This window comes from Dendrobates tinctorius, unplaced genomic scaffold (assembly GCF_039654945.1).
Source record: "Dendrobates tinctorius isolate UK_male_01 unplaced genomic scaffold, ASM3965494v1 ptg000346l, whole genome shotgun sequence".
Lineage (NCBI taxonomy): Eukaryota > Metazoa > Chordata > Amphibia > Anura > Dendrobatidae > Dendrobates > Dendrobates tinctorius.
Window position 1 is genome coordinate 149 of NW_027362012.1, and position 144,179 is coordinate 144,327.

The window sequence follows — 144,179 nt, forward strand, 5'->3', positions numbered from 1 at the left end:
GCTCACAGCGACACCCCTGTTGCCCAGTAAGAGGTCTGGGGGTACAGTACCGCTAGTCCTCGGGACCCCAGCTCACAGTGACACCCCTGTTGCCCAGTAAGAGGTCTGGGGGTACAGTACCGCTAGTCCTCGGGCCCCCAGCTCACAGCGCCACCCCTGTTGCCCAGTAAGAGGGTCTTGGGGTACAGTGCCGCTAGTTCTCGGGGGGGGGGGACCGCAGCTCACAACGACACCCCTGTTGCCCAGTAAGAGAGGGTCTTGGGGTACAGTGCCGCTAGTCCTCGGGGGGGCCCCCCAGCTTGCAGCGACACCCCTGTTGCTCAGTAAGAGGTCTGGGGGTACAGTGCCGCTAGTCCTCGGGCCCCCCAGCTCACGGTGTCACCCCTGTTGCCAGGTAACTTTTATTTCACAATGAACACAGTAATAAACCTCCCCAAAACAGAGAATGGAGAAATTGTTTTTTTTCCATTTCACCATTGTCATTTTCCCCTTTATTCAGTACGTATATTATACAGGAAAACGAAGTGTCAATGAAAGCTGCTACAAAAAAAAAAAGTCCTAATAATATATGGCTGTGTGGAAAAATAAAAAATGGTGGCTCCTGAGAGAAGCGGAGGAAAAAAACAACCTGGTCGGCAAGGGGTTAAGGCGAGCCCCCTGCGCAGCCGCCTGCGGGAGAGGTAGGTCCCAGCAATGCTGAGACTGACAACATCCCCGCGCTCCAGCAGAGGCGCCACACGGCCGGCAGCCAGCGCGCTGCGTCACGTGACTGGGAGGTCACATGACACAAGCACGTCAGAAAGTCCGTAGTGAGAGAGCGGCCGCTTTGCTCCACAGTAAGAGCGGCCCGGAGTCGGAGGACAAGTGTCGGTGCAGCGCTATGGACGGCAGGTACCCCGAGTTCCGGATCAGATACCACCCCGGCTGGGTAGCGCTGGTGCAGGTGAGGACGGACATGTCACCCAGGCCTCAGTGACTGCCCCTCCGGTACAATGCGGAGCAGCACGCTGCGGCTCATACTATGCACCGGACGGAGGGCACCGGGCTCTGCCACCTGCACTCTGCGGTCACACCCCCTTTCCGGGAAGTGGTGTGTGCCGGATGTCACTGCTGCTCATAGTGCGGGGGGGGCTGCGTGTGACCCGGGAGCCCTGTGTGTGTCTGCTCTATGGGGACCTGCTGGTGCAGCTGTACTGCCTGGGGCTGGAGGGGGACTGGGCGCATAGAGATCTCTACAGGTGCGTGCTGCAGAATGTGTGCAGATGTGTCACTTTACAGGCGCGTGCTGCAGAATGTGTCACTTTACAGGCGCGTGCTGCAGAATGTGTCACTTTACAGGCGCGTGCTGCAGAATGTGTCACTTTACAGGCGCGTGCTGCAGAATGTGTCACTTTACAGGCGCGTGCTGCAGAATGTGTCACTTTACAGGCGCGTGCTGCAGAATGTGTCACTTTACAGGCGCGTGCTGCAGAATGTGTGCAGATGTGTCACTTTACAGGCGCGTGCTGCAGAATGTGTCACTTTACAGGCGCGTGCTGCAGAATGTGTCACTTTACAGGCGCGTGCTGCAGAATGTGTCACTTTACAGGCGCGTGCTGCAGAATGTGTCACTTTACAGGCGCGTGCTGCAGAATGTGTCACTTTACAGGCGCGTGCTGCAGAATGTGTCACTTTACAGGCGCGTGCTGCAGAATGTGTGCAGATGTGTCACTTTACAGGCGCGTGCTGCAGAATGTGTGCAGATGTGTCACTTTACAGGTGCGTGCTGCAGAATGTGTGCAGATGTGTCACTTTACAGGCGCGTGCTGCAGAATGTGTCACTTTACAGGCGCGTGCTGCAGAATGTGTCACTTTACAGGCGCGTGCTGCAGAATGTGTCACTTTACAGGCGCGTGCTGCAGAATGTGTCACTTTACAGGCGCGTGCTGCAGAATGTGTCACTTTACAGGCGCGTGCTGCAGAATGTGTCACTTTACAGGCGCGTGCTGCAGAATGTGTCACTTTACAGGCGCGTGCTGCAGAATGTGTCACTTTACAGGCGCGTGCTGCAGAATGTGTCACTTTACAGGTGCGTGCTGCAGAATGTGTCACTTTACAGGCGCGTGCTGCAGAATGTGTGCACATGTGTCACTTTACAGGCGCGTGCTGCAGAATGTGTGCACATGTGTCACTTTACAGGCGCGTGCTGCAGAATGTGTGCACATGTGTCACTTTACAGGCGCGTGCTGCAGAATGTGTCACTTTACAGGCGCGTGCTGCGGAATGTGTCACTTTACAGGCGCGTGCTGCGGAATGTGTCACTTTACAGGCGCGTGCTGCGGAATGTGTCACTTTACAGGCGCGTGCTGCAAAATGTGTCACTTTACGGGCGCGTGCTGCGGAATGTGTCACTTTACGGGCGCGTGCTGCGGAATGTGTCACTTTACGGGCGCGGGCTGCGGAATGTGTCACTTTACGGGCGCTGGCTGCGGAATGTGTCACTTTACGGGCGCGGGCTGCGGAATGTGTCACTTTACGGGCGCGGGCTGCGGAATGTGTCACTTTACGGGCGCGGGCTGCGGAATGTGTCACTTTACGGGCGCGGGCTGCGGAATGTGTCACTTTACGGGCGCGGGCTGCGGAATGTGCCACTTTACGGGCGCGGGCTGCGGAATGTGCCACTTTACGGGCGCGGGCTGCGGAATGTGCCACTATACGGGCGCGGGCTGCGGAATGTGCCACTTTATACTGTTCCAAATTATTATGCAAAAAAATATTTCCTCATATTTTCTCTAAATTACCTATATGAATTGCAGTCATCATTGTTATTTTCCAGTCATCTAATATTCTAGTATAATTGCAATGTTTTTGAACAAACTGCCTATGAAAACAGTATATTTTTAAAAATAATAAACACTCAAAATGCATGTTCCAAATTATTATGCACAGCAGAGTTTTCAACCTTTTTATTTTGAACCAAAAAATGGTCAATTGTGAAATTATAAGCATTATCAGCTTATTACAAAATGAAATCAAACAGTTTTCAAGTCAAAACTTTATTCTAGGTGATGTTACATTTGCACATAGGACCCCTTGTTCGAAAGAAGCTTCTGAACTCTCTCGTCCATTGAATTTGTCAGTTTTTGGATGCTTTGTGCTTCAATTGTTTTGCATTTGGACAGAATACCCTCCCAGAGCTGTTGCTTAGATGTGAACTGCCTCCCGCCATCATAGACACTCCTTTTGATGATGCTCCAGAGGTTCTCAATGGGGTTGAGGTCAGGGGAAGATGGTGGCCACACCATAAGTTTGTCCTCTCTTTTGCCCATAGCAGCCAGAGATGCAGATGTGTTATTTGCAGCATGAGACGGTGCGTTATCATGCATGAAAATGATCTTGCTGCAGAAAGCACGGTTCTTCCTCTTAAACCATGGCAGGAAGTGCTGTTTTAGAAACTCCACATAGATTATGGAGTTCATCTTTACCCCTTCAGGGATCCTAAAGGGGCCGACAATCTCTCTCCCCATGATTCCAGCCCAAAACATTACTCCACCTCCTCCTTGTTGGCGCCTTAGCCATGTTTTCATGGGGTGTCCATCAACCAGCCATCCTCCACTCCATCCATCTGGACCATCGAGTGTTGCACGGCACTCATCGGTGAACTAAACCGTTTGCAAGTCAGTCTTCATGTATCGTTTGGCCCACTGGAGCCGTTTCTGCTTGTGTGCAGTGGATAGAGGTGGTCGACAGGATGGCTTACGCACAGCTGCAAACCCCTGAAGGACCCTGCATCTTGTTGTTCGGGGGACGTTGGAGGCACCAGCAGCTTCTTGTCTGCTGCTATGACAAGGCATTTTTGCAGCTGCTCTTTTAACCTGACGCAATTGCCTGTTGGAAAGAGTCCTCAATTTTTCCTTACCAGCACACACGTGTTTACAGGCGCGTGCTGCAGAATGTGTCACTTTACAGGCGCGTGCTGCAGAATGTGTCACTTTACAGGCGCGTGCTGCAGAATGTGTCACTTTACAGGCGCGTGCTGCAGAATGTGTCACTTTACAGGCGCGTGCTGCAGAATGTGTCACTTTACTGGCGCGTGCTGCAGAATGTGTCACTTTACAGGCGCGTGCTGCAGAATGTGTGCGGATGTATCACTTTACCGGCACGTGCTGCAGAATGTGTGCGGATGTGTCACTTTACAGGCGCGTGCTGCAGAATGTGCGCGGATGTGTCTCTTTACAGGCGCGCGCTGCAGAATGTGTCACTTTACAGGTGGGTGCTGCAGAATGTGTCACTTTACAGGCACGTGCTGCAGAATGTGTCACTTTACAGGCGCGTGCTGCAGAATGTGTCACTTTACAGGCGCGTGCTGCAGAATGTGTGCAGATGTGTCACTTTACAGGCGCGTGCTACAGAATGTGTGCAGATGTGTCACTTTACAGGCGCGTGCTGCAGAATGTGTCACTTTATAGGCGCGTGCGGCAGAATGTGTGCACATGTGTTACTTTACAGGTTTGTGCTGCAGAATGTGTCACTTTACAGGCGCGTGCTGCAATATGTCACTTTACAGGCGTGTGCTGCAGAATGTGTCACTTTACAGGCGCGTGCTGCAGAATGTGTGCAGATGTGTCACTTTACAGGCGCGTGCTGCAGAATGTGTCACTTTACAGGCGCGTGCTGCAGAATGTGTGCAGATGTGTCACTTTACAGGCGCGTGCTGCAGAATGTGTCACTTTACAGGCGCGTGCTGCAGAATGTGTGCAGATGTGTCACTTTACAGGCGTGTGCTGCAGAATGTGTCACTTTACAGGCGCGTGCTGCAGAATGTGTGCAGATGTGTCACTTTACAGGCGCGTGCTGCAGAATGTGTCACTTTACAGGCGCGTGCTGCAGAATGTGTGCAGATGTGTCACTTTACAGGCGCGTGCTGCAGAATGTGTCACTTTACAGGCGCGTGCTGCAGAATGTGTGCAGATGTGTCACTTTACAGGCGCGTGCTGCAGAATGTGTCACTTTATAGGCGCGTGCGGCAGAATGTGTGCAGATGTGTTACTTTACAGGTGTGTGCTGCAGAATGTGTCACTTTACAGGCGCGTGCTGCAGAATGTGTGCAGATGTGTCACTTTACAGGCGCGTGCTGCAGAATGTGTCACTTTACAGGCGCGTGCTGCAGAATGTGTGCAGATGTGTCACTTTACAGGCGCGTGCTGCAGAATGTGTCACTTTATAGGCGCGTGCGGCAGAATGTGTGCAGATGTGTTACTTTACAGGTGTGTGCTGCAGAATGTGTCACTTTACAGGCGCGTGCTGCAGAATGTGTGCAGATGTGTCACTTTACAGGCGCGTGCTGCAGAATGTGTCACTTTACAGGCGCGTGCTGCAGAATGTGTGCAGATGTGTCACTTTACAGGCGCGTGCTGCAGAATGTGTCACTTTATAGGCGCGTGCGGCAGAATGTGTGCAGATGTGTTACTTTACAGGTGTGTGCTGCAGAATGTGTCACTTTACAGGCGCGTGCTGCAGAATGTGTCACTTTATAGGCGCGTGCGGCAGAATGTGTGCAGATGTGTTACTTTACAGGTGTGTGCTGCAGAATGTGTCACTTTACAGGCGCGCGCTGCAGAATGTGTGCTGATGTGTCACTTTACAGGCGCGTGCTGCAGAATGTGTGCTGATGTGTCACTTTACAGGCGCGTGCTGCAGAATGTGTGCTGATGTGTCACTTTACAGGCGCGTGCTGCAGAATGTGTCACTTTATAGGCGCGTGCGGCAGAATGTGTGCAGATGTGTTACTTTACAGGCGCGTGCTGCAGAGTGTGTCACTTTACAGGCGCGTGCTGCAGAATGTGTCACTTTATAGGCGCGTGCTGCAGAATGTGTGCAGATGTGTTACTTTACAGGCGCGTGCTGCAGAGTGTGTCACTTTACAGGCGCGTGCTGCAGAATGTGTCACTTTACAGGCGCGTGCTGCAGAATGTGTCACTTTACAGGCGCGTGCTGCAGAATATGTGCAGATGTGTTACTTTACAGGCGCGTGCTGCAGAGTGTGTCACTTTACAGGCGCGCGCTGCAGAATGTGTGCTGATGTGTCACTTTACAGGCGCGTGCTGCAGAATGTGTGCAGATGTGTCACTTTACAGGCGCGTGCTGCAGAATGTGTCACTTTATAGGCGCGTGCGGCAGAATGTGTGCAGATGTGTTACTTTACAGGTGTGTGCTGCAGAATGTGTCACTTTACAGGCGCGTGCTGCAGAATGTGTGCAGATGTGTTACTTTACAGGCGCGTGCTGCAGAATGTGTGCTGATGTGTCACTTTACAGGCGCGTGCTGCAGAATGTGTGCTGATGTGTCACTTTACAGGCGCGTGCTGCAGAATGTGTGCAGATGTGTTACTTTACAGGCGCGTGCTGCAGAGTGTGTCACTTTACAGGCGCGTGCTGCAGAATGTGTGCTGATGTGTCACTTTACAGGCGCGTGCTGCAGAGTGTGTCACTTTACAGGTGTGTGCTGCAGAATGTGTCACTTTACAGGCGCGTGCTGCAGAGTGTGTCACTTTACAGGCGCGTGCTGCAGAATGTGTGCTGATGTGTCACTTTACAGGCGCGTGCTGCAGAGTGTGGCACTTTACAGGCGCGTGCTGCAGAATGTGTGCTGATGTGTCACTTTACAGGCGCGTGCTGCAGAATGTGTGCTGATGTGTCACTTTACAGGCGCGTGCTGCAGAATGTGTGCTGATGTGTCACTTTACAGGCGCGTGCTGCAGAATGTGTGCTGATGTGTCACTTTACAGGCGCGTGCTGCAGAATGTGTGCCGATGTCACTTTACAGGCGCGTGCTCCAGAATGTGTGCCGATGTGTCACTTTACAGGTGCGTGCTGCAGAATGTGTCACTTTATAGGCGCGTGCGGCAGAATGTGTGCAGATGTGTTACTTTACAGGCGCGTGCTGCAGAGTGTGTCACTTTACAGGCGCGCGCTGCAGAATGTGTGCTGATGTGTCACTTTACAGGCGCGTGCTGCAGAATGTGTGCAGATGTCACTTTACAGGCGCGTGCTGCAGAATGTGTGCAGATGTGTCACTTTACAGGCGCGTGCTGCAGAATGTGTGCTGATGTGTCACTTTACAGGCGCGTGCTGCAGAATGTGTGCAGATGTGTTACTTTACAGGCGCGTGCTGCAGAGTGTGGCACTTTACAGGCGCGTGCTGCAGAATGTGTGCTGATGTGTCACTTTACAGGCGCGTGCTGCAGAATGTGTGCTGATGTGTCACTTTACAGGCGCGTGCTGCAGAATGTGTGCTAATGTGTCACTTTACAGGCGCGTGCTGCAGAATGTGTGCTGATGTGTCACTTTACAGGCGCGTGCTGCAGAATGTGTGCCGATGTCACTTTACAGGCGCGTGCTCCAGAATGTGTGCCGATGTGTCACTTTACAGGTGCGTGCTGCAGAATGTGTCACTTTATAGGCGCGTGCGGCAGAATGTGTGCAGATGTGTTACTTTACAGGTGTGTGCTGCAGAATGTGTCACTTTACAGGCGCGTGCTGCAATTTGTCACTTTACAGGCGCGTGCTGCAGAATGTGTGCCGATGTCACTTTACAGGCGCGTGCTGCAGAATGTGTGCTGATGTGTCACTTTACAGGAGTGTGCTGCAGAATGTGTGGAGTTGTGTCTCTTTACAGGCGTGTGCTGCAGAATGTGTCACTACAGGCGTGTGCTGAGAATGTGTGCGGATGTGTCACTTTACATGCACGTGCTGCAGAATGTGTGCAGATGTGTCACTTTACAGGCGCATGCTGCAGAATGTGTCACTTTACAGGCGCGTGCTACAGAATGGTTGCGGATGCAGGGCTGTGAAGTCGGTAAGCCACAGTTGCGACTCCGAATCCTGGATTTTATCAGGCTCCGACTCCTTCATAAATGGCCAATTCATAACAACAAATTTACTGTTGTAAAATATTAAACATCGTGCTTATTCAGTTTCTCACCATCATATAAGTAATCAGACCACTTAGAGCAAAAACTACATTTATTAGAATACAATTAGAATATAGCAAATAACTTTTATAAACTTTTCTAAACTGTAAGTAAATATGCAATAAACACTTTATGTAGTTAATAAGAAGAAATCTATAAATTTGTCCTCAGAAAAAGTATTGCCTCTGTCAGATCCTCCTTCATGGATGCCCTCAAATCTGATCTAATTATTTTGAGAGCAGAGAACAACCTCTCTACACTAACTTGTGTTGGTGGCAAAGCAGTAACCATTCGGGCAACATCTCTGACAATGTCAGGATATAGAGGAATCGCTTGTTGCACTGTTATTTTTGATGAACGGTCAAATTTCTCAATTTCTTTTAGTGCACATGAAAAATTCTGCTGAAATGTACTGGCAGTGTTCCTTGATGGGGATGACTCTTCTTCTATGCGGGAACGCTTTGCACGGTCCTTTTGATCCAAATATTTTTCGAAATTAAATTCTTCATCAGTTGATGATGAGGGTGAAGATGTGGCAGGACGACCAAATTCTTCTTGTTCCTCCTGACTGTTCTGCAACCCTTTCATCCTTACTGCTATTTCAAACAGAGCTTCTTTTCCTTTACTTAGCTGTTGATCATCTAGAAGAATCCGATGCATTGGGTCTACATAAACAGCTGCCAAAAGAATGTTATTTTGTAATAGTAGCTCCTCTCTCCGTTTCATTGATGTAGCAATGCCACTTGCAATTGACCCTCCTCTTTGGGACAGGCGAAACATCAGGTTCTTCCACTCCTTTAAGAAAATACCTGGAGTTAAGTCCTCTGCTTGTAATTTTTTTAGTCACTGTAAATGGGTGCTCTAGCAATTTTTCCAGCTCAGTCACCTGATTCCACTGACTTTCATTTAGCGTCAGTTGAGGGTTAGCCATTTCTACAAGAAAGGTTTTCAGTTCAACCAAGCGCTGAATCATTAAGTAAGTACTGCCCCATCGTGTGGCTTGATCAATAATTGCCCCTTTTCCAGCACGTCTCTTCAAAATTGAGTCAACTTTACGGGTTCTGGCAACAGTAGCCAATTTTCTCACCTTGCCAATCAGTGCAGCAGCATGTCCTTCTTGCAGACTGTCTCTTATAGCCAGCTGTAGCGTATGCACAACACAGCGCATGTGATGAATGAAAGAACATTGACACAGTTTCAACAAGATCATCTAAACTATCATGTTGCTGTTCATCTGAAGCAACTTCAGTTTGCTCCTCAGTTACAATACTGTGTTCCTCTATTTCAAACATTTCTGTGTCTGTGGACCCAGAATGTTCTTCTAGCTGCTGGTCACCATCATTACTCTCATTCATTAGCTTAATAGTACTTATCATATTTGAAGCATTGTCAGTTACGACAGAAAGAACTTGCTCTTTTTTAAGTTCATTGTCTTGCAGAACCTTTTCCACCAAGACCTGGAGAAACTCACTGGTGTGATGAGCTTTGGTGTCTTTTACTGCCAATGTCTTGGTAACTATTTCATTTGATGGCAAAATAGTTCACTCTGTGACGTGTGCAGGCATCCATTTTAAGAAACAGAAAGCGTCCCTTGAGAGTTTTTTTAAGTTCTTCTAAAAGCTTCTTCGATTACTAATTTTCTAATACTCTCTCTCTCCAGAGAAACACCAAGCTTGCGGGCCATTTCCCCATTCAGACACATAAAAGCTGGTCGTGAAAATAATGAAATAGGCACACTATCCTTTTAAAAAACATCATAGAGCTTGTTGTAATGTATCTACTGTCATTGTCACAGTAACTTTGTCACTGACAAAATATCTTGCAACTGATGGCTGCAAAGTTCTCTGCTCCTTTGTTTGGCTGGAAGAGCTGGGCACTGGTTCATTGGTTTGGATGCAGTCTTTCTCATCCACTGCTTTCAGTACTTCTGGATGAAAGCGCTGTAAATGTCTCTTTAGATTAGAAGCTCTGGTAGGAGCATTTTTATCTTTGCCTGAATATGCACTTATCTTGGCTTCACAGCATTTGTTTTCGTCTGGATCATTTGTCATACACTGACAGACATAATGTTTTCTATCTTGAGTGATGGTGAAATGTTCAAATACAGCTGATTTAATGTGATGCTGCTTTGACATTCTCAGGTTTTTAATTCTGCATTCACAATCAAAATGACCATTGTTTTTCCTAAAAACAATTGTACAAAATTATTGCCAGGTCGTACAACTGATATAGTGGTCAGTAATACTGTTATTATTCCTCATGTACTCACAGTTAACTGATGCAAAGTTTGTTGAAAGGATAATACTTCTTACAGTCTTCCTCTTCTGAGTAGCAGGCAGCTGTGAGATGCTTGGAAGACGCACACCTAGTATGATCTAGTCTAGAGGAGGAGCTTTACTACTAAGAATTTGCAACACATTTTCACTTTCAGTTTCATACATTGTAAGTAGGGGGTTGGGGCAGCATGAGGTTAACCAAGTATAAGATTAGATAAGGGCAGTGGAGAACAGTGACACACAAGAAGTAAGAAATGTCTCTATCTCCAGCAGAACTGCTTATCACTGTTGTTCATAGTTTGATAGAACATATATATTTGAGTAACATTTATAAAATTCATATGAAAGTTCAATTATGAAATATTAATACATTTTTTTTAAAGCTGGAGTCGGTACATTTCTACCGACTCCGACTCCAACCAAAACTAACTCCGACTCCACAGCCCTGTGCGGATGTGTCACTTTTACAGATGCCACGCAGGCAGATCTCACCAGCGACATCGCTGGGGACGGGGATCGCTACTTACCTGTCACACCAGGCGATCCTGCGTCCTCCCGCCCGGCTCCACGCGTCGCTCGTTCTCACAGCAGGAAGCGCCGCAGGAAGTGACCGACGAGAAACAGTCCTGAACGTTCTCGCGCGATCAGCGATAACCAGTGGGGGAGCAGGTCGTAGGTAAGTATCACACATAGCGATATCGCTAGCAATATCGCTATAACGTCACTAGTTATAGCGATATTGCTAGCGATATCTCTTAGTGTGACATGCCCTTAAGACAGCCTAAGTTCAACACGAAGGGATGAGGCGAAGGGAGCCAAACACTAGAGAAGGTGGGAATGGAGTCACCCTGTCTGCCCTAAACGTCCCTATACAGGTCCTGCACCTAATCCCTGCCTGACCCTGGCGATAAGCCCTGCATATGGAAGAACGAGGTAGCACTAGTCCATCTCCACTACAACTAAAGACAGCTTGGGTAGACGAACAAGGGGAACACTTATCATAAATAGACTCAGAGAGAAAGCACACTGTTCCTTCAACAACAGCACCAAAGAGGAAGATAGCTGACTGTTATAGCTCCAAGCCTTAACAGGGGGAAATGGAATTATCACCGGCGACACTCTGCAAGAGACCGGGGATTTATAAACTATTAATATGGGCAATATGTAGACTGCTGAAAAAGTCCTCCGTGTGTCTCATACCAGTTGTGTTGTTGCTGAGAAATCATGTTTTATCACAATATATAAGTGATATGTGACCTCTTCCAGGTTTAGGGGAGGGTGGTGCCTGGAGATAACTCTGCCTCCAGAGCTTGATTTAAATATAAGGGGGAGTTACCAATGTGATGTGACATGGATGCCACTGTTACTAGTGTGATGTGTCATGGCTGCTCTCTGCTTTGATAACTGACACATCTGCAGGTTCCTCTCAGCTTCCATCTCATAGGCAGGCAGGGCTGTAATAATGTTCAAATACAGCAGAGCTCAAGAGCTGCAGCAAAAAATGTGTCTGCAAGAAGCTAAATGTCATCTCTCCTGTGTTATCTACATGTCTCACGCTTGTAACACCTCCTTTATGTAAAATAATCTCTTGAGGCAGAGTTATCTCCAGGCACCATTCGCTGCGGAGCCTGGAAGAGGTCACTTATATAAAGGGGTAAAAGAGAATTTCTCAGCAACAACACAGCTGATACGAGACACACAGGGAGGACTGTTTTCAGCAGTCTATAGAATATATGGCCATAATAATAGTTTAGATAGGTCAAATGTTTTGACAGATTCCTTTTAAACACACTTCAAAATCCACAATAGACTACCTCAAAAGGTGGAAGCTGAAGGTTTTACAATGGCCCTAACAGTCCCCTGATCTGAGCAACATTGAAAATCTGTGGCTAGATCTCAAAATAGCAGTGTGTGCCAGACGACCCAGGAATCTCACAGAGCTGGAAGAATTTTCCAAGGAAGAATTAATGAAAATCCCTTGAACAAGAATTAAGACTCTTGGCAGGCTACAAAAAGTGTTCTGAATCTGTGATACTTGCAAAAGGGGGTTCTGCTAGGTACTAACCATGCAGGGGGCCCAAACTTTTGCATTGGCCCATTTTCCATTTTGTACTTTTTAAAATGTTAAAAAATTACCATGGTTTTTTTTTTTTTTGTCTAAAATACAAAGGAAATGTGTCGTGTAACTTTTAGGCCTTTTAAAGATCATTTCATCTTCAACTTACTTAAATGCTCACAAGAAAACAGTAATTGTGACTGGGGTCCCAAACTTTTACATCCCACTGTATACTATATGCTAATGTGACCCCGGCCTAATACAGATACTGAGAATTAAGCCACGTTCACACATTCAGTATTTCACATCAGTATTTGTCAGTCAGACCCAAGATAGGAACTATCAATGAAAAGGTGTCATAGAAACACATCACCGCTTCTGTGTTTTAGTCAGAAGTCACCCGGCTTATGAATGTGGCTGAGAGAAGTTGCAAAAAAGGGATACTGTTTAGCTGCTTTTTCTCTCTTCTTGTCACTGTTCTCTAAAGATATCCCATCCGCCCATGTGATCCGATTCACCTGCATTGCGTTGTGATACGCAGCTGCATGGTGTGAGCGTTAGCCAAGGTACCTGTGTTACTGCCTAAGCTGCCGTCTAACTCCAGCCTTAATTGTCCTCTCGTCCTTCTCACAAATGTGCAGGTGCGGCCTCAATCTCACCCACAACACCTCCAGCCCGCTTTCCTCAGCTCTATGACGACTAATTGCCTGTCCTCACAGCTAATACAGAGCTGACCCCTTATCCCAGGCTTGTAGCACCAACCCTATTCTGACTCCAGAGGTAGGGCGCCTGTGATGCCACTTCTAAGCTACCTCAGTATATCACACGGAGATATAGCAACAGCTTGAATTCGACTGCAGGAGGCACATATGAAGATTCCAGAAGGTTTATTTTGCAGTTGATTGTTTTGTAGTTATGTACACATACAGTAGGTAAAAGACTTTTCATAACCAGGGCTGCGAACACATGAGCTTCTAAGATGGCTGATAGACCGTGAATGATAAAGAAGGGAGAGTTACTGACATAAGAACAACATCAGAGAGACGGAGAGCGAGGAAGAACAAACTTTTAATGTGACGTCATCTCAGGGCCTTTATGCAAAGCATTACTGGGACCGGAAGATGCCAGGAGCGCCGCAGAGCAGATCGGGGGCTGTCGGAAGGTGAGAATAACAATATTTTTTTTTTTTTTTTTTTTTTTTTTTATTATTATTTTTAACATCCTATCACATTTCCAAGCGATGCTTGGAATGTGCAAGCATTCGGCAAGCGAAAAACGCTTGCAAATTCGCATGCGTTTTACCCGCGGCGGAAATTCCCGCAGCATTTTTGCACGTGTGCACATAGCCTAATGAGTAGAAATGCATTTGGCGTTGTCAATGGCTGTAGAGTAGGGGTGGGCCATTAATGTTCCCGAGGGGCCACATGACAGACCGTGACTGTTGTGGAGGGCCGAACCAATAGGCTGAAATTAATTCTACTCAATATTAATATTATAACTAGGCCGGGTGGCGAGCATTTTTATTGGTACATGGTCTCCTATCCTGGTATGTGCTGCCCCCTCCTATCCTGGTATGCATGGTCCCCCTCACCCCCCAATTCTGGTATGTATGGTCCCCTCACTCTCCTATCCTGGTGTGCATGGTCCCCCTTAACCCCCCTATCCTAGTATGCATGGTCCTCTCACCCCCCTATCCTTGTATGCATGGGGCTGTCAGCCCCCTATCCTGGTATTCATGGTCCCCTCACCCCCCCCCCCTTTCCTGGTATGCATGGTCCCCTCGCCTCCCTTTCCTGGTATGCATGCTACCTCTCACCCCCCCTTTCCTGGTATGCATGGTGCCCCTCACCCCTATTAAATAGCACACATACAAAAAAATATGTATATACTCACCATTCTTCCCTGTGTTCCAGCGCTGTCACATTCTGCTGGAGGCCGGGGGAGGAGTTCTGCACCGGAGTACGCGCATGCCCATACCGCGCGGTCCGGCGCCATATTGCTAAAGACACACTGCAAATGTGTCTTCAGTGAAATGGCGCCGGATAGCGTTATGCGCATGCACGATAGTCGCGCGCACTCCGGCCGAAGAGAAGCGCCGCGGCAACGCTCCTCCCGGTCAGGTAAGTATGCAAGTATGTCGCCGGAAATCACGTTATGCAGTGTGTATGGTACTGCCACTCCGGCGCCATACACACTCCTCACCGCTGGATGCCTCGTTCTGTCTGGAGCCAGACTGCGCAGGCGCGTGGCGCCTGCACAGTCTATAAATGCTTCAGAGAGAGTGACGCTTCCACGGTTATATTACAGATTATATTATTGATAAATCTGCTCAATATTAAGTGATACAATTGATATTATGTATGCTAACATCCCGCTATATATCATTTAAACCCAAGTACAGCCCTCATATATACTGCATGAGCCCCACACAGCGCATATATATAATATATACTGTGTGTGTGTGTGTGTATATATGTATGTATATGTGTGTGTGTGTATATATATATATATATATATATACACATATTATGAGCCTCACACAGCCTCCCCCATGAACAGCATGAGTCCCACACAGCCTCCCTTATATACACTGCATGAACCCCACACAGCCTATATATATAATATATATATATTCCCCGCACAGCCTTACCATATACTGCATGAGCCCCACACAGCTTCCCCCATATACTGCATGAGCCCCACACAACCTCCCAATATACACTGCATGAGCCCCACACAGCCTCCTAATATACACTGCATGAGCCCCACACAGCCTCCCTATATACACTGCATGAGCCCCACACAGTGTCCCTATATATACTGCATGAGGCCTTCCACAACCTTCCTATATATACTGCATGAGGCCCCTCTTAGCCGCTCAGCCCTGTTCTGCAAAAGCCAGCTTCTCCACCATGACAGAAGATCAGCTCTCCACCCTTCTGTCAAGATCACACACCACCACTTGTGCCCTCGACCCACTCCCGTCTCACCTCATCCCTAACTTGGCCACAGTCTTCATCCCTTCTCTAACACACCTCTTCAACCTTTCACTTACAAATGGTGTCTTTCCCTCATCCTTCAAACATGCCTCAATCACACCCATCCTCAAAAAGCCCTACCTTGATCCATCCTCTGTGTCTAACTATCGCCCGATATCTCTTCTCCCTTATGCCTCAAAACTACTGGAACAGCATGTATATCTTGAACTGTCCTCCCACCTCTCCTCCTGTTCCCTCTTTGACCGGTTACAATCTGGCTTCCGACCGCATCACTCAACTGAAACTGCCCTAACTAAAGTCACTAACTACTTACTAACCGCCAAGAGCAAGCGACACTACTCTGTCCTCCTCCTGGACCTGTCCTCTGCCTTCGACACCGTAGACCATTCCCTCCTGCTACAGAGTCTCATCTCTTGGCATCACAGACTTGCCCTATCCTGGATCTCATCATACCTAACAGACCGAACATTTAGTGTCTCCCTCTCACACACCACCTCCTCACCTCGCCCCCCTGTCTGTTGGTGTTCCTCAAGGCTCTGTCCTAGGACCCCTACTATTCTCCATCTACACCTTTGGCTTGGGACAGCTGATGTCATCATAGGTTGCAAGCCCCGCCGCTCATTATGATGTCATAACGGTTGACTATGGAATGGAGGATGTGTGATGGGTATATGGGCACTGGACTATGGGATGGAGGATATGTATGACTGGTATATGGGCACGGGACTATGAGATGGCGGATATGTATGATGGGTATATGGGCACGTGAATATGAGATGAAGGATGTGTGATGGGTATATGGGCACTCGACTATGGGATGGAGGATATGTATGATGGGTATATGGGCACGGGCCTATGGGATCGTGGATATGTATGATGGGTATATGGGCACGGGACCATGGGATGGAGGATAACTTATAGTTTGCTATAACTAACCACAGTTAGTTACTATGCCCGGGCAGCGCCGGGCTCACACACACACACTTGAGCTTTATATATTAGATATACAGTATGTGTGTGTATGTATGTCTGGGATTGGCATCCGCACCGTCGCAGCTACAGCCACAAAACTTGGCAGTCACACGCCTGGACCTCGAGAGTGTCCTAGGCTATGTTGTGAGGTGAAATTTTAACCCCGTGCGTTCCAATTCACCAAACAATTTTGCCCCTATCTACATAATGGGGAAAAAGTGTGTGTGTGTATCAAGCCCCGCCCCTCATTATGATGTCATAATGGTTGCCATGGCGACGCTGATGTCATCATAGGTTGCAAGCCCCGCCGCTCATTATGATGTCATAATGGTTGACTATGGAATGGAGGATGTGTGATGGGTATATGGGCACTGGACTATGGGATGGAGGATATGTATGATGGGTATATGGGCACGGGACTATGAGATGGCGGATATGTATGATGGGTATATGGGCACGTGAATATGAGATGAAGGATGTGTGATGGGTATATGGGCACTCGACTATGGGATGGCGAATATGTGTGATGGGTATATGGGCACGGGCCTACGGGATGGTGGCTATGCATGATGGGTATATGGGCACGGGACTATGGGATGGAGGATAATTATAATTTGTTATAACTAACCACAGTTAGCTGAAGAGCCCGGTGCTGCCCGGGCATAGTTACTAATATATATATATATTCCCATATACCCATCATGCATAGCCACCATCCCGTAGGCCCGTGCCCATATACCCCTCACACATATTCGCCATCCCATAGTCGAGTGCCCATATACCCATCACACATCCTTCATCTCATATTCACGTGCCCATATACCCATCATACATATCCGCCATCTCATAGTCCCGTGCCCATATACCCGTCATACATATCCTCCATCCCATAGTCCAGTGCCCATATACCCATCACACATCCTCCATTCCATAGTCAACCATTATGACATCATAATGAGCGGCGGGGCTTGCAACCTATGATGACATCAGCGTCGCCATGGCAACCATTATGACATCATAATGAGGGGCGGGGCTTGATACACACACACTTTTTCCCCATTATGTAGATAGGGGCAAAATTGTTTGGTGAATTGGAACGCACGGGGTTAAAATTTCACCTCACAACATAGCCTAGGACACTCTCGAGGTCCAGGCGTGTGACTGCCAAGTTTTGTGGCTGTAGCTGCGACGGTGCGGATGCCAATCCCGGACATGCATACATACACATACTGTATATCTAATATATAAAGCTCGTGTGTGTGTATGTGTGTGTGTGTGTGTATATATATATATATATATATATATATATATATATATATATATATATATATATATATATATATATATATATATATATATATATATATATATAGCTGAAGAGCCCGGCGCTGCCTGGGCATAGTAACTAACTGTGGTTAGTTATAGCAAATTATAAATTATCCTCCATCCCATAGTCCCGTGCCCATATACCCATCATACATATCCACGATCCCATAGGTCCGTGCCCATATACCCATCATACATATCCTCCATCCATAGTCCCGTGCCCATATACCCATCATACATATCCACGATCCCATAGGCCCGTGCCCATATACCCATCATGCATATCCTCCATCCCATAGTCCCATGCCCATATACCCATCATACATCCTCCATCCCATAGTCCCATGCCCATATACCCATCATACGTATTCTCCATCCCATAGTCCCATGCCCATATACCCATCATACATCCTTCATCTCATAGTCCCATGCCCATATACCCATCATACATATCCTCCATCCCATAGTCCCGTGCCCATATACCCATCATACATATCCGCCATCTCATAGTCCCGTGCCCATATACCCATCACACATCCTCCATCCCATAGTCCCGTTCCCATATACCATCATACATATCCTCCATCCCATAGTCCAGCGCCCATATACTCATCACACATCCTCCATTCCATAGTCAACCATTATGACATCATAATGAGCCGCAGCAGGGCTTGCAACCTATGATGACATCAGCATCGCCATGGCAACCATTGTGACATCATAATGAGGGGCGGGCCTTGACGCGCACACACTTTTTCCCCCAGTATGTAGATAGGGGCAAAATTGTTTGGTGAATTGGAACGCGCGGGGTTAAAATTTCGCCTCACAACCTGGCTTAGGATGCTCTCTGGGTCCTGACGTGTGACTGTGCCAAATTTTGTGGCTGTAGCTGCGACGGTGTAGATGCCTATCCCGGACACACACACACACACTTAGTGATATATATATATATATATATATATATATATATATATATATATATATATATATATATATATATATATATATATATATAGCTGAAGAGCCCGGCGCTGCCCGGGCATAGTAACTAACTGTGGTTAGTTATAACAAATTATAATAATCCTCCATTCCATAGTCCCGTGCCCATATACCCATCACACATCCACGATCCCATAGGCCTGTGCCCATATACCCATCATACATATTCTCCATCCCATAGTCCCATGCCCATATACCCATCATACATATCCTCCATCCCATAGTCGAGTGCCCATATACCCATCACACATCCTCCATCCCATAGTCCCGTGCCCATATACCTGTCATACATAGCCTCCATCCCATATACTCGTCATACATATTCTCCATCCCATAGGCCCATGCCCATATACCCATCACACATCCTCCATCCCATATTCCCTTGTCCATATACCCATCATACATATTCTCCATCTCATAGTCCCATGCCCATATACCCATCATACATATCCTCCATCCCATAGTCGAGTGCCCATATACCCATCATACATCCTCCATCCCATAGTCGAGTGCCCATATACCCATCATACATCCTCCATCCCATAGTCGAGTGCCCATATACCCATCATACATCCTCCATCCCATAGTCCCGTGCCCTTATACCCATCATACATCCTCCATCCCATAGTCGAGTGCCCATATACCCATCATACATCCTCCATCCCATAGTCCCGTGCCCTTATACCCATCATACATCCTCCATCCCATAGTCGAGTGCCCATATACCCATCACACATCCTCCATCCCATAGTCCCATGTCCATATACCCATCATACATATTCTCCATCTCATAGTCCCGTGCCCATATACCCATCATACATATTCTCCATCCCATAGTCCCGTGCCCATATACCCATCATACATATTCTCCATCCCATAGTCCCGTGCCCATATACCCATCATACATATTCACCATCCCATAGTCGAGTGCCCATATACCCATCACACAGCCTTCATCTCATAGTCCCGTGCCCATATACCCATCATACATATCCTCCATCCCATAGTCCTGTGCCCATATACATATCCTCCATCCCATAGTCCATTGCCCATATACCCATCACACATCCTCCATCCCATAGTCCCGTGCCCATATACCCATCACACATCCTCCATCTCATAGTCCCGTGCCCATATACATATCCGCCATCCCATAGTCCAGTGCCCATATACCCATCACACATCCTCCATCCCATAGTCCCGTTCCCATATACCCATCACACATCCTCCATCCCATAGTCCGGTGCCCATATACCCATCACACATCCTCCATTCCATAGTCAACCATTATGACATCATAATGAGCGGCGGCAGGGCTTGCAACCTATGATGACATCAGCGTCGCCATGGCAACCATTGTGACATCATAATGAGGGGCGGGGCTTGATACGCACACACTGCTTCCCCAGTATGCAAATAGGGGCATTATGACATCATAATGAGGGGCGGGGCTTGACGCGCACACACTTTTTCCCCCAGTATGTAGATAGGGGCAAAATTGTTTGGTGAATTGGAACGTGCGGGGTTAAAATTTCGCCTCACAACATAGCTTAGGAAGCTCTCGGGGTCCAGACGTGTGACTGTGCCAAATTTTGTGGCTGTAACTGCGACGGTGCGGATGCCGATCCCGGACACACACACACACACACACACTTTGAGCTTTATATATTAGATATCTAATATATAAAGCTCAATGTAATAAACTATGTAAGTGGCAAAAAAGTTTTCAACAAAAACATACTAAATAACATTTGTGCATTCTATGAATTTGTTCTAAGAAATAGAATTGCCTCCATCATATCCTTCATAGATGACCTAAAATCTGACCTAATAATTTTAAGGCCAGAGAACAACCTCTCTACACTAACTTGGGTTGGAGGCAAAGCCGTAACCACATGGGCAACATCTCTAACAATTTCCAAGTATAAAGGAATTGCCTCATGCACAGTCCGTTTTGATGAACGGTTGAATTTTTCTTTTTCTTTGAGAGCAAGTGAAACAATTTGCTGAAATATGGTCAGTCTGCTTGCTATAGGAGACGGCGTGAAATCTTTTTCCTTGCAGCAACGCTTTGACAAGTATTTGGATGACATGGAGCAGGGAAAGTCAAACTCCTCATCTGATGAGGATGAAGATATGGCAGCAGTAGCACTGTCAGGACCCGAGTCCTCTTACGCCTGGCAGTCCTCCTGTATGCCACTCATCCTAACTGCTACCTCAGTCAGAGCTTCTTTTCCTTTAGTAAGCTGTTGATTATCAAGCAATATACGATGACTTGGGTCCACATAAACAGCTGCCAGAAAAAATTTATTTTCCAATAGCTGTGTCTCTCTCCGTTTCATTGAAGCAGAAATGCCATCTGCGATTAAATCTCCTCTTTGGGACAGGCAAAATAGCAAGTTCTTCCACTCCCTTATGAAAATGCCAGGAGTTAAATCCTCAGCTTGTAATTTTTTAGTCACGGTAAATAGGTGATTAAGCAATTCCTTCAATTCAGCCACCTGTGTCCATTGACCTTCATTAAGGGTTACCTGAGGGTTCGCCATATCTATAAGAAACGGTGTTGGCCAGGATCTAAACTGGGGGGGGGGGGCAGAACCTCATACTGTTCCGCAGAATCTCATACTGCACACCTCAGCTGCTGCAGAACCTTATACTGCACACCCCTACACTTGAAAATAAAGCCTGCACCTTAAGATGTGGTGAATGTAGTCTATTTATTCCAACTATCAATTGATGTTGATGTGTTACTGAAGACGAGCAATGCCTGTCCTGGGCGTCCTTTTGGGCAGCTATGAGGTGTACCTGACTGGTGCTAAAAAAAAAAAAAGGAGTGTTAGTCTGTGTGCTACCCGGCTTTCATTCTTTTTGGTACAGATAAGATATGGATAGACAGATATGGATAGAGCAGAGTTCTAATCTGCTTTTGCTATTGAAAACATTATCTATGAGCTCAAAAACCTTTCAGGTGATGCTGTTTTTTAAAAAGCTGATCTGCTTTTGCAGCTGAAAAACGTATCCTCAAAAAACGCAGCAAAAACGCTGTGTGTGAATGTAGCCTTAGATCAGGAATAGAACAGCCATTTATAGGACATTTCATAACTTTCCCAAATTCCTATGAAAAAATATTCAGCACATTCTGCATTGAACTACTGTACCCAATTTATTACATATTTTAGGAGTCTGAGTCGGACCATTTTATACCGGCTCCGACTCCACGACTCTGACTCCACAGCTCTGCCCCCTATGCCAGGCCCTTCACTGGCTTCCTATTGCCCAGAGGCTCCAATTCAAAACCCTAAGCATGACATACAAAGCCATCCACAACCTGTCTCCTCCATACATCTGTGACATGGTCTCTAGGTGCCTACCCGCACGCAACCTTCGATCATCTCAAGATCTCCTTCTCTACTCTCCCCTTATCTCTTCTTCCCACAACCGCATACAAGACTTCTCCCGTGCTTCCCCCATACTCTGGAACTCTATGCCGCAACACATCAGACTCTCAACATCAGCGGAAACCTTCAAGAAGAACCTGAAGACCCACCTGTTCCGACAAGCCTACAGCCTGCAATGATCCTCGGTCTACTGAACCACGGCACGATCTGCTCTACCCTCTCCTACTGTATCGTCACCCATCCCTGTAGACTGTGAGCCCTCGCGGGCAGGGTTCCCTCTCCTTATGTACTTGTGTGTCCCTTGTCTTACACGTTTATTATACTTGTCTATATTTCCCCTTTTCACATGTAAAGCGCCATGGAATAAATGGCGCTATATAAATGCATAATAGCCTTCCCATATACTGCATGTCACCCCTACATCCTCCCCGTGTGCTGCACGACACCCCCACAGTAGGGTGCCAAGGAAATGCATGGTAAAAATTAAGTCGCAAGTTTTTGAAGGTCTTGCCTCTTAATTTTGTTCCTTTTTGGTCATAGATATTTTATAATTTTCTTTTTTTTAAGATTACTGTAGTTATCATGTACTGGTTGCTCAATTGCACTTCATATTGCAGTTTTAAATGTTTGTTTAGTACTTATCGTCATGCATATCCCGCGTTATGTATGGTATGTTATGCCGTTTACCGAACATATTAATTGATTTTATATTTTGATAGATTGGGCTTTTCTGAACACGGTGATACCAAATGTGTGTATATCATTTTTTTTTTTTTTAACCCTTTAATTTTTCAATGGGGCGGAAGGGGGGTGATTTGAACTTTTAGGTTTTTTGTTTTTTTTACTAGTCCACATGGAATAATTCACATGCCTTGAGCAAGTGGTAAATCTAAATTTAATGTCAACATTTTACATAGTGAATCCTTATGCCAAAAGGAACAAATTTAAGGGGTAAGACTTACCAATTTGCAAAGTTCATTTTTCCTTTGCACCCTACCCCACAGCCTCAGCGTGTGCTGCACGACACCCCCACAGTCTCCTCATGCCCACCCAAACATCCCATATATATGAAAATAAAAGAACACCACATGCTCGCCTCGATCCCGTTCCACGGCACTCTGCTCCTGTCTCTTCTCCGGTGCACTGACTCTGCAGTACACAGCTGATGCGATGAAATGACGTCATCAAGCCAGCTGTTTGATACATTGATTGGTGAAGGAAGTTGTCGGAGGCAGTCAGCACAGATGGATACAGTGAGCAGGCGGGCGTGGCATGGCCCCCAGACCTCTGGTTTCCAGCCCCACGGCTGTCTCGGTCTGCACGCTGGACTAAGATACCCAGAGGGCCAGATGTGGCCTTTGGGCCGCACTTTGCTCAGGTCTGCTGTAGAGGGAGTTAGTGCGACCTCTGGCCACGTGAATGGAGCATTAGTGTCTAAGTGTGACCACTAGAGTTGAGCGACTTTGGTCGGATCGGGTTTCGTGAAACCCGAATGAAACAAAATAAGTTTCAGATGAAACTCGTCCGACTAGAGCAAAAAAAGTCGGAGTTTCGTCCGACTTTTATTTCCCATTGACTTGCATTGGGGTCGGGTTTCGGACGAAACTCCGACTTTGTTTTGCTCTAGTCGGACGAGTTTCATCTGAAACTTATTTTGTTTCATTCGGGTTTCACGAAACCCGATCCGACCAAAGTCGCTCAACTCTAGTGACCACTACTTACCTGACCAGTGCTTCTGCTAACAGTAAACGTGGTGCGGTAAGTGCATCGTTGCTTCATTCACACAGGAAATATTGGACCTCTGTTCTTCTGGTCATTGGTGGTCCCTACGTTTTACCTTCCTATGATCATACATTTAAAATCCTCTTTAGAGCCAGCATCACATACCTGACATTGTGGTTCTCCTGATTAGAATTCAACAGTCTTTGTGTCTAAGGCTGTTGTGTTGGGGTATGAAGACATATGAGTGTCCGTACATTGTGCTCTTTTTTTTTTTTTTTTTTCTCCATGGCATACTTTTCAATGCATAGTGCCAGATTGGCATACCATGTTGGTTATAGTGCAGGATTTAAAACATGACAGATTGGACCTTTTCCAAACTATTCGATCCGACAACCCGTTTTCTCAGTAAAAATGGCTCAGTGAACATTTAAATCTGGCATGTAACCAGAGCCCTGTATTTTCAGTGTTTGTGTGGCAGGAAGCTGATGTGCTCCGATACATCTCCCTTATGCTGATAAATTCACTGTGATATGTTCAGTGAATCAGCCATGTATTTATTTCATAGATTACCCTCAGGAAACAAATGGCTTCTTGGATCACAAAGCTGTCCATTCACATTACTAGAGTCCTCTCAAGGGTCAGAAGATAGAGGGTTAACATGAGCTGCCCTGCTGAGATATCATGGCAGGAGATGTGGCCTTGAGATTCTTCTCCCTCGCAGAAGCTTGGCCTTGGTCTGCAACTATTCTGGTTTCTTGTAGACGTCCTTGGCACTAATTGCTGCTTGTACTTTTCCTATTTTGCTTTAATAAATTGCAGATCAGATGAAAAGGAAATGTGAAAACACCCAGGTGCCAGTGACTGGCCCAGAATCTGCAGCGGTCCTCTTACATGAAGGATTGTATCTCTTTTATCTTGTAGGATAATGTTATTCCCAGGAAAAAAGCGCTGGTAACTGGAGCAACTGGTCTCCTCGGACGAAGTGTCTCCCGAGAGTTCAAGGCCGCCAACTGGCACATAGTGGGCTGCAGCTACACCCGGGTGCGCCCCAAGCATGAGATCCTAAATCTGCTGGACTCCTCTGCAGTGAAGGAATTGATAGAAGACTTTAAGGTAAAATAGCAGGTGATCTTTAGGTTTCATGGGAAGTGTGTTTTACCCCTTAGGGCCCCGTCACACATAGCGACTCACCAGCGATTCCGACAACGATATGAACTTGTCAGGATCGCTGGTGTGTCGATACATGATCGCTGGTGAGCTGCCAAACAGGCAGATCTCAGCAGCGATCAGGACAGCAACACGCGCAGTGCCCGTTAAGATACCAGCGCGCGGGTGCAGGGAGCTGGTAACCAAGGTAAACATCGGGTTTCTAAGCACGGTGCTTAGAAACCCGATGTTTACCTTGGTTACCAGCTCCCTGCACAAGCGCTCTGGTATCTAACGTACACATCGGGTTTCTCCTTCGCCTCATTGGGGGACACAGATACTGTGGGTGTATGCTTCTGGCGCTAGGAGGCTAACACTAAGTGAAAAAAAGACGTTAGCTCCTCCTCCGCTGTATACACCCTTGCACCTATTGCGAGCGGAAATCAGTTTTTATTCGGACTCCCATGACAGCACCACGAGAGAGGGGATCCGCCCTATAGGAACAGGAAACCTACAGATACAAAAGGGCGGTACCTCTCCCACGCATCAGTTGGTTTCCTGTTCCTGAGGGGACGGGATCCTACAGAAGAATGGGATCCCAGGCCGGCCAGCCGACACCGGTAGCGAGGGGGTCTCCTACCTCGGCTTGGTTCGGATTTTCTGGAAGACGCCACGGTGGCCCAGGATGGGTGTCACGGCGGTGGCGTGGACAGCAGGGAGCGGCGTCCGGAGGATGGCCGTCTCCGGAATTAAGCCGCCGCCGGTAAGTATTCCCCCCCGGGGATTCCCGGCTCCGGCGGCGCAGATAGGTTGCCAGCGCTGTGCAGGGGGCTGCGACCGGGCGCTGCTCCGGAGCTCCCGGGCGTCCCGCGGAGCTTCCGGCGTTTCCGGGGTAGCGGTGACGTCGGGGCGGGCGGAGGAGGCGCTTCCGGGTCAGCGCGCTACTGCGCATGCGCGGCGATCCCAAGATGGCGGCGCCCATCGGAAACACCGGTGGGGCGCCAGCTGGGGTAGGGAGCTCCGTTAAGGGGGGGGAGGGGCGCGGCATGGAAACTGCTGACCGGAGGAGGGGTATTTAGGCGGGACCCGGGCAGGGTACCTTGCCTTGGCCACATTACTACATGCAGCAGTGTGCAGCAGCAGCAGCAGTGGTGATGGAAAGCGATCGAGAGCAGCAGCGACAGAAGCAAGGGCAGCAGCGGCAGACATCACTGCCGCCCCTGGATGACCTTCGGCAGGTCAAACAGAAAAAGAAAGGGTCCCGTGACAGTAATGCGGGACGAAGTGACCAGTCCACTCGTAAAAGCTCCTCCAGGCAGACAGGAGCATCGGCTGAAAGAAATCCCCCTCGTTCTCCGGTACTTGATTGTGGCACTGGTAAGTGATCTTCGTGAAAGTTCACTCAGTGACGGGACCCCCCTTCTGTGTTTTTCTTTTTCTAGGGAAAAAAAGCTACAAATAAAAATAAACATAGGGAATGCGCACTCTGTGCATGCCCATTACCGGACGCGTGCCTCAAAAGATTGTGCCCCCCCTGTATTCAGCAGACGGTGGCAGAAGAGTCGCCTGCAGTAGCGGCGAGTTTGAGAGACATTGTCAGGGTAGAAATGAGGGAAACCCTAAAGTCCTTGTCTCAGCCGCAAAGTCTAAGGGGCGAGATCCCGACGGAGTCTGATTCCTCGGCAGAGTGGAGAAAAAGCAGAGACTCCCAGGCTTCATCTCCCTCGTCCTCTTCAGGAGAAGAGGACTCGGGGTGATTTTGTCTGCCTCTTGACCGGGTAGACAAGCTGGTCAAAGCAGTCAGAGGGACAATGGAGGTAGAGGAGCCTAAGCCCCATTTATCCATGCAGGATGTCATGTTCGGTGGGCTGGAACAGAGGAAGCGGAGAGTCTTTCCGTTAAACCAAAAGATACAGGATCTGATCCACAGAGAGTGGAAAAGACCGGACAAAAGAGGGTCGCTACCACCAACCCTCAAAAGGAGATACCCCTTCGACGATCCGGCAGTAAGTTCTTGGGACAGAGCCCCCAAATTAGATGCTGCCATTGCGAAGGCATCAAAAAAATCCTCGCTCCCCTTTGAGGACATGGGATCCCTTAAAGATCCCTTAGACAGGAAAGCTGATACTTTCCTGAAAAACACCTGGGAGATGGCGGCCGGGTCCTTAAGACCAGCAGTGGCTTCAACGTGCACGGCCAGGTCCATGATGGTCTGGTTGGACCAGTTGGAGTCACAACTAAAGCAGGGTACATCAAGACAAACAATTCTTGGGGCCCTACCGACCATCCAAGAGGGAGCAGCCTTCCTAGCAGATGCCTCAGCGGATGCAGTGAGAATGGCCGCCAGAGCAGCAGGTCTCTCTAACGCAGCTCGCAGAGCCCTGTGGCTAAAGTGCTGGCAGGGAGACATCCAGTCCAGAGCAAAGCTCTGTGCGATTCCATGTGAGGGCGAATACTTGTTTGGAACTGTCCTAGACGAGCTGCTTGAAAAGGCGGGGGACGACAAGAAAAAGTTCCCAAACCTTTCATCAGCGTCCTACCGTCGCCCATTTGGTAGAAGGAGATTTGGCCAGGGGAGAAGGCGCAACTCTTCGCCTGTTAGAGATCGACCCAGATGGGAAGACAGAAGGAGACGAGGTACGGGCTATATGTTTACACGCTCGTCAAGAGATCAAAAGAAACCAAATCAATGACTAGCGGTTCCCGTAGGGGGTAGACTGTCATCCTTCTTCCCGGCATGGTCGCAGATTACGAATAGTGACTGGGCGCGCAAGGTAATATCCACCGGGCTTAGGTTGGAATTTACCCATATCCCGCGGGACACCTTTAAACTGACCCCCTTAAGATCTTCTCATCTTGAACAAGCGGCTTTAGAAGCGGAAGTCTTGAGCCTATGTCAGAAAAATGTTCTGGTAGAGGTCCCAGAGGCTGAAAGAGGAAGAGGGTTTTACTCTCCCCTGTTTCTAATCCAGAAACCTGATAACACATTCAGAACGATTATAAACCTTCGTTCCCTTGATTAATCATAAATTCAAAATGGAGTCCATTAATACAACAATAAAAATATTGTTTAAAGGTTGTTTTATGGCAATCATAGATTTGAAAGACTCGTACTATCACGTACCTATCCATACAGACTTCCAGCAGTTCCTGAGGGTGGCAGTTTCAGTAGAGGGCACAGTACGTCATTTTCAGTATAAAGCCCTTCCCTTTGGTCTCTCAGCAGCACCCAGGGTTTTTACAAAATTAGTGGCCGAAGTTATGGCTCACTTACGAGAGGTTGACGTCTTAATCATTCCATATTTAGACGATTTCTTGATTGTAGGAAAATCGGTGGGTCATTGTAAATCCCAGATAGAAAAAGCTAGATCCAGGTTAGAAAACCTAGGATGGATTTTAAACTACGAGAAATCCCGACTCCAGCCCTTAAAAATACAGAAATTTTTAGGATTGATACTAAATTCAGACACTCAGCGGTGCCTGCTACCACTAGATAAATTACAAAAGATACAGGAGCAGGTTCTTCGGGCAATGGATAATCCATCTATGACCCTCAGACAGGCCATGTCCCTGTTAGGTTCTCTAACTTCATGCATCCCAGCAGTAAGGTGGGCACAGTTCCATACCAGAACCCTTCAAAACGACGTCTTGATTAATAGCAGGGCCCTTGGAGGCTCCTTACAAGGTCGGATGTGTCTAAGCCCCTCAACTGTTACATCACTAAGATGGTGGCTTCAGAGCGAGAACCTAGCGTCAGGGGTGCCCTGGATAGCACAGATAACCCGTATTATAACCACAGACGCTAGTTCCTTTGGTTGGGGAGCCCATATGGGGGACATAGTGGTACAGGGCCAGTGGGATTCTAATTCTGAAATCTCATCCAACCAGAGAGAACTATTGGCGATAGAGCGAGCAGTCAAGAAACTCATTATCTACCTGCAGGGCCATCATGTGAGGATACACTCGGACAACCAGGTAGCGGTAGCATATGTCAACCACCAAGGTGGAACCCGCTCCAGCGCTCTGATGCAGATAACAGAACGGCTCCTCCAGATAGCAGAGAGAAATTGTCTATCTTTGACCGCGCTCCACATCAGCGGAAAGGACAATGTAAGAGCAGACTTTTTAAGCCGCAAGGCTCTAAGACAAGGAGAATGGGCTTTGAACAAAGACATTTACCGCCAGATTGTCCGCAGATGGGGCCAGCCAGAGGTAGACCTCTTTGCCACCAGAGAAAACAGAAAAGAAAGATTGTTCTGCTCTCTGAACCCCAGGGAAAATCCCCTGGCGGTGGATGCCCTACTGATAAGATGGGACTTTTCTCTGGCATACGCCTTCCCACCATTGAATCTTCCCCTGGTAGTCAGGAAGATCAGAGAGGATCAGGCAAGAGTCATACTGATTGCCCCCTTTTGGCCCAGGAGGACCTGGTTCGCGTGGTTGAGGACCATGTCGGTAGGCGATCCCTGGGTACTACCGAACCTTCCGGATCTCCTCTACCAGGGGCCAGTCAGCCACCCACAAGTAGCGGGACTTCATTTGACGGCGTGGTATTTGAAAGGTCACTATTAAAAAATAGAGGGTTCTCCAAGAACTTAATTGACACCCTCCTAAGAAGCAGAAAATTAACCACCACTAATATTTATGCTAGGACCTGGAAACGCTTCCTATCCACCTTTCACTTTGACATCAGAGATGGAATTCCCACGAAACATATTCTGGAATTTCTCCAGAAAGGTTTCGAATTGGGTCTCTCCACAAGTACGCTAAAAGTACAGGTTTCAGCCTTAGGGGCCCTGTTTGCAGCTGATATTGCAAAAGATTATTGGGTAGCAAGGTTCATCAGAGCAGCGGCCAGATCGAGACCTATACACAAAGACAGATGCGTACCGTGGGACTTAAACTTAGTCCTTACAGCCATGACAGAAAGTCCGTTTGAACCTTTAGATTCCGCCTCACTAAAGATTATATCCCTTAAAACAGCATTCCTGGTAGCAATAACATCCGCACGTAGGGTGAGCGACATACAGGCACTCTCCAGATTGCCTCCTTACACAGAGTTCTTACAGGATAGAGTGATCCTAAGGCCAGATCCAGCATACCTTCCCAAGGTAGCAACACAATTCCACAGGACACAGGAGATAGTTCTGCCTTCCTTCCTCCCTAATCCAACCAACCCTAAAGAGCAGAAACTTCAGGCATTAGATATTAGGCGGTGCTTACTGACATATTTAGCAGCCACGGATCCTTGGAAGAAGGAGAACGCATTATTCCTATCCTTCCAAGGTTCCAGAAAAGGATACAGAGTATCAAAACGCACATTAGCAAAGTGGATTAGGGAGGCTATCTCTCTTGCCTATACAGCAGGTGGCGGTCCGGCTCCACAGAACCTGAGGGCACATTCCACTCGGGCCATGGCATCATCCTGGGCAGAGAGATCTGGAGTATCAATTGATCAAATATGTAAGGCGGCCACCTGGACATCTCCTTCCACCTTTTTTAACCACTATCGGTTAGACATGGGTGCCTCCTCAGACCTCACCTTCGGGCTAAGAGTGCTGCAGGCTGTAGTCCCTCCCTAAGTTAGTTTACATCTCTGTAATTCTCTCGTGGTGCTGTCATGGGAGTCCGAATAAAGTATTAAGTTACGTACCGGTAACAGTATTTTTCGGAAGCCCATGACAGCACCCTTAGTTCCCTCCCTTGTTCACATATAGGGGTGCACTCCTTAGAAGTTTGTTCATAGAATCACCTTATGTGGGAGATGGTATGAAATAATTCTGTTAAATAGGGTAGATAGGTTGTATATATCATATGTTGTGTACTAACCATGGTAGCCTCTCAAGCTCTGTAATCCAACTGATGCGTGGGAGAGGTACCGCCCTTTTGTATCTGTAGGTTTCCTGTTCCTATAGGGCGGATCCCCTCTCTCGTGGTGCTGTCATGGGCTTCCGAAAAATACCGTTACCGGTACGTAACTTAATACTTTTGCTTAGTGTCCATGGAGGCACACATCTGGTTTCTTCTCCAGACTTTTTTCGTCTTTTTCCATGAAGATGTGACGGGCAACGGTCACGGGCAACGGACCTGCCGAAGGTCATCCAGGGGCGGCAGTGATGTCTGCCGCTGCTGCCCTTGCTTCTGTCGCTGCTGCTCTCGATCGCTTTCCATCACCACTGCTGCTGCTGCTGCACACTGCTGCATGTAGTAATGTGGCCAAGGCAAGGTACCCTGCCCGGGTCCCGCCTAAATACCCCTCCTCCGGTCAGCAGTTTCCATGCCGCGCCCCTCCCCCCCCTTAACGGAGCTCCCTACCCCAGCTGGCGCCCCACCGCGCGCCATCGGTGTTTCCGATGGGCGCCGCCATCTTGGGATCGCCGCGCATGCGCAGTAGCGCGCTGACCCGGAAGCGCCTCCTCCGCCCGCCCCCTGACGTCACCGCTACCCCGGAAACGCCGGAAGCTCCGCGGGACGCCCGGGAGCTCCGGAGCAGCGCCCGGTCGCAGCCCCCTGCACAGCGCTGGCAACCTATCTGCGCCGCCGGAGCCGGGAATCCCCGGGGGGGAATACTTACCGGCGGCGGCTTAATTCCGGAGACGGCCATCCTCCGGACGCCGCTCCCTGCTGTCCACGCCACCGCCGTGACACCCATCCTGGGCCACCGTGGCGTCTTCCAGAAAATCCGAACCAAGCCGAGGTAGGAGACCCCCTCGCTACCGGTGTCGGCTGGCCGGCCTGGGATCCCATTCTTCTGTAGGATCCCGTCCCCTCAGGAACAGGAAACCAACTGATGCGTGGGAGAGGTACCGCCCTTTTGTATCTGTAGGTTTCCTGTTCCTATAGGGCGGATCCCCTCTCTCGTGGTGCTGTCATGGGCTTCCGAAAAATACCGTTACCGGTACGTAACTTAATACTTTTGCTTAGTGTCCATGGAGGCACACATCTGGTTTCTTCTCCAGACTTTTTTCGTCTTTTTCCATGAAGATGTGACGGGCAACGGATCCTATTGAAAGGGTCTGATTTCCCCAAACCAACAACGGGCGAGCACGTGCGAGTGTCCCTACACGTATCCTCTCCCGCGTCGGGGGACACAATGCCGGACTTAGCTCTGACCACCCCTAGGTATTGAAACCATGGGCTGTATAGAGGCACAAGACTAGTCCGTGCGGCCCCCACTGCTCCACCAATGCTTAGACTACGGTTCTGCAAGGCGGTGGACGGTCCCTCACCCCCTGAAGGGGTTAGACGGCGCTAGGGTGCCTGCACCGTCCTATTTTATCAAGGCTCCCTCACATACCTGCGCTCAGGCTGAAGAGGAGAGGGTCTGGGAGGGCTCCTGCGAAGATCTCAGGGCAGATGCCACCGGCCATTCAAGGCTGAGGGTGGCTGGATCCGTCAGGCGGTGCCGCACATTTAGTGGCGCCATGTTTTTTGTGTACCGCGACCCCCCCCCCCCCCCCCAGTCGGGTAGGGGAAAAGTCGAGGCCGCGGCTGCAGCCGGAGCTAGGCGGCCCGCCCCGCACTGGGTGGCGGCGAAGAAATTTAGGCCCCGGCTTCGGAGCGCGACTAGGCCGCAGAACGGAAGCACCGCCCTTAAAGCGGTTTTACATGCTGGCTCGCTCCCACAGCTGGTGGCGCACGATTTGAAGGAAGCAGCCAGGACGGGGGGGGGGGGGGCGCAGGAATGGGGTAAGTGCTGCCCGAGAGGCCACGCTGCAGGGAAAATGAGGTGCTACATCCCCACACCCCCAGCAGCGGACAGATACAGTATGTCCGAAAAAGGCAAAGACGCACACGTTCTCTTACGCTGCATGCATCTCTTGTCGGGCTGCGTTTCCGCGGGCGCAGAGCAAGCGATTATGCGAAGCCTGTGAATCCGAACGCGCCCAGGAGCCCTCCCCTGCGACCGCGACCAATGTGTCAAATCCCCCGTAGTGGGCCCGATCACTGTCACAGTCCATGGCGTCGCTTACAAGAGCAATAGAGTCCCTTCAAGCCCAGATAGGGGCAGGGGCGATGGCTCGCCGGCCTTAGAGGGAACCTCCACCTCACAAAAGCCTCCGGCCTGCAGGGGCCGCTCTCATTCCAGGCAGACCCGGAGGAGACGAATCCACGCGGTGTCGCCCTGTCCATCCGGTGCCTTGGCATCCGTAAGCTCTGCTTCTCGCTCCCCGTCACCAGTGGTTGATAGCGACCAGACCTCAGATTGGGACCCAGACGAGCCCCTTGACCTGGACACTCCAGGGTCACGTGAAACAGTGGACAGCCTCATAGAAGCCGTCAATCAGACCCTGGGGATTGATTGAGGATGATCCCGCAGCGGCTACAAGGCATAAAGTGGCATTTAAGCGAGTGAAGTGACAGCACAGAATTTTTCCCTCTCACCCGGAGTTTGAGGACATAGTGCAGCGGCACAGAGAATGTCCAGACAGGCGTTTCTAGGGTCAAAAGGCACTCGAAACAAGGTATCCGTTTGCTCCGGACCTCCGTAAAAGATGGATGGAATTCCCGATGGTGGATCCCCTGGTTTCGAGCCTAGCCACTAAGACCCTGCTATCCGTCCCTAGTGTTTCCTTGATTAAGGATCCCACGGATCGCCTTATACAGAGCTTAGCTCGCTCAGTATATGAGGCATCAGGGTCAGCACTCGCTCCCTCGTTCGCAGCAACTTGGGTAGCCAAGGCTATGATATCATAGTCAGAAACATTAAACAAGGTCGTGCAGGAGCAGGATCTACCTGCAGAGATTGCGGAGGTCGCAGGTCAGATGGCGATGGCCGGAGACTATGTAATCAATGCATCTTTGGATGCGGCCAATTGCTCGGCACTTGCTGCCGCTAATGCAATTTCGATCAGAAGAGCCCTATGGTTAAGGACATGGCGAGCCGATTCTTCTTCTAAGAAGTCCTTGACTTCCCTGCCTTATCAGTGCAGCCGCCTATTTGGGGAGAAGTTGGATCAACTTATCTCCGACTCCACAGGAGGAAGGAGCGGGTTTCTCCCTCAACAAAAGGTCAAACTGCTTTTTCATCACCCGTTTCAGGCACGTTTTCGGGCCTTTCGCCACATCGGGTGGACTACAGCGGCCAATTCCGCCGCCTCAGGCCACCCCAACCAGGATAGGGAGTGGCAGGTCTCATAGAGCCAACCCATTGGGGAGATTGCGTACTCAGCAGCCCAGATCGAGGGGATCCAGATCCCAAAGATCGTCGGGCAAATGACTCGAGGCCTTTACCAGATGACACCGGCAAGGTGGGCGGCCGCCTACTCTGGTTTTTCCACGTCTGGGCCAATGTCGCTCACGTTGCATGGGTAAAGGAATTGGTAGCCTCAGGTTATAAAATAGAATTTCAGATACCCGCCAAGACGGTTTTTCTTTCCTGGCTTCCCAGAGTGGATGCCCGGGCAAGGGCTCTATTGGGAGCCATCAAATCGCTCCAGCACAACGGAGTCATTGTTCCAGTGCCGAGAAACGAAAAAAATCAGGGGTTCTATTCCAACCTGTTTGCGGTTCCCAAAAAGGATGGGTCTGTCAGGCCTGTTTTGGACCTGAAGCTTCTGAACAAATTCATCAGGATCAGACATTTCCGGATGGAGTCTCTCCGGTCAGTCATATCGGACATGGAGCAGGGAGAATACTTGGCCTCAATACGTAGATATCCAGGACACATATCTGCATATTCCCATTTTTCCTCCTCATCAGAGTTTTCTACGCTTCGCCATCAGCGATCTACGTTTTCAGTTCGTAGCACTACCCTTCGGGCTAGCCACGGCCCCAGAGGGTTCACAAAGGTTATGGCTGTTGTCATGGCCATACTGCAGTCTTGAGGTATAGTTGTTTTGCCTTATCTGGACGACCTCCTGGTCAAAGGCCCTTCAATACGGGCATGCGAGGAAAATGTCAACATCATGTTAGATACTCTTGCCCGCTTAGGGTGGTTCGTCAATGCGAAGAAGTCATCTCTTGTGCCAGCTCAAAGGATCTCCTTCCTAGGAATGATTCTCGACACTCGCCAAGGGTTGGTAATTCTCCCTCAGGAAAAGGTGCGAGCGCTCCGGCAGGGAGTCCGGACACTTCGGCAACCAGTCCCTCATATCAGCCGATCCAGGATGAGGAGTCTAGGGAAAATGGTGGCAGCAATGGAAGCGGTACCGTTCGCCCAGTTCCATCTTCGCCCCCTGCAGCACGTCCTTTTGTCAACTTGGGACAAGAATCCCTTCACTCTCGACCGGCAGTGCCGACTGTCCTTTCGAGTCAGGCAGTCGCTCGGATGGTGGTTAACTTGTTCCTCTGTGACCCAGAGGAAACCTTTCCCCCCCAGACCATTGATTGGTGATGACAACCGACGCCAGTCTCCTCGGCTGGGGAGCAGTGTTTCGCCACCACACGACCCAGGGACGGTGGTCGCCACAGGAGGCACACCTCCCGATCAACTTATTGGAGATATGAGCAATTCGGCTGGCTCTGCAAAAGTTTCATCACTTTCTAGCAAGCCGCCCCGTCCGCATTCAGTCGGACAACGCCATGGCGGTGCCTTACATAAATCACCAAGGGGGTACCCGCAGCAGAGCAACCATGCGCGAGGTGGGGCATGTTCTGCAGTGGGCTGAAGCAAACCACTCGGTGATTTCGGCTGTCCACATCCCGGGCGTGGAAAATTGGGTGGCAGACTTTCTCAGCCGGCAGGGTCTTGCGTCCAGAGAGTGGTCTCTACATCCCGAAGTCTTCTGGCTGATTTGTCAGCTGTGGGGAACTCCAGATGTGGACCTGATGATGTCCAGAGTGAACGCCAAGGTGCCCACATATGTCGCTCGGACCAGGGACCCGCAGGCAATTGCTGTGGACGTGTTGGTTCTGCCATGGAACCAGTCTTGCCTCCCATATCTATTTCCCCCTCTGCCACTACTTCCGAGGGTCATCAAGAAGATCAAGACTGAAGGGGTCCCGGCGATTCTGCTGGCCCCGTCGAGCGTGGTACGCAGATCTAATGCAGCTGCTCGCTGACGTTCCTTGGCACCTGCCAGAGCTCCCGGATCTACTTTCTCAAGGGCCGCTTTGCCACCCGAACTCAGGAGCCCTGTGTTTCACGGCTTGGCCGTTGAATCTTGGATTCTAACCCAGGCAGGGATCGGGAGCAAGGTGGTCGCTACAATGATTAGCGCCCGGAAGCATGCTTCAGCACGAATTTACCACCACACCTGGAAGGTGTTTTTTGCTTGGTGTCGAGGCCACGGTGTTTCTCCGCTGAGATTCTCGATCCCCAACATAATGACTTTTCTCCAGTCGGGCCTAGACTCGGGCTTAGCCCCAAGTTCCCTCAGGAGACAAAAATCGGCCTTATCCATCCTGTTCCAGCGCAGAATTGCTACCAATCTGCAGGTGAAGACTTTCATCCAGGAAGTCTCACACTTTGTACCTCCCTATAAGGCGCCTATGGACGCTTGGGACCTTAACCTGGTCCTAAGTGTTCTGCAGGAAGCTCCATTTGAACCGCTTCAGGATATCTCCTTGAGGTACCTTTCCTGGAAAGTGGTGTTCCAAGTGGCCATCACTTCTATCAGGCGGGTTTTCAGAACTGGCAGCCCTATCCTGCCAAGCCCCGTTCCTCACTTTCCATAAGGATAAGGTGGTGCTCAGACCAGCCCCTCCTTTTCTGCCGAAAGTCGTGTCCTCTTTTCACATCGATGAAGATATTGTCTTGCCTTCATTTTGTCCAGCACCGGTGCACCGTGTGGAAAAGGCTCTTCACATGTTAGACCTGGTAAGAGCCCTCCGGGGGTACGTACCCGAGGACGGCACCCTTTCGTCAGACTGACACGCTGTTCGTGCTCCCCGAAGGGCGCAGGAAGGAGCTCGCTGCCTCAAAATCGACCATAGCCAGATGGATTCGTTTGACTATTCAGGAGTCCTACCGCATTAAAGGCACGCTGATTCCAGCAGGGATCAGAGCGCACTCTACTCGGGCAGTGGGCACCTCTTGGGCGCTTCGGCACCAGGCTTCAACAGAACAAGTTTGCAAGGCAGCAACCTGGTCCAGCCTGCACACATTTGCCAGACATTGTAATATTCATGCTCAGGCCTCGGCGGATGCGAGCCTGGGTAGAAGGATTCTCCAAGCAGCGGTGGCGCACCTTTAAACAAGAGGTGCATGTAGCTTGGATCGGTGAGTCAATCTCCCACCCAGGGACTGCTTTAGGACGTCCCACAGTATCTGTGTCCCCCAATGAGGTGTAGGAGAAACATGGATTTTTGTGATAACTCGCCGTAAAATCCTTTTCTCCGAGACGCTCATTGGGGGACACAGCACCCACCCTATTAGCCAGTTGGCTCTTGTTTTGTTTGAATTTATATGCATTTACTAATTTGATATAAGGGTGGTGTTTGGGACATGTTGTACCTGTATTAAGGCTGATTTTGTTTCCTCCTACTGCTTTGGCACCAAACTGATTTCCACCCGCAATAGGGGCGAGGGTGTATACGGCGGAGGAGGAGCTAACCTCGTTTATTCACTTAGTGTCAGCCTCCTAGTAGCAGAAGCATACACCTAACAGTATCTGTGTCCCCCAATTAGCGTCTCGGCGAAAAGGATTTTACGGTGAGTTATCACAAAAATCCATGTTTCTAAGTGCGGCGCTTAAAAACCCGATGTTTACCTTGGTTACCAGCTCGCTGGTCTTCCCGCCTGCCACACACAGCTATGCCAGCAGGAGACCAACGATCAAAAAAATGTCCTGGCCATTCGAGCACGATCAGTGATACCCGGCAGGGGGGCCGGTCGCTGATAAGTGTCACACACACCGATCTCGCTGGTGAAACTTGTGACTCAGCAGCGATCTCGCTGTGTGTGACGGGGGCTTTAGTGACAGAGCCAATTTGGTACTTTATGACCAACAAATTTTTACAATTCTGACCAATGTCAATTTATGAAGTTATAGCACTAGGACGCTACAACGTATCCCATTGATTTTGAGCTTGTTTTTTAGTCACATATTGTACTTCGTGTTAGTGGTAAAATTTCTTCGATATGACTTGCGTTTATTTATGAAAACAACGGAAATTTGTCAAATTTTAAAAATTTTGCAATTTTCAAACTTAATTTTTGTTCCCTTAAATCAGAGAGGGGTGACACACAAAATAGTTAATAAATAACATTTTGCACATGTCTACTTTACATCAACACAATTTTGGAAACACATTTTTGTTTTTGTTAGGAAGTTATAAGGGTTAAAAGTTGACCAGAAATTTCTCATTTTTCCAACAAAATTTACAAAACCATTTTTTTAGGGACCACCTCACATTTGAAGTGAGTTTGGGGGGTCAATATAACAGAAAATACCCAAAAGTGACACCATTCTAAAAACTGCGCCCCTCAAGGTGCGCAAAACCACATTCAAGATGGATGTTAACCCTTCCGGTGCTTCACGAGAACTAAAGCCATGTGGAAGCAAAAAAATTAACATTTTTTATTTTCACAAGGGTATAAGGAGAAAATGGACCACAAAATTTGTTGTGCAATTTCTCCTGAGTATGCCTATACCCCGTATGTGGGGGCAAAGCCACTGTTTGGGCACATGGCAGGGCTCAGAAGGGAGTGAGCACCGTTTGACTTTTTGAACACAAAATTTGCTGGAATTTCGCCATGGTGGCACCATGTCGTGTTTAGAGCCCGCCTGATATACCTATCAAGTGGAAACCCCTCAATTCTAACTCCAACCCTAATCCCAGCACACGCCTAACCCTAATCCCAACCCTAACCCCAGCACACGCCTAACCATAATCCCAACCATAACCACATCCCTAAATTTAGCCCAACTCTAACCCTAATGGAAAAGTGAAAATAAATAAATTTTTCTTATTTTATTGTTTTTCCCTAACTAATGGGGTGATAAAAGGGGGTTTGATTTACTATTTTTTTTTTTAATTTTGATCACTGCAATAGGGTCTATCACAGTGATCAAAATGAACCAATAGGAAAAATTTCCTATTGTTGTCAGGATCTCGGTGGGCGCACTGTGCATGTGTTTTCATCTAGGAAGAAGACGTCGGTGGCAGGGGGACTTCACGAGGGGATGCAGGGCCACTAGAGGTATCGGGAGGGAGGGGGGGGGAGATCGGGGGAACCCATTTCTCTCTCCTCTGATGTGCGATCACGTCAAAGGAGGGAGAAATTGAATGGGTAATGTGGTTACCGTTTATTCCGTGAACAACACTGATCGTAACACTGAGGTCATGTTCTCTGGGGGTCTCAGCTACCCCCGGTAACCGAGACTTATTTCTCAGCACTGTTAAAAAGCGGTGCTGTGGTTTTAAGAACCCTTGACTGCCGCCATTAAAAGACGAGCAGATAAGTACGCCTGCGCAGGAGCGCGAAGCTGGGGAGTCATGAAGCAAGCAGGAGGGCTGCATCGTAATAAGATGGGAGGCGCCGAACCTGGACCTTCGACACCCATCTGACCAGACCACCCTGCAGCTGAGTATAATAAAAGTTATTTTTCTTATCTTGCAGGTTGGATCGGGGGCTTATCTACAGCATTATAGAATGCTGTAGATAAGCCCTGAAAGACACTGGCCGTATCTTGGCCAAAACTGCTGACAGGTGCACTCTAAAGGTAACAACATCCAACTATGTGGAAAAAAATTGCCAAAGGCAAGGATTGTCTCAAAAACAGACCAGTATACTTTGATATAGAGAAAAGCCCTACACTTTCTCCAACCTAGAGCGCACAGGGTGTCACCCTAGGGTCAAGAGCAAAATGGCTTCCTCACTCAACATTCCTATAATTAATACACAAAGATAACAGGGAAATTCTGCTTATAGCAATCAGAACTATGGCCAGAGAGATAACCGATATAAACCAGAAAAGATGCTGTAAGCGGAAATAGAAAGGTACCCAGAAAGGTAACTAGAAGTCGCCCAACATAATGCATACTAGATAAACCACTTTGAGGCAAATTATGTGGACTGATGAGTATCTTATGACACATGTTGATTTTTCTGGTTACCTATTTTATTTTTAACCCCTACCTGACATCCGACATACTAACCCGTCCACGGTACCCCGGCTCCTATGACCGGGGACGGGATAGTATGTCTAGCGCGATCAGCGGCGCTCACGGGGGGAGCGCCGCTGATCGCGGCCGGGTGTCAGCTGATTATCACAGCTGACACCCGGCACTATGTGTCAGGGGTGGGCACGGACACGTTAACCCCTGGCACACTGCGATCAAACACGATCGCAGTGTATCGGGGGTTTAGGGAAGCATCGGCAGGGAGGGGGCTCCCTCCGTGCCTCCCTGAGACCCCCGCAGCAGTGCTGCACATTGCCTCCTTCCCTGCATGTCCCCAGATCCAATATGGCGGCGGGGGCCTGCAGGGAGCTGGCTTCCTCACTGCCTGCAAAGCGCAGGCATGAAAAAGCCTTCTGCACTGCCTGTGACAGATCGCTGATCTGACACAGCGATCTGTGATGTGACAGATCAGCGATCTGTCACATGACAGTTATGTCCCCCCTGGGACAATGCAAGTAAAAAAAAAAAAAAAAGTAAAAATAATTTATAAAGAAAATCGCTAAAAAAAATATATATTCCCTAATTCATTTTTGGAAATAAAAAAAAACAAAACAAAGTACACACATTTAGTATTGCTGCGTCCGTAACGACCCACCCTATAAAACTGGCCCATTAGTTAACCCCTTTAGCCAACACCTTAACCCCTTCACGACCAATGACGCCACATAGGCGTCATGAAAACTGGTACCAATCTGACCAGTGACGCCTATGTGGCGTCATGACTTTAAAGCCCCCCTGCGGGTCGGGTGACCTAGGTCACTGAAAGGTCACCCTTCCCGCAGATACAGGGGGCTTTGTACTTCACCAAGGGGGGCATGGCTTCGCCCCCACGTGGCTACGATCGCTCTGATTGGCTGTTTCACTTTTAACAGCCAATCAGCGATAGTAATATTTCATCAATGAAAATTGATGAAATATTACAATCCAGCCATGTCCGATGCTGCTGTAGCATGGGACATGGCTGGTGACACCGATCCGACCCCCCCACCGGTTAATGGGGGCGATCTGCCCCCCGCCACGGAATGACAGTGGCCATGTGCCGCCGCTGTCATCATCTGTCCCCCCGCCTTCCCTCCGCTCCCCCTGCCTTCCGATCGCCCCCCACTCCCACCCCCGGTACTCACCGAGTGCCGCTATGGCTCCCGGTGTCCCGCGGTCCCGGACCATGGGCGCCGCCATATTGGAAAATGGCAGGCGCATGCGCAGTGCGCCCGCCGGCTGCAATTTCCTTTCATTCATTTTGATCACTGTGATAAACTCTCACAGTGATCAAAATAGAATGAAAAGTAAATAAACCCCCGTTTATCACCCCGATGGGCAGGAACAACTAATAAAATAAAGAAATTCTTTTTCCATTAGGGTTAGGGTTGGAACAAGGGTTAGGGTTGGAAAGAGGGTTAAGGTTAGGATTGGAAATAGGGTTAGGGTTGGAATTAGGGTTAGGGTGGAATTAGGGTTGGGGTTAGGGTTAGGGTTGGGATTAGGGTTAGGGGTGTGTTGGGGTTAGGGTTATGGTTAGGGATGTGTTGGGGTTAGGGCTGTGGTTAGGGGTGTGTTGGGGTTAGGGTTGAAGTTAGAATTGAGGAGTTTCCACTGTTTAGGCACATCACGGGGGTCTCCAAACTTGACATGGTGCAACCATTGATTCCAGCCAATTTTGCGTTCAAAAAATCAAACAGTGCTCCCTCCCTTCCAAGCCCCGACGTGTGCCCAAAAGGTGGTTTACCCGTACTCAGGAAAAATTGCACAACAATTTTGGGGTTCTAATTTCTCCTGGTACCCTTGGGAAAATAAAAAATTGAGGGCTAGAATATTATTTTTGTGGAAAAAAATTTGTTTTATTTTCACGTCTCTGTGTTATAAACTGCTGTGAAGCACTTGGGTTCAAAGTGCTCACCAGGCATCTAGATAAGTTTCTTGGGGGTCTAGTTTCCAAAATGGGGTCACTTGTGGGGGGTTTCTATTGTTTAGGGACATCAGGGGCTCTGCAAACGTAATGACGACCGCAGACCATTCCATCAAAGTCTGCATTTCAAAACGTCACTACTTCCATTCCGAGCCCTTACGTGTGCCCAAACAATTTCCCCCCCCAGCGTACTCAGGACAAACTGGACAACAACTTTTGTGGTCCAATTTATCCTGGTACCCTTGTGAAAAAAAAAATTGCTGGCTAAAAATCATTTTTTGAGGGAAAAAAGATTATTTTTTATTTTCACGGCTCTGCGTTATAAACTTCTGTGAAGCACTTGGGGGTTCAATGTGCTCACCACGCATCTAGATAAGTTCCTTGGGGGGGTCTAGTTTCCAAAATGGGGTTACTTGTGGGGGATTCCACAGTTTAGGTACATCAGGGGCTCTGCAAGTGTAACATGATGCCCGCAGACCATTCCATCATAGTCAGCATTTTATAATGTCACTACTTCCCTTCCGAGCCCCGACGTGTACCCAAACAGTGGTCCCCACCCACATATGGGGTACCAGCGTACTCAGGACAAACTGAACAACAACTTTTGGGGTCCAATTTATCCTGGTACCCTTGTGAAAATAAAAAATTGCGCACTAAAAAAATTTTTGAGGAAAAAAATTTATTTCACGGCTCTGCATTATAAACTTTTGTGAAGCACTTGGGGGTTCAAAGTGCTCAATATGCATCTAGATAAGTTCCTTAGGGGGTCTAGTTTCCAAAATGGGGTCATTTGTGGGGGAGCTCCAATGTTTAGGTACACAGGGGCTCTCCAAACACGACATGGTGTCCGCTAACGATTAGAAGTAATTTGCATTTCAAAAAGTCAAATGGCGCTCCTTCCCTTCTGAGCCCTGCCGTGCTCCCAAACAGTGGTTCCCCCCCACATATGGGGTACCAGCGTACTCAGGAGAAATTGGACCACAAAAGTTGTTGTCCAGTTTGTCCTGTTAGCCTTGTGAAAATTAAAAATAGCGTGCTAAAAAATCATTTTTGAGGAAAAAAAATTATTTTTTTTTCATTGCTCTTTGTTATAAACTTTTGTGAAGCACTTGGGGGTTCAAAGTGCTCACTACACATCTAGATAAGTTCCATAAGGGGTCTAGTTTCCAAAATGGGGTCACTTGTGGGGGAGCTCCAATGTTTAGGTGCACAGGGGCTCTCCCAACGCGACATGGTGTCCGATAACGATTGGAGCTAATTTTCCATTCAAAAAGTCAAATTGTGCTCCTTCCCTTCCGAACCCTGCCATACGCCCAAACAGTGGTTTATGACCACATATGAGGTATCTGTGTACTCAGGAGAAATTGCTCAACAAATTTTAGGATCCATTTTATCCTGTTACCTATGTGAAAATGAAAAAACTGAGGCTAAAAGAAAATGTTTGTGAAAGAAAGTACTTTTTTTTTATAGATCAATTTCTGAAGCACCTGGGGGTTCAAAGTGATCATTATGCATCTAGATAAGTCCAAAATGGGGTCACTTGTGGGGGGGTCTAGTTTCCAAAATGGGGTCACTTGTGGGGGAGCTCCAATGTTTAGGCACATAGTGGGTCTCCAAACGCGACATGGCAACCGCTAAATATTCCAGCATATTTTCCATTCAAGAAGTCAAATGGCGCTCCTTCCCTTCTGAGCCCTGCTGTGCGCCCAAACAGTGGTTTATGACCACATATGAGGTATCTGTGTACTCAGGAGAAATTGCCCAACAAATGATAGGATCCATTTTATCCTGTTGCCCATGTGAAAATTAAAAAATTGATGCTTAAAAGAAAATTTTTGTTGGAAAAATTAAAATGTCCATTTTTTCTTTCCACGTTGCTTTAGTTCCTGTGAAACACCTGAAGGGTTAATACTCTTCTTGAACGTAGTTTTGAGTAGCTTGAGGGGTGCAGTTTTTAGAATGGTGTCACTTTTGGGTATTTTCTGCCATATAGACCCCTCAAAGTGACTTCAAATGTGAGGTGGTCCCTAGAAAAATGGTTTTGTAAATTTTGTTGTAAAAATGAGAAATCGCTGGTCAACTTTTAACCCTTATAACTTCCTAACAAAAAAAATATTTTGTTTACAAAATTGTGCTGATGTAAAGTAGACATGTGGGAAATGTTATTTAGTAACTATTTTGTGTCACATAACTCTGGTTTAACAGAGTAAAAATTCAAAATTTGAAAATTGCGAAATTTTCACCAAATTTCTGATTTTTTTCACAAATAAACGCAAAAATTATCGACCTAAATTTACCACTTACATGAATCCCAATATATCACGAAAAAACAGTCTCAGAATCGCTAGGATCCGTTGAAGCGTTCCTGAGTTATTACCTCATAAAGGGACACTGGTCAGAATTGCAAAAAATGGCCTGGTCATTAAGGTCAAAATATGCTTGGTCATGAAGGGGTTAAAAATAAACAAAGCAAAAAATAATTCTTTATTATACTTCCGAACAAAAAGTGCAATAACGCTCAATCAAAAATACGGATATAAATAACCATGGTACCGCTGAAAACGTCATCTTGTCCCGCAAAAAAACAATCAGCCAAACAGCGTCATCAGCGAAAAAATAAGTTATAGCTCGCAGAATAAAGCGATGCAAAAATAATTAATTTTTATATAAAATTGTTTTCATTGCATAAAAGCGCCAAAACATAAATGACAAATGAGGTATCGCTGTAACCGTACCGACCCGAAGAATAAAACCGCTTTATCAATTTTACCGCACGCGGAATGGTGTAAACGCACCCCCCAAAAGAAATTCTTGAAATGCTGGTTTTTCATTCTGCGTCACAAAAATCTGAATAAAAAGCGATCAAAATATGTCACGCGCCCTAAAATGGTACCAATAAAAACATGAACTCGTCCCGCAAAAAATAAGACCTCACATGACTCGGTAGGTCAAAATACGGAAAAGTTATAGCTCTGAAAAATGTGGTGATGCTTTTTATTGTAAAAATAGTTTTTGTGTCATTCAGCGTATGACAGCTGCCAAACATAAAAACCTGCTATAAATAGTAAATCAAACCCCCCTTTATCACCCCTTAGTTAGGGAAAAATAATAAAATTTAAAAAAGTGTTTATTTCCATTTTCCCGTTAGGGTTAGGGCTGAGATTAGGGTTAGGGGTGTGTTGGGGTTAGGGTTGGAGTTAGAATTGGGGGGTTTCCACTGTTTGGGCACATCAGGTGCTCTCCAAATGCAACATGGCGTCTGATCTCAATTCCAGCCAATTCTGCGTTGAAAAAGTCAAATGGTGCTCCTTCCCTTCCAAGCTCTGCCATGCGTCCAAACAGTGTTTTACCCCCACATATAGGGTGTCAGCCTACTCAGGACAAATAGGAGAAATTGCAAAACAACTTTTGGGGTCCAATTTCTCCTGAGTACGCTAATACCCCATATGTCGGAGAAAACTACTGTATTGGGACACGTCGGGGCTCGGAAGGGAAGTAGTGACGTTTTGGAATGCAGACTTTGATGGAATGGTCTACGGGTGTCATGTCGCGTTTGGAGAGCCTCTGATGTGCCTAACCTGTTGAAACTCCCCACAAGTGACCCCATTTTGGAAACTAGACCCCCCCCCCCCCCAAGGAACTTGCCTAGATATGTGGTGAGCACTTTGAACCCCCAAGTGCTTCACAGAAGTTTATAACGCCCGGGCATGAAAATAAACAAATAATTTTTTTTCCACAAAAATGATATTTTTGCCCCAAATTTTTTATTTTCCTAAGGGTAACAGGAGAAATTGGACCCCAAAAGTTGTTTTGCTATTTGTCCTGTTACCCTTGGGAAAATAAAAAAAACTGGGGACTAAAAAATGATTTTTTTATTTTCATGCCCGGGCGTTATAAACTTCTGTGAAGCACTGGGGGGTTCAAAGTGCTCATCACACATCTATATACGTTCCTTGGGGGGTCTAGTTTCCAAAATGGTGTCATTTGTGGGGGGTTTCCACTGTTTAGGCATTTAGGCACATCAGGGGCATTCCAAACGCGGCATGGCGTCCAATCCCAATTGCAGCCAAAAAAGTTTAATGGCGCTGCTTCCCTTCCGAGCTCTGCCATGCACACAAATAGTGGTTTACCCCCACATGTGGGGTATCAGCGTACTCGGGACAAATTGCACAATAACTTTTAGGGTCCTGCTACCCTTGGGAACATAAAAATTGGGGGTGAAAAGATCATTTTTGTGGAAAAAAATGTGTTTTTTTTTTTTTTATTGTACGGCTGTACGTTATAAGCTTCTGTAAAACCTTCGTGGGTTCAAAGTTCTCACCACACATTTAGATAAGTTCCTTGGGGGGGGTCTAATTTCCAAAATGGTGTCATTTGGGGGGGGTATCCACTCTTTTGGCACATCAGAGGCTCTCCAAACGTGACATGTCATCCTGTTATGAATGAGTCACCGAGGAGGAAAAAACAAAAAGCAAGCTAAGCGCAGAAAACCGGAGAGGTTGGTAACTAGCGGATTGCAGACCCCTGATCCTATCCACAACAACTAGCAGTAGCCGTGGAGCGTGCCTACGGTGGTCCTAGACGCCTCATCACGGCCGGAGAACTAAATAAGCCTAAAGAAAGAAAGGGAAAATCTAAACTGCCCCAGAGCAGACCCCAAAGCAAAGACAGCCCCCAACATGTATTGTCGGTGAAACAAGATGAAAACACAGACACAGGTAGAAAGATAGGCTGAGCCAACGATGGGGCCCTCGCTAACTAGAAAGGACAGGAAAGAAAAGCTGCTGTCTGCAATCACGCAAAAAACACTGCCAAAAAGAATGTCCAACACGTCTGATAGAAAAAGGCCCTGAAGTTGCTAGACTTCAAAACACTATATCAGCACTCAGGTATATTCTGAAGACAGAGCAAAAGAGATCAACTGATCAGAGACAAAATGGGGATTCAGCCAAGTCCCAGCCAGGGCTGGCTGAACACAAAAACCAAGTAAACCAGACAAAAACTCATATGAACAATAGCAGAGAAAACTTAGCTTTAGGAAGGCAGGAACCAAACTGGAAACCAGGAGCCACAGTCAGGAAAAATCACCAGCAAGAAACTAGGGAGTCGGCTGCCTTAAATCCAATCAGAAACGCCTGATGTCCAATTGCAGTCCTCCTCAGGTGGCGGGTCTCTGCCATTTGGATCAGCTTCATTACCTCCCTTCACCAACAGAGGGAGTCCAGATAGAGAACTCACTACTCCTCTGTCAGCACAGCCAGCTCCATAACCCACACCAGAAGCCAGAGGCAAACCCAAAAATGAGCTCACAACAGTATCCGATGTGAATTCCAGCCATAAAAGTCAAATGGCTCTGCTTCCCTTTCTAGCTCTGCCATGCACCGAAATAGTCGTTTACACCTACATATGGGGTATCAGCGCACTCAGGACAAATTGCACAATAACTTTTAGGGTCCTGTTACCCTTAGGAAAACAAAAATTGAAAAAAATGATTTTTTAATTGTACAGCTGTACGTTATAAACTTCTGTGAAGCCTTTGTGGGTTCAAAGTTCTCACCACATATCTAGATAAGTTCCTTGGGGGGTCTAGTTTCAAAAATGGGGTCACTTGTGGGGGGTTTCTACGGTTTAGGTACATCAGGGGATCTCCAAACGTGACATGGCGTCCGATCTGAATTCCAGCCAATTTTGCATTGAAAAAGTAAAACGGCGCTCCTTCCCTTCTGAGCTCTGCCATGCGCCGAAACAGTGGTTTCCCCCCACATATAAGGTCTCAGCGTACTCTGGACAGCAAAAGTTATTGTGCAATTTGTCCTATTTCTCTTGTTACCCTTGGTAAAATAAAAAAAAATTGGACCTGAAGTAATTTTTTTGTGAAAAAAAGTTAAATGTTCATTTTATTTTTAAACATTCAAAAAATTCCTGTGAAGCACCTGAAGGGTTAATAAACTTCTCGAATGTGGCAGGGCTGTGGAGTCGGTAAGCCACAGTTGCGACTCCGACTCCTGGATTTTATCAGGCTCCGACTCCTTAATAAATGGCCAATTCATAACAACAAATTTACTGTTGTAAAATATTAAACATTGTGCTTATTCAGTTTCTCACCATCATATAAGTAATCAGACCACTTAGAGCAAAAACTACATTTATTAGAATACAATTAGAATATAGCAAATAACTTTTATAAACTTTTCTAAACTGTAAGTAAATATGCAATAAACACTTTTATGCAGTTAATAAGAAGAAATCTATAAATTTGTCCTCAGAAAAAGTATTGCCTCTGTCAGATCCTCCTTCATGGATGCCCTCAAATCTGATCTAATTATTTTGAGAGCAGAGAACAACGTCTCTACAATAACTTGTGTTGGTGGCAAAGCAGTAACCATTCGGGCAACATATCTGACAATGTCAGGATATAGAGGAATCGCTTGTTGCACTGTTATTTTTGATGAACGGTCAAATTTCTCAATTTCATGAAAAATTCTGCTGAAATGTACTGGCTGTGTTCCTTGATGGGGATGACTCTTCTTTTATGCGGGAACGCTTTGCACGGTCCTTGTGATCCAAATATTTTTCGAAATTAAATTCTTCATCAGTTGATGATGAGGGTGAAGATGTGGCAGGACGACCAAATTCTTCTTGTTCCTCCTGACTGTTCTGCAACCCTTTCATCCTTACTGCTATTTCAAACAGAACTTCTTTTCCTTTACTTAGCTGTTGATCATCTAGAAGAATCCGATGCATTGGGTCTACATAAACAGCTGCCAAAAGAATGTTATTTTGTAATAGTAGCTCCTCTCTCCGTTTCATTGATGTAGCAATGCCACTTGCAATTAACCCTCCTCTTTGGGACAGGCGAAACATCAGGTTCTTCCACTCCTTTAAAAAATTACAAGCAGAGGACTTAACTCCAGGTATTTTCTTAGTCACTGTAAATGGGTGCTCTAGCAATTTTTCCAGCTCAGTCACCTGATTCCACTGACTTTCATTTAGCGTCAGTTGAGGGTTAGCCATGTCTACAAGAGAGGTTTTCAGTTCAACCAAGCGCTGAATCATTAAGTAAGTACTGCCCCATCGTGTGGCTTGATCAATAATTGCCCCTTTTCCAGCACGTCTCTTCAAAATTGAGTCAACTTTAGGGGTTCTGATAACAGTAGCCAATTTTCTCACCTTGCCAATCAGTCTGCAAGAAGGACATGCTGCTGCACTGTCTCTTATAGCCAGCTGTAGCGTATGCACAACACAGCGCATGTGATGAATGAAAGAACATATTGACACAGTTTCAACAAGATCATCTAAACTATCATGTTGCTGTTCATCTGGAGCAACTTCAGTTTGCTCCTCAGTTACAATACTGTGTTCCTCTATTTCAAACATTTCTGTGTCTGAGGACCCAGAATGTTCTTCTAGCTGCTGGTCACCATCATTACTCTCATTCATTAGCTTAATAGTACTTATCATATTTGAAGCATTGTCAGTTACGACAGAAAGAACTTGCTCTTTTTTAAGTCTTGCAGAACCTTTTCCACCAAGACCTGGAAAAACTCACTGGTGTGATGAGCTTTGGTGTCTTTTACTGCCAATGTCTTGGTAACTATTTCATTTTTGTCACAAACAAATCGGACATTGATGGCAAAATAGTTCACTCTGACGTGTGCAGGCATCCATTTTAAGAAACAGAAAGCGTCCCTTGAGAGTTTTTTTTAAGTTCTTCATTTTGTTCAAAAGCTTCTTCGATTACTAATTTTCTAATACTCTCTCTCTCCAGAGAAACACCAAGCCATTTCCCCATTCAGACACATAAAAGCTGGTCATGAAAATAATGAAATAGGCACACTATCCTTTTAAAAAACATCATAGAGCTTGTTGTAATGTATCTACTGTCATTGTCACAGTAACTTTGTCACTGACAAAATATCTTGCAACTGATGGCTGCAAAGTTCTCTGCTCCTTTGTTTGGCTGGAAGAGCTGGGCACTGGTTCATTGGTTTGGATGCAGTCTTTCTCATCCACTGCTTTCAGTACTTCTGGATGAAAGCGCTGTAAATGTCTCTTTAGATTAGAAGCTCTGGTAGGAGCATTTTTATCTTTGCCTGAATATGCACTCATCTTGGCTTCACAGCATTAGTTTTCGTCTGGATCATTTGTCATACACTGACAGACATAATGTTTTCTATCTTGAGTGATGGTGAAATGTTCAAATACAGCTGATTTAATGTGATGCTGCTTTGACATTCTCAGGTTTTTAATTCTGCATTCACAATCCAAATGACAATTGTTTTTCCTAAAAACAATTGTACAAAATTATTGCCAGGTCGTACAACTGATATAGTGGTCAGTAATACTGTTATTATTCTTCATGTACTCACAGTTAACTGATGCAAAGTTTGTTGAAAGGATAATACTTCTTACAGTCTTCCTCTTCTGAGTAGCAGGCAGCTGTGAGATGCTTGGAAGACGCACACCTAGTATGATCTAGTCTAGAGGAGGAGCTTTACTACTAAGAATTTGCAACACATTTTCACTTTCAGTTTCATACATTGTTCTCCACTGCCCTTATCTAATCTTATACTTGGTTAACCTCATGCTGCCCCAACCCCCCTACTTAGTGACACACAGAGACATTTCTTACTTCTTATCTCCAGCAGAACTGCTTATCACTGTTGTTCATAGTTAAATATATATGTTTTATCAGAGTAACATTTATAAAATTCATATGAAAGTTCAATTATGAAATATTAATACATTTTTTTTAAAGTCGGAGTCGGTACATTTCTACCGACTCCGACTCCAACCAAAACTAACTCCGACTCCACAGCACTGGACTGTGGTTTTGAGCACCTTGAGGGGTGAAGTTTTTAGAATGGTCACTTTTGGGGATTTTCTATCATATAGACCCCTCAAAGTGACTTCAAATGTGATGTGGTCCGTAAAAATAAAATGGTGTTGCAAAAATGAGAAATCGCTGGTCACCTTTTAACCCTTATAACTTCCTAATGAAAAAACATTTTGGTTCCAAAATTGTGCTGATGTAAATAAATAACATTTCCCATATGTTTAATTAAGTTTTTTGTGTGCCATATCTCTGTGATTTAAGGGCATAAAAATTCAAAGTTGGAAAATTGCGAAATTTTCGCCAAAATTTGCGTTTTTTTCACAAACGCAAGTTATTTGAATGAAATTTTACCACTAACATGAAGTACAATATGTCACGAGAAAACAATGTCAGAATAAGTGGGATCCATGGAAGCGTTTCAGAGTTATTACCTCATAAAGGGACAGTGGTCAGAATTGTAAAAATTGGCCCGGTCATGAACGTGCAAACCACCCTTGGGAGTAAAGGGGTTAAGGAACTTTTATAACATTTTTAATATGTTGACCTTGGTGCAAGATGGGTACATGTGATAAAGCTAGGAGTATTTGGTTTATTGTTTTGATATCCTGCTGTGAGTTTATTGATCTATATTGACAATGGTGGTTTATTGATAAGTATATAGGTAGTTTATCTATTTATTATTATATTATTTTGGGTGACCTATGGTTACCTTGTTGGGTATCTTTCTTTCCTACTTGGTTATCCCTGCATACTGCATGTATTGTGGTTAAGGCCACGTTCACACACACAGTATTTTACATGAGTATTTGTAAGTCAAAATCAGGAGTGGATGATATATACAGAAGTGGCAACGTGTTTCTATTATACTTTTCCTCTGATTGTTCTTCTTTTGTCACCTGGTTTTGACTTGCATATACTGAGGTAAAAAACTCACCAAATACTCAACGTGTGAACGCGGCTGTGTATTGGTCATGGTCATAGTTGTGATGGCTAAAAGCAGAATCCCCCCAATATCTTTGGGGATTAATCATCAGGTTTAATAGGTTATCCAAGGTTGAGTGGAGGCGCCATTTTGCGCTTGTCCCTAGGATGCCAACCTCCGTGGCATATTTAGGATAAAGCGTAGTGCTTTCCTCTATATCGGTGTACTCTAGTCTGTGTTTGAGGCACTCCTTACTATTAAGAGTTTTTCACATGGTTGGGTATTGTACCTTGTTGATATCTAATAGTTTTTAATTTATTGTGGTTTGTTTTGAGGTTGTAATGTTAATATACTTAATACATTTTGTTTTTTAGGGGATTTTTTTTGGTTTGCCATTAATCCCCAGATTGTATCTAATTTTGTAAACCATTTTGAAGGTTCATGGTCATCTCTGTAAACAATGTCGAACGACAGGACCCCATTTTATAGTTAAAATGTATTTGCCTTCTATAGCTATGCCATATTCTACATTGCTGTATGACATTGTCACTGTCCCCACTGGGGTGCTCAGTCTAAATATCCATGTTTATGTGCTTTTAAAACCCTTCCAGCAGATTTGTCCCATTAACTGCCATAGCCATGTAATGTCATAGTGCCTGAAGAGCTGATCAGGTTGTTCTACATTTTAGTGGGAAAAGTTTCTGAAACTTGTACTTTTTGCATTGAAATTCCTGGTGTTTGTCTGCATATGAGTCCAGTGGGCGGTCCTACTGAGTGATTGTCAGCTATCTTTTCATGCACAGTCATACAGGAAAGTCTGTCAATCACAAAGTAGGGAAAGCCCAGTGGACTTTTATCCAAACATACACTAGGGATTTCAATGAATAAAATGCAAGTTTTACTGATTTTTTTTTTTTTTTTTTTTTTTTTTTTTTTCCTCCAAATCTATATACCATTCTGCTCAGCTTCTCCTTCTCTGTACAATGCTGTCCACAGATCGGACTATGTGTACAATATTACAGGTACCCTTAACACAATTTCTATATTTGTTGGGAAAAGCGATGGGTGGAGATGAGTCTACAGCATGAGTGCACTTGGATTTAGAAGGTCTGGCCGGGTATCGCTGAGAGTTCACAGAGGGATAAAGACTCAGTTTGTAAACCCATTCCAAAAGAAGTATTACCACCGTCATCAGGGCCAGGGGATCTATTTCTTGATTTCTACACAATGTATTGTTAGATCTGATGACAGATCCTCGTCATGAGATATATTTTATATCTTCTATTACTTAGACCACGTAGTGTAATGCAGAAAAATGGTACTTAAAAAACTGGTTTATTGCAAAATGTGCACATGGCTATAGTCCTCCGTTTCACTCCCTCTGCATACAAGATTTGATGACTGCTGTATACTCCTGTATTTTAAGAAATTATATTTTACGGAATCTAAATTCTAGTTTGTATTTTATTTTTTTTGACAGCCGGATGTGATTGTTCATTGCGCTGCTGAGAGGAGACCTGATATAGTTGAGACCAATCCATATTCTGCTACCATGCTAAATGTGGGGGCTTCTGAAAATATAGCTAAAGTCGCAGGTAATCTCACATAATCTTAACATGTTGTAAATCTTTTTTCTTTCCCCTGTGTTCTAATTCTCTGAAATTGGCGTGTAAGAAAACTGTAAATCTCATGCGAGGTGGACACTGCGCAATGTTACCCCTTTGATGCAGTCTGTTTAAAATGGAATTTGCAGGATGAAGTTTAAAGGGTTGGTCAGGTCTAAAGCTACAAGTCTGCATTCACATTGACTTATGACTCCTCATATCACATGCACTACACGCTGTGAGGATTTTCCCGTGTAGGGAGCAAGCCGTCATCTGACTGCAAGAATGCTGTATGCATACTCCTGGCCACATTCCTACTAGATGGTTGCTGACTCGCTCAATGCAGGTATATTAAGCAAGAGTGGAAACAGTCTAGTCGGAATGTGGCCGTCACGTCACGCCTGACGTGTGCGCAGGGCACACAATATGAGCATTCACAAGCTTGCAGTCACATTTTGACTGCAGATTTGTAGCTTTAGACCAGAAAATTCCTTTAAGAATCACAAAGTATGTAGTGGTGGCCTCATTACACTCATTCCACAAGAAAGCATGCCTTTATACTATTAGGCCTACCTTCAACATTCTTTTTCCCCCTTTTCCAATGCCTGAGCATATACTGTGCATGGCCGAATGCTTTATTCAGTCTTTAGCGTGTAAGTCATCAGGTAATGTGTAAGCCACATGTCTGATGATAAAGCTGGGTTCACATCACATTTTAGCCGTATGCCAAGGCTTCTGTCTGAAGCCCTGAAATCCAGGATTCAGGCCTATCTGCCATCAGTCATTGACTATAATGTAGCAGACTGAGTCACTTTGTGCTCTGCATGACCTCCTTTTTTACAGTAACTGCGTTATTGAGGCAGGCACAAAAGAAGCCGTCATCCACGTTTGTGTACCAGCCTGAAAAAAAGCAGACCCTGTCTAAAATGAGTTCAGAGAAAACATAAAGTGATTCCGAATACTTCATTAAGGTCCATGGTTCTATCAGCGGCTACCCCTGAACCCCGTTTTTCCGAGCTGCAGACTAGAACCGTGATGGAGTCACTGATGAGTGGCTAAAACGTCATATGAACGTGGTGTAAGTGGTCAAGGTTCACAATTTGATGCCACCTATCCATGAGCAATGCACTAAAGGGTAGTGATGATCACATTGACATGGCTATCTATGCCGATACTGATTTTCCAATCCATCAGGAAACTGCCCCGTTGGTCTGACATTATAACCATCTGCCCAGTGAGAGAACGACCAGTAGATAGCAATGTGGTCATCACTCCTCATCAGTCTACTAGTGTATAAAATGACCCAGCTGAAACTCTACTTCCATTTTAATGTTCATTGAAATTATGTTGTTGAATCCGATTATCACTACTAAAATCTGAAAGACTTATATAATGTGAACCCAAAAATGTATCTACAGGCAACATTTGTTCTATCATCCAGGGAGGGGGGAATGGGTCATAAACAATAGTGCCAGTCGCACAAAGCTTTACATATCTTTACATATGTCAGTATTGTCCAAATGGCTTACATTTTGATAATTTTGATAATTCAGATTTTTTTTGTTTCAATTCTGTACTCAGAATCAATGCAAAAATATAGTGCAATGTATGTAAATGGATGTTTGCAAAACATTATTCTAAAAAAAAAGCAGGAGAAATCTTGCGTATTTTAGGGCACTGTCCATAAATGTCGATAGAAAGAAGTTGCCTATATAGCTTAGCTAAACAAACAAGTTTGTACTCTACAAGGTGTTAAGTTTGGATTTTCTTCCATACTTATAGCTGGAACTGGAGCATTCCTGATCTACATTAGCACAGATTATGTTTTTGATGGATCTAGCCCTCCATACAGAGAAGATTCTGAGCCCAATCCTTTGAATACCTATGGTAAAACCAAGCTAGAAGGAGAGCGAGTTGTTCTTCAGAACAATGATGGTAAGATGTCTATCTTTTCCTGGAAAAAACTTCTATAGAAAATATTAACCACAATTTTTTTTTAATGTCCTTTTGATGGGAAGGTGCTGCTGTGCTCAGAGTTCCTGTTCTGTATGGAGATGTGGAGAAGATTGAGGAGAGTGCAATCACGGTGATGTTCGACCAGGTGCAGCACAGCAATAAATCGGCCAACATTGACCACTGGCAACAGAGGTTTCCCACCTATGTAAAGGATGTGGCCAGCGTATGCGTACAGATGTCAGAAAGGAAACTCCAGGTAATCCTCCAGTGCAACATCCATCCCATCAACATTCTGCCACATAAACCCCTAGCTTTACCTATATATAGTATGTAGAGTTTTTCCAGACAATGAGACTCTTGATATATCTACATACACTTTATTTAATTGAAAAACAGTAAAGCAATTTTACCCCATCCTCAGCCTTTCACATGTGTGCAAATATTCTTCCAAATCCTTCTTCTCCACCAAACTTGCAATGTCTGTATAAATATGTCATCTGGTACGAATGCTGTTTTGAAGGGACCTATTATGAATCATAGATTCAGTCATCTAGTGTTTATAGAGTTGATTTTTTTTCACTCTTCAGCAGTCTCATTGCCATCATAGACTGGATAAAAGTCTTCAGTACAGAACTGGAAGTGTGAGTGTTTAGTATTATGCCGAAAATATCTATTTGCCTGTTTCACACTTCAGTTTTTTGTTGTCAGTTAAAATCCGCCAAAATAGAGAGAGAGCGAATTTTTACCATCCGGCAGAAATGATTTCAGGGTTAAATTTCCGTCTGAGATCATTCCTCCGGGCATGCGCAGTACAAAAATGCGGATCCTTCAGGCAAAAAAACCTTATAAGCTCCGTCCGGGCATGTCGGCGGACGCAAAAAAATTGGCGGATCCGACGGATGGCAATCCGTCAAGATCCGCCAGTCATGCAAGTCAATGGGAAAAAAAACAGATCCGCCAAACAAAATGGCGGATCCGTTTTTTTTAGGAAAACGGCGGACCTTGACTGATGGAAAAAAACTGAAGTGTGAAACAGGCCTTAGCCAGTCGATAGGACTATTAAATGTTATTATGTTACCTTTTAATGGCTCACTGAAACGATAACAAATTTCGAGCTTTCGAGACAATTCGGGTCTGTTCATCAGGCATAAAATAACACAATATCTGGAGAGTCGCATATTTATAGACAACGGGATACAAGACTAATGCAATAGATGAGACAAGTGACGTGAATCAGAACTATCATTGAGGGAAGGGGAGAAACAGTGGTGGCCGTAAATATTGAAGCAGTTCACAGATAAGGGGTGTGAAAATTTCATTGTCCTCTGAAGTCTGGCCCAGGGTTGTGATGCCAAAGGGTCTGAGGAGCACATTCCTTAATTTTTGTAATGTACAATAAAACAATTATATTGTGGTGGTACAGTGCTGGCCAGGAAAATTGATGTGAATACTATTCTGCCCAAAAATGACAAAAGTATTCTCGGAGTGATAATTTTATTGGCTAAAAAAGAAAAATCTATATTTGTAAACCTACCTGAAGGAGCCCCTGCGCTCTGGAAGCTTTCAAATGAATTAATAAGAAAAGAGCACAACATGTAAGAGATTTTACAACAGGAGATTTGTTCATGATGTGAAAGAGGTGATGCCTCATAAAGATAAGCCAAGGATATCAACTTAGGGATTTTTAAATGGAGAGGCGGTGGGAATGTTCCCTTAGTTATCTGGAGGTCGTCTGGTGGAGATATGAATTGTATCCATGAAGTGAGTGACACTAGGACTCAGTTTAACACCTGGATTTATCAAAGAATTGAACATCCTTATCAGTTTGAAGTCCCAAATTCTTCTCTCTGTGTCCTCCTTTTAAATGACCCTTTAGTTCTAAGGGTACCGTTACATTTAGCGATGCTCCATCGATTCCGACCACGATACGACCCGGTCAGGATAATTGGTGCATCGCTAAATGGTCGCTGGTGAGCTGCCAAACAGGCAGATCTCACCAGTGACATAGCAGCGGTCGTTACTTACCTGTCAGACGCGACGATGAAGACGTCCTCCCGCCTGCGTCCACGCGTCGCTCGTCGGCGCCAGGAGGAAGCCCAGCAGGAAGTGGCCGAAGAGAAGCGGTCCAGGACGTTCTCACGCGATCAGCGATCACTCCGACCGGCTCCCCCGCTGGTTAAGTATCACACATAGCGATATCACTAGCAATATCGCTGCTGCGTCAGCGATATCGCTAAAGCGTCATCGATATTGTGTGTGTAACGGGGGCTTAAGACTGCTAAAACTGTTATACTGTTGTTCAGATCCAGAGAAATGTTTTCCCACAGGCGTGTCCAGTTCTTTCCTGATTGTCTGTTATATTTATCCTTGTTTGTAGTTTTTGTATGGTTTCCCCAATATAGATTCCTCCAAGGCACTTTGTACATTGTATCATGTATACCACGTTGGAGGATGTGAATGAAAAGATGTCCATGACCTTATAGTCCTGATTTGTGTTTGGTATGCAGACTGTATGTGTTGGTGATATGTGGGTGCAAATTTTGAATTTTTTTTTATTGCTGCATGGGAATGTGCCCGTCCACTGATTGTGAAGAGAGGACACTTTTGACAAGGAATTCCTTAAGTTAGGGGGTTGTTTGTAGGAGAGGAAGTGGGAGTTCTGGGAATATTTATTTAAGTCTGTGATTTCTATAATATGGGTTGGAGATCAGCACCAATTTTTCTCATATGGGGGTTGTATGTAACCCCAAGAGGCATCCTGTTGTTGTCGTCATCCTTCTGTCTGTAATCCAGGGAGCTGCATTTTGGTTCTTCTCTTGGGGGCTAAAACACAGAAATGGGGTAGGTCTGGAAATATAGATTTTAGTTGGCCATCTTTTTCTAATAAAGGTTGTAGATCCGTGCAGCTCTCCTTAGTATCTCCAGATTCGCATTGTAGGTGACCACTAGAGATTCCCGATTTGCTCTCTACTTTAGTTTTTGTAATATAGGATATGATTCCTTAAAATTCTGGTGGCTCTTGCAATCTGGTTTTCAATTGTTCTTGGATGGTAGCCCTGATTCAAATAGGTCTTCTATGTCTTTTTACATCAATTAAGGAATGTGCTCCTCAGACCTTGTGAGGGCATCACAACCAGTAACAGACCTCAATTACAGCACAGTAAGACTTTAACACTCTTTATCTATGTACTGCTTCAATACTTACTGCCACAACTGTTTCTCCCTCTTGCACATTGAAAGTTCTGTTTCATTTAACTTGTCTTATCCATTTCATTATTACTGTGTCCTTTTGTGCATAAATATGTGACTCTTCAGATTTTGTTATACGATGCTAAGTAGTCTCAAAAACTTGCTATTTACCGGTTTTTCACCTCCCATGACAACACCACCTGAGAGAGAGTATCCATCCATCAAGGACAGGAAACCTACTGAATAAAAGGGCAGTACCTTACCCTTTGAAGATCTGGGAGCCCTTAAAGACCCCCTGGACAAAAAAGTTATTTAAAATATATTTAAAGCAAACAAGGGAATTTTTGGTCGGAGCCTTGAAGCCTGCAATAGCAGGAACTTACACGGCTAGATCTATGATTGTCTGGTTACAGCAGGCGCAAAATAAAAATAACCCTCCAAGAGAAAAGATGCTGGCAAATCTGCTAATGTAGGGAGCTGCTGCCATTTTTGCTGATCCTTCGTCAGACTCTGTTAGATTGGACATCCCACGGCCAGCTCTTGAGCCACTATGCTCTATGGCCAGCGTTTGACACATTGGCTGATCTGGTCACTAATCTAAGGCAACATTATTCTCAATCCCATGTGAGGGGAATATCTATTTAGGCAGGCACTAAATGACATACAACATAAAGCAGCAGACAGAAATAAGGGGTTTACTAGCACGTCCTTCCCTCGCTGTAAAGGTTCCTTTCACAAGAGAAGGTACAACAGGAACAAGTCCCCCCAGAGAATAGAGGAAGTAGAAGTATAGGATACCAAGGAGCGGAGGCTTCATGTTAGAAGGCTTTCAAGTCTTAGAAGAAGGGCCTTCAAAGTGACATGCTTCCAGCCTGCCTGGGAGAAAATTTCATCCAGTTCCTGAATTCTAAAGATAATTCGGTCAGGGCTAAAGCTAGAATTCAGGTTTGCTCCCCGTCACACATTCAGGATAACCTCTCCCAGAAGTCCTGGAGAACAATTAGCCCTAGAGACAGAAGTACTAGGTTTGGTACACAAATAAGTGTTGATGGAAGTGCCGTTACATCAGTGGGGAAAAGGATTTTATTGTCCCCTATTCCTAATAAAAACAAAAAGCCAGATGGCAGCTTCAGGACTATAGTCAACCAGAAAAGGGCTGAACAAATTTCTGATCTCCAAGCCCTTCAAGATGGAATCCATAAGATCGACTATCAACATGCTATTCCCAGACTGTTGCTTGAGTGTTTTGGATTTAAAGGGCGCTTATTACCACGTTCCAATATGGGCGGAAGATCAACAGTACCTGAGAGTATCTTTGTACATAAACAAACAGATCAGACACTTTCAGTACAGGGCTCACCCTTCGGGCTTTCCATGGCTCCGAGGGTATTTACAAAGATCATTTTAGAGGTTACAGCACATCTTCGAGAATGGACTGTTTTAATAATTCTGTATTTGGAAGATTTTTTGGTAGTAGACAGATCGAGAGAAGACTGCAAACACTGATCTACAGCTTGTTCTTCAAAATTATCATTCTTTGAGCAGATTCTTTTAGCTCGTAAAAATTGTCCCACTGGAATCCCACAAATTGTGGAGACCGGATGGGACGAATCAGCTGACAAAAAGGAATTTGTAGCTGTAGCCTTGCGGAATACATTGGTATTTAAAAGACCATCATTACCAATCATCATTTGGATGTTCAAAAAATCAATCTCTCTTCCATATTTGAAGTCCGTTTGAACATCTTAATAAAAATGATCGCAATATCAGTTACCTTATGGAGACCTGAAATGGGACCATCCCAAAAGAAAAGGATGTTGTCAATGCACCTCATCCAGTTATGAACATGGTTCATTTCCTGGATGAGGTCATCACCGAAGACATCCCTCTTCCAGGCCCCAAGAAATAAATTTGCATACGAGGGGGCACAAATGGCCCCTATCGCAGTGCCCTGAAATTGGAGATAGATGGTGTTGTTCTATTGGAGTTTGTATTGACTCATAATGCATTTATTTTCAACAAGTTAATACTCAATCAAGGAAGAATCCAAAGAACTGGAATCAAGGAACAAACAAACCGAATTTAAACCATCTTGATGGTGAATATATAAAGAACTTACCCTAACCACACTTAGCCACACCCCCGGAAGAAGAAGCAGTAAGGGCGAAACGCGCGTCGAGGCGCGGGGATCGGCAACGGAGCACGCATTGTCAGCACCCTATTAGGTAAATACCTTTCATGCCCTCTTTTTTTTTTTGTCTGGATTCAGCTGTTTATCAGATTGCTGTGGTCAGTTTCGGAGCAGAATATTTCCGCCCGCATTATTTTATACAGGCTTTTTTCCATATATGATTTGCTATACAAATGTGTTGGTATGATTAGGAGCAGGAGTTTGCCCGCTCGTATAATTTCACACAGGCCTTCTATAATTTGCGGATCATTAAGTTTTTCTTGGGCACATAATCAATTTATAAATATTATGTAGGGTGGTGTTTGTTTACATGATTCATGATGCTCTTTTTGATATGGGATACAAATGTACCAATTATGTATTGATGTAATTAATTATTTGCTCAAAACTATATTAAAAGTGGTCTGCTGCTGTCCTCTTGTGGGTATAAATTCTATGGATCTATATATATGTGGTCATTTTAAATAATTCTTTGTTACAATAAAAGGAATATTTTAAAATTTATTAAGGTGATTCTCTTCTTTTGTGGTTGATACAAAAATTTGTTGCCACTATTTGGTAAAATTCTATAAACATTATCAACTTTAATCTGTCTTCTCCTGATGATCTGTCCTTTGGAGAACATTGTTACAGGCATTGATCTTTCCCTAAGTTGTTTTTGTCTATATAAATCTCTCAAGTGGTGTTGTCATGGGAGAAGGGGAAAACTCTTGGTTACTTATCAGTAATGGGATTTTAGAGCAGTTGGTGTGCACTTTTAGGGATGTTTAAGAAGAAATGTTGATTGGTGATGGTTGCGTTACTGTTTGGAGGTCCTCTCAACTAAACTCAACTAATGTGGAGGAGAGGTACCACCCTTCTATTCAGTAGGGTTTTTGTCCTTGATGGGCGGATCCCCTCTCTCAAGTGGTGCTGTCATGAGCTCTGTAAAATCCCGTTACCTGTAAGTAGCTAAGATTTTCAGTTAGCCTTTAAAAAGTATCAACCACTGAGGACTCTCAAATTTTAATGTTTTACTATTATACCTTCAACTTTTAAGTCCAGTTTTTTTAAAATACTAATTTGGAGAATTACTTTTGTTATATACAGTATGTGGGAACCTGTGCACCGTGTTTGGCTTGATTATCCTTGGTGACATTCATGAAATCTGCATAATTTGCAGTTTGTATTATACTGATACATCTAAGGTCAGCATATCTACTCTTTCTTACCGCTCTGCATCCTTACATGCACTGAATCTCTTTATAAGCTGTAAAGAATGTGGAGCTAGTTTACACTTGTCACTCATCACCTAGACATAACACCTTATTACTTGGTGATTTTGGTACCATTGTGGATACTTTTGATAGGAACACCCCCCTCGTACTTGTTGTTCCTCCTTTGTTACAAGACCTATTGTTTTGTAATGTTACTTAAAGTTTATTTAATAAGAAACATCATCTTTTATTCTATTTTTGTGGTTCATGGCTACTCCATTGTTTCTTGTAATTAGTAGGAGTACTACACTTTATTATGCCTTTCATAATTTTCTATATGGGAGAAAGGCTTTACATTGATTAAGTTCCCGACCCCCATGGGCTCTTAATGTGCATTTTGAATATTTGGCTGATAATTTGGAGAATTGGGAAAAAAAAACCTAACATTTCAGATTTCATGCTTTATTTTTGTAAACAAAAGGATATTTTCTGATTTACATATTGCCTTTAAAATGAAACATTAGAAATCAGAGGGGCAATGTACGCAGTGCTTGATTCACATAAAGTACTAAGCTTACACTAGAGGCCTAAAACCTCAAACTTTGATACTGATGTTTTTGCAAATTAAATCATCTTGTTTTTAAAGGTTTCATTTGGGTTTAACTGCAAATATCAGTATGACATCTACACTGTACATCATCACTGGCCCCAGATGTATCCTTCAAAATGGAAAAAGTAATATTTTATATTGTGTTGGCCTGTAAATAGAGAAACCGAATCAGAATGTGATATGTCATTGATTTATATTAGATATTCTGTTCTCTTACTTTGTATCCCTTCTCCAAATGTATAAATCAATATTCTATTTGCTCCAATGGTCAGTGAGGTACATCTACATCACAATGCCCCCTGGTTATGATTTGGAGAACAATCTTTGCCAGAATACTTAAGGTAAATTAAGTTAGTGTGAAGGGAGAACATTTATTCTTGTCTCATCGTCCTCTCTTTCTCTTTACAATACTGACCTCATACTATTTGCTCAATGTTTTTATTGCAAACTCAAATGATTCCTATTTGTATCTGCCATAGTGTGCTAAAAGACAGTAGGGGGTCTTCTAAAACATTTATTTCTGTTCCTTGTATATTGCTAAACAAATATAGACAAATACATGAGGAACAGAGGTAGCAGAGCTTACACAAGGGACTTCTATATTAGTTAATCATAATCTATCACTAGAACCCCAGTCAGAGGCCTCTCATACTGCCAAATCAGATTTCTTGCTTTGCACTGAGGAGGGGTAAAACTTGAAACGTGTGTTATGAATGGGTCACCGAGGAGGATGGCAGGAACAGGATAGGCCACCAGAAAACCAGAGAGGTTGGTAACTCAGCAGATTGCAGACCCCTGATCCTAACAACACAACTAGCAGTAGCTGTGGAGCATACCTACGATGCCCTAGACGCCTCGGCACAGCCGGAGAACTAACAGCCTAAAGCCAGAAAGGTGAAATCTAAACTGCCCTGGAGCAGATCCCCAAAGGACTAGACAGCCCCCAAACATATTGTCGGTGAGACAAGATGAGACACAAACACAGGCAGAGAACAGACTGAGCAAATGGTGGGGCCCAAGCTGTCTAGACAAGACAGAAAAGATACTGTCTGCAATCACGCACGAAACCCAACACCTCTGACATGCAAAAAAACCTAAGGCCACATGACCTCACCCCCCCTAGATCAGCACTCTGGTATGAACTGGAAGCAATGCAAATATATGTTACAGCTTGTGGCAGTTTGTTCAGTCCCCTGTTATGTTAGTATGAGTAGGGCCCAGCGCTGCCCCCAGCAAGGAGTACGCTGAACCCTAGCAACAAAGCAGAAACCAAAAAATGGCACAACCAAATTAGATGCAAAGGATTAGCAAAAGAATCATTTAACTGAACCATTCAGATCAGGCAGGAGACAGAAAAACTCCAAATGCACAAGGAGAAAATCCCCCAGCAAGCACCAAGGGCAGCCTGCTCAATTATATGCTCCCAGCCAGTAATCCCAGGTTTCCAATTATCGTCAGGTGGGGAATTTCCAGCAACCTGTCCAGCTCCACTACTCTCAGTAACCACCAGAGGGAGCAGGGGGAGCTTTGGCTCAGAAGTGTGTCTGCAAATAGGATAAGAGACAAACCAATATCTGTAAGTCATGTGGCAATGCTTGTTAAAGGGTCAAAGCTGACTTTTAGGATTGATTCTTCAAATATGTGTCACTAGAGTTGAAGTTCTCTTCCTCTCAAGAGGCAATTTGCATATAGGAAATATCACTTAAAGGGGGTCTCTCATCTTGATAACTTGTCAAAAATTGTGAAGTGCTTCTATAAACTAGCAGCATTGCAATTTACCTCTTAAGAGTAAAGTAAGCTCATTGCCAAGTTATGAGCCACCTCTGTAGTCTCTCAGAGGTGGCCCATTTCCTAGGCAATGAACACAACTTTTTCAGAGAGGAAGAAAACATGAACTCTGAAGAAATAAAGCACAAAGCTTGCAAGTAATTTGCATATTTAAATTCCCAGTGGAGCATTGCATGGCCTGTAATTCTCCATATGCCAAGTTTGTCTTCTCCACAAGGTGAAACTTTATTCTTTATATCCCGTCAGAGACCTCTTGCCCAGCTAAACAAGGTTTTTTTACTTTACATTGATGACAAACATCCAGAAACACGTCTTTAAATCCAGTTTCTGGGTTTGGGTCCTATCCTGTCATGTGGCAAGGCCCTTTATACGGTGGACATTGTCTGTCAGGATTGCTAACTCCAATAGAAGCCACTAGAGTTCGTGTTCTCTTCACCTCTGAAGATCTAAGTGTGCAAACAGCCTCTTCAAAGTGCCGCTCTGAAGATGGCTGGCGCCAACATGCCGCTGCTAAGAACGATCACTTGTTGGTAGTTCAACTTGCTCCCTTCCTCACTCTCCTGGACAAGCAGATGTGCCCCTGAATAAAGAACTTGATACAATCCTTTTAATAACTTTTTGGGGTCCGACCACAAGCGATTGTAACAATTAAGGGGCAGAGTTCTGCTTCAGCACTGCGTTAATTCAGTTTTTCCTGGTACGGCAACTCTACTGTCTGCGCCCCGGACTGTACTGTAGTCTGCCACATTGACTTAAATGGGGCTGTGCCAGAGTGGGTGCCTGACACTGCTGCTGTACAGAGAAAAATCTCTGCGGCCCCCTTCATTCTCAGGATTGGTGTGGCTCCCAGAGACCAGACCTCCATTAACCATGATAGTGACATGTCGTATATGGAATAATGATTTCTAGATTAACCAGTCATCCAAAGTTTACAAGGGGCAGAATAGTGCGTAAAGATTGTGTTTGCACCTAATTGTACTCTTGAGTGAATTAAATGACTGAAATGAAGGATTACATATTCATAGTTGGAATACACTGGTATTACATACCTGGTAATGTGTTTTTTCATGAGACATGACAGCACCACGAGAGAGGGGATCAGCCCAGCGATGACAGGAAACCTTCAAGATAAAAGGGGCGGCTCCTCTCTCCGCATCAGCTGTTTTACAGAGCACGAGAGGAACTCCGCAGGTTAGTGTTCACATAAATAATACATCCTTTACACTACTAAATTTCCAACACCAAAGGGAGTGTATAATGCTAATAATGCACCCAACTAATGATGTGATCAATAGGGAGGGAATATAAGGGTGCCGTCATGTCTCGTGAAAAAACACATTACCGGGTATGTAATACCCGTGTTTTTCCATTCTACATGACGGCACCACGAGAGAGTTAGAGATTTGTATTCTCTTTAGGGAGGGATCACTGCTTGTAACAGTCTTCTTCCGAATGTGAGATCAGAGGTAGCAGATAGTCTACCTTTTTCAAACATTACAGATTAGACCTGAGAGGACCAAGTGGCCGCCTTACAGATTTGGTCGATGGAGGCGTCAGCTTTCTCCGCCCAGGATGTCGCTATGGCCCTCGTGGAATGGGCTTCTAGGCTTTCTGGAACCGCCCTGCTTGCACCCCTATACGCTAGCATGATGGCCTCTCTCACCCATCTAGCTATAGTCTGATTAGAGGCTTTAAGGCCTTTTCTTGCCCCAGGTATGAGACAAACAAGGCCCTCTGTTTTCTCCACGGTTTTGTCATCTCTAAATACTGTAGGATACATCTCCTAACGTCTAAGCAATGAAGTCTCAATGAAGTCTCTCCTCCTTCTGGTTACCGGCGTTAGGACAAAAGGATGGTAAGACTGTCTCCTGAGCCCTGTGGAATTTCGACCCTACCTTAGGGAGGTATGCTGGGTCTAATTTTAACACAACCCTATCGTCCATGGCCTGAGTGTATGGCAGGTCTGCTGATAGTGCGTGTAAGTCCCCGACCCTATGGGCTGATGTGAGTGCCACTAATAAGGCTGTCTTCAAAGTTAACGCTTTATCTGATGCTGCGTTTAGCGGTTCAAATGGACCTTCTGTCAGAGATGATAGGACTAAATTTAGATCCCAGGGCGGAGGCCTAGGCGACAGGACAGAGTCAGCTCTAGTACAGTCACGGATAAACCTGGTCACCCATCTACTGTTTGTCAGGTCATAGTTGAATAAGGCAGCCAGGGCTGAAATGTGAACTTTGAGGGTGCTGACAGCTAACCCCAACTCTAAACCCTTCTGCAGAAACTCCAGTACTGCCCCTACCGGTACTTCTCCCTCCCGTATCGGGCCTGAGGTAGATAAAAATTTCCTCCATATCCTTCCATAAATTTTCGTAGTCACTGGTTTTCTGCTATTGAGTAAGGTGGATACTAACCCCGCTGAGAAACCTTTTTTTCCCTCTAACAGTGACCTTTCAAATTCCAGGCTGTCAAATGCAGCCTGGACTTCGGAGGATGATTGAAGGGACCTTGTGTTAGCAGGTCGTGATCTTCTGGGAGCACCCATGGGTCCGTTACTGACATCACTCTCAGCTCCTTTTTGGCCGAAAAGGCCATGGTTCTACTGGCTATCATAATTACTCTGGCTTGGTACTCCCTGATCTTCCTCATAACTGCTGGAATGAGGCATATTGGAGGGAAGGCGGTGTCCACTTGGGTCGTTGGCAGTAGACGCCTTCCGGATAGTCTGCTGGACTTAGGGAGCAGAATTTTTGAACCACCTTGTTGGTTTTTGAGGCGAAGAGATCTATGATGGGTTTCCCCCACATATGCACAATCCGTTGAAAAATGGACTCTTTAAGGCACCATTCTCCTTGCCTCAGGTGGTTCCTGCTCAGAAAGTCTGCCTTCAGGTTGTCTATGCCTCGAATATGCAGGGCCGATAATGAAAGGAACTGGTGTTTGCTAGGGCCATGATCCTTCCTGCTATTCGCATCAGGGACCGAGAACGGGTGCCCCCCTGGTGGTTCATAGAATCGTAGAGTTGGAAGGGACCTCCTGGGCCATCTGGTCCAACCCCCTGCTCAAAGCAGGATTCGCTAAATCATCCCAGTCAGATGTCTGTCCAGCCTCTGTTTGAAGACTTCCATTGAAGGAGAACTCACCACTTCTCGTGGCAGCTTGTTCCACTCATTGATCACTCTAACTGTCAAAAAGTTTTTTCTAATATCTAATCTGTGTCTCCTCCCATTCAGTTTCATCCCATTGCTTCTAGTCTTTCCTTGTGCAAATGAGAATAAAGTTGATCCTTCTACAATGTGACAGCCCTTTAGATATTTGTAGACAGCTATTAAGTCTCCTCTCAGTCTTCTCTTTTGCAAACTAAACATTCCCAAATCCTGCAATCTTTCCTCGTAAGACAGGGTTTGCAGACCGGTCACCATTCTGGTCACTCTTTTCTGAACTTGCTCCAGTTTGTTGATGTCTTTTTTAAAATGTGGTGCCCAAAACTGGACACAATATTCCAGATGAGGTCTGACCAAAGCGGAGTAGAGGGAAATAATGACTTCACGTGATCTAGACTGTATGCTTCTGTTAATACATCCTAGAATTGCATTTGCCGCCTTTGCTGCTGCATCACACTGTTGACTCATATTCAGTCTGTGATCTATTAGTATACCCAAGTCTTTTTCACATGTGCTGTTGCTTAGGCCTATTCCTCACATTCTGTATATGCTTTTTTCATTTTTATTGCCCAGATGTAGTACTTTGCATTTTTCCCTGTTAAAAACCATTCTGTTAGTTGCTGCCCACTTCTCCAGTTTATTTATATCTTTTTGAATCCTCTCTCTCTCTTCTCTAGTATTATCTATCCCTCCTAGCTTTGTGTCATCAGCAAATTTAATTAGTTTACCCTCAATTCCTTCATCTAAATCGTTGATAAAGATGATGAACAATACAGGGCCCAGGACAGAGCCCTGTGGTACCCCACTTGAGACATTCTTCCAACTGGATGTGCAGCCATTTACGACCACTCTTTGGGTCCGATCACTAAGCCAGTTATGAATCCACCTAACAGTTGCCTTGTCCATTCCATACTTTTTTTTCAATAAGGATTGTATGAGAAACTAAGACTTTTGACTTCAGCAAAGCATTTGACAGATATACTATATCTACAGCATTTCCTTGATCCACCCAATCAGTGATTCCGTCATAGAAGGAAATTAAGTTAGTCTGACATGACTTAGAGTCAGCATGGGTTTGTAACTAATGTTTAATCACTTCATTCTTATCCAGATACTGACATACATGTTGTTTAATAATTTGTTCAAAGATCTTTCCTGGTATAGAAGTCAGACTCACTGGCCTATAGTTGCCTGGGTCCACCTTCTTCCCCTTTTTGAAGATTGGAACAACATTTGCTCTTCTCCAGTCTTTTGGCACTTCTCCTGTTCTCCAAGAATTTTCAAAGATTATGGAGAGGGGTTCAAAAAATTCTTCTGCTATCTCCTTCAGTACTCTGGGGTGTAATTCATCTGGACCTGGAGACTTGAATTCATTTAGGTTAGCTAAGTGTTTCCTCACTACCTTTGTTTATAGATATCCTGGATTCTTCTATTCCCTTAATAGGACAGTGAAGAACAGTTGAGGTTACATTTCCTTTCTGAGAGAAAACAGATGCAAAATAGGAATTTAAAAGTTCGGCCTTCTCAACATCCTGTCTTACCATTTCATCATTTTCATCCTGTAAAAATCCTATAGCATCTTTGACTTTTCTTTTACTTTTGACGTATCCCCAAAATCCTTTATTATTGCTTTTGACATCTCTTGCAAGCCTCAATTCATTGTCAGCTTTAGTAATCTGATTTGTGCCCTGCAGGTTCTGCAGACAGCATTATATTCTTCTTTAGATATGCCTCCCTCTTTCCATTTTATAAACATTTTTTTCTTCCTTTTTAGCATGTGCTTAAGTTCTGTGTTCATCCATCCTGGCTTCCTTAAATGCTTCCTATTCTTCCCTCTTTTCGGAATTGTTAACAATTGTGCTTTGAGAATTTCATTTTTCAAGATTTCCCATCCTTCCTGGATATTTTTGTCTTTAAGGATATCCAGCCATTGGATCCCTCCAATTCTCTTTCTGAATTCCTTAAAATCTGCCTTTCTGAAATCTAACCTTGACGTCTGAGTCTTCACAGGTCTTCCTCCTCTAGTTATCCAAAATTCTAAAATAGCATGTCGCTACGTCCTAGGGTCCCAGCCACTTTTACCTCCTCAACCATTTCCTCCCTGTTTATTAGGATTAGATCCAAGGTAGCAGTTCCCCTTGTTTTCTCCCCTCCCTTTTGGAAGATAAAGTTGTCAGCAAGAGAGGATAAGAATTTCCTTGACCTGTTAGTTGTCATGGGAGATTTCAACTATCCAGACATTTGTTGGGAATCTCTCTCAGGCAAAATTATGTCATATTTTTTGGAGAACTTGGCCATTTGATGAATAAAGAGTTCATCCATATCTTCAGCTTGCACAGGCGGCCTGTAGTAAATGCCTACAATGGTGTCCTTTCCATTGTTCTGTCCTTGTATTCTTACCCAAACAGTTTCCACAGAACTCCCAGTCTCTGAAGTTTCAATCTCTGTGCAGATATACGCGTTTCTAACATACAATGCAACACCTCCTCCTCGTTTATCAAGTCTGTTTCTTGCAAATAAGTTGTATCCTTCTAGTCTTGTATTCCAATCATGTGTATTGTCCCACCAAGTTTCAGTGATTCGCATATGCAACTGCTGTACGGTTGTCTGACAGGACTCTCACATGATGTCCTCTTAGATGTGTCAACAATCCTTCCAGCGCCCTTTCGATCACTAGTAGCTCCCACTCGTTTGAGGATAGACTTCTTTCCTCCTGGACTCAGGGATCCTGGAGCCATAGTGTGTCTAGATGCGCTCCCCAGCCCCAAGGACTGGCGTCCATTGTGACTACTCTGGAGGCTGTGTGTGTCCAGGACACTCCTCTTGGGGAGGACTCTATCTTTAACCACCACTTGAGTGACTGGAGTACAGGGTTCGGGAGGGTGAGCTTCTGCTCTAACTGCCCCTAAAGCCTCAGATCGTTTTGTAGAACATCTTGTGTGAAACTGGGCCCATTTTACTGCTGGTATGCAGGGAGTTTGAGGGACCCCAACACTGACATGGCCCTTCTGTCATTTCTGGTCTTTTTTAATGTTGCCCTGATTAGATTTTTGATCTTCTCTTCTTTCTCCTCTGGTAGGCGACACTCCTGTACCACCGAGTCCACTGTTAAGCCTAAAAAATTCTAGATCATTGCCGGTACCAGTTTGGCTTTTTTGAGGTTCAGTTGCCAACCCAGGGTCTGTAGTGTCTCCATCACTATTTTGACTTGTTCCTGACAGTGAGAGAAATTTCTTCCCACTATCAAGAAGTCGCCAGATATGGTATCACCAGAGTGTCTTTTTCCCTGAGATGCGCTGTGACCTCTGCAATTAATTTTGTGAAGACTCGGGGGGGCTATCGCTACACCAAAGGGCAGAGCCCTGTATTGAAGTGACGCCACTGAGCCCTTATCTGGACCGCAACTCTGAGATATTTGCGATCTTGTTGCTGGATCGGGACATGATAGTAAGCATCCTTGAGATCCAGGACTGCCATGTAGCACTGAGGATAGAGGAGCTTCACTGCTGACCTTATTGTTTCCATCTTGAATGACGGAACTATCAGATATTTGTTGAGGCCTTTCAAATTTATGATCGTCCTCCAGGAATTGTCTGGCTTTTTTATAAGAAATAGGGGGGAGTAAAACCCTTCTTTCTCTTTTTCAGGAATTTCTTCCAGGACATGTTTTACTAGGAGTGATGATACTTCTCCTTCCAGACTTTCTTGTTTTTCTTGAGATGACTGTACTGGAGTCTGCATGCATCTTCGTGGCGGCCAGTGGTGGAATCTTAATTCCAGACCCGACCCTACTATTTGTCGGATCCAGGTACTGGATGAGATCCTCTCCCAGGCTGGGAGGAAGTGAGAGAGCCTTCCTCCCACCTGAGAAGGACCGTCACTGGGAGGGTTTTTTGGCGTCTTTGGAGGGCTTGCCGAAATAGAAGCCTCTCCCACCTCCGGCTCGCTTGTCAGAATTGTTTGTCCCTGTACTGCTGTCTTCCGAATTTTCGGCCCTATCTGAAAGGAGCGCCGAAAGGCCTGGAATGGCTGTTCTGGGAAATTCTTCTTTTTATCGTCGGCTTTCTCCAACACGTCATCCAATGCTGGTCCAAACAGGAAATTTCTCTCACACGGCAGAGAGCAGAGTTTCATCTTTGCCTGAGTGTCCCCCGGCCAGCATTTGAGCCATACTGCCCGGCGTCCTACATTGGTTAAGGCCGCTGACTTTGCTGCTAGCCTGGCTGAATCTGCTGAAGCCTCCGCGAGAAAGACTGCCGCTGCTCTAATGGCCGGCAATGCTTCCAGAATAGATTCCCTGGGGACTCCTTGCTCCAGCTGGTCTTCCAGCTTGTCCACTCATATTTTCAGGGATCTAGCCACACAAGTGGCCACAATGGCGGGCCTTAGGGTCCCAGCCGAGGCCTCCCACGCCGTTTTAAGACAATTGTCTTTCTTTTGGTCCAGAGGTTCTTTTAGAGAACCTAAATCCTCAAAGGGTAGGGAGGATTTCCTGGCGACTTTTGATATCGCTACATCAATTTTTGGAGCTCTATCCCAGGACGATGATGCCTCTTCCTCAAAGGGGTACCTCCTTTTTAGGGAATTGATTATCTGGGACTTCTCTGGTTTTTCCCATTCCCGTTTTATGAGTCCTTCCAGTTGTTCATTAATAGGGAAGGCTCTACGTTTTTTCTTTTGTATTCCACTAAGCAGGAGTTCCTGAGCTTTTTTGCTCGCTCATCTACCAGCCCCATGGTAGACCAGATCGCTTTTATAAGCTTATCTGTATCTTCTACTGGGAATGCGTCTTCCTCGTCCGAACTACTATCTGAATAGCGGGTTTTATCGGAGTCCTCCTGAGAAACCACTGAGGGGCTGGATCTATCTCTAGTTTTGCTATCCGTATCCGCTGATTGCAATGCCCTTATTGATTTGCAAACCTCTGTTTGAATTAGGGTTCTTAGTAGCAGAAGAGACACCATCATTCTCTGACAGTCTGTCTTGTTAATACAATCCTGGCACAAGCTTTTATTCCAGGATGCTCCTAAGGGACTATTGCATAAAGGACATTCATTATTTTTAGTTTTTTCCCTACTCTTCTTAGGGACCTCCTATACTCCACCCCGCCAATGTATGTAAAAGAGGGGAGAGAGGAGACGAGAAAGAGAACAGACATTAGAGTACTGGACTTTCTCGAAGCTCACTCACCACTCGGACACTTCACAGAATGGGTACTGGATCTGGAGGCTGACTGGTCTTCTCAATGTCTCCCAAAGAGACTAGGGACCCCTTCTTCTTGTGGCGACCATCCGCCCGTGCGCTGCCCGAGAAGCTCCCACTGCTGCTGCGGTGTGTCTGGCTCTTCTCCTTCGCCTCCTGGCGCAGTTGTAAGTGCTCTGGCGAAGGGCTCTCCATTCTATGAACTGTTTAGCTGCTGCTGCTTTGTGCTGAAAGCAGTCACATCCAACCCAAAAATGGTGTGGTGATGCCTGCCAGCAGTTCCTGTTGCTTTAAATAGCAGCATTCTCTTTTTTTTTTTTTTTTCCTAATTAATTGGCCCACCTGGTTGATCCTGCACCTGCTGACCGCTTGCGCTTTATTCCCTCTACGCCTGCGCACTATAGCTTGCCTGTGCGCGCACCTGGCACCACATCCGGTGCACGCCCCTGTTATGTGGCCTCTTGCTGTGCGTGCTCCCCCTGCTGCCTGCTGGGTGTCGAGCCGCACTTCCGGGTCGCCCACAACTACTTCCGGTCGCTAGGTGGGCGTACCCAGCCTCCTCGCAGCTCTGGCCTCGTCATGCGCGCTTACAGTGCGCACGCCTTGTCGACCCCTGCACCCGAGCGTCCCCCTCACCAGCGCGTACCCGGCTTCCCTTCCGGTGCGTGCCCGGGACTCTTGCGGCGTTCCCACGCCCTCGGCTTCCATGACACCTGCGCCCTCATACCTGCTTCCTCCGGACCCCTGCCGACTGGCTGTCACCTGAGGGAATGTGGACGTCACCCTGACCACCACTGCTCACAGGTACTTGCTTCCAGGGTTCATCCAGAGGGTGTGGTGTCTGGCCTCAACAGGGAGGGTACACATATGTGGCCTCCAAGGAGCATTGGCCATGCAGCCCGTGTGGCACATCAGTGCCTGGGCAGAAGCACTGTACGTCGACAGGGAAGGAATACAGAAATTGACCTGCGTGGACTTTTTATGGGGTATATCAACGTCTGGGAGGGTACACCGCATGTGGTCTCCAAGGCATCCAACTTCACCTGGGCAATCTGCCTCACAGGCTCTGGCCATGCACTCGCTCAGGGAGGACATAGGAATATATGGCCCCCGAGGTGACTACCGGTACCTGGCGACGGGCGTAGCAGACCGGTACCTGCCATTAATCATCCGACCCAGGGATCCTCTTCTTCTTTCTTCAAGAGGTTTTCATCTTGAGGGTTCCCCATCGAGGACAGGAGACCAACTGATGCAGAGAGAGGAGCCGCCCCTTTTATCTTGAAGGTTTCCTGTCGCTGGGCGGATCTCTCTCGTGGTGCCGTCATGTAGAATGGAAAAAAAGTATGTGACATATCTGCTCCATTGTAATGACTGTGTGCTCTAATACCTTGTGCCAGTCATAGAGCCATCTCGCCCAATCGCAGCTCAAAATATGTTCATGGGCTTTGGATATGTTTTTTTTTTTTTTTTTTTTTTTAATCTGCTTATTGATGCAGTTTCAGGTCTCCAATGTCATTGGGACAAAATATCTTCTAAGCAGTAATGGCCATCTCTTATCCCTTCCCAGGATCCATCACTGAAAGGCATTTTCCATTGGTCTGGAAATGAGCAGATGACTAAATATGAAATTGCTTGTGCCATGGCCGATGCTTTCAACCTTCCCAGCAGCCACTTAAGACCAGTAAGTACTGTAATGTATATGCTGTAAGGGTGAATTTTTGTGGATGTGCCTCAGGTGTGAATTATAATTGGGAATGAATGGTTCTGACGAGATTCAGATTGACCAAATTGCACAGATTTTATCTGGAAATTCGATTCTCTGCTAACTTTCTCACTTATTTTCTGTGAATTGAGTGTGTCTTATCATGCTCTGGGGTCTGAAGACACTTCAGAGCATAATTAATGTACAATGTAGAAGAAAACCCCAACTAATTCTTATTCCTCCCCTCTGCTGCTCAGTCTCTTGTACGGTCCTCAGCACCTCTCTCTGTTGTGGCCAACTGAAACCTCTGGCGTCTTCACACTAGGCTGGGACTTCCAGCTGTGACTAAAGCCCCTGTCACACACCGCGATCTCGCTAGTGCTGAGTCACTAGTTTTGTGACGCAACAGCGATCTCACCAGCGAGTTCGCTGTGTGAGACAGCTATCAGCGACCGGCCCCCCTGCCGGGTATTGCTGATCGCTGTTGAAATGTCTGGACATTTTTGGGGTCGCTGGTCCTCCCGCTGGTCAGCACGCATCGCTTCGTGCCCCTTAGAAACCCAATGTGTACCTTAGTTACCAGCTCCCTGCATCAGCGTGCTGGTAACTAAAGTTCACAGTGACGCCGCGTGCTCGGCGTCGCTGGTGCTGATCGCTGGTGAAGCTGTCTGTTTGACAACTCATCAGCGATCATGTAGCGACTCACCAGCGATCCTGACAAGGTGATATCGTTGTCGGGATCGCTGGTGAGTCGCTGTGTGTGACGGGGCCCTAAGCCCAGAATGTCTCTGTGAAAGCAGTTTGAAAGGTCATGGCATACATCATGAAGTAGCCGCCTTACAACGCAAATACACAGAGATGTCTTGGGCCTAGTTGCTGCTGGAAGTCCTGGCCTAGATTGCATAACTTAAGATCACTGTGCACTTCATGGATGTCTTGGCTTAGAATCGAGATGCCAGGTTTCAAGGTAAGAGGAGACACCGAGGACCGAGTGGGGCATAGTGAACAGTAGAGGCTACCTGACATATGAGTATTAGAGGTTTTTTGCTTTTTTTTTTTTTCACCTTTTTTGCCAGCCCTCTACGTTTCAGTATTACAAATAATTTCCACACTCTACAAAAACAGATTTTTGTAAAATTCGACTAGAATGCCATTCCACTCTAAGAAATTTACCCAACTCTAATCATCCTTTTTGTTGCAGGAATAGCTGTAGTGCGAATTTGCCTTTGAGAATATTTAAAAATAAATGTATTCATACCAAAATTCTTTGGCAGCCTTCAGGGACACAGAGGTCTCGTTTTGTGAAGGGAGTTGATAAAATATTATAAACTCCTGATGAAGACTGGAGTTATCAGGAGTGAGTGCTCATTGTTTTCAAGGAAAAGTAATAATTGTGATCACCTCTAGCTCTGTATGAGATAAATCACTAAAACTACTCTACAATAGGTTTTCATGACCATTTTGCTACCGATTTGTCTAGAGTGCCTATGCAGACTGTGCACTGTTTAGTATCTGTCAACATGCAGATGTAATCTGATGCTGCAGTCCTACTCCCTTAGCAGAGTGTGCCATAGAGGCGAGAACATATAACAAAATGGAGACCATGAAATGACAATAACTTCTTATTCTTGTTTTGTATTGCGACAATAAAACGGGTATGAAAGAGACACAGCCTTTAGAGAACCTTTAGATGTTCTCATATACGTGCTTGACCAATTAAGGGCTGACCAGGCACATTTTCATTTTTTTTTATTGTAAATGTTCTTTTATCCCCTCACAAAAACTTTTTCTCTTTTCGATATTAAAATTTATTTTTTTCCTTTTTTTATTTCTCGATATATGGGTCTCAATCTTTTGGTCTTTTTTTATATTTCTCTAAGTGTTTTATTTCCTTTTACTATTTATTTTTTACTCTTATTTTTTATTCTTTATATTTTACATATACTGTCTTGAAAACCTATGGATGGGCATTTTAACATTAATACAGTCTTTTTGTTAATGATGTCCCCTGTTACTGGGGCTGGTATATTAGCCAGCTCTAGGGCTGGTATATATGCATATCATAGGAGACACTGGGACTATTGCATATACATTACATAGGAGACACAGGACTGGTGCATTTACATTGCATAAGAGACACTGGGGCTGCAGCATACCCATTACATAGGGGACTTTGGGACTGGTGCTCACATGTGTGGGCAAACCTGGTCAAAATTACTGACTGAAACTAAGGTTTCAGACCTAATTAGCCTGTTTGGGTTATAGCTTGTTCATTATAATCGTTAGCAAAGGCCAGGTGATGCAAATTTCTGTATAATATACATATATATGTGTATATATATGTGTGTGGTGTGAAATATATAATATAATTTGTTATATATTTTGTGTGTGTGTGTATGTGTGTGTGTATATATATATATATATATATATATATATATATATATATATATATATATATATATATATATACGCAAAATATATAAAATATATATACACACTAGAATTATAGGAATAACCCTTTTAGGTCTGGGCTACATGGCATTTTGTGGCCACGCAGAATAAGATTACATTGTTGCACTTTCACAATTACATACATAGTGGGGATCTAAAAAAAAACCATCCGGGTTGAATTTCTGCCGGCTGTTAGGTTGGAATCACTGCCACTTGTGACGCAGCCATATTACATTGTGATTGTATTTCCACAGCCACAATTTTCCTTGTATACCTAGCCTACATTATACCTCCACTTTAATCTATGGGTCATTCCAGTGCCCATATACTATTATCTACTATTCTATGGGATGGAGGATATGTATGATGGGTATATGGGCATGGGACTATGAGATGAAGAATGTGTGATGGGTATATGGGCACTTGACTATGGGATGGAGGATGTGTTATGGGTATTTGGACACTGGACTATGGGATGGAGGATGTATGATGGGTATATGGGCATGGGACTATGAGATGAAGGATGTGTGATGGGTATATGGGCATGGGACTATGGGATGGAGAATATGTATGATGGGTATATGGGCACTTGACTATGGGATGGAGGATATGTTTGACGGGTTTATGGGCACAGGGCTATGGGATGGAGGATGTGTGATGGGTATATGAGCACTCGACTATGGGATGGTGGATATGTATGATGGGTATATGGGCACGGGACTATGGGATGGAGGATGTGTGATGGGTATATGAGCACTCGACTATGGGATGGTGGATATGTATGATGGGTATATGGGCACGGGACTATGGGATGGAGGATGTGTGATGGGTATATGAGCACTCGACTATGGTATGGTGGATATGTATGATGGGTATATGGGCACGGGACTATGGGATGGAGGATAATTATAATTTGCTATAACGAACCACAGTTAGTTACTATGCCCGGGCAGCGCCGGGCTCTTCAGCTATAGATTATAAATTCTGACGGTGGATGGATGAATATGATTGCTTTGAACTGGTTTTAATGGAAAATTGTATTTATTTAGGTCACAGATGAACCTGTTGGGGCGACTCCTCGACCTTGGAACCCACAGCTCGACTGCTCCAGGCTGGAAGCACTTGGCATTGGACAACGGACACCCTTCAGAGTCGGCATTAGGGAATCCCTTTGGCCATTTTTACCTGATAAGAAGACTCGGCAAACAATGTTTCATTAGGTTTTTTTGATTTCCTTGTAGGGAAAATTGATATTTCTATTTTTTTCTTGAAAAAATTTAGTTTTGTATTGTTGTTAATATGCCTAAACAGAAAAAGTGCGTTCCAGTTACTAGGTTGTTGGCACATAAACGCTCGCGTGTTGAGTTGATTATCCTAATTCCTGCTGTCTCCATAAGCCATAAGAAGAGATTTCTGTGGTTTATTGTACTTGGCCTCAGCCAGATGTTCCTATCTGTGTGCTGTAAATCAGTATCTGACCCTCTAACCCCGCTGCATGGCAGCTACAGCCATTGAATAATGTTGTCAGTGGATTATGTGTGTGGGTAATGTCTGTGTGTTGATACTGTGTTAATGCCAAAGCGCTATACAACTGGTGAACAGCATTATACAATATATATTCATGCCTCAGGCTCTGACCATTTTTTTTTTTTATATTCCCAGTGTTACGTGAACGGCACAATATATATATGCCACAATTGTCTTAGTCATGACAAAATGTACATTTTTCCCTGAAAACAATATATCCTTTTAATTTACAATTTCTTTAGCAATTCTTGGTTTTCATGAATGATTGAAACGAGAAATCAAGTTGGAGCTCTGTTACATGATTTGGACAGATTTCTATTTCCTGGAAATAAGCTTTTAAGTTTCTAACAAATATGTTACAGCTCCAGTTTGATTTCCGTAGAAATGCAATAAGTCACTGCAAGCAGAGGTTTGGAAAAAATTTTCAGAATTTCCATATGTAAGAATAACTTCTTGCCCCTTTTAAATGTTGGATTTTTCTCATTTCTTGATCATAAAGCGAATTGACTGTAACCATGTTTATACGCCACACTTTTGACCAAATGTGTTACTGGTAGTCCTCCCAGCATCGAGCATTAGTAAGACTGTGTCCAAAAGTGTCCATTTACTACACCATGCGATATATGAAGCTCTGCTTCTGGAAAAGCCCAGCAAAAAATAAGAGCTTACCCTGCATTTACAGTCTGTGGCTGCTATATTCCACCTTTTATTCATATAATACTACGTGGAGCAAAATGTAATTTGATTTTTTTCCAATTACTGAGGCAAAAGAAGTGACCATTAGATTTCTCTTCTCCCGCAAAAATATTATCTAAAGTATAACAAAGTATTCCAGATTAGACTCCAATGTATCTGTTTGAATGGCATTCAGAAAGATGAGGCACACATAACATATGATCTAGTAGTGCTTACTCAATTTAGTGAGTCCAAAAATAATGTCCCAGTTTGGGCCAATGTTCTAGATTTGTTGAAACCATACTCTTCTCATATATGTTGATTTATTTGTTAAAGTACAAAATAAAATACTGTGTATTTCTAGAAGTCTTTGCGTATTGTTTGTTATTTACAATGCAAAATTTGTCTGTGTATAACCCCAACACAACAGTAATGCAGGCCACATAATCCTTGCACATTTGCGGTCGGGAGATTCTGGACGACCCAATAGATACAGTAGATGGAAGTCAACCAATCTAGTACTAAGGATCAGGCATGTTGGGATGTAATATACGCAAGCTTGTGTTTCTTCATGGTGTAAACCAATGCCAGAGGAGCTTTTTCCCCCTTCTTTCCATTGTAAGCATCTCTCTAAATTTTATAGGCATCTCAAAAGGAACCACATTTTATTGGGTATGCCGTTCACTTTATTTTGGCCCCATACTGATGCAGCCCTTATTTCTCCAGAGGCAGTCTGTACAGTGAGAGACAAATTTCACAGCTACATGTTAGTGAATGGAGTTATTCTAGAGACTGTATTTCTCTGCACAGTGATGTTCAGGGCCATCAGGCTTTGCAGGGAGGTAGAATTAGTGGGTTCATGGGACCCATGCTAATACCAAAAGAAATGGCATATTATATGATATTCCCTCCAATAGAATTATGGAAAAACTATTTACAATTTAATACTATTAAAACAAATATCCCAGTTTCTCATTTTTAATTGTGTTTTGTTTTTGGTTTTCTCTGTATTAATTAAATGTAATGTTTGGTTGCAATGCCAATACAGCAATTGGGTAAATTTTTAGATTCCTCACTCAGTCAGACAGGAAGTACTGTAAGTGATTGGAGATTTTTTTGGGCACAGGAACTCTGCCTGCATAATTGCCACGCAGAGCTTGGTTTAACTGCTTTTTTGGCACCTTGAGGGTATGTGCACACGGTGCGGATTCTGCTGCGGATCCGCAGCGTTTCTGCAGCTGCGGGACCGCAGCAGATTTAGGTGCGTTGTACAGTACCATTCTTTTCAATGGTAAACTGGAAAACGCAGTGCACATGCTGCGGATTTTACCGCACGGTTTTGCTGCGGTTTACAATCCACAGCATGTCAATTCTTTAGTGCAGAAACATTGCAGTTTCACACCTCATACATTATGAGGTGTAAAACCGCAGATAAACCGCAGGACTTTAGTCCTGTGGATTTATCTGCGGTTTTTACTACAAAATCCGCAGAGGCAAAAAAACGCCGTGTCCACATAGTCTCAAGACTCTCCAATATGGAAAGTGCAAATGGCGCTCCTTCTCTTATGAGCCACGCCAGGAACCCACGCAGTAGTTTGTGACCACATGTGGGGTAGCACATGTGGATCCACAAACTATTGTGCAGTTAGTAGGTTGATATAAAAGTATGAAACAATCACTGGATAATATACTACTAATAATATCAATAGTTGATTCTATAGCAGGTGAGGCTGTATCAGCAAGGGAAAAATGATACTTAATTGCTAATTTCCCCCATAAATATGTTGACCTCCATATTTGTGTGAAAACGCCAGATTCCGTTGTGAGATAATATCCTAATATTTTAGATAATATGGGAATCAAGTGCCCCAGTTAACTTTGTGGAGGACTTCTCATGTGTGGTAACATGGATACATCCATGACACAAGACAATACCCCATTCTTTGAGGACCTAAATTGGCTTTCACAAAATGTGGTTTCTTTCTATCAGTCTATTCCAAATATTATTGCATTACAAGGTATGTCATGTATAGAAAGAATAATGAATCAGCTATCTATATATAATCGCAAGTTGGGACTTCCGGCCGCTGTCCCTGAATCCCATAAGACACCGCGGCAGTATCACTTGCGCCTGTGCTAGTGACAGTGCGCCCACATGGGAATAGCGGAGATGTGTATAACAGCCACGTCGTTAATATACACGTCATGGTTATTCCCGCGCATGTGTGTCACTTGCGCAGGCGCAGTTCGTGGCCTGCGCAAGTGACATTTACGTCACCGCTATTCCTGTGAATGCGCAGTAACAGCCACATCTGCGCGCTCTACCCGTTCCACCCATGCATGCGCGTAACGACGCAGCTGTTACACTAGAAATACGCCCGATGCTATCGCATTGGGAGCGCGCAGTGTGTGTGTAAAATATGTACACACACACACACATATATACATATGTACATGCATACATACATACACACACATTGAGCTTTATATATTAGATGTATGTATGTATGTATGTATGTATGTATGCATGTCCGGGATTGGCATCTGCACCGTCGCAGCTACAGCCCTAAAATTTTGCACAGTCACGCGTCTGAACCCCGAGAGCGTCATAGGCTATGTTGTGAGGCGAAATTTTAACGCTGCGCCTTCCAATTCACCAAACAATTTTGCCTATTATTATTATTATCATTTCTATGGTGTTATCATCCTTCTGTTTTGGCATGGTAATAAATTGTGTCAGAGAGTGGTCTGTAAAGCTGGAAATAAAACAGACTGCAGGGGGAGCCCAGTATCACACAGGATAGGGTTAGATACACAGATACACATGTTGTTTATCAAAAGGCTCTTGAATGAGTTGAAAATAAAATACTATCAATACTTGGGTAATCGTTTACAAATTTGCAACACAAATTAACTAGTGTTGATTATATTGCACATAAAAACATTTCACATCATATATTCATTATAATTTGTTATAACTAACCACAGTTGGTTACTATGCCCAGGCAATGCCGGGCTCTTATACACATTGTATATAGTGTAATATATACACACACACACTAGTTGATCTATAACGCTGGAAGCGTCACTCTGTCCAAAGCCTTTATAGACTGTGCAAGCGTGACACGCCTGCGCAGTCTGGCTCCAGACAGAATAAGGCACCCAGCCTATGGCGCCGGAGATGGCGGTAAGCGTAGATACTGAATGCATACCACGATCTCCGGCGCCATACTTACCTGACCAGGAGGAGCGTTGCTGCGGCGCTTCTCGCCGGAGACCGAGGCAGGAGTTTTGTCGGAATTGTGCATGCGCGTAGCGCTATCTCGCGCCATTTTACTGAAGACACATTTGCAGTGTCTTCAGCAATATGGCGCTGGACAGCGCGGTATGGGCATGCGCGTACTCAGGCGCCACACTCCTCCCCTGTGCTCCAGCGCTGTCCCGTTCTGCCGGAGGACGGGGGGAGAAAAGTGATTAATCTGCACACACAAAAATAAAAAAAACATGTATGGTACCCCTCACCCTTATAGGATAGGGAGGTGAGAGGACCATGTATACTGATATTTATACCAGGATAGGGGGTGAGGGGTGCCATGTAAACCAGGATTGGGGGGTGAGGGGACCATGTAAACCAGGATTGGGGGGTGAGGGGACCATGTAAACCAGGATTGGGGGGTGAGGAGGGACCATGCATACCAGGATTGGGGGTGAGGGGACCATGCATACCACGTTTGGGGGGTGAGGGGGGACCCTGCATGCCAGGATTGGGGGGACCATACCAGAATAGGGATGAGGGGGTGCCATGCATATCAGGATAGGAGGGGGGGCAGCACATACCAGGATGGGAGACCATATACCAATAAAAATGCTCGCCACCCGGGCGTAGAACGGGTTCATAGTGTGTGTATGTATGAGATTTATATATTAGATAGATAGAGATATATATATAGATAGAGAGATATATATATATATATATATATCTCTATGTGTGTGTGTATGTATGTCCGAGATAGGCAGCCGCACTGTCGCAGCTACAGCCACAAAATTTGGCACAGTCACACGTCTGGACCTCGAGAGCGTCCTAAGCTATGTTTGGTGAATTGGAACGCGTGGGGTTAAAATTTCGCCTCACAACAATTTTACCCCCGTCTACAAACTGGGGAAAAAGTGTGTGCGTCAATCCCCGCCCCTCATGATGTCATAATGCCCCTATTTGCATACTGGGGAAGCAGTGTGTGCATATCAAGCCCCGCCCCTCATTATGATGTCACAATGGTTGCCATGGCGACGCTCATGTCATAGGTTGCAAGCCCTGCCGCCGCTCATTATGTCATAATGGTTGACTATGAGATGGAGGATGTGTGCTGGGTATATGGGCACTGGACTATGGGATGGAGGATATGTATGACGAGTATATGGGCACGGGCCTATGGGATTGTGGATGTGTGATGGGTATATGGGCACGGGACTATGGGATGGAGGATTGTGGTTAGTTATAACAAATTATAATAGTTAGTTAGTATGCCCGGGCAGTGCCGGGCTCTTCAGCTAATATATATATATATATACACAGTACAGACCAAAAGTTTGACCACACCTCATTCAAAGAATTTTCGTTATTTTCATGACTATGAAAATTGTAGCAGTGAAGAGCCTATTGAATCTAAGGACAGGCAACAAGTAGAAGAGCCTTGTTTGGTCTGATGTGCATTCCTTGTGTTCTTTATCTCAAACCACAGATTTCCACTGGTCTAATGAGTCCAAATTTGAGATCTTTGGTTCCAACCACCGTGTCTTTGTGCAACGCAGAAAAGGTGAACGGATGGACTCTACATGCCTGGTTCCCACCGTGAAGCATGGAGGAGGAGGTGTGATGGTGTGGGGTTGCTTTGCTGGTGACACTGTTGGGGATTTATTCAAAATTGAAGGCATACTGAACCAGCATGGTTACCACAGCATCGTGCAGCGGCATGCTATTCCATCCGGTTTACGTTTAGTTGGACCATCATTTATTTTTCAACAGGACAATGACCCCAAACACACCTCCAGGCTGTGTAAGGGCTATTTGACAAAGAAGGAGAGTGATGGGGTGCTACGCCAGATGACCTGGCCTCCACAGTCACCAGACCTGAACCCAATCAAGATGGTTTGGGGTGAGCTGGACAGCAGAGTTAAGGCAAAAGGGCCAACAAGACTGTTGGAAGACCATTTCTGATGATTACGGCTTTACACATTCTCTTGATGAGCTTCAAGTGGTAATCAAAGCAAAAGGTGGCTACTTTGAAGAACCTAGAATATAAGACATATAATTAACAAAAAAGTGTGAACAACTGAAAATATATTTCCACATGTTACTTCATAGTTTTGATGCCTTCAGAGCGAATCTACAATTTTCATAGTCATGAAAATAAAGAAAACTCTTTGAATGAGGTGTGTCCAAACTTTTGGTCTGTACCGTGTGTGTGTGTATATATATACACTAGCTGAAGAGCCTGGCGCTGCCCGGGCATAGTAACTAACTGGGATGGAGGATTATTATAATTTGTTATAACTAACCACATAGTCCCGTGCCCATATACCCATGACACATCCACGATCCCATAGGCCTGTGCCCATATACCCATCATACATATCCTCCATCCCATAGTCCCGTGCCCATATACCCATCCTCCATCCCATAGTCCCGTGCCCATATACCCATCCTCCATCCAATAGTCCCGTGCCCATATACCCATCCTCCATCCAATAGTCCCGTGCCCATATACCCATCATGCATATCCTCCATACCATAGTCCCGTGCCCATATACCCATCATGCATATCCGCCATACCATAGTCCAGTACCCATATACCCATCACACATCCTCCATCTCATAGTCAACCATTATGACATCATAGGTTGCAAGCCCTGCCGCCGCTCATTATGATGTCACAATGGTTGCCATGGCGACGCTGATGTCATCATGAGGGGCGGGGCTTGATATGCACACACTGCTTCCCCAGTATGCAAATAGGGGCATTATGACATCATAATGAGGGGCGGGGCTTGACGCACACACACTATATGCATATTGGGGAAGCAGTGTGTGCGTCAAGCCCCACCCCTCATTTTTTCCCCAGTATGTAGACGGGGGGTAAAATTGTGTGTGTGTATGTGTGTGAGGCAAAATTCTAACCCCGCGCGTTCCAATTCACCAAACACACAGTCAGACTAGGACGCTCTCGGGGTCCAGAGGTGTATGTTGTATGTCCGGGATAGGCATCCGCACCGTCGCAGCTACAGCCACAAAATTTGGCACATACACACTTTTAGATGTATATATATATATATACACATACATACACACACACACTTTGAGCTTTATAAATGTATGTGTATATTGAAAAAAAAGAAAACAGCACAAAAAAGTGAACTTTACTTGAAACGTTACCACGTCCGGCAATATAGTATCTTTTCTCAAGGATATATATCTGAAGCGCTGCCACACCATGGGGCAATAAAGTCCTCTTTTTTTCATTTTTTTGTGTTTTTTTTTCATTCTATTGGTGGTAACCATTGGATTATTGGTTGGGGAAGCTTTGCACATCATTTGAGGTAATAGAGAAAAAAAAATTGGAACACCACCAAACTGTCTTTTACCATCATACATGACGGCATCACGAGAGGGGATCTGCCCTTCAAGGACAGGAAATCTTCAAGATAACTGAAGAAACAAAAGGGGCGGCTCCTCTCTCCGCATCAGTCTTCATCTTGAGGGTTCCCCATCAAGGACAGGAAACCAAGAGGATGCCTGGGTCAGATGGTTACTAGCAGGCACCGGTCTGCTACATCCGTCACCAGGTACCGGTAGTTGCCTCGGGGGCCATGTATTCCCATGCCCCCCTGAGCGAATGCATGGCCACAGCCCATGAGGCAAATGCCCGGGAGAAGTTTAACAGCCTTGGAGACCACTTTAGATGTACCTTCCCTGTTGCCAACATGTCCCATGGAAGTCCTTGGAGGCCACTTTTTGCACCATCCCTGTTGAAGTATGGTGGCTGTGCAGCCCGTGTGGCACATTGAGGAGCTTAACTTCTGCCTGGGCACCGGAGGCCACGTGTTAGTGCCTGGCTCTTACCTGCTCAACAGGGAGGGTACAAAGGGCTGTCCCGGGGGAGAAATACCTGCAGTGGTAGCAGTGTGGATGCTTCCTCCGGACCAGGCAAGGTATGTGTTAAATATTAATAATCCGTTAATTTCGTATAAGACTCAGCCTATGTCGTGTCAGCTAAAGCAATCTACAGAACTATTTTTGTAAGCTTGGCACATTGTATATATGGAGTTGACTTTACCGAGGTCACGTGCTTTAAGAGACGTATATAATTCATGGCTAACTGTAGAGGTCGCTCGTTCCTTCCCTCACCATCATGAGACACAGACGCAAGATGTCATCTCTGTAGTAAAGTAACATACCAGTTGTTCAGTTAGGCTTCTTTGCATGGACATAAGAGAGACAGGCCATTTGCCATGTGGAATCCCAGAGAAAGAAGGTTACAAGCTTATATATGAACTAATGGACAATCTCTCTCTCCTATTTTTATGTTTTTCTGTAATAATCTTTTCTTTTATTTGGATTCTTCCATCAACCACTACCAGATGCGATATGACTATTTTACAAGAACATTTGCATTCTCAGGACTAGTTGCAATATTTTTATAAGAATAGTCATTATTCTACAGTATGATGAGGCAGCATGGACGGCTCTCAAATCCAGTGCTGCTTCTCTGCAGCACTATGGCGGGGGTCATGGCGTGGAAGCCAGGAACATACCCGGAACACATCCGGCGTGTACCTGCGGCGAGTACCGGAAGTGACCCAAGCGCTCACCAGAAGAGAAGCCAGGTGCGCACAGCGGGTATGTACTCCTGGGCTGCTTTGGTGCGTGCTCCCCTGATCACCTGGGACCAGCGCAGTAAGATAGTCCGATGCGCTCCAGAGGTCAAACTCAAGTGAGCGCACATGACAGGTTACATGCACCGGATGTGGTTGCTGTGTGTGCACGAACTGCACATACACCCGGATAGTTAAGAAGGGGGCATGGGCACCAGGTAGAAAAGCGTGCACCGGATGTGGTTGCCGGGGGCACGCACAGGACCGGGCATAGAGCGTACACATGGACCAGGAAGCACAGGTGCAGGATCAACCAGGTGATCAATCAATAATAAAAAAAAGGGGGGAGGGGGCAATGCTATTTAAAGACAATCAGAAGTGTGGGCGGGTGTCACCAGGCCATTACTGGGCTGGAGGTGACTGCTTAACTGCTGCTGCTACCTGATGAGAGCAGCTTGTGAGATGGAGAGCCCTTCGCCAGAGCACTTGCAGCCTCACCAGGAGGTGCAGGAGAGGCGGTCTCGCTCAAATGAGAAGAGCCAGACGCACCACAGCAGCAGTGGGAGCCGCTCGAGCAGCGTACGGGCAGATTGTCACGGTTCCAAAAAGTGAGAAGACCAAAGAGACTATGGACCCCTCCTGTCTCCCAGTCAGCCTCCAGATCCGGTACCCGTTCTGTGAAGCGTCCGAGTGGTGAGTTTAGAGGGAACAGACATTAGCGTGCTTGACTTTTTTTACATACATTGGTGGGGTGGAGAGGAGACATGAGAGAGGAGAGTATAGAAGGTCTCCAAAATCTATTGCATAAGGGACATTCCTTATTCTTACTCTTTTTGATCTAATCTCTTATTCCAGGATGCTCCTAAGGGACTATTAATACAGTTCTGGCACAATCAGCGAAAGAGGGTGTCTCCTCTGCTACTGTCTTGACTGAATCAGGGATCTCAGGTTGAGGTCTGTAAATCAGTAAGGACTTTTGCTTTGCTATCCATATCTGTTGATTGTAGAGATCGGTCCAGCCCCTCATTGGTCTCTCAGGAGGACTGCATAGGATCAGAGGAGGACTCTGAACAGCGGGATTTATCTGATTGTGTCTTCCTCATCAGAACTGCTTTCTCAGTGGAAGCTACAGATAAGCTTATAAAAGCAATCCGATCTACTATGGGGCTGGTAGATGAGCGAGCAAAAAAGACGGCTCAGGAACTCATGTTTAGCGGTTTGCAAAAGAAGAAACATAGAGCCTTCCCTATTAACGAACAGCTGGAAGTGCTCATAAAGAGGGAATGGGAAAAACCAGGGAAAAAGTCCCAGATAATTCATCAAAGGGGTACCTCCTTTTCAGGGAAGAGGCATCCTCATCCTGGGATAGAGCTCCAAAGATTGATGTAGCGATCTCAAAAGTCGCCAGAAAATCCTCCCTACCCATTGAGGATTTAGGTTCCCTGAAAGAACCTCTGGACTGAGAGACAGACAAAGTTGTCTTAGTGCCCCAGCTGAGGCCTCCAAGGCTGTTAAGGCCGGCCATCGTGGCCACTTGTGTGGCTAGATCCCTAAAAATATGGGTTGATAACCTGGAGGATCAGCTAGAGCAATGAATCCCCAGGGAGTGTATCTTTGAAGCAATACCGGCCATCAGAGCAGCGGCAGTATTTCTAGCTGAGGCTTCAGGGGATTCAGCCAAGCTAGCAGCAAAATCAGCAGCTTTTCCTGTGTGTCCCCTGGCCAACATTTGAGCCATACTGCACGACGTCCCACATTGCTCTCTGCCGTGTGAGGGAAATTGACTAAAGTTTCATTTTTGCCTGTTTGGACCGGCATTGGATGACGTGTTGGAGAAAGCCGGTGACAAAAAGAATAATTTCCCAAAACTGTCTTCTGAATTTTCGTCCCTTCTGAAAGGAGCGCCGAAAGACCTAAAAAGGCTGAGTTATTTCTGTCTCGATCCCTGTACTGCTGACAAGCGATCCAGAGGAGGGAGAGGTTTCTACTTCGGCAAGCCCTCCAAAGACACCAAAAAACCCTCCCAGTGACTCACTTCCTCCCAGCCTGGGAGAGGAAGGCTGAGGGTCCTTTTCAGGTGAGGGGATCTTATCCAGCACCCATGGATCCGGCAAATAGTGGGGTCAGGTCTGGAGTTAAGGTTCCACCACGAGTCTGCATGTATCTTCGTGGCGGCCAAAGTACAGTCCTCTCAAGAAAAGCAAGACTGTCTAGGAGCGAGATTACTTCCTTTCTTTCCTCTACCGGAACTTCTTCCAGGATATGTTTGGAAGGGGAAGGTTTTTACTCCCCCCTGACTTTTTCTTATAAAAGAAAACAGACAATTCCTCGAGGACAATTATCATTCAAGATGGAAACATCAGGTAGTTGTTGAGGCCTTTTAGATTTATAAGATCGGCAATAAAGCTCCTATTAATGCCCTTTCCTCAGTGCTATATGGCAGTCCTGGATCTCAAGGACTCTTGTTGTCGGATCGGGACGTGGTAATAAGATCGCAAATACCTCAGTGACGCCACTGAGACCTCATCTGGACTGCCACCCTTTCAGTACAGGGCTCTGCCCTTGGGGGGCTATTGCTACCCCAGAGTTTTCACAATTAATTGCAGAGGTCACAGCATATCTCAGAGAAAAAGATACTCTGGTGATCCCATATGTGGACGACGTTCTTGCCAGTGAGAGAGATTTCTTCCCACTATCAAGAAAAGTCAAAATAGTGATGGAAACACTACAGATGCTGGGATGGCAGCTGAACCTCAGAAATTCTGGATCATTGCTGGTTCCAGTTTGGATTTTTTTTTAGGGTTAACAGTAGACTGGGAGGTGACACTCCTGCTCCACCGAGAGGAGAAAGAAGAAAAAATCAAAAAACTAATTGTAACAGCAATAAGGGTCACTTCTGTTTTTTTGAGAAGGGCCATGTCGGTTTTGGGGTCCTTAACCTCCTGCATACCGGTGGTGAAATGGGCCCAGTTCCACACAAGGGAACTACAATGGTGTGTGCTCTAACTGTCCCTGAAGTCTCAGGTCATTTTGTTGCAGAGGCTCACCCTCCCGGACCCTGGCGTTTACAGATAGTCATCTCCGAGAGGAGTACCCTGGACATACACAGCCTCCAAGGTAGTCACAACGGACGCCAGTCCTTTGGGGTGGGGAGCCCACCTAGACACACTCTTCTTTATGGCTCCAGGATCCCTGGGCCCAGGAGATCTATCCTCAAATGATTGGGAACTTATAGCAATTGAAAGGGCACTGAAAGGACTCACACCTAAGAGGACACCATGTGAGTCAACAACCCTATCAGAAAACCGAACAGCGGTCACATATTTAAACCACCAGGGGGGCACCCGTTCTCAGTCTTTGATGCAGATAACAAAGAGGATCATGACTGTGGCAGAACACCAGTTCCTCTCATTATCGGCCCTGCATATCCGAGGTGTAGACAACCTGAAGGCAGACTTTCTGAGCAGGAACCACTTGAGGCAAGGAGAATGCTGTCTATCCGTTGAAAAATTGACTCTTTTAGTGCACATGTGGGGAAAACCCAGTATAGATCTCTTCGCTGCAAAAGCCAACAGGGAGTTTCAGAAATTATGCTCCCTAAGTCCAGCAGACAGGCCGTTGTCCACTCTATCCTGAAGGTGTCTACTGCCATCAGGTCTCCTGTACGCCTTCCCTCCAATATGCCTCATACCAGCGGTTCTGAGGAAGATCAGGGAGGACAGAGCCAGAGTGATTATGATAGCTCCTTTTTGGCCGAAAAGACCATGGTTCTACTGGCTGAGAGTGATGGTCATGGTCCTTTGGGAGCACCCAGTGGTCCTTCTGTCACTGAGACGGTGATTGAAGGGACCCTGTGTTGTCAAATTCCAGGCTGTCAAATGCAGCCCGGATTTCTAAGGTCACTACTAGAGAAAAAGGGATTCTCAACGGGGTTAATATCCACCTTACTCAGTAGCAGAAAACCAGTGACTAGAGTTCAGCGAAACAGGTCAGCCAAATTCATAAGTCGCCGACTTTGGCACTCATTTCCAACTTTGGCATAAGTCGGATTTCTCAGAATGCTTGCAGGTGCCTTTTTCAGCCAATGACATGAGCAAGGACGTACACTGTGGGCAACGAGATTACGATGGTGGTGGACGCTGCACATGTCGAGAAGGGTATTGCAGTGATTGGCTTGCTTTGGGGGGCGTCATAGTGCTTTGGGGGCGTCATAGTGTCTATTAAAGCCCTGACCGCCTCCATTTTATTTCTGCCGATCTTTACAGCCCTAGCTCTCTCCCTACTGATGAACAGCAACCTCTCCCTACTGTTAAGATATTAGAATTTTTTAATTGCACACTAACTGTACAGCACATGTGCTTTTGCTGATGGCAGTGACAGGGGAGAGTTTTCTTGTGTGCAGCAGCACTGGTTATTAGGCTGCCTGATAGCTGTATTGCTGTGTGTACAGTAGGATGCCCGCAAAAAATTGATGTTGGAATTTTGTCCGTCTGGACCCCACAAAACGATTCACCTTTCCAGATATTGAGAGAGCCAAAATTTGAGCGACGAGCGGCACGGGTTAACGTCGTTTGATCGAGCTCAAATTTTGGCTCTCTCAATATCTGGAAAGGGGAATCGTTTTGTGGGGTCCAGACGAACAAGATTCTGACATTTTTTCCCCCCCATATGAGATCCGGTCACCCTAGTGTACAGTGCTGTGCAGACTGCAGAAAAAAAGTGCTGTGTAAAAAGCACATTCTAATACTTTCAGTTACCGACAGTTCATTTTTTCCCACACCGTATAGAGCTGTACGCTCCTCACACACTACCGTGTACTGGCTGGTATCATGGACAAATACATGCTGACTATCTGTGTGTGACTCCGGATATAAATACGGAGATTTAAATTTTCCCCCTACACCGTATACAGCTGTACGCTTCTGATACAGTACCGTATATCTGCTGTTTGTGTGTAAATCTCTGTATTATGGTGAAATCCATGCTGAGAGAGCGTCTGGAAATAAATACAGAGTCAAATTTTCCCCTACACCATATATGGTACTGTATGAGGAGCGTACAGCTATATATCTGCTGGTATTTTTGGTACTTTTTCCCAAACATGAGGAAGTATGGTGGAAGAGGCCGCGGACGTGGGCGGGGGGGCCAGCTGGTACTGATGGTGGTGCATCTGCTGGTAGTGCCAAAAGCACAATAGCACCTAAGGCAGGAGGTGTTGAGCCTGCGTCATCTTCTGGCTCCAAAAGGCCTGGAAGGCTCCCTTTTCTGGGAGTAGGTAAACCGCTTTTAAAGCCAGAGCATCAGGTACAGGTTTTGGCTTACATTGCTGAAACAGCCTCCAGCTCTATCGCTTCCTCTTCTGAAGTTTCAAAAACTGTAAGCACTGAGTCTTCAGTGCTGGTCCTGGTCAGGAACAACACCTTTCCTTGTGTCCTTCACCCCACCAAAAGTTAAGGATGCGGCAGGCCACACTTCAGATTACTCCCTGGAGCTTTTTTCACATACCATGCCTAAGTTATCAAGTGAAATCCTGAATTCCCCAGTCCAAGATGAATATGACATGGAGTGCACTGATGCACAGCCAGAGCACTGCATTGCCATCGCAGTCTACTGAGCCAGATTCTGACCCTGATGAGACTCAGGTGCCCTTTCCCGCATACTATACCACCTTACACGGTGACAAAGAGGAAGGTGCAGATGAAATTGAAGAGGAGGTGATGGATGACCCAGTTTTGACCCAGATTGGCATCCATTGGGGGAACGAGGGTGCCGCTGGCAATAACTCAGAAGAGGAGGTGGATCCGAAGCAGGCATCGACATTGCAGCTGCAGTTATCTGGCAGGCCCGTACCAGTCCAAAAATGTGTTAAAAAACAAAAAGAGTTGCAGGACAGCTTGGCCAGATGGTCAAACTAGCACAGCGTGCAAAGCCTCAAAATTTTTCCCATAGTAGGAAGAGTGCAGTGTGGCACTTTTTTTTACCAAAATTCTATTGATGAGGCAAAGGTTATCTGTAAGAAGTGCGGAAGGACATTTAGTCTAGGGAAAAATCTCCAAAATTTGAATACCAGTTGCATGCTTAGACATGTAGTCTGTAAACACCATGCACTTGCAAGCGTGGACGAAACCTCAGGTAGCACAAGTGCACCTGCTGCCACTGAAGGTAGCCAGCAACGCTAAATCGCTTCCCCCACTGTAAGCCCACCGGTTAGCACACCACCAGCAAGAAATGTTGAGGTGTCGTCGCAAGGCCAAAGCAGTCAGTCTTTTGTTGCAAAAACATTGTGATTGCATCTAGGCCATCACCAACCCCCTCTCAGGTAGTCTGCCATGTCCACTGCTAGTCTCTGCTAGGGTGAGCTGGACTTGTCCTTCTCATATTTCCACCATATGCAGCTGTCCAGAAAGTACTCATCCTCTCACTGGTGTTCAAAGCCAGTATACGCAGATGAATGTGTTGGATGCAGGGTCCACAGGGGACAGTGGCGGTGGGACAGTGCTGCCTAGCCCACGGTATAGACAACAGTTGGCTGTAGGCGTTCGACCCTCTGCCTCCTCCTCCAGAAGCGAAAGCTCGTCCACAGAGCGCAGTCGCACGAGCACTCCATCTGCAGCTGCCAGTGTTACCACTTGCTGTTCGACAGTGGGACACCTTGTGTGCAAGCGTCAGCAGGCTGTTGTCGCCCAAAGACAACATATTTAAAACAGACACACCTCGGAGGTACTGGCCGACTACCTTGCCTGGCTCAAGCTCAAACTGAGTCATGGCTGGGCAGTCTAATCACTGACTACTTGCAGCGACAATGGATGTAATTTTGTGGCTGCCATAGCCCTGGCAAAACTCAGATACATACCTTGCCTGGCTCACACCTTGAACCTGGTGATGCAGTGCTTCATAAATAATTATCCAGAGTTACCAGCCCTGCTCCATAAGGTGCGAAGACTGTGCTCGCACATCCGTCGCTCAACCGTAGACTCTAGTTGTATGCAGAGGCTGCAGCGTTCGCTCCACCTCCCCAAGCACCGCCTAATCATAACCATGTGCTTGGTGGAGTTCCACCTTGTTGCAACGTCTGAGAGGCTGTGCGAACAGAGGCAGGCTGTAATGCATTTGTGGGAGGATACACGGGCAGGCAGTTTGAGGGCAGACATCAAGTTGTCGGGTGTGCAGTGGTCAAAGCTGAAAGACCTCTGTAAAGTCCTTCAGTGTTTTGTGGAATGCACATGGCTGTTAATGTGCGACAAAATTTGCATGAGCAGACGCATAAGTGGGATGCTCATGCTTATGATAGCGTCGTCTGCGCTTAAGGATCTGGCATCTGTAGCGGAGGAGGAGGAGGGAAGCCTTGATGACTGTGCAGACAATGCCTGACTGAGAACTGTCCTGGACAAGGTGCAGGAAGAAGAGGAGGAGGATGCTTCTCGGGGCAAGAGAAAATGTTGACTTGCCGAGGTCAGGTACAGGGTTTGTGTCAAATCCACATCCCTCCAGTCACACGCACCGCCATTGGTGGGTGAAGGAGCGCTTTGTATCATTGACAACTGGAACACTGGCCCACATGTGTGATTATCTCTTGCGAATCCTAAAAAGGGACCCCCGCATTGCCAAAACTATGAAGCATGACAAATACTGGTTGTCCAGCATCCTCGTTCTGTAATTTGCCAATATTAGCTCTAGGTTCTCCTATGGCATGATGATCTATGCTATAAAGGCAAAGTAACAAACGGTTTATCAGAGTTGCTTGTTTGAGGCATTCCCAGCACACAGCAGCGGTGCAGGTTCTACCACGAGCCGTACTGGGCAACATGGAAGAGGTGTTTGTGGTGCACGCAGCCGAACTGGCGTTGGAGACAGGGGTTTCATGACCATGTTGTGGACTGATATCTCGAGTACCGCTCACATGACTGGTAATACTGAATCGATTGCAAGTGACAGGGGAGGAGAGGTAATTTTGAACCATAGTTGACAATGGCTGTCTCCTATCGATGTTCTCCCTCACAGTTCATTCCCCTTTGACTTCTGGGCCTGTAAACTGGACACCTGGCCTGAATTAGCACACTACCAGCAGGGCAAGCGAGCTCCTATAAGGCATATTGTGCCATCAGAAAGAGTCTTCAGTGCTGCTGGATCAATCCTGACAGAAAGAAGGACCCGGCTGTCGACCCAAAATGTAGGTGATCTCACCTCCATTAATCATAGAATCATAGAATCGTAGAGTTGGAAGGGACCTCCTGGGCCATCTGGTCCAACCCCCTGCTCAAAGCAGGATTCGCTAAATCATCCCAGTCAGATGTCTGTCCAGCCTCTGTTTGAAGACTTCCATTGAAGGAGAACTCACCACTTCTCGTGGCAGCCTGTTCCACTCATTGATCACTCTAACTGTCAAAAAGTTTTTTCTAATATCTAATCTGTGTCTCTTCCCATTCAGTTTCATCCCATTGCTTCTAGTCTTTCCTTGTGCAAATGAGAATAAAGTTGATCCTTCTACAATGTGACAGCCCTTTAGATATTTGTAGACAGCAATTAAGTCTCCTCTCAGTCTTCTCTTTTGCAAACTAAACATTCCCAAATCCTGCAACCTTTCCTCATAAGACAGGGTTTGCAGACCGGTCACCATTCTGGTCGCTCTTTTCTGAACTTGCTCCAGTTTGTTGATGTCTTTTTTAAAATGTGGTGCCCAAAACTGGACACAATATTCCAGATGAGGTCTGACCAAAGAGGAGTAGAGGGAAATAATGACTTCACGTGATCTAGACTGTATGCTTCTGTTAATACATCCTAGAACTGCATTTGCCTTTTTTGCTGCTGCATCACACTGTTGACTCATATTCAGTCTGTGATCTATTAGTATACCCAAGTCTTTTTCACATGTGCTGTCACTTAGCCCTATTCCTCCCATTCTATATATGCTTTTTTCATTTTTATTGCCCAGATGTAGTACTTTGCATTTCTCCCTGTTAAAAACCATTCTGTTAGTTACTGCCCACTTCTCCAGTTTATTTAAATCTTTTTGAATCCTCTCTCTCTCTTCTCTAGTATTAGCTATCCCTCCTAGCTTTGTGTCATCAGCAAATTTAATCAGTTTACCCTCAATTCCTTCATCTAAATCGTTGATAAAGATGTTGAACAATACAGGGCCCAGGACAGAGCCCTGTGGTACCCCACTTGAGACATTCTTCCAACTGGGTGTGCAGCCATTTACGACCACTCTTTGGGTCCGATCACTAAGCCAGCTATGAATCCACCTAACAGTTGCCTTGTCCATTCCATACTTAGTCATTTTTTCAATAAGGATAGTATGAGAGACTTTGTCAAATGCTTTGCTGAAGTCAAGATATACTATATCTACAGCATTTCCTTGATCCACCCAATCAGTGATACCGTCATAGAAGGAAATTAAGTTAGTCTGACATGACTTATTAGTTACAAACCCATGCTGACTCTGTTTGATCACTTCATTCTTATCCAGGTATTGACATACATGTTGTTTAATAATTTGTTCAAAGATCTTTCCTGGTATAGAAGTCAGACTCACCGGCCTATAGTTGCCTGGGTCCACCTTCTTCCCCTTTTTGAAGATTGGAACAACATTTGCTCTTCTCCAGTCTTCTGGCACTTCTCCTGTTCTCCAAGAATTTTCAAAGATTATGGAGAGTGGTTCAGAAATTTCTTCTGCTATCTCCTTCAGTACTCTGGGGTGTAATTCATCTGGACCTGGAGACTTGAATTCATTTAGGTTAGCTAAGTGTTTCCTCACTATCTTTCTGTTTATAGATATCCTGGATTCTTCTATTCCCTTAATAGGACAGTGAATAACAGTTGGTGTTACATTTCCTTTCTGAGAGAAAACAGATGCAAAATAGGAATTTAAAAGTTCAGCCTTCTCAACATCCTGTCTTACCATTTCATCATTTTCATCCTGTAAAAATCCTATAGCATCTTTGACTTTTCTTTTACTTTTGACATATCCCCAAAATCCTTTATTATTGCTTTTGACATCTCTTGCAAGGCTCAATTCATTTTCAGCTTTAGCTAATCTGATTTGTGCCCTGCAGATTCTGCAGACAGCATTATATTCTTCTTTAGATATGCCTCCCTCTTTCCATTTTATAAACATTTTTTTCTTCCTTTTTAGCATGTGCTTAAGTTCTGTGTTCACCCATCCTGGTTTCCTTAAATGCTTCCTATTCTTCCCTCTTTTCGGAATTGTTAACAACTGTGCTTTGAGAATTTCATTTTTCAAGATTTCCCATCCTTCCTGGACATTTTTGTCTTTAAGGATATCCAGCCATTGGATCCCTCCAATTATCTTTCTGAATCCCTTAAAATCTGCCTTTCTGAAATCTAACCTTGACGTCTGAGTCTTCACAGGTCTTCCGCCTCTAGTTATCCAAAATTCTAAAATAGCATGGTCGCTACCTCCTAGGGTTCCAGCCACTTTTACCTCCTCAACCATTTCCTCCCTGTTTATAAGGATTAGATCCAAGGTAGCAGTTCCCCTTGTTTTCTCCCCTACCTTTTGGAAGATAAAGTTGTCAGCAAGAGAGGATAAGAATTTCCTTGACCTGTTAGTTTTGCCTGAGAGAGCTTCCCAACAAATGTCTGGATAGTTGAAATCTCCCATGACAACTATGTCATATTTTTTGGAGAACTTGGCCATTTGATGCATAAAGAGTTCATCCATATCTTCAGCTTGCACAGGCGGCCTGTAGTAAATGCCTACAATGGTGTCCTTTCCATTGTTCTGTCCTTGTATTCTTATCCAAACAGTTTCCACAGAACTCCCAGTCTCTGAAGCTTCAATCTCTGTGCAGATATACGCGTTTCTAACATACAATGCAACACCCCCTCCTCGTTTATCAAGTCTGTTTCTTGCAAATAAGTTGTATCCTTCTAGTCTTGTATTCCAATCATGTGTATCGTCCCACCAAGTTTCAGTGATTCCAATGACATCATATTTCTTTTCCTGTGTTAGTAGTTCCAATTCTCCTTGTTTGTTGCCCATGCTTTGTGCATTAGTATAGAAACATTTTAGTTTGTGATTGGTTTCTCTTTCTCCAATATTTTTATTAATTAGATTCTTTCGTCTTTGTTCTTCCTTTCCACTTCTATTAGCAGAGTTCTCAATAGCATTTGTCAGGTGTATGGCTTTTTCTGGTCTTTTGCTTCCCTTCCCATGTTGTTCTAGTTTAAAGCTCTCCTTATAAGTGTAGCAAGGCGACTTCCAAATACATGCTTTCCAGTCTTCGTAAGGTGCACCCCATCTCTAGCAAGTAGTCCATCGTATAAGTAGTTCACTCCGTGATCCAGAAATCCAAATCGTTGCTGACGGCACCATCGACGTAGCCAGTTGCTCACCTGCAGAATCTTATTCCACCTCCTTGTTCCATGGCCATCCACTGGGAGGATGGAAGAGAAGACCACCTGCGCTCCCAGTTCTTTCACTTTCTTGCCTAAGTCTTCAAAGTCTCTGCAGATGGTTTCCAGGTCGTTTCTTGCGGTGTCATTTGTCCCCACATGTAGTAGCAGGAATGGGTAGTCATCTGTAGGTCTGAAGAGTCCTGATATCCTGTCAGACACATCTTTAATTTTTGCACCTGGAAGACAGCACATTTCTCTTGAAGTTATATCTGGTCTGCAGATAGCGGCCTCTGTTCCTCTCAACAGGGAATCCCCCATGACCACCACTCTCCGTTTCTTCTTCACAACATTTTTCTTTCTCCATCCAGGAGGACTCTGAAGGCGTACAAGGTTGCTGTTTGTTGGCAAAGTCTTATCCTGATGTATTTCTTCATCATTTTCCTGCGTGAGAGCCTGGTACTGGTTTCTGAGCAGTATGGGTGCTGACTGCCTCCTGATCCTCCTGCTTCTCTGGGTCACATGTCTCCATTCCTCTGTTTCTTCAGGTGCACTTCGAATTTCTTCTCTTTCTGTAACATGAAGAGATAATTCTGCTCTGTCCAAGAACTCTTCACCTTCCTTAATGATCTTCAACGTAGCCAACCTCTCTTCGAGATTTTGCAACTTTTCCTCCAACAGGGACACAAGCTTGCATTTGTGGCATGTGAAGTTTGGCTTTTCCACTGGTAAGTCTGTGAACATGTAGCAAGAAATGCAGCTCACCAAATGGCTCCTGGCCTCTTCCATCTTGAGATTTCTTAAAAACGATGAAAGATGAGCCAAAATTCGTTCATGTGAAAGTGGAGGGAGCAGGACACTTTGCCCTCCACACAGCAGGGGATCAGCCGACGTTACCGAACCCCACTTTCACATGGAAGTGCTGTCCACACAGAACAACATCGTCAGTTGTTGCTTGAACGAGTGTGTTTGAGCCCAGGGAAAATGAGGTAGTACAAGTAGTGGGAATGTAGACAAAGCAGGAGACATTGCCGTGCTCACCTCTGGAGATGAGCAGATGTTACAGGACCCAGGTAACACAGGAACAAGTGTGGATTGTGCAGACGGCACTTGAGAGCAGAAACAGGCGGTGTTGTAGGCCGGAGGAAATACTCAAAACAGAGTGGAGACAGAGGGCAAATCATAGAACATATTAAATCAGAGGTAGTCAGAAGTTGTAGGCAGCAGGAGAGTTTGCCGTACACACAGCAGGGGATCAGCTGACGTTACCGAACCCCACTTACACATGAGCGAGTGTTTTGTCTGTGCGGACAGCACTTCTGAGCAACAACGGGCGTTGCTGTAGCCTAGGAAATAAAGTTCAGGTCATAGAAACATGAACACAACAGGAGACCTGGATCCTGTTGCCAGCCAATTATTTATTCTGGAAGAGGACTGGCAAACTCAGGTGAGATCCAGGCCTTGTTCATTTTCACAAAAGTAAGCCGGTCAACATTATCGGCGGATAGTCGCGTGCGACGGTCTGTTACCACACCACCTGCAGCACTAAAGACACGTTCCGATAATACACTGGCAGCAGGGCAAGCCAGCACCTCCAATGCATACTGGCTAAGCTCTGGCCATGTATCCAGCTTAGAGACCCAATACTTGAACGGGGAAGAGCCGTCTGGGAGAACACTAACAGGGCACGACAAGTAGTCTGTCACCATCTGACGGAAACGTTGCCTCCTGCTGACTGGAGCCGTCTGTGATGGTGTAGCCGTTTGTGGCGGTCCCACAAAACTTTTCCACATTTGGGCCATACTGGCCTTGCCTTGTCCTGCGGCACTGCCTCTGCTACCTCTTTGTGCAGAGCTTCCTCCACTGCCTCTACCCACATGGCTGGTTTGAAAAGCACTACCAGCAACACTTGTGGGGGGAATGGAGAACATGATGGCCTGCACAAGTCTTTCTTGGTACTCCCGCATTCTTCGCTCCCGGTTCAACTGTGGAATGAGGCTTTGTAAGTTGTCCCGGTAGCGAGGATCTAGGAGGGTGTACACCCAATAATCAGCCATGTGGAGAATGTTGGCGATGCGGCGGTCATTTAACAAGCACTGCAGCATGAAATCAACCATGTGCTGCAGACTGCCAACTGGACCGGAAACGCTGTCCCCAGCTTGAGGCAGCATCTCTGCCTGCTCAGCATCACCCCACCCTCGCTGTACACACTGACTACTAGAGCCTTGTGTACCTCCCTCCTCTGGAGAGATGTGTTCCTCCTCCTCCATTGACTCCTCGTCATCCTCCTCACTAAGTGTCCCCTGCCTGGGCCTTTGTGTGGAAGCACGTTGCGCAGACTTGCCAGAAACAGATGGCATTTCTGACTGCTCATCCTCGACCTTTTCAAAAACCTCCTCACTTAGTGCTTGTAAGGTTTTTTGAAGCAGACAGATGAGGGGGACAGTCATGCTGATTAGTGCATCATCTGCACTGGCCATCCGCGTGGAGTCATCGAAGGCACGCAAAACTTGGCAGATGTCCCTCATAGTGGCCCACTCAGTGGTGGTGAAGTGTGTCCGGCGCACAGTGCGACTTGTTTGCGCCTGATGCAGCTGGTACTCCATTACTGTTGCCTGCTGCTCACACAACCGCTCCAACATATGTAATGTTGAATTCCACCTGGTGGGGAGGTCACATATGATGCGATGTTCTGACAGGCGGAATCGGCGTTGCAGAGATGCAATGCGCGATCTTGCCATGCTGAAACGCCGCAAGTGAGCACACTCTAGGCAAACCTTGTGCAGCAGTGCATCAAGATCCGGATAGTCCCTCAGAAAGCTCTGCACGACCAAATTGAGCACGTGTGCCAGACATGGTATGTGAGTGAGGTTGCCTAGGCCCAGAGCTGCCACTAGATTTCGGCCATTGTCACTCACTACCAAACCTGGCTGGAGATTCGCTGGCACAAAACAAAAACATCGCTCTCCTACTTGATGGCATTCCAGAGCTCCTGTGCTGTGTGACTCCAATTCCCCAAAGAAATTAATTTAAGGACGGCCTGTTGACGTTTGGCCACACCTGTGCTCATATCTGGCCTAACAGGCTCACGCAGTGCTGATTCCGAGGAACTAGAGTAGGAGGAGGACTCAATATGTACAGAGCCACTCTCCAGATCTGTACCCGGCTCCACAACATTGACCCAATGGGCAGTGAGGGAAAGCTATCGTCCCTGTCCATGGCTACTGGTCCACGCATCGGTGGTCAGGTGGACCTTGCTACTTACGGCATTTAGTAGCGCATTTTTAATTTTTCCCTCCACATGCTTTTGCAGGGCACGGACAGCTTGCCTGCTGAAATAAAAGCGGCTGGGCACATTGTATTGTGGAACTGCCAATGACATCAAGTTCCGGAAGGTGTCAGTCTCCACCAGCCTGAATGTCAGCATCTCAAGGGCCAGTAGTTTGGCAATGCTGGCATTCAGAGCCAGTGCTCGGGGATGGTTTGCCGAGTATGGCCGCTTGTTCTCCCATGCCTGTGCTACCGATTGCTGGTGAGTGGCCTGGGAGTGTGCTGATGACTGCGAACGTGGTTCAGTGGGTGGAATTTCACTGGGTCTCTGGACAACAGTGGCAGTGGTTCTTCCATGGCGTTCCAGTGAGGAAGCCTGACCAGCTGTGTGTGAGCTGGAGGAAGAGGCCCCAACACGAGCTGAAGAGGTGGTAGGTGCTGCTGAAGGTTGGCCTACATCTTCAGTGTGTCTGTGTAACTCCACCTCGTGCTTGGTACGCACATGTTTCCACATATTTGTGGTATTGAGGTTGGTCACATTTTTCCCTCGTTTCACTTTCTGATGACATTTGCTTTGTCAAATGCAAGCTGTGTCATTTGCAACTGTGTCAAAAAAAGACCACGCACTGCAAGTCCTGGGAGCGCCCGTTTTGTGTTTTGGAAGAGGATTGCTCCTCACGGGTGCCAAAGTGGAGGCTACAGGCAACCAAGTCTGCCCCCGCCCTCTCCCTCCTCTTTTGGCCTTTCGGGGAATCTCTTCCTCAGAGCTGCTCCCACCACCTTTCTGTGGCTGACGCCATGATGGGTCAAGGACCTCATCATCTCCACTCCCCTCTTCAAGCACCGGCTGGTCCTGGGTTGTCTCGCCAGCACCGTACGCACCAGAAATTGGCAACTGAGTCTCATCATCATCAGATGAGCACTGAGGTGTGCTGACAATAGGCACTGGCCCACCCGCCTCTTCAGATTCAGAGGGACAAAGCAGTTGCGCATCACTGCATACTCCCTCTTCTTCATGCTCTAGAATGCTGCTTGGCTGGCCACCTCTTTCCAAGCCAACAGATTCTGAGAACAGAAGTAAAGATTGAGATGGCTCCTGTCCAGGGCTCTCAGACTGCCTGGGCAATTTGGCAGATGGTGAAGAGACAGATCGTTGCTCTTCAGTGCTCTGGCCTTGGGAGGATGCGGAAGTCATTGAAGCCGTTGTCGGATGGATGGCAGCTAACGCATCCACTTCAATTTGTTCGTCACGCAGCAGTGGGGTACGGCGAGGTCCTACAAAGCTGCGCATGAAGCACTGTTGCCTGGTAAAAGTGGGGGATGCCGGGTCACTGGTGGCCGCAGCAGACACCGAATCCCCACGTCCTCTCCCTGCTGAATCCCCCCGTCCTCTCCCTGCTGAAACTCCACGGCCACGACCACGTGCCTTACTCCCTGCCTTCTTCATCTTGGTAGACTGATAAAGATAGGCAGAAAAGTAAAAAAGGGGTGGCTTAGTGTTCTTATTCCTGAACACCTGCTAACCAGTATAAGAAACACTAATTTGGCTAAGAGTGTGTGTACTACACTTTACAGTTGTCTAGGCCACATTAGATCATATTAAAGTGGAGTGTTTGGTCACATCCTTTCCTTTCCCCCCACCCAAAAAAAAGGAAATAAAGTTCACCAAAGTTTGAAAGCTATAGTATCACAAACTTTTTGGAGCGATTACAATGCAGGAAGCTAACCTACAATGCAATTGATGAGGCTTCAAAAAATAGGGTGATACTAGCCTGGCTGGCCCTGAAGGGCACAAGCCAGCAAAAAGGCTCCTCTATCTAATCCTATATAGTGTTTGCAACCAACCAATGACAATGGATGCGTTTGGAAGCACACTAATATAGGAGCAAAAATCTGGCTAAATTAGCTGCAAAAAAAGGACTATGTATGAGGCAGTGACGCACGCTGAGCGGACTACAGCTAGCGGTGGCTGTAGAACACACTGCAACGTGAGCTGCACTCACACACAGAGAGACCTATCAGACAGCCAAAAGCAGTGCAGAGAAATGGGCTATAGCACTGAAAGGCTGCTGAAAGGCTCCGCTGTCCACTCCTTTAGTGTTTGCAACCAACGTATATGGATACGTATGGAAGCACACTATACAGGAGAAAAAAAAAGCAGCAATAAAAGAAAAATGTGTATGAGGCAGAGACACACGCTGGGTGGCCTACAAGCAGACGTGCCTGCAGGACACACTACACAGCGTGGGTCTGCACTCACACAGCCCTTGCAGACAGCTGTGAAAACAGCGCTGCTAGGGAAAAGCAAGCTACAGTGGTGGTTTATGTAGCCTGGGTTAAGCACTATATGTTTTGTGGAATCGCTATTTCTAACTGTCCCTCACAGTCTTCAACAGCAGCCTGTCCCTAACTGAATTCACAGCAGAGTGACCAGAAATGGCGGCTGCAGCGCTTTTTATAGTGCATCATGACATCATTTCAGCAGCCAATCACAGCCATGCCAGTAGTTAACATGCCTACATGCCTAACAGGATGTGCCCACACTTCTGAGGATCCCCATTGGCTGAATCAAATCGAGCGGGCTCCTAGCATTATGGGAACTTCCGATTCCGGTATTCGATATGAAAAAAGTATCGGAACTAAGTATCGGAATTCCGATACAGCTAATATCGGCCGATACCCGATACTTGCGGTATCGGAATGCTCATCACTAGTTATAACATTAAAAACAGCCTTATTAGTGTGTGTAAATCCCCAACTCTACGGGCCGATGTGAGCGCCACTGTCATCAGACCCTCCCTACACTCAGGTCATGGACGATAGAGTTGTGTTAAAATTAGATCCAGCATACCTTCCCAAGGTGGTATCAAAATACTTCCTGAGCCCTATGATAGTCTTACCATCCTTTTGTCCTAACCCTAGTAACCAGAAGGAGGAGATGCTTCATTGTCTAGACGTTAGAAGATGTATCCCACAGTATTTAGAGGTAACGAGACCTTGGAGAAAAAAGGGGGCCTTATTTGTCTCATTCCAAGGGGCAAGAAAGGGCCTTAAAGCCTCTAAACAGAGGCCATTATATAGCTAGATGGGTGAGAGACTGCTAGCATTTAGTAGTGCAGGCAGGGCTGTTCCACAGGGTCTAAAAGCCCACTCCACGAGGGCCATGGCGACATCCTGGGCAGAGAGAGCAGACTCCTCCATCGACCAAATCTGTAAGGCGGCCACTTGGTCTTCTCCCAAATGTGAGATCAGAGGTAGCAGATAGGTCTAACCTATGTTTAAGAAAAGTAGACGGAGAAGAGTTTCACAAGCAGTGATCCCTCCCTAAGAGAATACAAATCTCTGTAACTCTCTTATAATTTTTTTCATGAGGCATGACGGCACCGCGTCTCATGAAAAAACTCATTACCAGGTATGTAATGCCCGTGTTTTTCCATGACAGCACCCTTATTCCCTCCCTATTGCACTGAACGAATGATGTGATCATTATTAGCATTATACACTCCCTCGGGTGTTGGAAACTTACTAGTATAAAGGATGCATTATTTATATGTACACTTACAGAGCACAAGAGGAGCTAAGCAGGTTAAACAACTGATGCGGAGAGAGGAGCCACCCCTTTTATCTTGAATGTTTCTTGTCCTTGAAGGGTGGATCCCGGCTCTTGTGTTTTTTCATGAGACATGACGGCACCACAAGAGCCGGGATCCGCCCTTCAAGGACAAGAAACATTCAAGATAAAAGGGGTGGCTCCTCTCTCCGCATCAGTTGTTTAACCTGCTTAGCTCCTCTTGTGCTCTGTGAGGAGCCACCCCTTTTATCTTGAATGTTTCTTGTCCTTGAAGGGTGGATCCCGGCTCTTGTGTTTTTTCATGAGACATGACGGCACCACAAGAGCCGGGATCCGCCCTTCAAGGACAAGAAACATTCAAGATAAAAGGGGTGGCTCCTCTCTCCGCATCAGTTGTTTAACCTGCTTAGCTCCTCTTGTGCTCTGTAAGTGTACATGGAAACTTACTAGTATAAAGGATGCATTATTTATATGTACACTTACAGAGCACAAGAGGAGCTAAGCAGGTTAAACAACTGATGCGGAGAGAGGAGCCACCCCTTTTATCTTGAATGTTTCTTGTCCTTGAAGGGCGGATCCCGGCTCTTGTGTTTTTTCATGAGACATGACGGCACCACAAGAGCCGGGATCCACCCTTCAAGGACAAGAAACATTCAAGATAAAAGGGGTGGCTCCTCACAGAGCACAAGAGGAGCTAAGCAGGTTAAACAACTGATGCGGAGAGAGGAGCCACCCCTTTTATCTTGAATGTTTCTTGTCCTTGAAGGGCGGATCCCGGCTCTTGTGGTGCCGTCATGTCTCATGAAAAAACACAAGAGCCGGGATCCACCCTTCAAGGACAAGAAACATTCAAGATAAAAGGGGTGGCTCCTCTCTCCGCATCAGTTGTTTAACCTGCTTAGCTCCTCTTGTGCTCTGTAAGTGTACATATAAATAATGCATCCTTTATACTAGTAAGTTTCCAACACCCGAGGGAGTGTATAATGCTAATAATGATCACATCATTCGTTCGGTGCAATAGGGAGGGAATAAGGGTGCCGTCATGGAAAAACACGGGCATTACATACCTGGTAATGAGTTTTTCCATGAGACATGACGGCACCACATTACCAGGTATGTAATACCCGTGTAGCTATCTCTCTCTCTCTCTCTCTCTATATATATATATATATATATATATAGTGGTGCAGTGACCACTGTGACAGCTTGGGGGCGCTGTATGGGTCATGCACACAGGCATATCCATTGTTGTAATGGATATAGGGTGAACGCCAGGATTGTAAATGACCGTTATGTATCCCAGGGTGGGTGGCCCTGGGATGGAAGCTTGAATATGTGCTAATCAGCAGTGGTACTGCTGAGGTTTTGTTACAGTGTATCAGGGAGAGCATCCAGGTGGCTGCTGAGATGGTTGGGACCAGTCACCTACAAACCCACCCAGGGGCGTGTGTCTAAACGCCCATAGTAAGCCTGTATATGTGTGTATGGCTGGGTGTCGGCTATGACCTCATCACAGGTCCTATTTCAATGTGATCTGGTGGGCATGGCTATGGACCATATAAGGGGACCAGGGTAGGTCACATGAGTGAGTGTCTGGATCTAATTGGTCCGTGTAGGAGGCCCGGAAGGCCGACGTGCTAGAAGGTGTGCTGCCTTCCTGAAGCACACACGCAGAGGCCGGTGTGTAATGGCCTGTGTGTATCGGACAGTCCCCAGCAGGGAATGGACGTCCGCAGCGAGAAGCAACTAAGAGGCAACCCCGGACAGAGGGAATTAACCGAGAGACTGTAGAGCCTGATTGCTGGACTAAGCACCGCCTGTGTGGACACAGGACTAAGGGAGCGGAGCTCCATTGTGAATATTCGTTTGGTCTGCTGTAAGACTGTGATCATGTGTTCGTGCTGCATTGGTTTATGCCGTGTATAATAAACCAGGTCCGGCACAGGCTTTTCCACAAAAACGTCCATAAGGTTTATCTGCAGCCAAGTGAGTGTTCCCCAAGACACTCAGTGAGCGCTACCTTACAGTATATATATATATATATATTGTGGCAGGGCTAAGGGTCGTGTAATCGATGGGAGATATGTGCCTCATAAATGGCTTGTCTCTATAATGTAAGGCATAAGTAAAGCATACCAGATATTATTATTGTTGTTGTTTGAAGGACCTGTGGTGAGGTCACAGTCATGTGACCAGTCAGCTGCTGGGTTCGTGGGTGTGGCTACAGCCTTATAATGTGGCCTGCTCCTGAACCAGGGAGCTGTGTGTGGGGAGGACTAAGAGCAGGAGTCTCAGCACACATGGGAGGCTGAGTCTACAACCACGGACATTTTGTGTTATTGTGCCTGAGCTAAAGGCTACTTTTTGGTGTTACGCTGCCTTGTGCGTTTATGACGTGAATAAACCGCAAGCACTGTTGAAGAACCTGTCTCCTGATTGTCTCCCGTTGCACCTGAGCGAGTCACATCCCCACAATATATATATATACACATATAAATACACTAGCTGAAGAGCCCGGCGTTGACTGGGCATAGTAACCAACTGTGGTTAGTTATAACAAATTATAATGATTAGTGTTGAATATATGATGTGAAATGCTTTTATGTGCAATATACAGATTTGCAACACAAAATACTATCAATACTTGGGTAATCATTTAGTTAATGTATTTTCAACTCATTCAAGAGCCTTTTGATGAAAAACCAAAAATGTTGTTTCTTTCGGTGCAAGGGTGAACAGATTTTTGGCAGTTCCAACTCTTGCATGGAGATTGCAAATCGATCCCAACTACTTTCTTTTCTCATGGTCAACTTTATGTGGTCTGTTCAAGGACTGTCCCTGAGCATTGATACTGCTATTTGCAAAGTCCACTAACACACAGGATAGGGTTAAATACACAGCTCAGAATGAAAATGTCCTCTCCTTTGGCACATCCTGTTTCTAATGTCTGCTGAGCAGTGTACCTAATCCTCTCTTGTGTGATACTTTCTGCTGAGCTGTGTATCTAATCCTATCATGTGTTACTGACTGCTCAGCCGTGTATCTAATCCTATCCTGTAACACAGGATAGGATTAGGTACACGGCTGAGCAGTCAGTATCACACAGGATAGGGTTAGATACACGGCTCAGCAGTCAGTATCATACAGGATAGGATTAGATACACGGCTGAGCAATCAGTATCACACAGGATAGGATTAGATACATGGCTGAGCAGTCAGTGTCTAACCCTATCCTGTGTGATACTGACTGCTGAGCTGGGTATCTAATCCTATCCTGTGTGATACTGGACTCCCCCTGCAGTCTGTGTCAGAGGGTGGTCTGTGTTGGCACGGTAATAAATTGTTATCATTTCTATGGTGTGTTATTTCCAGCTTTACAGAAGGACGATAAGAATAATAGGCAAAATTGTTTGATGAATTGGAATGCGCGGGGTTAAAATTTCGCCTCACAACATAGCCAATGATGCTCTCGGGGTCCAGACGTGTGACTGTGCAAAATTTTGTGGCTGGAGCTGCGACGGTGCAGATGCCAATCCCGGACAGTCACATGTCTGGACCCCGAGAGCATCATTGGTGAATTGGAATGCGCGGGGTTAAAATTTCGCCTCACAACATAGACAAACAATTTTGCCTATTATTCTTATCATTTCTATGGTGTGTTATGTTGTGGGGCGAAATTTTAACCCCGCGCGTTCCAATGCACCAAACAATTTTGCATATTATTCTTATCATTTCTATGGTGTGTTATTTCCAGCTTTACAGAAGGACGATAACAATTTATTACCGTGCCAACACAGACCACCCTCTGCTCAGCCATGTATCTAATCCTATCCTGTGTGATACTTATTGCTCAGCCGTGTATCTAATCTTATCCTGTGTGATACTGGACTCCCCCTGCAGTCTAAGATTAGATACACGGCTGAGCAATCAGTATCACACAGGATAGGATTAGATACATGGCTGAGCAGATTGCTCAGCCATGTATCTAATCCTATCCTGTGTGATACTGGACTCCCTCTGCAGTCTGTGTCAGAGGGTGGTCTGTGTTGGCACGGTAATAAATTGTTATCATTTCTATGGTGTGTTATCGTCCTTCTGTAAAGCTGGAAATAACAATTTATTACCGTGCCAACACTGCAGGGGGAGTCCAGTATCAGAGGGTGGTCTGTGTTGGCACGGTAATAAATTGTTATCATTTCTATGGTGTGTTATTTCCAGCTTTACAGAAGGACAATAACAATTTATTACCGTGCCAACACAGACCACCCTCTGACACAGACTGCAGAGGGAGTCCAGTATCACACAGGATAGGATTAGATACATGGCTGAGCAATCAGTATCACACAGGATAGGATTAGATACATGGCTGAGCAGTCAGTGTCTAATCCTATCCTGTGTGATACTGATTGCAGGGGGAGTCCAGTATCACACAGGATAGGATTAGATACACGGCTGAGCAGTCTGTGTCAGAGGGTGGTCTGTGTTGGCATGGTAATAAATTGTTATCGTCCTTCTGTAAAGCTGGAAATAACACACCATAGAAATGATAAGAATAATAGGCAAAATTGTTTGGTGAATTGGAACGCGCGGGGTTAAAATTTCGCCTCACAACATAGCCAATGATGCTCTCGGGGTCCAGACGTGTGACTGTGCAAAATTTTGTGGCTGTAGCTGCGACGGTGCAGATGCCAATCCCGGACATAAAAACATACACACATATATATGTACATTTTTTTTTTTATCTAATACATACACACCCACACACATTGAGCTTTATATATGTAAGTACGATCTCCATGGGCAGAAATACACACTCTTAAGGGCCTGTCACACTAAGCGATATCGCTAGCAATATTGCTATAACGTCACTGGTTTTGTGATGTAGCAGCGATATCACTAGCGATATCGCTATGTGTGACACTTAACCAGCGGGGGAGCCGGTCGGAGGTATCGCTGATTGCGTGAGAACAGCCTGGGCCGTTTCTCATCGTCAGCTTCCTGCTGGGCTTCCTGCTGGCGCTGAGCGACGCGTGGACGTGGGCGGGAGGACGTCTCATCGCCTCATCTGACAGGTAAGTAACGACCCCCGACCGCTGCTATGTCGCTGGTGAGATCTGCCTGTGTGGCAGCGCACTAGCGACCACTTAGCGATGCACCAGCGATCCCGACCAGCGATATGATGTGGTCAGGATCGATGGTGCGTCGGGATCGCTGGTGCATCGCTTAGTGTGACAAATAGTGTTGAGCGATACCACTCGATATTGAAAAATATCGGATCGGATTGGATCGGCCTATATGAAAAAAGTATTGGGTATCGCCGATTCCGATCCCGGAAGTCCCATTCAAGTCAATGGAACAGAAATATCGGAATTAAACTACAAGGAAAGAAAGGTTTTTTTTTAATTCTACATGAAGAAAAACAGCTAAGAATAATGTAGAATGTATTGGGGGAGGTGGAGGAGACATTAAAAAAAAAATGTATTCCTGCTATTCCATTTGATTGGGCTAAACCTCTATGCCTTTAAAGATGTTTGGAGTTACAAAGATATTGACTATATTAACCTTTTGTATATTTTGTTAGATATGTATGTTTCACTACTTCCATGCTATTCACCTTCTTTTTTACTTCTCGAACACTTTCTCCTTCATCATCCTCAGCAGCAGCATCTTTTTCATCAACTTCTTCTTCACCTTATTCATTTTGTTCTTCTTCACCTTCTTCCCATTATTCTTTTCTTTTACATTATTTATATTCTTCTTATTCAACTATTCTTCTTCTTCATATTCTACTTCTTCATCTTCTTCCTATTCTTCTTCTTCATCATATTCTTATTTGTGACAGGCATTCCTGTAGTTGTTATCTATAAAACTTTGAAGATTACACCTTCCGTTCTGCCTGTCACAAAACATTTACAACAGGATTTGTCCGCGTTCAGTTTGGCCTGCAGCAGCAGGCATTTTCCAGGGGCACCACGAGCAGGAACGGACTCACCCCCATACACTGCTTAGTCTTCTTCTGCTTATAATTTAGATAATATCTTTTGCTCTGATTTTTAGTCTTATGCTTAATGTTGTTCTGCTTTTGGTCCTTCTGCTTTTTGTTCTTCTGCTTCTTGGTCTTCTGTCTCTTGTTGGTCTGCATCTTGGTGGTTGTCTTCATGTTCTTTGTCATCTTAGTCATCTTCTTCAGGGTCATCTTTTTGGTCTTCTTCGGTGTGGTCTTCAGGGTCGTCGTCTTCAGGGTCGTCGTCAGGGAGATCCAGAGTGAGAACCAAAAACCATTTCCACAAGCGTGAACTTTGAAAAGTAGCAGAAGGTACAAGAAGGCTGAGGAACTGCCGAGAACCAGCTGATGGTACTGGAACCCGGAAGGGCAGCAGAAGGAAAAAGAGCCAATGGCACAACCGTGGACCAGCTGACGGTGCTGGAACACGGTTGCTAAGCAAGAGGTGTTATGAATGAGTCACCGTAGGAGGCAAAAAAACAGAAATACTAGCTACGTCCAGAAAACCAGAGAAGTTGGCAGCTATCGGATTGCAGACCCCTGAACCTAACAACAACAACTAGCAGTAGCCGTGGGGGGTTCCTACGGTGCCCTAGACCCCTCGATCACAGCCGGAGAACTACATAGCCTAAAGACAGAAAGGGAAATCTAAACTGCCCCAGAGCAGACCCCAAAGCAATAGGCAGCCCCCAACATATAATGACGGTGAAGCAAGATGAAAAAACACTCACACAGATAGAAAGATAGGCTGAGCAAATGATGGGGCCCAAGCTAACTAAACAGGACAGGATAGAAAAGCTGCTGTCTGCAATCCGCCAAAACCCTCTCAAAACAAGAGCCAACAGACTGATAGGGAAAAAGGCCCTGAAGACGCTAGGCTTCAAAAAGACTGTCTTCAGAAAATACCTGAGTACTGATATAGAGCAAAAAGGAGTTCAGCTCACCCAGCAGGGAAAGGCAGAAATCCAGAAAAACAAGGCAAAACAAAACCAAAACACAAATGCAAAAAGCAGAGCAGAAAACTTAGCTTTTGAGGAGCAGGAATCAGACTGGTCTCCAAGAATCCCTCAGAGAAATCACCCGCAAGGCAGAAGGGCGTCGGCTGCCTTATATCCAGTCAGCAATTCCAGTCACCCAGTCATCATCATTCTGCTCAGGTGCTTTGTAATCAGCCTCACAACCTTATTTCACCAGAAGAGGGAGTTCATCAGACCTCAATGGTGAAGGGGAAAATGAACTCACAACAGTTAGGGTAATTTCCCTCCGGCCCCCTGCTACTTACCTCCTTGCTCCTGCGTCCCGATGTTTTTGGGGGGTCAATATGACATAAAATATCCAAAAGTGAGACCATTCTAAAAACTGAACCCCTCAATAAACTTCTTGAATGTGGTTTTGAGTACTTTAACACTTCAGATGCTTCACAGGAATGAATGGCATGTGTAAGGAAAAATTAAATATTTACTTTCACAAAAATTTTCATTTAGACCTAATTTTTTTCCATTCTCAAGGGTAACAGGAGAAATTGGACTGTACATTTTGTTTTGCAATCACTCCTGAGCATGCCGATACCCCATATGTGGTGGAAATCTACTGTTTAGGCACACGGCAGGGTTCGGAAGGGAAGCAGCACCATTTGACTTTTTGAATGTAAAATATGCTGGAAAAAGTAGCGGTTGCCATGTTGCGTTTGAAGAGCCCCTGATGTGGCTAAACAGTGAAAACATCTAGATGTGTGTCACGTGTTGGGTAAGTTTTCGAAGGGGTCTAATTTCCAAAATGGTATTGAGCACCTTGAACCCACAGGTGCTTCACAGAAGTTTATAACGTAGAGCTGTGGAAAATAAAAAATAACATTTTTCCCAAATAAATAATAATTTTAGCTCCATGTTTTGCATTTTCATAAGGGTAACAGGAGAAATTGCACAACAAATTGCATGAAGCAATTTATCCTGAGCATGCCAATACCCCATGTGTGCAGTTTGTCCTGAGTACGCTGATACCTGATATGTGGGGGGGAACCACTGTTTCGGCGCATAGCAGAGCTCGGAAGGGAAGCAGCGCCATTTGACGTTTTTGGCTGGAATTGAGATCGGACACCATGTCGCGTTTGGGGTTTTCACTGTTTTGGTACTTCAGGGGCTTTCCAAACAAATGACACCATTTTGGAAACTAGACCCCCCAAGGAACTTATCTAGATGTGTGGTGAGCACTTTGAACCCCCCAGTGCTTCACAGAAGTTTAGAACGACCGGGCGTGAAAATAAAAAAATCTTAATTTTTCAACAAGCATGATCTCTTTTAGTCCCCATTTTTTTATTTTCCCAAGGGTAACAAGACAAATTGGACCCCAAAAGTTGTTGTCCAATTTGTCCTGAGTACGCTGATACCCCATATGTGGGAGAAAACTACTGTATGGGCACACATCGGGGCTCGAAAGTGAAGTAGTGACGTTTTGGAATGCAGACTTTGATGGAATGCTCTGCGAGTGTCATGTTGCCTTTGGAGAGCCCCTAATGTACCTAAACAGTGGAAAACCCCCAAAAATGACACCATTTTGGAAACTAGACCACCTAAGGAACTTATCTAGATGTGTGGTGAGCACTTTGAACCCCCTAAGGGCTTCACAGAAGTTTATAACGCCCGGGCGTGAAAATAAAAATATCATTTTTTTCCACAAAAATTATATTTTTGCCCCCAATTTTTTATTTTCCTAAGGCTAACTGCAAAACAACTTTTGGGGTCAAATTTTTCCTATTTGTCCTGAGTAGGCTGATACCCCATATGTGAGGATAAAACACTGTTTGTGTGCATGGCAGAGCTTGGAAGGGAAGGAGCACCATTTGACTTTTTCAACCCAGAATTGGCTGGAATTGAGATCAGATGCCATGTTGCGTTTGGAGAGCGCCTGATGTGCCCAAACAATGGAAACCCCCCAATTCTAACTCCAACCCTAACCCCAACACACCCCCTAACCCAAATCTCAGCCCTAACTCTAGCCCTAACCCTAGCCCTAGCCCTAACCCTAGCGCTAGCCCTAACCCTAGCCCTAGCCCTAACCCTAATGGGAAAATGGAAATAAAATTAAAAGAAAATGTATTTATAATTTTTCCCTAACTAAGGGGGTGATAACAAGGTGTTTGATTTACTATTTATAGCGCGTTTTTATTTTTGGCAACTGTCACACGCTAAAAGACGCTTTTTATTGCAAAAATAGTTTTTGCATCACCACATATTGAGAGCTATAATTTTTCCATATTTTGACCCACCGAGTCATGTGAGGTCTTATTTTTTGCGGGATGAGTTGACGTTTTTATTGGTATTATTTTCGGGCACATGACATCTTTTGATCGCTTTTTATTCCGATTTTTGGGACGCAGAATGAACAAAAACCAGCGTTTCATGAATTTCTTTTGGGGGGTGCGCTTACACCGTTCCGCCTGTGGTAAAATTGATAAAGCCCTTTTATTCTTCGGGTCAGTACAGTTACAGCGATACCTCATTTAGGTCTTTTTTTATGTTTTGGCGCTTTTATGCAATGAAAACAATTTTGTATAAAAAATAATTATTTTTGCATTGCTTTATTCTGCGAGCTATAACTTTTTAATTTTTTTTCTGATGATGCTGTATGGTGGCTTTTTTTGCAGGACAAGATGACGTTTTCAGCGGTACCATGGATATTTATATGCATCTTTTTGATCGCGCGTTATTGCACTTTTATAAAATAATGATTTTGTTTGGCGGTATGATAAAAATAATAATAGTTTTTTATTTTTTAAGGGGTTCGCTAAAGGGGTTAACTAGTGGGAAAGTTTTATAGGGCGGGTCGCTACGGACGCGGCAATACCTAATATGTGTACTTTTATTGTTTTGTTTTTTTTATTTCCAAAAAATGAATTTATTAGGGAATATTTATTTTTTAATTTATTTAGCGATTTTTAAAAAATTATTTTTACACCTTTTTTTTTTTTTTTTTTAACTTTATTACATTGTCCCAGGGGGGGGACATACCTGTCATGTGACAGATCGCTGATCTGTCACATCACAGATCACTGTGACAGATCAGCGTTCTATCACAGGCACTGCACAGGCTTTCCTCATGCCTGCGCCTTGCAGGGACTGAGGAAACCAGCTCCCTGCAGGCCCCCGAAGGTCCCCGTCGCCATCTTGGATTCGGGGACCTGCAGGGATGGAGCCCCCCCCACAGCAGCGCTGCACATTGCGCTGCTGTGGGGGGCTCAGGGAAGCACGGAGGGAGCCCCCTCCCTGTTGATGCTTCCCTTTAACCCCCGGTACACCGCGATCGTGTTTCATAGCGGTGTGCAAGGGGTTAACGTGTCGGGGGCGGTCCGTGACTGCCCCTGACACATTGTGCCGGGTGTCAGCTGTGATAATCAGCTGACACCCGGCCGCGATCAGCGAGCTCACCACGTGGGCGCCGCTGATCGCTGTGACGTACTATCCCGTCCCTGGAAATGAAGACCCAGGGCACATCGACAGGATAGGACGTCACATGACAGAAAGAGGTTAAGGGCATAAGTGATTGGCTGCCGTGTCCCAAAGGGAAGGAGGACACTGTAGGCCCGATTGCTGTGCGTTGGGGAGAAAGACTTTGTTATCTTCCAATTGGCAGGCCTTCAGAGAGTTAACAATCTTAACATCTGGTGCTATGCCAGAGTTACTTCAGTTGTAGATGATGTGTGTTAGGCATGATAGTGATAGGCAGCATAACAGCGTGAGAACAGGCAGGGAAGAAGATGACATGCTGTTTAAGCTTTTAGCGGTTCCTGGGTGTTTGGTTGAAAATCTGATGTTCGAATTTTTAATTGGTTACTCCAAAGCTCGACTGATGTTACTATCGAAAAAATTTCGAACAGTGCTGGGTTGCAGCCCCAGATAGCTGTGGTCCATAGGTCTGGCCAGCAGCCTTTGCACCATTGGTCCTGGTAGATTGCGACAAAACCATCTGTGATACTTCCACCCACTGCTAGGCTTATATCTTTGCTTGACATCTCTTGCGTCATGACGCATGTATGCCCATTGTAGGATACTAGGAATGTCCTCCAGACCAACAAATCTGCCTTCAGGGAGCGGTTGAGTCTAATTCTGTGGCCCGGCTGGGCAATGCCCTTCGTTGCTAGCGATAATCGGTGAGAAAAAGCTCTGCCCACTGGCATTACAAGGCAAGCAAAGTTAATCAAACCCAGCAAGGACTGCATCTACTGTAGGGTGACTTTTTTAGCTTTGTTGAAACTTTCTATCATTCGCAGTGTTTTTTTTAATTTATCCGCTGGTAGAAATGGATACCAATGCAATGGTTTTTCGACTATGCCAAGGAAAGGGAGCAAGTTGCACTGGCCGACTGTTTTTTCCGTTGATAGTGGGTGGTACTCCGAATTGCCGGGATATAAACAAACTTTTGGAGAAGGAAGGAGCAGAGTTTAGAGTCTCTGGGCCCGATGATCAAAAAGTCATCGAGGTAGTGAATTGTTGAATTGCTGCTTGTTTCGTAGCGCACTACCCAGTCTAGGAAGGTACTGAACAGCTCGAAATAGTAACAGGAAATGGAGCAGCCCATCAGTAGGCACATGTCGAAATAAAACAGCTGGTCCACCTTACAGCCCAACAAATGGAAGCATTCAGGGTGCACGGGCAATAGGCGGAAAGCTGACTCTGTCAGATTTTGCTAGCAGGGTACCGGGCCCCGCTGTACGCACAAGTTCGACTGCTCTGTCAAACAAAGCGTAGGTTACGGACGTCTCTTCTGGGGATATTGCGTCGTTAACTGAAGCGCCTTTTCGGTAGGAAGGGTGATCTATCAGCCGGTATTTTCCGGGTTCTTTTTTGGGGACAATACCTAATGGCAAAGTTCTGAAATTCCTGAATGGCAATGATTTAAATGGGCCCGCCATCCTGCTTAGTTCTACCTATATTTTGATTTTTTTAAGTAAAATCTCGGGGAATTCACGAGCCGATTTTAGATTATTTGCCGATGTTGGTGTTTGACTAAATTTGAAGGGGATAAAAAAGCCGTCTTTATCCCAATAAAGAGGCTGCTCAGCAGCTATATTATGGTTTTAAAGGCTTAGCCAGGGGTCCATGGTGGTAACGCTCACCGGGGTTATGACTCGTAACCAATCTGTGTGCTTGACGGGTTCACCTTGATGCAGGGTGTCCGCCTCAGCAGGCTGAGCAGTCATGTCTATATCTACATGATGCCTGGAAGTGGCAGTTTCCCGCATTATTCTGTATAACAGGCAGGCCCCTGGTCTCCGCCCAACCACTGATTTCTGGCCTGTGACTGTTGAGAAACTAGTGGCCATTGATGAAAAAGGAGGATGATTTTGTGAAAGCATTTGTCGTAGCCAGACATCTGTTGCTTTTTCTCCCCAGCCTAGATCTGGTTGCAGGGCTAGCTGCCTGCAAAACTCCTCGTCATAGCACCTCCATGCGAAACCGCCATGAGATTTGTATGAGTTGTATATTAAATCCTGATAAATAAATAACTCAGAGCAGCATTCTGGGTATTTTTGACGCATAATGCAGCCAATGACTGCGAAGGCCTGTTACCAGTTATTCATTGTATGGGCTATTTTTGCTCTATTTCTGTCATATGACCATTTGCCTGTCCTCCTTTCCTTATCCATGGACTGTTGGTTTGCTGATAAAAGCGACCATATGTTCACTTAGTCATTATTCCAGATTTTTTATTTTGTCTCTAGGTGTGCACCTAGCAGGCTAATTCCGCTGAAAAACGCGTCCTTGTGTAGGCTAGCTGATTGAGGTGTTGTCCTGGTGACAGTTGACCCGGGTGATTTAAACAGAGAACTAACACCCTGATGGCAGATGCTAGTTCGCTCTCTCCCGTGTTGTGTACAGTGTTGTGCTCATCGATTATACAAAACTCACCGCTGTCTGGCACAGACCGAGTGTCTCCCGCTGTAATGATGACTTGCTCTTGGCTGGTGGCCCAGGGAGAAGGGTCAGGGATTCCCTGGCCAGTAGCCGATGATGGGGCATGTAGCTGTGGGAGACTGCCATGTGCCTGAGCACGAGTAGCACCAGGAGATGGAGGAACTCCGACTTCGGTTAATGCAAAGGGTCGGTGTTGGCTGGTGGCCCTGAGAGATAGGGACGGGTTTCCCCGGCGGGCAGCCAAAGATAGGCACACAACAGTTGTCAGCTGCCACGTGCTCCGAGGCCGAGTGACTACCGCTGATGGCGGAACTCCGGCTCTTTCATGGGTGACGTTATGGATGGAGGCCCTGGGAGGTGTGGAAGTTTCCCTCTAGCTGGCAGCCAGGGATGAGGAACGTGTGTGCCGTCTTCTGTCGGACGCCCAAGACCGCATGCCGTGACCCTCGAATTCGTCGGACCATCTGGATGTGGATGGAGAACGCCATCTAGAGGACCAGGAACTGTGGTGGCACCTGTTTGTCTGCCGCTGTTTCCGCTACAGACATAGACGCAGCTCAGAGGGACAGCGAGAATGGCAGTGGGAATAGTCGGAGGAGGAGGGGGAGGGTCCGCGGCATGTATGCCTATGACCGCCATGGTTATAGGATGTATTAGGGGTGTTTGACTCAGAAGCCAGGTCAAAAGTGTTCACAACACTTCACCTTTTACCTGCTGAGTTTGGGCTCCCTCTGGTGGTTGCTGCTGGTAATGGAGCTGGTCTGGCTGACAGAAGTCAAATCACCTGAGCAGGATGATTGGAGATTAGGTGTTACAGACTGAAGTGATTTAAGTGAGCAATCTTCCCTCAGCTCTTGCCGGTGATTTGGTTTTATTCCTGAGCATTTTGGAAGTTTGCTTGCCTCCTGCTTCGTCCTGCACCTTTCAGATAAGTTATTTGTCTGCTTTAATCTTTTTGCATTTGATCCATTTTTTGGCTTTTCTCTGATTTCTGCCTTGGTGTGTGTCCAGCCTGGTTCCCTGCTGGGACCTGTGCTGGACTCTGGTGTAACTGGATGCAAACAAAAGTTACTGATATAACAAGGGATTAGAAATACTGCAAAGACTGTTTCATTTGCCACAGCTCAGAGTTCAGATTTAGTGGGTGGAGAGGTCGTGTGGCCTCAGTATTTTTGCATATCAGATGTGTTGGAATTTTTCTTAGGGTTTTTTGTGTGATTGCAGACAGTATCCTTTCCTGTCCTATTCTATCTCGACAGTTTGGGTCCCTTCATTTGCTTTCTCTATTTTCTGCCTGTGTTTGTGCCTCATCTTGTCTCACCGGCAATATATGTTCGGGGGCTATCTATTCCTTTGGGGTTCTTGTTATGAATGGGTCACCGAGGAGGAAACAACATAACAAGCTAAGTCACAGAAAACCAGAGAGGTTGGTAACTATGCAGATTGCAGATCCCTGATCCTAACCACACAACTAGCAGCAGCCGTGGAGCGTTCCTACGATGAACCTAGACGCTTCGTCACAGCCGGAGGACTAAATAAGCCTAAAGCAAGAAAAGGGGAAAACTAACTGCCCCAGAGCAGACCCCAAAGGAAAGACAGCCCCCACACATGTATTGATGGTGAAACAAGATGATGGGGCCCAAACTATTTTCCTGCCTGTGTTTGTGCCTTCGTTTGCTCAGCCTAACTAGAAAGCACAGGAAAGGAAAGACACTGTCTGCAATCTGCCAAAAACCCTACAAAAATAATGTCCAACACTTCTGATAACAAAATTAACCCTGAAGTCACTAGACTTCTCCCATTATATCAGCACTCTGAAATATTCTGAGACAGAGCAAAAAGAGACCAAACTAGTGAGGGACAAAAAGCAAATTGGCAAATACAAATAAATAAGAGTGGAAATTCAGCACAGCCCCAGCCGGGGCTGGCTGACCACACAAAAAACAGAATAGACCAACAAAATCAAGTGTGAACATTAGCAGAAAAACTTAGCTTGAGCTGACTGGAACAGAGCTGAGAACCAAGACCTGACAAGCCATAAGGAATCACCAGCACCAGAATAGGGAGTCGGCTGTCTTAAATCCAGTCTGAGATTCCTGAGGTCCAGTCGTCATCCTCCTTATTAGCTGACAGATCTCCACTGATTAAATCAGCCTCACTACCTGCTGTTACCACCAGAGGGAGCCTGGAAGGAGAACTCACGACTGGTAGACCAGAAAATGAACTCACAACAGGTTCTACTCCGGGGCAGTTTAGCTTTCCCCTTTCTCTCTTTAGGCTTAGTTAATTCTTTGGCTGTGCCAAGGCGTCTAGGGAATCGTAGGTACGTCCCACGGCTAGTTCTAGTTGTGTTGTCAGTTTAGAAGTCTGCAATCCGCTAAGTTACCAACCTCTCTGGTTATCTGGTTGCCTCACCTATTCCCCTGTTATCCTCCTCGGTTACCTAATCATTACAGTGAAGGGGGTTATTAAGCTGGCTATGGGCCGAAACTGGAGGTGTAATACATGGCGACAGGGTGATCCATTCGCCAAAGATGCCTCGTAGGATGAGATTAAAAAGGGAGGGTGTTACATTATTTGGTGCGTTCCGCAAGCCCGTAAGATGGTATAGAGGTGCGTTTGCAGCCTAGGGTCCACTGTGCAGAGATGTTAACTGCTGCTTGGTAATGGCAGAGTACTAACTAGACACCGGCAGGTTAACCACTGACTCGGTGTGTACAGGAGCGAACTCAGTTACCTCACTGAGCCACTGGATCAAGTGCGTGAGCCTGTTTATCTTCACATGACTCGGCAGGAGAGTGCTAGAAATAAGGCAGAGGAATCTGCCCCAAGGACACAGGGTTAGAGCCCCTCTAATCCCACTAGCACTCAGCACCGCAACAGCGATGCGCCGACAGACACTAAAAGAATTCTGTGCACTATGTGTGTACAGCGCAGCTCTGGCAGACGCCACTAGCCAGCCTAAGCTCAGGACTGGAAAGGGCATAGGACGTGCACAGCGCCACTCTAACGGATGCTGCAGTACCTGCAGTAGCGTAGTGCCTTAGGTAGAGTGGTGCACTCTGGTGCTAGCATGTTAGAGGAGCTGGGAGCACTGCGGTGCTAGGCAGTGCCACAACTAGGCACTGACTTAGGACTCTGGTACGCATGTTGGTTGGGTTTAAAGGGAAGGGGTTTCATAATGAGTCATTCAGCGGTTCACAAGCATCCATCATCACACACATCACTACCAATTACTGTCTATACTAGCGCATTGCCATGCGGCCATGCAACTCTTTTATAGCAGCGTCCTTCTGGGACCTTCCTAGTGGTCCAATTGGAGCAGCAATAGGACCTGTGCATGTGACCTCAGACCTCCAATGAGAGGACTTCCCATGAGCATGCTCAGTGGGCCGAAAGAGGGACTTAGTCCCAAGAGCTGCTCGCTGCTGGCTATTGCAGGTTACTATAGCTGAACCCTGATTGGCAGCAGTAACCAAGCCAACAGTAGTAGACGTCTTTGCTGAGTAGACTCCTCTGTGGCCGGAGAGCAATGGGAGACCACAGAAGGCAAGGGTCGAGATTCCTCCTGTGCAGAAGCAGGAACCTGACGCCTAACAGGGGGTTAATGTGGGTTGTTCATCGTTACTACATGGTTGTGTCATTGGGGGGGTCAGCGGTGTGTAATGTGTGGTTGGAGTGATTGTGCTATATGTTTTAGAGACATACTGTATTTGCTGCAGAGCGTGTTGAACGGTCGGGTTGGACCAGACAGAACCCACAATGCTGCTGCAGAGCGCACTGACACCTGACCCTGAGTCGTCGCAAGCAGGCGGTGTAGTTGCACCTGCAGGAGACATGCTGCGGATCAGGTGTGGGGTGAGCAGCGCTTGCCGCCGAGGCAGACGGAACTTTTTTGGGTCCCGTCGGGAGGTGTGTTGATCGTGTGGGGGGCCTGATCCGGGGCACCCGGTCCCGCAGCCTGGGAGCCAGTAGGAAGTCGGGCTCTCCCGAAGCTTGTGGAGCTCGGGCCTGGCCAGTCTGTGCCTGCAGCACAGGCCAAGCTCTGTTCTGACGGGAAGTGGGTGGGGCTTGTCCAGGCCCAGCTGTGGTGTCAGCGGAAGGCGCAGGGGCCCGGGCGCAGGACATCGGGAGCTGCGGTCTGGGCAATGCGAGGCAGGGAAAAATTATGGGTGGGGCTACTGCAGGTCAGTCTGCGGCACCAGAAATTCAGGTCAACAGACTGGAAGTGGGCGGGGCCTGGCTGGGGCGTGTGGTGTCTAGGGTGGAGGAAGAATGTGCCCAGGCCCGGTGCTTCTGGGTGTGCAGCCTGCGCATGGCAACGGTGGCTGCAGCACCTGCTGCGATCGGGCTGGTGGACAGAGTGGTGGCACAGGCATGGCGGCTCATGAGTGCTAACCCGCCGCCCATATGGAGATGCTCCGGAGGGCGGGAGCGCTGGAGCAGTATGAGGGGCCGAACTGGGGCAGTCGCGGGTAAGCAAGATGACTGGCCCACAGTGACCGCAGAAGGTGGGTACAGGGTGGCCAAGACAGGGGAGAAAGTAAGAAGGGAGTGAGCGATACAGCTGGTGGAGAGGCCAGGGAAGGATGAGGCCCCAGGGGATGCAGAGGACGCCTGCGGTCCAGGAAGGGATGTAGCCTAGGGGGATCTAAAGGAGGCCTGCGACCTAGGAAGGGATGGAGCCCTGAGGGATATAGGGGAGGCCCACGGCAAGGTTAGGGGGTCGTGAGAGGGCACAGGGAGGTGAGTACCCAGGCCGGACATAAGGTCTTGTAACCATTGCTCACCTTTCTGTGCTGCTCTCTACCACAGGGCCTCAATCATAGCTTCTGACATGGCTGAAGTGAAGATCCTGGAGGTCCTTGGGACAATAGCTTCCAAGGGTCAGCCAGGAAGAATGAGGACAATAGCTTCTAAGGGTTCCATCACACATTGCGACGCACCAGCGATTACGACAACGATACGACCTGACCAAGATCGTTTGTGCATCGCTAGTAAGCAGTCATCTTGCACGATCTACATAACGACGCATCAGCGATTAGCGATTTTACAAATGACCACCATGATCGTTGGTACCGTGTCATACGCTGTCCATAGTAACGATTCAGACTTTGTGTAGGCGTCCTTCAGCGCTAGCTTTCCACGCCCCTCCGCTCCGATTGGTGGCCACAGCTGCGCTATCATTGTTCTCATTGGGTGATGTATTTCACAACGCCCCAATGCTCCGATTGGCGGCCACTACTGCGACCACTATTTAAAAATCTAACTTATTTGCGCTTTCCATCATTTGTTCCAGAGCACAGAGCGCTATTGAGTTGTTTAGCTTTGTTTTCCTTCCAATTGACACCACCATCGGGGACGCTACTGCGTTTATTTTCTCTTGTTTTCTGTAAATTTGGACTGTATTTCAAGGTAAGCATAGATTGCTGATTTATATTAGATGTACATATGTGTATTTTATTTATTAATTTTATCGCTAATGTATTCACCCTTTTGTTATTCTTTGTCACCCCTTCTATTTTGGCTGCCGCGCCCACACCCGCCATTTTTGATGGCAGCGTTTAAATGTATGCTCCATCTTTTTATTTTCTCCTATTGTTCTGGCATTGCAGTGGCACGCTCCTCTGTAGTTTTTGTTAGGCCGCGCCCGACAACACCATTTGAGTTTACTGCCAGCGTTTTCATGTATGCTCCATCTTTTTATTTTCTCCTAATGTTCTGGCATTGCAGTGGCACGCTCCTCTGTATTTTTTTGTTAGGCCGCGCCCGACAACGCCATTTGAGTTTACTGCCAGCGTTTTCATGTATGCTCCATCTTTTTATTTTCTCCTATTGTTCTGGCATTGCAGTGGCACGCTCCTCTGTAGTTTTTGTTAGGCCGCGCCCGACAACACCATTTGAGTTTACTGCCAGCGTTTTCATGTATGCTCCATCTTTTTATTTTCTCCTATTGTTCTGGCATTGCAGTGGCCCGCTCCTCCGTAGTTTGTTAGGCCGCGCCCGACACCGCCATTTGAGTTTACTGCCAGCGTTTTCATGTATGCTCCATCTTTTTATTTTCTCCTATTGTTCTGGCATTGCAGTGGCACGCTCCTCTGTAGTTTTTGTTAGGCCGCGCCCGACACCGCCATTTGAGTTTACTGCCAGCGTTTTCATGTATGCTCCATCTTTTTATTTTCTCCTATTGTTCTGGCATTGCAGTGGCACGCTCCTCTGTAGTTTTTGTTAGGCCGCGCCCGACAACGCCATTTGAGTTTACTGCCAGCGTTTTCATGTATGCTCCATCTTTTTATTTTCTCCTAATGTTCTGGCATTGCAGTGGCACGCTCCTCTGTATTTTTTTGTTAGGCCGCGCCCGACAACGCCATTTGAGTTTACTGCCAGCGTTTTCATGTATGCTCCATCTTTTTATTTTCTCCTATTGTTCTGGCATTGCAGTGGCACGCTCCTCCGTAGTTTTTGTTAGGCCGCGCCCGACAACACCATTTGAGTTTACTGCCAGCGTTTTCATGTATGCTCCATCTTTTTATTTTCTCCTATTGTTCTGGCATTGCAGTGGCCCGCTCCTCCGTAGTTTGTTAGGCCGCGCCCGACACCGCCATTTGAGTTTACTGCCAGCGTTTTCATGTATGCTCCATCTTTTTATTTTCTCCTATTGTTCTGGCATTGCAGTGGCACGCTCCTCTGTAGTTTTTGTTAGGCCGCGCCCGACAACGCCATTTGAGTTTACTGCCAGCGTTTTCATGTATGCTCCATCTTTTTATTTTCTCCTAATGTTCTGGCATTGCAGTGGCACGCTCCTCTGTATTTTTTTGTTAGGCCGCGCCCGACAACGCCATTTGAGTTTACTGCCAGCGTTTTCATGTATGCTCCATCTTTTTATTTTCTCCTAATGTTCTGGCATTGCAGTGGCACGCTCCTCTGTATTTTTTTGTTAGGCCGCGCCCGACAACGCCATTTGAGTTTACTGCCAGCGTTTTCATGTATGCTCCATCTTTTTATTTTCTCCTATTGTTCTGGCATTGCAGTGGCACGCTCCTCCGTAGTTTGTTAGGCCGCGCCCGACACCGCCATTTGAGTTTACTGCCAGCGTTTTCATGTATGCTCCATCTTTTAATTTTCTCCTATTGTTCTGGCATTGCAGTGGCACGCTCCTCCGTAGTTTGTTAGGCCGCGCCCGACACCGCCATTTGAGTTTACTGCCAGCGTTTTCATGTATGCTCCATCTTTTTATTTTCTTCCATTCAATGTTTGCGCTTCTTTTATTCCTTTTTTAATATTTCAATAACCTTATATAACAATATTTTGTATTTTACAGATGTCTGCAGAAAAGCAAGAATTCATCCGCGAACTTATCGAAAAGTATCGCACCCTGCCGTGTCTGTGGAAAATAAAATCTAAAGATTATAGCCACAGGAATAAAAAAAGGGAGGCATACGAGCAGCTCATTGAGCTGTATAGAAGTCACAATCCTACAGAGACTGTTGATGAAGCAGTAGTAAAAAAAAAAATTCAAGGCCTCCGCACCGTGTTTAAGAAAGAACTTAACAAGGTGGAAAAAAGCTTAAAATCAGGTGCAGGAACAGAGGACGTTTATGTACCTTAGCTTTGGTACTATGATTTATTGTACTTCACTAGAGACCAGGAGGTACCAAGAAGCATGGCATCATTGTTGGCAGAAGAGCCACACATCGAGTCACATTCACCCACAGGAGATGTAAGTACCTTTTTTCTTCCACCTAGTGTTGTGTGTACAATAGATATTGCATTTTTTATCATGGTTTAAAAATAATTTTTTTCTTTGTGTTAATGTTGTTTTCTTTTACTGCTACTGAAGGTGCCCAATGAAGCCATGTCATCAACTGCAGAGTGTCCGGAAAACAACAGCCAGACTATGCCCAGGGAGGAGGAAAACAACGAAACTGCCCTTTCGGTTTTACCTCGGCGACTGCAGTGTGCATCAAGAAAAAGAAAGTCCCCCAGCTCAGATACAGCAGAATTCGTACAAATAGCAAAACAAGTGTTAACACTCCAGCAAACACAACCGGTAATAACCGGAATTGCACATTACGTCAATGACAAAATTAAGACTCTGGAAGAAAGTCAGCGTGTTCACGCTGAGAGGATAATTATGGAAGCATTGAGCAGAGCGGCAACGGGGAAACTGTGCAACACAACAGCCCTTATAGACACACATCCTCAACCGTGTTACGCCTTGCCACAAACTCATGAACCACTGGAGTCAGCTATGCAAAGGGGTCTAGACATTACACCAAATCATAGTAATGGAACGTCGCAAAATTTCTTTTACACTCCACCAAGGCAACGTTTTCCAGACTCAGACCCATATTTTCAACAGTTGTGAATAGTGTGGTGTTTTTTTTCTTAACTTATTCTTTTTGTTTATAAAAAAAGTGGCCACCGTTAATGTAGTTAATTATTCGTTATGTTAATAAAATTGTTTATTCTTACTTATTTGTGGTCTACTCTCTCCCCATACACTTTCATGGTTCTGGTTACATTAATGCGTTACGGGAAGTGTTTATGTATGTAACTTCCATCAACTGTGCATGTAAGCACAACCTTTTTTTGGTAGAAAAGTAAACACTGCTGAGGGAATTTTGAATCAGAATGTTTTTATAAACCTTTTTAAACCTTTTTGGTTTAACAGACCAACAGTAAAAAAACAACAAAACAAACAAACAAAAAAAAATATATTATTCTCGGCGGCCCTGCTCCAAATACGCCACCAACCTCCCCAGCATCTCCCTGTGCTGCTGTGTTGCTGCTAATATGGCATCAACCATCCTCTGGTGCGAGGCCACAAGGTCATGCACAAGGGTGTTCAACTCTTGCCTCAACAGAATTAAAGTTATTGCTAACTCTATAAAAATATGGAACAACAGGTAGTAGTTTTGTGTTGAAACACTCACGGTTTGGTGGCTCCCCACTTTCTTCAGAGGTGGTGCTAATTGCCCACCCCGAACCTTGGGCTTCAGCGGCTATGAAATGATACAAACAAAAAGAAAAAAAATTAACGACAACAGGCCATCATCCTTTCAATATCTAAATATAATTTCAAACATCCGTGGAGCATTGATATTATTCGCTATATTTACCGTAGGATGATACACCAGCTGTATCCCTGAGTGATGCTGGGGAAAAGACAGCATCGGGGGAGGAAAAGATTGAGGGTAAATTTTGAGGCGGGGTTAGAACAGGAGATGGGGTGGCCATTGGAGATGTACCACGTGGGGATGGTGGTGCAGGCGTGGACGGTGGCGCTGGAGTCCTTGCTGCCGGTGCTGCTTGGGGAGATGTAGTAGCAGCTGTGGAGGGTGGGCCTACATGGTAAGGAAACAAATTTGTAACTTAAGTACACATTTGGATCAATAATATTTATTATCGCTGATCAGTGGGTAAATCAAATTTGTAATGTTTCACTGGCAGTGCACTGGGCATCCCCATAAATGCGATGCACATTGCGCTGGCGTGGGGGGGGCAAACGGAACCACGGATGGAGCCACTTCCCTAATGATGCCTCCCTTTTAACCAAAGATACACAGCGATTGTATTTTATCGCAGTGTGCAAGGGGTTAACGTGTCAGGGGGCGGTCCGTCAACGCCCCTATCACATCGCGCCGGGTGTCTACAGTGAAAATCTGCTGACAACCAGGCCGCGATCAGCGTGGATCACCAAGTGTGCGCTGTTGTTCGCTATGACGTATTATCCCGTCCACGTGAATACAGTCCCACGGCCCATGGACAAGGCAAAATATTTCACGCATCCGTTCATTCCTCACCCAAGAATCTGCAAAAACCCTAGTCCATGCCCTCATCATCTCTCGCCTTGACTACTGCAACCTCATGCTCTGCGGCCTCCCCTCAAACACTCTCGCACCCCTCCAATCTATTCTAAACTCTGCTGCCCGACTAATCCACCTGTCCCCCCGCTATTCCCCAGCTTCTCCCCTCTGTCAATCCCTTCACTGGCTCCCAATTGCCCAGAGACTCCATTACAAAACCCTAACCATGACATACAAAGCCATCCACAACTTGTCTCCTCCATACATCTGTGACCTCGTCTCCCGGTACTTTCCTGCACGCAACCTCCGATCCTCACAAGATCTCCTTCTCTACTCCCCTCTTATCTCCTCTTCCCACAATCGCATACAAGATTTCTCTCGCGCATCTCCCCTACTCTGGAACTCTCTACCACAACATATCAGACTCTCACCTACCATCGAAACCTTCAAAAAGAGCCTGAAGACCCACCTCTTCCGACAAGCCTATAACCTGCAGTAACCACCGATCGACCAAACCGCTGCACGACCAGCTCTACCCTCGCCTACTGTATTATCACCCATCCCTTGAAGATTGTGAGCCCTCGCGGGCAGGGTCCTCTCTCCTCCTGTACCAGTTATGACTTGTATTGTTTAAGACTATTGTACTTGTTTTTATGTATACCCCCCTCACATGTAAAGCGCCATGGAATAAATGGCGCTATAACAATAAATAATAATAATAATAATGGACAGGATAGTACTTCTCATGGTAGTAAGGGGTTAATTGCTTTGGAGTGTGTTCTCCTTGTTTTAGTAACATTGCACAGTACACATTTCACATTTGGGTTTTGCATTTTATGCAGCTTTAAAAACTGAAAAAAAAAGGCCAAACACCACTCAACACGACTTCGTACATTATGTAGCCGGATGCTGGCAATTCTGTCCCTCGAGCGGTATCGCAGATCCGCTATTTTCTTTCGAATTTGCGTCGGTGTCCTTTCTATCCCAAACTGCTGAGATAGGCCCTTTCTGATCCTACGCAGCACCTTTTTCTTGTGCAGCATAGGATGTGTGGTGTGATGGACACAGTCATAGTCCCTTACATCAATCTGGGTAATGAGGTACCGAACCTCCACATCACCCCAAGGTGTAGCTCGCCTGGACGCCATATTTGGGTTCTGTAATTGTGCGCGACGTAGCATGTGAGATGCCCACCAGGGCGACGTGACGTCATCACGGCGTGCGGTCACCAGCGGTGACGTACCTGCGTCATCTTCAGGTGGGAAACGATGACGCAACTGCGTCAAAATATTGCCGTCTATACTTGAAGATTCACGATCGGGCGTCGTTAGAGTGTCGTCGCACAAACTAGTAATGACGTGACGTTACTGCGATCAAATTTTAAAAAAGTAATGAAGGCTGCTAATAGTATTGCGAAGCTCATTTTGCTATTTATCTGTCAATACTTTTGAAGCTGCGGAAGGGGGAAGGTTTTTTTATTTGAAAGACTTATTACTATTAGAAGACTCTGTCAGCAGACCCTGTGTAATTTCTATGTGAAAAAATTTGGTTATTTGCCGTTAAAGTCAATAAGATTATCTAGGTTAACATTTCTTTATTTAAAGTTTAGAGGGGTCTTCGAACACGTGTTAAATCACTTTACCAACACCAGTCATATTTTTAAATATACAGCACTCCCCTTTGCCCATCCCGACGTTAATGTATGAAAGAACCCAAAAGCGTTCTGGCAGTGAAAAATAGCTTTTATTTAACATAAAGCAATAAAAAACAACAAAATTACAATTAATGACATGGGGAAAAAAAACAGTCATCTTTTGTCCACTAGATAAGATGCTGCCAAGGTACAGCACCAGGTCCGTTAAAATATGTACAGTATTTTTCTCTGCAGTCCTTCGCATCATCCCTTGTTCTGCCATATATAACTGGTTGTAATCCAGCAATTGCAGGATCATTTTCCCTCCAGTCGCCAAGCACCACTTCACCGTTGCTTTGGTCGGCTGTGTCCACAAATCCTGGCGGAGTGTACGCAACAGCATCACGGCGTCTTAGGAAATTATGCAGAATGCAACATGCCAACGCCACAGCGTCAATGGATTCTAGCTTCAGGTTTATGGGTGTGTGGAACACTCTGAATCGGTTGGCCATGATGCCAAAGGCATTCTCCACAACACGTCGTGCCCGAGACAAACGGTAGTTAAATATTCTTCTTTCTGGCGTCAGGCTTTTTTGCGGGTATGGTTTAACAAGGTTTGAATGCAGGGGGAAGGCCTCATCTCCCACAAAAACAAAATTTAGGTTGCCTCTTGTGTGACTGTTGGGAGGCAAGTGCAGGTCACCGTTAGTCAAGCGCTCACCAAAAATTGTGTGCTCAAGAACTCCACCATCCGAAACTCTCCCATTCATGCCTACATCAACGTTTAAAAACTCATAATTTGTATTGACAAGGGCCATCAGGATTATGCTGAAATAGCCCTTGTAGTTGTAATAATAGGATCCGCTGTTTGGTGGTTGCGTGATCCGTACATGTTTTCCGTCCAACGCCCCACCACAATTAGGGAACTGCCAAATGAGCTCAAAGTCAGATGATATTTTTTGCCATTCTGCCTCCGTCTTTGGAAAAGGCATGTAGCTCCGTAGACCTTGTACTATTGCCTTGCATGTTTCTGGGATTAAACTGCTGAGCAAAGATCTCGAAACTGCAGCAGAAAATTGTAAGTCTTGCAGAGAACGTCCAGTGGCAAGGTATCGTAGCGTCACTGCCAATCTTTCGTCAGCCGGGACAGCAGCACGCATAACTGTGTCCTGACGTTCAATTAGCGGCTTTACAGTCTCCAGTAAGAGTTGGAAGGATTCCTCTGACATACGAAGATAGTTCCGGAAGTCCTGTGGATTCTTCTCCTTCAACTCTCGTACTAATTGCATATGTGAGAATTTATCCCTCTGCTGCAGCCATTCTCAGGTCCACATGCGACGCTTTCGTTTTGATCGCCTCTGTTGCATCAGTTCCTCTTGTTGCCGATCTCCCTCCATCAGCAGTAGCAACAATCACACGCTCCGCGGTGTTCATATTAATGCTGTGTATACTGCAAAATAAACGTTAAAGTTTAGAAAATAGGACAACCAACTACAAAAAATGAATGTAACACCACATGTGAAAATGATACCATTACATATAACAAATAGTTAAATAGTTAAAATAAATATTAATGGGAAATCATAACAAGAAAAAGTCCAATGGCGGAGGCAATGTTGCGGCTGTTAATTTAAAATGGCTGGCCATACAAAAAAAAACAACAACAAAAAAAAACAATGAAAACAAAGAACAATGGCAGAGACGGGCGAGGCTGGTTGGAAAAGCAAAATGGCAGCTCATACTCCAAATAAAAAGAAAACCCATTCAAACAAAGAATAGCTGGTGCGGTTTGGAAAATTAAATGGCTGCCCAACAAAAAAAAAAAAAAAGGAAAAGATGTCTGTGGAATTAAAATAAAAAAACAGATCCTAAAATGAGACCCCTATCAGAACCTACCTTGCAAAGACAGCAAAATCCTGGAAATTCTGAAGACAATGAAAACACGCAGTAGTGACTAAAACTGGGGCTATGAACGCTGTTGTGACTCGCACGGCACCGCTACAGGAATACCAGCCACACAACCCAGACGATCAATGTTCTGGGTGCGACGTTACACAGTCATTTATTATGAGGTCGCTATTGCGACAACCAATTGGTGCTAAGGAGGCGTTACTACCAAATCATTTAATCACGCCTACGTTGCTGAGTTCTGAATCGCCAACGACGTCGCTCGTCGTTGAAAAGGGGCGTCAAACACAGCGATGCAAGCTGCTCTGCGTGACACCAGCGATCAAAAAAGGATCCTGAACGTTCGCACACGATCAGCGACATCGCAGCAGGGAGCCGGTCGTTTCTGCGTGTCACACTTAGCGAGATCGCTAACGACGATGCTGTTGCGTCACAAAATCGATATCGCTAGCGATATCGCAGTGTGTAACGGGGGCTTAAGGGTTTTTCTTCCCATTGGCCAGTTGGGTGTCCCAATTATGGCATCACCTAGAGCGTAGTTGGAGGGGGGAATTGGGCACTGCAGAGTTTTTCTAGATTTTTCCTAGGGGCTCAGCAGTCAGAGGCTCATTCCCTATACGGTACCGTGCTTGCCATTCCCAAGGCGTTTCTAGGTCGAACGGACCTCTTCCTCAAGGAAGCCACAATATAGAACTTATTTTGTGATTACCCAGAGGCAGAGGTCTGTTCGACCTAGAAACGCATAAAAATATATTACAATCTAATTCTATTCATCTGAAACCTGAGAATTCTTCACCAGCAGCGCAGCACACTCATATTTCTCCCTCTTAGCATATATCAACCTTGGATTTATCCAACCAGCGAAGCAACAACAGCTGGAATATTGTAATTTCAGGCTATTCAAGTGTTGTGGTCTCATAGCATTACAAGGTAAAAAATGCGTTATAAGGCACTAACCAGAAAGCATGCAGTTTTGTGTGCTTATGTTAATCCCAGGTTTATCAGTTGACACAGAGACTAGAGTTTGAGGGCTAGGAGAGAATAGACACCTGTATGGGGCAACACCTCGCACCAGTTGAGAGGAGATGGCACCATATTAATTCAAATGTTAAAAAAGGAAAAAAAAAATCCTGTATCGATATCTAATGAGCACCTCTCTCCTCATAGTGATGCAAGTTTTCATCAACAAATGTGTTTTTATTAGTCTGAGTGAGGAGAGAGGGGCTCATTGGACCAGGAGAACAAGAAAGCAGTGACTGAGACGTAACTGATTGCAAGAAATGGGAGAATCAATTTGCAGGACTCTGGTCCATCAGCCAGGTTAGTAATTCTGTGACCGCTGTCTGGGAGGTCTGTGAATCTCCTTACCTCCAGCTATTCACATTTTTTCTTTTCATTAGTCAGGCTGACATGACATCACGTGCTTCAAACCACAATAGTGACATTGTGCCAGCCTGGCTAAGCAAAAGAAGAACCAGGAATACCAAGAGTTAAGGAAATCCACAGGCCTCCCTTCCAGCTGTCACAGGTTACTAACCTGGCCAATGGATCACAGTCCTGTGAATCAATCCGAGCATCTCCACTCACTGCTTTCTAGACTTCTTCAAAAGTTGGGAGGTATGTAAAAGAACAGAAATAAGGTCAAACCATGTGGTGCATGTAGTTCGCTGGCACAAATTTTGAACATGCCCCTAGCCACACCAAAAGCCAAGCCCATTTACCATTTATTTCTATGCTGGTGTAATCAGAAGGACCGGGCTTGGGGGTACCTTTTTCGCACCTGGTCCAGAACTGTGGAGCTGTCTCCTCCATTGTCAGGGGGAAGCTTAAGCAACCAGACCGACCTTTGCACTCAGTAGCGGGGGGGGCATGGTTAGGGAGAGCGGAGTGTGCGCATAAGCAGTCAGACTTGGCGGGAACAGACAGCGCGCGTCAAGGAGAAGTCAATGCTCCGCCCCTGCAGCATCGGAGCAATGCAGGCCCACACCTGAGAATTCCCTCGGCCACCTGCAGAGACTACGGACAGAAACCTCCCAAACCAGGGTGCCGAACACTGTGGGCCTGCTTGTGCTGCGCTCGTACCGCTTCAGAAAGACCGGGTACGTGACCGTGAATTGTGCCCTGACTCTCCGCTCTATATCTGCCGAGCCACAGTGGGCTTGAATAGTGTTGCGACCCACACTTTACCAGCGACCACAATCCTCAGATTAAGAACCCTGCGTAGGGTATCAGAGATGAACTGTCGCAGTCAAGACTTCACCGGATCCTCGCGTACCTCAGGACTCCACCAGAACAAACCTTCGCTGACTGCTGTCGGAATCACCGCTCCGCATCGTTGAATCATCACCTGGAAGTCGACTGACCGGATAAGATATCCTTTAAGAACTTGCAACACCGGTGGTCAGGTGTAAACATCATACTCCTTATTCCCGGTTACTGTAATAACCTTGTAAAACTGCTAAACTCCCTGTGTGGAGTATAACCTCTCTTCAAGTAAATATGTTAACCCTTGATCTATCTCTCGTCTGTCACTGCATCCCGCAACCTGCTCACACTGGCAGGAGGAGATGTCAGAGGAAGTAGTGAAAGTGTAGGAACTTCAGGAGATGCCTGAGACTGCAGGGCATAGGCCCAAATCTTGGGACTGTATTCAGAACAGTTGGTACTAGAGACGAGTGGATTGATTCATGGGAGTGGCTGCGGAATGGAATGTCTGTGAATCTCTTACCTTCCGGCAACTTTGTGCCAGCTATGGCTACTCAAAAGCTGCTCCGAAGTCATCTGTTCCTCATGTTCATCTCTAGTTTGGATCTATGGATTTTTAGCAACCAGAATGCTCTCATCTTTATGTAGCTGCATTATATGACATCTTGCTTTTTTGTATATGCAAAGCCTTGTTCACAAGTTGTGTAAATACTGTGCTTTTGTTTTCTGCTGGTGTTTGTACCGAACTGTGCAATAACCATCTTCTCTGAGTATTGAATTTTTGCTATATTTTAAGTGTTTTCCCCATTATTTGATAAATTTTTTTTGCAGATGTGAAGCAGAATTTTTAATGTATTTTTTTATAGTACAGACAAGTTTTGATTCTGCAATTGAAACGTAACTGCAGTTTTTACATGCATTTTTTTTAGGTTCCACATAGAAGCTTATAGAGAAAAAAAGCAGTATAACCGCACAGTTCAGCAGCATCATTAGATGCACAGTTTTAATTAAACCATCCGACTTGCTTGGACAATAAGGGCTCATACACATATGTGTGAAAAAAAGTTACGATATCGGGATCGAAAAAGCTGACGAGTGTCATGTGAATGTCATGCGAGTACAATCCAATTTTCACACCTAGCATCTGATTTACATCTGAGTGCAGTGCTATTGCTATCCGATTGCAATGCGATTTTAACATGAGCTTTTACATAGAGCAATTCTCTGTCATTTACACATTGTTTTCAAAGGAAATATTAATCAAAGCACATAGATAGATAGATAGATAGATAGATAGAGAGAAAGATAAATAGAATAAAAGCCAGCAATTCATGTGCTGCGGTCAGTAATAACACAAAATGACAGGTTAGAATATAATAGAATAGATATATAGATATATAGATGTGTATATATCTATTCTATTATATTCTAACCTGTCATTTTGTGTTATTACTGACCGCAGCACTTGAATTGCTGGCTTTTCTTGTATCTATCTATGCAATATATATATATTTATATGTGTGTGTGTGTCACTGTCATATAATATACACATCTATAAATCTATATATGACAGTGACACACATATATATACAAATATATATATATTGCATAGATGGCACATGAATTGCCGGCTTTTCTTGTATCTGTGTACTGTAAAATCACAGCAGGAGCCGATAGGATAGAAGAGATGGATTATATACAGTAAATACACATAGAATAGGTAGATCTACAGATGTCTATGGCAATGGCAAATACAATTAGTACAGTGTGTGTGCAGCTTATTGTACATGTACTTACTTAATAAAAGATTATTTTTTGGAAAAAAATGGCATGGGCTCCCGCACAATTTTTGTAACCAGCAGATGGAAAGCCGATGGCTGGGGGCCAATGTTTATTGCCTGGGAAATGGGTTATACCCATGGATATTCCCAAGCTGTTAATATCAGCTCACAGCTGTATAATTATCCTTTGCTGGTTATTTATTTTTGGGGGGTCCCCCATTTTAATAGCCAGTAAAGGCTAGGCAGACAACTGCAGTGTGATGTGAGTTACTATAGTAAATAATAGTCCCAGAAGTGGAGAAAAAGACTGCAATAACAAATAGTAAAAATGTATACTACTTACTGAAGAAGTAAAAGGAGGACAAACAAACAGAGGTCAGATCCAGGAAATTGCGAAGTACAACAAGGGGAAGTCAGAGACGAAATCCAGTACACGAGCCGATATCAGGAAAGCCAGAGAGACGAAACAGTTTACAGGGAGCAGGCACAAGAAAAGTCAGGTCACAAGCAAAGAGTCAAGTCTGGGAAGAGAATCAAGTCAAGCTGGGTCAGGCACAGAGCACAGAAGGAGGAGTCTTACAAAGGCAGCAGCAAGTCTACGATTGACGCTAGACGGAAGAGCTAGCATGCTTAAGTAGAAGACTAATCAAGGAAAGTGAACACAGATGATTGCAGCACAGACCCAGCACAACCAAAACAGACTGACAGCCACTACACAAAGTAACATATCAGACAGGCATGTCACGATCTCAACTCTGTTCCTATGATATTAATAGCCTAGGAAGGGGACATGGATACTGGCCCCCCAGGCTAAAAACATCAGCTCTCAGTCACCCCAGAAAAGGCACATCTCTAAGATTCACCAATTCTGGCACTTAGCCTTGCTCTTCCCACTTGCTCTGTAGCGGTGAAAAGTGGGGTGATAGTTGGGGGGCTGAGGTCACTTTTGTATTGTCAGGTGACATCCAGCCACAAGGCTAGTAATGGAGAGATGTCAATAAGGTGCCCCCATTACTAACCCCATAGTCCCATTATAAGAAAACACAGACACCCAGAAAAAGTCCTTTAATTGAAAGAAAGACATAGACTCATTTAATAATCTTAATTAAACCATACTTACGACCTTGCCTATTCATCTCATGTCCTCATCATCTGTAAAAGACGTAAAAACAACAATAATATTCCTCACCTTTCCGCAGAGATGCTTTTAATCCATTTGTCCCACGACTTGTAAGGAAAAATGTTGCTGCATTTTAAAGTACAGAATCAAATCTTTTCTGTTCTCTTAAAAAAAGTTAAAATGCTGGTCCACATCTCCAAATATGCATGAAATAAGTAGGGACAAGCATAAAAGAAAAGCAACAAGCAAGCAATAGATAGAGAAGATTGTTATTGCATCGTGTAATGCGGATACCTGCAGAAAATGTGCAGAAAAACACAGTACAAATAATGCAGCATTTACAAATCATGCCAATTTTTTACACCATTTACCAGTCACCTTAAGTAATCTCATCGCTGTGTTGTTACAATTACAGGGACACCAAATATGTCTGTTATTTGCTGATTCATGATGTTTATTATGATTACAATAATGTAATTTATAATTGTTTTTTTAAATTGATGTTAATTATTTTTAGTGATTTTATAGGAATAAAAAAATGTGACTTTCATTTTCCCTCAAGAATACAGTGTCATAGAAATACACTGCTATGTACGGATATATCTTTGCATACTCGTTTAATATGCCTGTAGGTTCAGAGCCCATAATATTCTTTTTATTTATGTTACGAACATTGCTCTACCACATCAGTGAAGCTATGCTTGTCCCATCAGATAACCTCAGCTCTATGGCATTTGTATTACATCTCATTCAAGCATGGTTCCCATCCATTCTCTGTAACCCTGTATATCGGAGATAACAGCTTCAAACACCCCTCAATATCATTCAATGATTTATGGATTAGAAGAACAATAATTATTCGTGCTGTTGGTTAGCACTGCAGCCTTGCAGTGCTGGGGTCCTGCTTTCAAACCCCACAAAGCAAAACCATCTGCAAGGAGTTTGGAATATGGGAGAAATCCCATACAAAGATATACTGATAGGTAGAGTTGAGAGAAACAGGTCGGCCAGATTCATAAGTCGCCGACTTATCGCAAAGTCGGATTTCACCGACCGAAACCCGACCATAGCGTGAAGTCGGCCATGCGGTCGGCAAAGCAAGCGCTAAAGTCGGATTTCCCAGAATGCTTGCAAGTGACTTTTTTCAGTCACTGAGCAAGGATGTACACTGTGGGCAACGAGATGATGAGAGAGAGAGATAGAGAGAGATTTCACGCACTTTAACAAAGCGGTCCGGCATGTAGGTGTGTTTACTGTCCTCCACTCCCTGCCGACTTTACTTCCCCATTGACTTGCATAAGGTTTCGTGTTTCAATCGGACCTTCGACTTTTCCGGATAGACGGCCGATTTCGACTTTTGAGAAAGTCAGGTTTCATGAAAAAGGCAAAGTCGCTCATCTCTACTGATAGGGAATTTAGAATGTGAGCTCCATTAGGGACAGTGATTATTATGCATATAAAGAGCTGCGGAATATGGTAGCGATATATACGGAAAGCATAATAAATAATGGCTAAGTTCACACTTTGCAGCTGCAGCTTTTTATTCACATAATTTTGGAAAATTGCAGCAAAAATTGTACCTCAATGGCAACATACCAACGTAGAAGTGAGATAGTATTAAATTAATAATTTTTTAACAAAAAATGATGTGCGATTTCCCTTATTTTTACTAACCAGCTGAGTAAAAGACTGTCCCGCAGGTGAGAATAATAAAAGTTATTTCTCTTCTCTAAGGCTGGTTTCACATTTGCGTTTTTTAGCGCTGGAAAAAAACGCATACCTGCGCATGCGTTTTTTCCCCTATATTTAACATGGGTGCGCATACCTGCGCGCTTGCATGCGCACGTATGCGATTTTCATGCGCTGCGTTTTTTTGGGGTGTGCGTTGGTATTTTCCAGACGCAGCATGTTGCATTTTTTGGCCCTGCAAAAAAGCGCATGCGCACATATGTGCACGTTTTGCGCTAAAAATGGCCATTATAGCCTATGGGTGCGCATATGTGCGCATTGGCATGCTTATGTATGCTTTTTTTGCACAAGCATTTTTTTTTTTTAACCATGGAATTTAGGGGTTTGGGTTAGAGTTAGGGTTAGTTAAAGGGGTTTAGGGTTAGGGTTAGGGTCAGGGTCAGGGTTAGGGTTGGGGTTAGGGTCAGGGTTAGGGTTAAGTATGGTTTGGTTAAGGGTTAGGGTCAGGGTTAGGGTTAGGGTTAGGGTTAGGGTCAGGGTTAGGGTTAAGTATGGTTTGGTTAAGGGTTAGGGTCAGGGTTAGGGTCAGGGTTAGGGTTAGGGTTAGGGTTAGTTAGGGTTTAGGGTTTGGGTTAGGGTTAAGTATGGTTTGGTTAAGGGTTAGGGTCAGGGTTAGGGTCAGGGTTAGGGTTAGGGTTAGTTAGGGTTTAGGGTTTGGGTTAGGGTTAAGTATGGTTTGGTTAAGGGTTAGGGTCAGGGTTAGGGTTAGGGTTAGTTAGGGTTAGGGTCAGGGTTAGGGTTAGTAAAGTCATGGTTTGGGTTAGTGTGAGGGGCCACCTAATGTTGGAAAAAAACGCAAACGCGGTAAAAACGCACTAAAAACGCATACAAACGCATAAAAACGCTGCGTTTTTTTCATGCATGCTCATAAAAATGCTTGAAAAAAACGCAGCAGTTGTATGCTTTTGTATGCTTTTTTTAATGCGTTTTTTTGCGGGAAAAACGCGCTGCAAAAAAAAGCAAGTGTGAAACTAGCCTTACAGGGCTGTATATCAGCCCTGAAAGGTGATGGCTGAATCTCATATCGGCCAAACCTAGTGACTGATTCCATTTAACTGTTTTCACAGAAATGTTAAGACCCAAATTTATTTATTTTCACAAGGGAAAAAGGAGCAAATGGACCACAAAATTTGTTGTGAAATTTAGCTTGAGCACCCTGGTACCCCATATGTTGGAGAAAAGTACTGTTTAGGTGCACAGCAAGGCTCTGAAGGGATGGAGCTCCATTTGACTTTATGAAAGCAAAACTGGTTGGATTCAAACAGATGCCATGTCCTGTTTGGAGAACCCCTGTTGTGCCCCAACAGTGAAAATCCCCAACAAATAACCTCTTTTTGGAAACTAGACACCCCAAGGATCTTATCTAGATGTGTGGTGAGCACCTTGAACCCCCAGTTGCTTCTCAGAAATTTATAATGTTGAGCCTTGAAAACAAAAAAATCATATTTTTTCCACCAAAATGTTCTTTTACACACAATTTTTTTTTATTTTCACAAGGATAACAGGAGAGAATGGACCATAAAAACTATTGTACAATTTCTCCTGAGTACGTCAATAATCCATATGCAAGGAAAAAGTACTGTTTGGGCGTATGGCAGGGCCTGGAAGGGAAGGAACAGCTTTTGACTTTTTGAAGTGAATCATTAGTGAATGCCGTGTCGATGATGAGGAGCCCTTGATGTTCCTAAACAGTGGCACCACATTGGAAACTAGACTCCTCATGGAATGTATTTAGATGTGTGGGGACCATCTTGAACCCCTAGGTGCTTCACAGATTTTTATAGCGTTAACTTCTGAAAATAGAAAAAAAAAATCACATTTTTCCCACAAAAATTTTATTTTAGCCCCAGTTTTTTATTTTCACAAGAGTAACTGGAGAAATTGCACCATGCAATTTGTTGTGAAATTTCTCCTGAGTATGCTGATGCCCCAATATGTGGGAGAAAACTACTGTTTTGGTGCACAGAGGGGCTCAGAAGGTTAGGCGCGCCATTTGACTTTTCGAACGCAAAATATGTTGAAATCATTAGTGAATGTCTTGTCCCATTTGGAAAGCCCCTGATGTACCTAAACAGTAGAAACTCTCCGCAATTGACCCCATTTTGAAAACTAGACCCCTTAAGGAATGTATTTAGATGGGTTGTGAGCACCGCACCTTGAAACCCCAAGTGCTTCACAGAAGTTTATAATGTTGAGTTGTGAAAATAAAAAATCACATTTTCCGCACAAAAAGTTATTTTAGCCCCAATTCTATTATTTTCACAAGGGTAATAGGAAAAATTGCTCTCAGATGGCATAGCAAAAAACGTTGACAGATTCTCTTTAACCCATTCTTGACATATGATGTATGTTTACGTCATACTTCATGTCCCTGACATGTTACATGCTGAGCCTGTATCTTTTGAGATACATAATGGCTAATGTAATCATTCATCATGTGCCTTTAATGTCTGTTCCTCCTGCAGCTGTTAACCTGTTAAGTCTCACTGTCAGAAATTAACAGCAGGATTTAACAGATGCCCATAGGGGCATTCGTCATTCCACTTTCCCTGCTATACATCACAGGGCTGAAGCCCTTCTATCAATAGCAAAAGTGTTCGGATAGATCACAGTTTCAAGTCCACTAATAAGACTATTAAATACAGTGAAAAGTAAAAGTGAAAACAAAAGGTTTTAACCCCTTAGTGACAGAGCCAAATTTTAAAAATCTGACCAGTGTCACTTTATATGGTAATAACTCTGGAACTCTTCAACAAATTCCAGTGATTTTGAGATTGTTTTTTTTGTGACACATTATACTTTATGATAATAGTAAATTTAGATTGATGTTTTGTGTTTGTTTAGAAAAAATATCAGAAATTTGACAAAAATGTAAAAAAAATGTAAAAAAATACAGGAATTAATACAAAGTGGCATGATAGAAATGAAAAAGTGTATTTTTACCACCTAAATGTCAGTAACTTCTGAACAGGCCACTATAGCCAGGAGACTCTAAGGCCGTTATATGGCCTTGAACTGCCATGGCAAACATCAGAACTACACAATCATGATCTCAAGGTGCTGATGGGGATAAAGAGGAAGCCCCCACACTATTTTAACCATTTATATGATATAGTCATTATTGACAGCAGCATCTAAGGGGTTAAACAGATATGGACGATACCAACGATGACCACGGCTGATACAGCAAGTTGTCAGCTATAGTGTACATTCAACAGCTGCTTGATTGTCACCTGTATGGGGATGCTATTCTTTTATATCTCAGGTCAGTTAAAAGACGTATTGGCGGTCATTATGGGGTTAAAAGTATGATAAACAAAAAAAAAAAAACAAGTGCCTCTTTAAAAATAAAACAATTAAAAAACATATATACATCTTTGCTATTGCTGTGTTCAGAAATGTCCTAACTATTAAACATTAAAATAAACTAATCCAATGAGTAAACAGACTTATGGAGAAAAAAAAAATCAAAATACCTGAATTACGTTTTCTTGATGGCTGCAATATTGCAATAAAATGCACTTTAGTGAACTTGTTACTATCCCACAATGGTATCAGTAAAAACGTCAGCTCAGGGTGCAAAAATTAAGCCATCATCCGCCCTCATAACACTCAAAATTTAAACAAAAAAAAATTTCATACAATTTTCCAACTGTTTTATTACCACTTACTTGCATAAAAAATTAAACTATACATGTTTAGTATCTGCGAACTCGTACTGACCTGGAGATTTATATAGGCAGGTCCGTTTTACTATATAGTGAACATAGTTTTTCAAATTTATTATTTACCTTGTGAAATTGCAATATAAAGTAAAATAAAGACACTAGTGCCCAAGGGAAGAGGTACTGCTAAAAATTGCTGACTGAAAAATGGGTCCTGTGTGGCAAACCCATGGAGAAAGGTAACACTGCGCAACAAGTGTCAGGGGAGTTCTTGTTCCCTGAAAATTTTTTATTGTGTCTTACAGACTTTTGGAGCACATATTCGTGTTCAGCATATCAAAATCTATATCACATAAGGTTTTTAATGTTTCACATACACCCATGAACTTGTTTTGGTGCATGAGATTTTTTCGATTTTTTTGTTTTCGTTCCCCTTCTTTCCAGAGCCACAACTTTTTTTTATTTTCCCGTCAATAAGCTGTATAGGGGCTTACTGTTTGCGGGACAAGTTGTACTTTTGAACGACATCATTGGTTTTATCATGTTGTGTACTCTAAAAGGGAAAAAAATTCCAAGTGCAGTGAAATTGCAAAAAAGTGCAATCTCACATTTGTTTTTTGTTTGGCTTTTTTGCTAGGTTCACTAAATGCTAAAAGTGACCTGCCATTATGATTCTCCAGGTCATTACAAGTTCATAGATAAAAGAGAACCTAGACATGTTTTGTGTCAAAGTGGTGAAAAAAAATTCCAAAATTTGCTAAAAAAAATTGCGCAATTTTCCGAGACCCGTAGCGTGACCATTTTTCGTGATCTCGGGTTGGGTGAGTGCTTATTTTTTGTGTGCTGAGCTGACATTTTTAATGATACCACTTTTGTGCAGATACTTTCTTTTGATCGCCCATTATTGCATTTTATTGCAATGTCACAGCGACCAAAAAAAACGTAATTCTGGCGTTTGATTTTTTTATTGTTACGCATTTTAGCGATCAGGTTAATTCATTTTTTTACTGATAGATCAGGCGATTCTGAACACGGCGCTGTCGATACCACATATGTGTAGGTTTGATTTTTTAATTGTTTTATTTTGATTGGGGCAAAATGGGGGTGATTTGAACTTTGAAGTTAAAAATAGCTGACATGTTGCGGCTTTGAGGTGGGCTCACCATCGGAGCCCACCTCAAAGTGGGGGATACTGCCAGCTGATGCACTATTCCGTCAGCTGGCAGTAAGGGATTGAGAAACAACAGGTTATATAGTCTACATTATGACGTCCGAGATGCTACATATACATGTGCATCGATGTCAGTAGCAAAAGCAATTGTTCAAAAGTGTTTTGCAGATGACTTTTGATTATAATCCGAGTCAGATACTCCTCGAAAAAGATTCCAGCAATAGTCAGCCGGCATTGACATACTCCACTTTCCCTGGTACCTTTTCTCAATCAGCGCAATGTCATGGTGAAATTTTTCACCGTGTTCATCGCTAACGGCACCAAGATTGGCTGGAAAAATGTCTAAGTGAGAATGTAGAAAATGCATTTTTAGTGACATTACATTTCCTCAAATGATATACTGTGAGCATGTTGTCCATAAGGGGCAACAGCAGGGCGCCAAGCTTTGAACAAAAGAAGTTGAAGGTCACATCTTTAAAGGCTCTCCATGCCACTTGTTCAGCACCTTGCAAAAGACCATCAAAGCTACTGTCATTCATTATATCTCTGATCTTTGGGCCAATAAAATACCTTCTTTAATCTTTGCATCACTTATTCTTGCAAATTTCTGTCGCAAATAAGAAAAGGCTTCCAACTCTTTGTTCATTGCTTTGACAAAATTTTTCATAAGCCCAAGTTTAATATGCAAAGGAGGGAGAAATATATTTGCTGGATCAACGAGAGGATTATGTTTAACATTCTTCTGTCCAGCAACCAGGTTTTCGTGGAGTGGCCAGTCCTTTCTGAAATAGTGCATTTCTCGTGCATGACTGTCCCACTCACAAATAAAACAACAATACCTGGTAAATCCAAGCTGCAGTCCAAGAAGAAGTGCAACAACTTTTAGATCACCACATATGCTCCAGTTATGATTTCTATTAAGGTGGGTAAACAGTAACTCCATATTCTTACAAATTTCTTTCATGTGTACGGCATGTCCAATAGGTATAGAAGGATAGATATTTCTGTTGTGTAGTTAAACAGCCTTCAGACTTAAAACTGACGAGTCAATGAACAGTCGCCATTCCTTTGGGTCATGTTCGCATCCAAGAGCACCAAACAACCCCAAGACGTTCTTGCAGAAGGTTAAACTGTCGACATGGTTGAAAATTGATTAAGGTCTTCTTGAAGACTGCGAAAAACAGAAACTCTTGTTCCTGGTGATATTAGATTCCGTTCTTGTAGCCTTGATCCCAATAATTCTGTCTGCCTCTTTGACAATTTCAAATCTATGACCAAGTCACTCAGATCAGCTTGACTGAACAGATGTGAATTTGATGTAGAA

General features: G+C 45.3%; 1 protein-coding gene across 1 annotated transcript; it reads left to right on the forward strand.

The window, feature by feature from the left end:
• The first annotated feature begins 766 nt into the window (after positions 1–766).
• Positions 767–79,197, forward strand: MAT2B (methionine adenosyltransferase 2 non-catalytic beta subunit). The gene is made up of 7 exons (XM_073562314.1): positions 767–943; positions 24,621–24,812; positions 53,059–53,173; positions 54,965–55,117; positions 55,201–55,394; positions 74,044–74,157; positions 77,679–79,197. The coding sequence occupies exons 1-7, from the start codon at positions 782–784 to the stop codon at positions 77,847–77,849; spliced, it is 1,101 nt and encodes a 366-aa protein (XP_073418415.1). The 5' UTR covers positions 767–781; the 3' UTR covers positions 77,850–79,197.
• Positions 79,198–144,179: the final 64,982 nt, after the last annotated feature.

Bases quoted from the DNA above. Each gene is read 5' to 3' on its own strand.
- MAT2B (XM_073562314.1), top strand. From the start codon at position 782: ATGACACAAGCACGTCAGAAAGTCCGTAGTGAGAGAGCGGCCGCTTTG. The intron at 55,118-55,200 runs GTAAGATGTCTA...TTTGATGGGAAG, and splicing joins TGTTCTTCAGAACAATGATG to GTGCTGCTGTGCTCAGAGTT. The intron at 74,158-77,678 runs GTAAGTACTGTA...GTATTTATTTAG, and splicing joins CCAGCAGCCACTTAAGACCA to GTCACAGATGAACCTGTTGG.